We start from the raw sequence: 104560 nt of genomic DNA, 5'->3' as shown, positions 1-104560 counted from the left end.
TAGCTGGCGGCCAACAACCATGGCTATCGACAATGAATGATTCAAAATCATTGATGGCTTATGGCCGATACAGAATAATTTTTGCTACCGATGGTGGAGAACCAGATGGTTTCCCTCCATCAATGTTAAGCATAAACAAATAGGTTTTTTGGTACTTATGTAGTATCTGGACGCCCGATAAAAAAAATCTGGTCCATCGCATCGATCGTATGCGAATCGATGGACCCGATTTGTTTCATCGGATTCAATGTTAAAATGGAGTCCATTTTAACATAGGATTCTATGGGAAAATGGGCCCATTTCATTTCCCCACTATCCAAGTGGGCATGGAGTTGGATATAAACCTGTAGCGAGCCACCGCGCCCGAAGTGTGGCGAGCGGGACGCAGATTTCTTAAACAGTATCCTGCGGGGCTCGCCACGCTTCGGGCACAGGTTTATATCCAACTCCATGCCCACTTGGATAGTGGGGAAATGAAATGGGCCCATTTTCCTATAGAATCCTATGTTAAAATGGACTCCATTTTAACATTGAATCCGATGAAAATATCGGGTCCATCGCATACGATCGATGCGATGCGATGGACCCGATTTTTTTTATTGGGCGTCCAGATACTACATAAGTACCGTTTTTTTTTTTTTCTCCAAGGGGCTGGGACACCCGTGAAGCCCTGCCCTCATGTTTTAATTGGCCTACAGGCCTAATCAGTCAAAGAAAAATGGATGACCATTGATAGGTAAAAACATCCATTCTATTGTGTGCCGCTATCGATGGCCAGCTGCACTATTGCCATCGATGGCAATGATGGCTATTCCTAGTACGGTGTTTGGGAGGTGGCCCGAAGTGGTAAAAATAAAGAGTTTGTAACACAGATGTATTATGGGTGTGTCAGTGTCTGCCGCTCTCTCTGACCCAGCAGCATTGTATATCGGTGGGGTGCACCCGTAGGTGTTAATGCGAGCCAACCCACAGATGCCTTATCCAGCCAATTGGAGGAGAGAGGGGCAGGGTTGCAAATTATGGAACTACAAGGACCAGCACACACTGCCAGCTGAAACAATGGTGTAACTATAATAAGGTCCGAGGTTTTCCTGCTGGACCGGCTCCCTACACACATTGCGAGGTGCGATTTTGTCCCCCATATTAGCAGATGTAATAGCCTGTGTATCGGTTAGTTTGAGGCTATCACATTATGCGAGTCCTGGTGAGTAAACTCGCATCTTGCAGCACAGAGCTTGCTGGCACATGCAGTGCGCCAGTAGAAAGAAAAAAAAAAAAAAGAGGTTTCCCAGGGATGTTGTGGCTGATTCTTCCTATGGTGGTGACCCCTACTAAAGAACACGGCTCCAGGCTGACAGGCCTAGGGGTGAGGGGCACGGATTTATTTTTTTTCTCCAAAATCTGCTGGTTGCTATTCTTGTAAGGTGCAAAGCTCCGGGTGGGATCAGCGGAAGGTATCAGCTTGATGGGATGCAAAACTGCTGGGGAAGTGCTTTATGAGAGTGGGGAGATGGGAACGCATGGAGGAGAGGAGAACCGGTCCTGGGGAGAGGAGCTGCCTGTTGCTGGATCTACCAGTCTGTGTCGGCAGCAGATGCTCAGGGACGCCTGGGCTGTTACACTTACGTGACCAATTATTTCAGCCGGATTATGGGACTCTGATTGAGGGTATGGGTCATAGGGTCGACACGATGAAGGCCGACCACTAAAGGTGGGAAGGTCAACAGTCAAAAGGTCAACATGAGTCATGTTTTTTTTTTATTTCGACGTAAGTTAACATGGAGACTGTATCTGTGTACCGCGCCCGTTCGCCATGCTTCGGGCACACTATTATATTCTACCTCTATGCCCTAGTGCAGTGGTTCCCAACCTTTTTTGTCTCCCATACCCCTTGATTAGGCTTTTCATTTATGAGTACCCCCTCGTGAAATTTTTAGGGGGTGTGGCCTAAAAAGGGGTGTGGCTTAACAGGGGCAATTCATACTGGCAATGACGAGAAAAAAAAAGTGCAACCACTTGACCGCAATACAAGCTCAGCCCATTCTGCGGAGGGCATACAAAATAACAGAACCTTGTCAAATCTCTATTACTGAAGCAACAGACATTCCAACGGATCACGTTAGCCTTCCAATAGTGCCAGATACACATATGCCCCCAAAAGTGCCAGATACACATATGCTCCAATGGTGCCAGGTATGCCCGCACAGTGCCAGAAACGGGAATGCCACCACGGTGGCAGGTATGACCCCATGGTACTGGGTATGTGCCCACAGTGCCAACAATGCCCCTACAGTGCCAGCAACAAGTATACCCCCATAGTGCCAGCAACAAGTATGCCCCACAGTGCCAGCAATGCCCCACAGTGCCAGCAATGCCCCACAGTGCCAGTAACAAGTATGCCCCACAGTGCCAGCAACAAGTATGCCCCACAGTGCCAGCAATGCCCCCACAGTGCCAGCAATGCCCCACAGTGCCAGCAATGCCCCACAGTGCCAGTAACAAGTATGCCCCACAGTGCCAGCAATGCCCCCACAGTGCCAGCAATGCCCCACAGTGCCAGCAATGCCCCACAGTGCCAGTAACAAGTATGCCCCACAGTGCCAGCAATGCCCCACAGTGCCAACAATGCCCCACAGTGCCAGTAACAAGTATGCCCCACAGTGCCAGCAATGCCCCACAGTGCCAGTAACAAGTATGCCCCACAGTGCCAGCAATGCCCCACAGTGCCAGCAACAAGTATGCCCCACAGTGCCAGCAATGCCCCACAGTGCCAGTAACAAGTATGCCCCACAGTGCCAACAATGCCCCACAGTGCCAGTAACAAGTATGCCCCACAGTGCCAGCAATGCCCCACAGTGCCAGCAATGCCCCAGTGCCAGCAACAAGTATGCCCCACAGTGCCAGCAATGCCCCACAGTGCCAGCAATGCCCCACAGTGCCAACAACGCCCCACAGTTCCAGCAATGCCCCACAGTGCCAGCAACAAGTATGCCCCACAGTGCCAGCAATGCCCCACAGTGCCAGCAACAAGTATGCCCCACAGTGCCAGCAATGCCCCACAGTGCCAGCAACAAGTATGCCCCACAGTGCCAGCAATGCCAGTAACAAGTATGCCCCACAGTGCCAGCAATGCCCCGCAGTGCCAGTAACAAGTATGCCCCACAGTGCCAACAATGCCCCACAGTGCCAGCAATGCCTCACAGTGCCAGTAACAAGTATGCCCCACAGTGCCAACTATGCCCCACAGTGCCAGCAATGCCCCCATAGTATTTCCCAGCAGCAGCACACTCACCATTGATGCTGCTGCTGGGGATAGAACAGTCCAGTGTCCCCCTGCCGTGTAGCTGCCGCCGCTGCTTCTCTCAGGGAAGGAGAGTACAGCACACTGCGTATCTCTCCTTCCCTTCAGTGTGACCGGGCTGCCCGTCAATCAAAGTTCGCGGGCCGGCTCCTAATTGGCTGCCGGCCCGCAAGCTCTGCTTGATTGGCGGACGGGCGGCCAGTCACAGGGAAGCACACTGAGGGGTAGGAGAGATGCGCAATGCACTCTCCTCCCCTCCAGCGACCTGTCTGAATGCAGCGGCCGCCATAACAGGCCGGGCCACGGCGTACCCCCCAGCGTGTGGACGCGTACCCCCAGGGGTACGCGTACCACAGGTTGGGAACCGCTGCCCTAGTGGATGGTAGGGAATGAAATACTACCGGCTTTGCAAAAAAAAAAAAACATGAAAAATGCTTGTGTTGACCCTAGCCGTGTCGACCTAATGATCTTTAATGGTCGACCTAATTTATTGTATGTCAACCTTTATGGTGGGGACCTAGTGGCCGTATTCCCTGATCGACCCAAATTTAGGCTCCATGGATTACTTTTGCCATTTTACATCCATTCCTCAAAGGGTCCGCGGCCATAAGGTTGACAGTCAAAATGCCGACACACGAAAAAGGTTCACGTGAGTTTTTCATATTTTTTTAAATTAAATTACTTGTTTATACTTTACCGCCCCAGTGAGCATCGAGGGAGAATATAATAGTGTGTCAATATAAACACCCAAAACACATGAAAAACATGTCCACCTTTAGGTTGTGTCGACCTATTTGACCATGTCAACCTTTTTCATGTACCAACCTTTTGACTTTCGACCTATTGGCCCATGCCTGACCACACCTCATCCAGTCCATGGCTGTGCAGAGGAGACAGCAGCCGTTTCCCGGGAGATCCTGACCGCACCTCATCCAGTCCATGGCTGTGCACAGGCAGAGGAGACAGCAGCCGGTTCCCAGGAGATCCTGACCGCACCACATCCAGTCCATGGCTGTGCACAGGCAGAGGAGACAGCAGCCGTTTCCCGGGAGATCCTGACCGCACCTCATCCAGTCCATGGCTGTGCACAGGCAGAGGAGACAGCAGCCGGTTCCCAGGAGATCCTGACCGCACCACATCCAGTCCATGGCTGTGCACAGGCAGAGGAGACAGCAGCCGTTTCCCGGGAGATCCTGACCGCACCTCATCCAGTCCATGGCTGTGCACATGCAGAGGAGACAGCAGCCGGTTCCCGGGAGATCCTGACCGCACCACATCCAGTCCATGGCTGTGCACATGCAGAGGAGACAGCAGCCGGTTCCCGGGAGATCCTGACCACACCTCATCCAGTCCATGGCTGTGCACATGCAGAGGAGACAGCAGCCGGTTCCCGGGAGATCCTGACCACACCTCATCCAGTCCATGGCTGTGCACATGCAGAGGAGACAGCAGCCGGTTCCCGGGAGATCCTGACCACACCTCATCCAGTCCATGGCTGTGCACAGGCAGAGGAGACAGCAGCCGGTTCCCGGGAGATCCTGACCACACCTCATCCAGTCCATGGCTGTGCACAGGCAGAGGAGACAGCAGACGGTTCCCGGGAGATCCTGACCACACCTCATCCAGTCCATGGCTGTGCACAGGCAGAGGAGACAGCAGCCGGTTCCCGGGAGATCCTGACCGCACCTCATCCAGTCTGTGGCTGTGCACAGGCAGAGGAGAAAGCAGCCGGTTCCCGGGAGATCCTGACCGCACCACATCCAGTCCATGGCTGTGCACATGCAGAGGAGACAGCAGCCGGTTCCCGGGAGATCCTGACCACACCTCATCCAGTCCATGGCTGTGCACAGGCAGAGGAGACAGCAGCCGGTTCCCGGGAGATCCTGACCACACCTCATCCAGTCCATGGCTGTGCACAGGCAGAGGAGACAGCAGCCGGTTCCCGGGAGATCCTGAGCACATCTCTGTGATTACCATCTATATTTAATCCCGCAGAACGGGAGCAGCTCAGAAAAACTGGACGTTTACCATTGTGCTCGCTGCAGTTACACCACTGTGTCCCTTTGGGGTGCTCTGTCTGTATACGTCATGTGCTTCTTACCCGCTCCCGGGGTAAGAGCTACAGTAACTACAGGCGAGCGTGTGCTGCTGATGGCAGCTGGTGCTGAACTACATCCAGATTATAGGAAACATTACACTAGATCAGTGATGGCTAACCTGGACACTCCAGCTGTTGTTGAACTACACATCCCAGCATGCCCTGCATCAGATTTAGCATGTCCAAATAGCAAAACTGTAGCAGGGCATGCTGGGATGTGTAGTTCAACAACATCTGGGGTGTCAGTTAGCCATCACTGTCCACGTCTAAGGGAGTAGACGTGGCGCATGGCAATCAATCAGCACTGAAGTAACATCTATAGTCCATAGTATAAATTATATAAATCAGCTGATTGGTTGCCATAGGCAACTTCTCCCTTATTAATGTTTTATACATGTACCCCTATGTTACTAATGATATGAGGTCAGCACAAGCTTTATAGCCCTGCAGCTATATTGGCTGATGATAAACTATTAGTGCAGGCCTGAGGAACCTGTGGCTCTCCAACTGTTGTGAAACTGCAAGTCCCAGCATACTCTGCCACAGTTTTGCCATTAAGGAATACTAAAGCTGTGCCAGGGCATGCTGGGATGTGTAGTTCAACAACAGCTGACAGGCCAAAGGTTCCCCCATCCCTGTTCTAGACAGACGTAGATCACAGGACACCAATACCGCGGATCCAGATCTGGTGTATACGGTATGGATGGAGGAGCAGGATATCTGCTAGGCCAGGCCTAGCCAACCCGTGGCCCTCCAGCTGTTGTGAAACTACACATTCCAGCATGCTTTACCATGCTAGCATTCTATAATAGCAAACCTGTGGCAATGCATGCTGGGATGTGTAGTTTCCCAACAAGAGCTGGAGAGCCATGGGTTGGCTAGGCCTGGCCTAGTACATTTCCTGGATAGCACGACCTCCGTCCATACTGCATACACCAGATCTGTTGTATTGGTGCTTGGTGATCTACAACAGACATAGAGGAACCTTTGGCCTGTCAGCTGTTGTGGAACTACACATCCCAGCATGCCCTGCTACAGTTATGCTATTTGGCCATGGTTAACCTGTTGCAGGGCATGCTGGCATGTGTAGCTCCACAACAGCTGGGAGGGCCAAAGGTTCCCCATCCCTGTGGAACTACAATCTGGATCAATAGGGATCAGGTAGCAGCATGGTTGGCATTGTGGTTTGCATTGCTGCCTCACACCGCTGAGATCATAAGTTAAATTCCTGACAAGGCACCATCAGGGCAGAGTTTATATTTGTTCCCCGTGTTGGTCTGAGTTTCCTTCCGCTCGCCAAAAACATCCTGGTAGGTCAATTCGATTCTGAATGTCAAAAAATACAACGTATGTGTGTGCATGTGATAGGTAAGATAGATTGTAAGCTCCACTGATGCAGGGACTGATCCTCTGTACCAGTGGCGTAAGTTTATCCATGATGCCCAGAAGCAAGAAAAAAGTTGGTGCCCCCCATAGATAGATAGCTAGAGAGAAAGAATGACGGGGGCGGGCATCAGGAAAGTGAGGAAATGAGATTGGAGAGCGAGATAGTGTCAAGGATAGATATAATGTCAGGGATAGAAAGTGTGGGGAAAGCGAGAGTGTCAGGAATAGAGAGAGTGGTAAGAGAGAGGGGTCAGGTACAAAGAGAAAGGGGATGAGAGCAGAAGTCAAGCAGAGTTAGTGGGGTCAGGCAAAGAGAAATGGTTGAGAGTGGGGTCAGGCAGAAAGAAAGAAGGGGGTAAGGCAGACAGAGAGATAGAGAGGTGTCAGGCAGAGAGAGAGAGAGAGAGGTGTCAGGCAGAGAGAGAGAGAGGGGTGTCAGGCAGAGAGAAAGAGGGAAGTGTCAGCCAGAGAGAGAGAGAGGGGGGGGTCAGGCAGAGAGAGAGAGGGGGGCGGGATCAGACAAAGAGAGAGAGAGAGAGAGGTGTCAGGCAGAGAGAGAGAGGGAGCTGTCAGACAAAGAGAGAGAGGGTGCTGTCAGGCAGAGAGAGAGAGAGAGGGGGGGGGGTCAGGCAGAGAGAGAGAGAGGGGGGTCAGGCAGAGAGAGAGAGGGGGGGGGGGTCAGGCAGAGAGAGAGAGGGGGGTCAGGCAGAGAGAGGGGCATCATGCAGAGAAAGGGGGGACAGGCAGAGAAAGAGAGGGGTGTCAGGCAGAGAGAGAGGGGGGGTCAGTCAGAGAGAGGGGGGGCTGTTAGAGAGAGGGGTGTCAGGCAGAGAGAGAGGGGTGTCAGGCAGAGAGAAGAGAGATAGAGGTGTCAGGCAGAGAGCGAGGGGGGGGGGGTCAGGCAGAGAGCGAGGGGGGGGAGGTCAGGCAGAGAGGGGGGAGGTCAGGCAGAGAGCGAGGGGGGGTGGGGGTCAGGCAGAGAGCGAGGGGGGGGGGGTGGGTGGGGGTCAGGCAGAGAAATAAGAGTGGTGGGTACCAGCCGGGTGCTGCTACAGTCTGGATGCAGGCACCCAGAACCACAGTGTGAGGTAGGCAGCACCAATGCTATGTGACCGGCACAAGGCCCCACAACGCAGGCTGTTTGGGTGTGAGGTGACGGAGGGATGAGGGGCTGACAGGTACCTTCACCTCGGCTTGCTAGTTACGCTGCAGCTCCCCGGGATTTTGCTGATTGCGCTGCTGCGGTCCGGCTGAGCAGGAGCTTGGAGCTTCCCCACGGACGGTGGCGCTTCTGAGTATGCTTCTCCCTGGGGGGGGGGGGGGGGGGGGGGGGCGGCTGCTGGTGATGGGAGGTTGTCCAGGCTGACACCCGGCCGCGGCGCTGACACCACGCGGGGTGCGCTCTGGGGCGGAGCTAAACTTTTCTGCTGGGGGGGGTGGGTTTCATCCCCTTCGTATCACTTCGCGCAGAGGAGTCTCCTGATCGGCTCCTGTTGGCGGGCTGTTACTTGCTGCCACTTGCTCAGACGGCAGCCAACAATCAGGTTACAAAGGGAGGGGGGGCGCGCGTGGCGCTGCATACTGCCGGGCAGCACCTCAATAAATGAGCATATTTGACATAGGGGGGCAATGGAGTCAGTGCCCCCTTTAAGGCTGGCGCCCGGCGGCAAATGACTCCATTGCCTCCGGGAGTTCCGCCACTGCTCTGTACAACGCTGCAGAATGTGTGCGCGCTATACAAATGATATATAAATGGCTAAATACTCATCTGAGGTGAAGGAACCAAATTACTCCTGAACAGAAAGTGAAAGCAAAATGATCTGTTTCAAACATCCTGTATACGGAGCGAGGGAGCTGTGGAGACAGATCGGAGGTAGAAGCAGATCAGGACTAAGCCCCCATTTAATAGTGGCCCTACCGTGGCAGGACAATATTGTTTATTATGTTATATGGTGCAATAACCACACCGCACTTTGTCAAAAACTTTTATTTCTGTAATAACTGCAGAGATGTTGAGGCTGATGGGATTAATACTCCGCGTAGAAGGCAAATGCGATGCACTCAGATACAGCTCATTCCCATGTAAATGAAGTGTCAAAAATAAGAGTCTGCGATTGGCAGAGATCACTTTGGAAGTGGGGGGGGGGACAAGCCATGGCAAAATATAAATCTGAGCAGTTGCCCCGTACAACCAATCAGCTTTTGTCATGACTCTAGAGCCGGCATGTCAAAACTCTGGCCCTCCCAAAGGCTCCTGTACTGCAGCGGCTTTCTCCCAATGTCGGCAATCATTGCGGTGAACGTCCTTGGAGAATGTCCTCTGCCTATAGCAGGCATGGCCAAACGATGGACCTCCAGCTGTTGTGAAACTACAAGTCCCATCATGCCACAGTTTTGCTATTAAGGAATGCCGAAACTATGGCAAGGCATGCTGGGATGTGTAGTTTCACAACAGCAGGAGGGCCTGCAATACTTGCTCAGATAGGATTACACGGCATAAAGGATTATTATTTACCTGGGGCTGATCAAAAGCAGTGCATGCTGGGTATGTCACCCCATCTACCCCCCCCCCCTTTCAATCATTTTCTCCAACCCCAATAAATTATTCCAAACAGAACAGACAAATCTAATTGAAACAAAACATACAGCGTCGGTTGCAACAGAACAGTTTTGGCATCCAGTTATAGCATGGCCTGTGATTATTACAGTGACCGGTATAAAAATAGCTTCCGAGTATTTCCCTTTAAAATAACTAATTAGAAAGTCCAGCGCATATTGGCAAATGTGGTCACGACTGGAGAAAGGTCTCGGTTCCCCTCTCTTACAGCAAACAAAACCCAGACATTTTATTCCTAGAAAATAAGTGAAATATCAGTGGCACTTGTCGCGCTCCGGACCGCGTCCGGCGCGTGGGACGAAGGTTCTTCCCAGTGGAAACAGTTCCAGGTCCGGTAACCCGTGTGGGCTATGCGTTAAGAAGTTCATGCTCCTCCCCCGTTCTCCCCACTGCATCGGGATTGGATAATGGATCCAAGTCGGCAAAGAGGTTGAACCAGGCGCTCTGATCTTTCAGGATTTTTGACGACTCTTTTGGGGGGTGAAAAAAAGAATAATTACAAATGTGTGAAACGCATCGGTTATGTCCTACTGAATACATTTCTGAATACACTGTTGTTGTGGTTCTCAAACTCGGTCCTTGGGACCCCACCCACACAGTTCACCGGACAGGTGCACTCATTACTCATTGACACATTTTAAAAGATCCACGGGTGGAGCTAATTATTTCACTTGATTCTGTAGGAGGAGACCTGCAAAACATGCACTGTGTGAGGTCCTGAGAACCCACTTTGAGAACCTGTGCATTATACTAATAGTAGGATGCTGTAAAAGCATGATCTCTCATAACGCCTGTTTGCTGCAATCAGAGTCCACGTACAGGTGTCCATGCCACCTCCCCGCCAGCCCCCATTGGTCCCCGCCGCAACCCCCCCTAACCCTGCTTGTCTCCCTGAAGTGGGGATGGGCAATGTTTGTGTCCCCCGTCCCCCCCCCCATTCCAGTCATATGGAGTGCCTCTCCGCCCGCGATCACCAGCGGGACACTCTGGCGATCCCCAGCGCTGAACGAGAGGCCCTCCATCTGTATGTACATAGGAAGCAATAGAAAACTCAGATTAAGCCAATGGTTTCCAAACTTGATATCTTGGAGAACATGCAGGGTGCCCTGGGTTTGTGATCTAGGACCACAACAAGTAATTTATGGCCAATGAAAGAGGCAAAACCAGCTGCCAATCATCACACATGTGATCGCACCGTAGTGACTCCTGTCCTTACCTCAGAACCGAACTGAAGTGTCACCTATAAATACAATTGACTTAATTTTTTTTTTCTCCTGAATTTCCCAATGAGTACCTTTTGGCCTAGGGGTGCCATTAAAAACACATTCGGGTACTCTAGGAATTCAAAAAAGTTTGGTACCACTGTATTAAGCAGTAACCGGATAATAAATAATTTAGCCCAGGATCATCTGTAGTATAACAGTGGCTGATGTGGGTGATGCTGCTCCCGGCTGCTGTATTAACTGGACAAGGACCTCAGATCGACACTTTCATTCAAGACCCAAGTGTATCGCTGCTGTCGCACTGTGAGGACTGGTCCCAATGGCTATATTCTTTCACAGCAGCGGCACACGACCATTGGCACTAGTGCCACAGATGGGTACTCTAAGATGTCTTGGGTGGCACCAGTGGTGTCCAGAGGGAGTGGGTACTTTTTTCCAAGGCCCGGGTCTCGCTCCCCCGTTGCAGTGAGCCAGGCAGTTGGGAGAGAGATGACAGGCCGCTGCAGCGCAGCCTCTCTCCCCAGCTCAGCACATGCTGCTCAGTGCTGTGTGCTGGGCTGGGGAGAGAGATAACGTATCAGTGATCAGAGCAGGGGATTTCTCTCTCATCTGAAGCCAGGTAATTTGTCAGACTACACGGGTCATGTATGTCTCTGTCGGTCCATGTATACGGCTATACTGTACACAACTATTCTCACAGCTAGCACAGACCATTACACTACAGCGGTGGTTCCCAACCCTGGTCCTCAAGTACCCCCAACGGTGCACGTTCTCCAGGTCACCCGGCAGGTGCACATATTATCCAGGCACATTTTAAAAGATCCACAGGTGGAGCTAATTATATCACCTGTGATTCTGTGTGGAGACCAGGAAAGGACCAGGGTTGGGAACCAACTACAGGACAGGAGTCTGAGACAAATGTGGGTACTTGTGAGTTATCCGGGCTGCCGATTTTGTCCTTAAGTTTGGTTAACTTAAGGACACCCGACCGACGCGATGCCCACGATTTAGCTCCAAATCGGGGGCATCGCGTCGGTCGTGGCCGTTATAAGGGGCCGCGACGCGATGCCCCCGATTTCCCATAGACAGTAATGTTAAAAGACACGATATCGGGGGCATCGCGTCGGTCGTGGCCGTTATAAGGGGCCGCGACGCGATGCCCACGATTTCCCATAGACAGTAATGTTAAAAGACACGATATCGGGGGCATCGCGTCGGTCGTGGCCGTTATAAGGGGCCGCGACGCGATGCCCACGATTTCCCATAGACAGTAATGTTAAAAGACACGATGGACCCGATTTCCCATAGACAGTAATGTTAAAAGACGCGATGGACCCGATTTCCCATAGACAGCAATGTTAAAATAAAATTACAATGTGAAATTGGGCAATATGTTTTTAAAAAAAATGTTTCATGGCCCCCCACCACCGTTAACGCCACCCCGCTATTGACGCCAACCCGAAGCGTGGCGAGCGCAGCGAGCCCGCGAGGGGCGGCGGTACGCGTCCTCCGACCTTTTCATGCCCTACTATCCACTAGGGCGTGGAGTGAGAATAGAATAGTGTGGCGAGCGCAGCGAGCCCCGCGAGGGGACGCGGACACCTGTGAAGCCTGCAAGGGCACGCGGATACCTGTGAAGGTGTCCGCGTCCGCTCGCCACGCTTCGGGCTCGGTGGCTCGCTGCGCTCGCCACACTATTCTATTCTCACTCCACGCCCTAGTGGATAGTAGGGCATGAAAAGGTCGGAGGACGCGTATCGCCGCCCCTCGCGGGCTCGCTGCGCTCGCCACGCTTCGGGTTGGCGTCAATAGCGGGGTGGCGTTAACGGTGGTGGGGGGCCATGAAACATTTTTTTTAAAAACATATTGGCCAATTTCACATTGTAATTTTATTTTAACATTGCTGTCTATGGGAAATCGGGTCCATCGCGTCTTTTAACATTACTGTCTATGGGAAATCGTGTCGGAAATCGGGTCCATCGCGTCTTTTAACATTACTGTCTATGGGAAATCGTGGGCATCGCGTCGCGGCTCCTTATAACGGCCACGACCGACGCGATGCCCACGATTTCGGGCGCAATGAAAAAATCGGCAGCCCGGATAACTCACAAGTACCCAAATGTGTAATGTAATCACAGGTGAATGGGTGCAGTGTCGCCGCCGGTTCCTACCTTGCTGGGCGGGCTTGTTGATATTTTGATTGAGGTTAGTGGGAGGCGCCGGTAGTGATGAGGAGGATGAGGCCCCGCTGCCGGCCGCCCAGTCTGGAACACAGAATGACACAATGTGAGGACACAGACATATTACACTGGCTGATCTATTGTCTCCGCCTTGTACAGGAGAGATCGGACGTGGCACATGGTGCCCTTCAGTACAGGAAAGGTGTGTGTGCATCTTCATTTCTGTCTATCATTTCCAAACTTAGCAATAACCCTGTTTTATGCCAGACCTCCCAATGATAACCCAATCTACCCGCCTTCCCCCTATGCCAGGTCCCCGATGCATACTCACGTTCTGTATTGTATGCTTAAAGCCAAAGCTTACCATACACCGACTATGTCTTACGTGACCTGGGGGCTGATGTATCAAGCAGTGAAAAGAGTGGAAAACTGGCAACCAATCAGTTTCTATCATTTTATAGAATGTACTTGATAAATGGTATCTGGAAGCTGATTGGATGCTTTGCACAACATCTGCTCGGTACATCTTGCCCATGGTGCATTATCCTGCCGAGAGCAGCCATTGGTGGTGCACAAGTCAGCAACACAAGTCAGGGATAGGCTGCGGCATTTACAATCTGCTCCTATGGTATCACGGGGCCTGTTCTTAGCGACAGAAGTGGTACCTTGCTGACGTGGTCTTCTGCTGCTGTACCCATCGGTGGCACATGCGGCGTTCTCTTCTGTATGCCACTGTTGTAGGACGTGGCTATTTCAGTTATTCTCCTCTGACCGCTCGTTAATAAGGAACTGCTGAGCGATTTATAGATGTTCTTGTATGGTTTTGCACATCACTCTCTAAACTCCGGAGAGGACTGTGTGAAAATCCCTAACAACCTATCTGGCACCAACAAAGTCACTTAGACCACATCTCCCCATTCCAGTGACTGGTCAGAACAACTGAACCTCTTGACCATGTATGCATTTTTTATGCGAGGAGTTGCTGCCCCATGATTGGCTGATTAAATTTATGTTAATGGGCTGGTGCACAGAAACGTGGGTACCGAGCGCATATTTGTGCATGCTGTAAAATGTATTTTTTCATCCTGGATTAACCCATAACATTATTTTTTTGTCCTTTAACCAGAGACTTAAATATATATTTATCAAAGCTTGGAGAGAGATAAAGAACTAATCAAGCAGCACCTAACATATAAAAAAAAGCCTGTAAAGTAACAGTTAGAAGCCGATTGGTTGGTACTATATATCGCCAAACTTCAACCTGTCTCCGTCTTATCACGACACACATCGCATTTATGCAATTATCCAGTCATAATGTCAGAACAGGAAAGGGCATAGACATTTTCTCCCTTTTCCTTCACTAAAGGTGGCCATACACACGCAGATTTATCTTCAGATCTGGCTGGTTGGAACACAAACATGGTTATGGATAAGAGCAAATGACAGTTGACCATTTGCTTGGAAATGCTGGAAAACTGACCAACTGTCACTCATCCATAACCATGTTTTTGTTCCAACCAGCCAGATGTGAAGATAAATCTTACTAGTGTATGGGCACCTTAACACGTGTATAGAATATCTATGTACAATCCCCTCAAAGGCAGGCAGCCATTTTGTAGCTGAATAAACATTCAGCATATTGATTTATTGGAAACGTCAGGACGGAGAAATGTCCTTCGTTCCTCGTGCATAGAGACTGCATTCTCCTTCAATTTGCATCACCTCACAAAATGGCGCCGTGGGCATCTTATGCCCTGATTTTCAAAACAAGTGCCAACCACCGCAACTAACCGAATACTGAAGACTGGAGCAGATTGAAGTCTTGGTCTAATAACTGTGAGGGGAGGAAACCGGATAAGGTATCGGCAGATTTTTGCTCCTGGTTGTCCGTTGATGGGCTTAAGGGCCGGTCATTGATCAGGTGCTCCCCGAACACGTCAGTCCACTCTTTGCCAAGATCTGCGTTGTCCAAGGCGGTCGTGCTTAGGATCTCATTCAGCAGCTGCATTTCATCCTTCTCCAAGGAATCCACATCAGTTGGATCTGCGAATGGATCTGCGAACGGATCCTTCGGGGTGGCTTAAAAAAAGGACAACACAAAGTGTTTATGGCGGTTACAGTAGCCGTATACTCATAAAGGGGAGGCTTTGGGCCACTGCACTCAATTCACAAAAACAGGACAGGATGTAGTGATAATGGTGACAATGAACATGTTGGCATGTTCACAATGTTGACATGTGAAATGCAGATATACTGCACAGATTGTCAGAGAAGGACTAGGCTGCGGGAGGGGAGGTTAGGGTTAGGCTGCAGGAGGGGAGGGTCAGGGCCAGGCTGTGCAGGAGGGGAGGGTCAGGGCCAGGCTGTGCAGGAGGGGAGGGTCAGGGCCAGGCTGTGCAGGAGGGGAGGGTCAGGGCCAGGCTGTGCAGGAGGGGAGGGTCAGGGCCAGGCTGCGCAAGAGGGGAGGGAGGATCATGGCCAGGCTGCGCAGGAGGTGAGGGAGGATCATGGCCAGGCTACGCAGGAGGGGAGGGTCATGGCCAGGCTGCGCAAGAGGGGAGGGAGGATCATGGCCAGGCTGCGCAGGAGGTGAGGGAGGATCATGGCCAGGCTACGCAGGAGGGGAGGGTCATGGCCAGGCTGCGCAGGAGGGGAGGGTCATGGCCAGGCTGCGCAGGAGGGGAGGGTCATGGCCAGGCTGCGCAGGAGGGTCATGGCCAGGCTGCGCAGGAGGGTCAGGGCCAGGCTGCGCAGGAGGGTCAGGGCCAGGCTGCGCAGGAGGGTCAGGGCCAGGCTGCGCAGGAGGGTCAGGGCCAGGCTGCGCAGGAGGGTCAGGGCCAGGCTGCGCAGGAGGTGAGGGAGGATCATGGCCAGGCTACGCAGGAGGGGAGGGTCATGGCCAGGCTGCGCAGGAGGGGAGGGTCATGGCCAGGCTGCGCAGGAGGGGAGGGTCATGGCCAGGCTACGCAGGAGGGTCAGGGCCAGGCTGCGCAGGAGGGTCAGGGCCAGGCTGCGCAGGAGGGTCAGGGCCAGGCTGCGCAGGAGGGGAGGGTCAGGGCCAGGCTGCGCAGGAGGGGAGGGTCAGGGCCAGGCTGTGCAGGAGGGGAGGGTCAGGGCCAGGCTGTGCAGGAGGGGAGGGTCAGGGCCAGGCTGTGCAGGAGGGGAGGGTCAGGTCCAGGCTGCGCAAGAGGGGAGGGAGGATCATGGCCAGGCTGCGCAGGAGGTGAGAGAGGATCATGGCCAGGCTGCGCAGGAGGTGAGGGAGGATCATGGCCAGGCTGCGCAGGAGGGGAGGGTCATGGCCAGGCTGCCCAGGAGGGGAGGGTCATGCCCAGGCTGCGCAGGAGGGTCAGGGCCAGGCTGCGCAGGAGGGGAGGGTCAGGGCCAGGCTGCGCAGGAGGGGAGGGTCAGGGCCAGGCTGCGCAGGAGGGGAGGGTCAGGACCAGGCTGCGCAGGGGGGGGAGGGTCAGGGCCAGGCTGCGCAGGAGGGGAGCGTCAGGGCCAGGCTGTGCAGGAGGGGAGGGTCAGGGTCAGGCTGCGCAGGAGGGGAGGGTCAGGCTGCGCAGGAGGGGAGGGTCAGGCTGCGCAGGAGGGGAGGGTCAGGGCCAGGCTGCGCAGGAGGGGAGGGTCAGGCTGCGCAGGAGGGGAGGGTCAGGCTGCGCAGGAGGGGAGGGTCAGGCTGCGCAGGAGGGGAGGGTCAGGCTGCGCAGGAGGGGAGGGTCAGGGCCAGGCTGCGCAGGAGGGTCAGGCTGCGCAGGAGGGCAGGGTCCTGGCCAGGCTGCGCAGGAGGGGAGGGTCAGGGCCAGACTACCGGACAACCCCCCCCAAATTAGGGACGTTTTGTCAACATTCTAATCACGTCAACTTGATGAACGCATGCATGCTGCTTGTCTACATTACAACCATGTCAACAAAACGTGACTATACATTTCCAACATTGTACAACGACAACATCTCCTCTCCTGGTGTTTACGATTGGTCGGTAAGTTTCTGCCTATAGATACAGAAGCTTGCTACGCATAAGTATTATTGCAGGTTGTCGCTGGCGTGAGATAGCTGCTTACTGCTGAACGGCAGCGTCATTACCCCAGGGAACGCGCCTATTTCTCACGCAGCAACATAACCAGTCCGGCATGAAAACACAGACGGTAAGAGGTTCATAAAGGGGTAAAACTCACCACTCTCCTCGTACAGAAACTTCTCTTCCGGCTTCAGGTCTAACAAGTCGTCCAAGGTACCTAGAAAATAAAGTGCAACATTCTGAGATCGCGCCGAACAAATGGAACCTAAAAATAATACACCATATAAATCATATTTTCTTACCATCAAAGTTGGGCGTGTGGTCATTCTCGGGTTCAGCTTTAAATGAAACATATAAATACAAGAAAGTCATTATTAGAGAGGAGAATAAAGTTTAGGATGCCACACGGTTTACAGGTCAGCAGAGATACAGAAGCCCGTGTCGTCAGATGCTGCCAGCAGAACACCGGAACCGGGCTGGTAAGATGTCCTACTTTCAGGTCATAAACAGCGCACTCTCTCCTTTGCCACGCGTGAACCATGGACTTGCCATCACAAATAACCGCAGCCAAAAGCACATTTTTTAAATGGGATTGGAATTACCTAAAGACGCTGATCCGGCCTCGTTCTGTTGCTGTTCGTCCAGTGAAATCAGCCTGTAAAACAAAAAAGTGGGATTTCTTTCAGTCTTTGCTACTTACTTCAAATTCGATAGAGACTGCAAGTAACTGAGCACCTGGGCAAAACCGTGTTGCAGGTGGGGCCGATGTAACATGTGCAGAGTAACTTAGATTTGGAAGGGGGGTGTCCGAACCTAAATGTAAATTGCAGTGTAAAAATAAAGTGGTTCAGTATGTGTGGGCTACGTGCAAAAGCGGCTAGTATTTACCCTGCATGCAGTAACAATAAAAGTATTTGTTCCCTTTGCATGGCAACATGGATTGTCCTGGTTCTCAGATATTTACTCTTTCTTATGTATTCCCAACTAATGCTTGGTACACATCAGACTATACGTTGTGCCCCCCTGCGGGTGGTACATATGGTCTGATGTGTTCCTGTGATTGCGTTCTCCGGGCAAGTGACTGTTCTGCACATCAGATGTAAGGACCCGGCGGCATGCACCTAGATGCGGCCAATAAACAATATAATACACGGCTGTGCGCTATATCGTTCTGGGTGTACACTGGTCGTCCTGTTGGCCACGATCCTGGTTGTTGTACCCAGCCTTAGAATTAGACCCTAAGGGCAGCATAAAGGTACAATTGTGATTCATTTTTTAGAACCATCACTTTTAGCGATCTGTAGAAATAATTACTGGATCCTAGAAAATGATGGACAGAATAGGTTGCTAAGGGCAACATCGTCTCTTTTCATTTTTAGAAGCTTTAGTAAACCACAATCTACATTTACAATGCTTCATCCGCGAACCAGTAAGTCAATGAGCCCGGGATTGTGGATACGCCTGGCAACGAGCACGGGTTTGTGGATACGCCTGGCAACGAGCACGGGTTTGTGGATACGCCTGGCAACGAGCACGGGTTTGTGGATACGCCTGGCAACGAGCACGGGTTTGTGGATATGCCTGGCAACGAGCACGGGTTTGTGGATACGCCTGGCAGCGAGCACGGGTTTGTGGATACGCCTGGCAGCGAGCACGGGTTTGTGGATACGCCTGGCAACGAGCACGGGTTTGTGGATACGCCTGGCAACGAGCACGGGTTTGTGGATACGCCTGGCAACGAGCACGGGTTTGTGGATACGCCTGGCAACGAGCACGGGTTTGTGGATACGCCTGGCAACGAGCACGGGTTTGTCGATACGCCTGGCAATGAGCACGGGTTTGTAGATACGCCTGACAACGAGCACGGGTTTGTGGATACGCCTGGCAACGAGCACGGGTTTGTGGATACGCCTGGCAACAAGCACGGGTTTGTGGATACGCCTGGCAACGAGCACGGGTTTGTGGATACGCCTGGCAACGAGCACGGGTTTGTGGATACGCCTGGCATTAAGCACGGGTTTGTCGATACGTCTGGCAATGAGCACCGGGAAGCCGCTGATGATATCTTATGGCAAACATGCACCCTGGGAAATGCATCCCATTAGAAGTATTAGCTGATACTCCGGTTTCACTTTTCCACCTCATCTGAGATTGCTAAACTGTTTTGTGGGAGAAAGCCTGAGCCATCGTGCTCAAGCCCTTCGCTCAGCACGGAGAACGGGGCTTAAGTTACCATGTCTCGGCCCAAGGCCTCGATTAAGTGTTCTGGGGCACCAAAACGAAGTTGCGCTTAGAGGTAGGAGGACTCTGGTATACCACAGGAAGAGGCAGCTGGGCCATTATGGGAAGGTACGTTATAAGGCAGGGGGCTTGTACTCTATATAAACTTTGGAGGCCCCATCCAATGGGGATATATGCTCCTGAGATGAATATTAGCCTGGCTTCTCTACAGCTTAAGGCCTACAAGGACTACTAGACACAGAAACAGTTTTTCCCCCAAGCGGCCATCCTAGTCAATTCCTCACTAGCGTAGCCCTCACACATCCCCAACCAAATAGTCAACTAATCAGTCATGCCCCCTCCCTATGTCATGTTGATATGCTGCATATTGTCTTATTGTATGTTCTAATGTAATGTAAGTAATGTAATGTTACGTATTGTCACAGCGAGCGGTCGTTATCGGAAACAAATTCCTGTGTATTATGCATCTTGTATTGATACACCTGGCAAGAAACTGAGCCTGTAATGTACGGTAAGTAGTCTCAGAATCAGTCGCCCGCTTATCGGGCCTCGCTGTATTATTACTTTGTCATTCTGTACTACTTACTGATCCTCATTCTGCTCTTTGGGAAGGTTTTTCTTGGCTTTTGTTCTCTTCTTAGACTGATTGCTGAGCTTGTCCACCGGATCCTGCAAACTCTGCAGAGGAGCGGAGAGTAGTGTTAGTATAGTGCGGATGACAGTAGTTATATAGAATAAGGTTAGTTTAGAAATGGACAGATTGCAGGCAGAGAAGCTGGAGCCCCACACATTAGAAATTATTCATAGAGAGTTCCCCGGTATCAGACCATTTCCTCTACAAGTCTCCATAGAGGATTCTCACAGACTGCCGCCCATTTACTTGGGGACTTTAGAAGATCTGTGCTGGGAATATGCAGCAATGATACCGTCCCAGTATACTAGGGGATGATTTCCAAATGCAACGTGGGGCTTCCGATTGGACTTGCCCACCGCAGGTACACGTGCGCACAGGTCAGTAGGATTCGGAGCACCCAGGGAAAGCTCACACAAGCACAGGGAGAATATGCAAACATCACGCAGAAGCCAGACCCAGACCTGACCCAGGGGCCACTGGGCCGTAACGTTGTAGAACATTTTCTCAATTGATGTAAAAACAGAACTGACCCAAGGTGTCTACTATGGCGACCGGAACAAATGTACTTGTCATAAAGTCACTGTTCTCATTCATTTTATGGGACAGAAAATTTTATCCCCACTGATTTCAATATTATTTAAGATCTGCAGATGGGTAACAATCCCCATTTCGGGCCTGTGATGCGCACGAGCGGCCATTTTTTCGCAGACTGCAACAATCAATGGTGAAGGTTTCTCCTGATGGTCAAGAACCATCGGGAAATTGACGCACAACCCTACAATGTTGTATTAGGTCTATGAGCAGATGGTGTTCCACTACATACATTATATGTGTCCTTGGTGCAACACACTGTTCTCCGCTTCATAATGGTGACCTCTAGTGGGCACATCACACACATCTGCTCCACAGTGCAGAGATCGGTTACGGTGACACAGTGCGTTATCTGGCTCCATCTAAACCACATGTCACCCCCTGACCCCTTCTGGGAACAATGGGGACATTTTCTAACATGGGAGTTCTATTCCACGTGGGATGTTGCTATAGGCAACCAATCAGAATCTACTTCTTATTTATTTAGCATCTGCTAGAAGATTATAGATAGTATCTGATTGGCTGCCCATAGCCAGTGCTATTTTTCAGCAGGAACCAGCAGGAACTCAGTTCCTGAGCTTCTAATTAAATATGACATCATCAGGAACTGGGTTTCTGAACCTGTTCTCGGCCAAAATGTACTTTCATAAGATAAGTTTTATTTTAAAGTCCCCTATGATAACCTTCCTTTCTAAATACAATATACAGTATACATCTGTAGACTAAATCCTATGTTATGCACCAGTATAACGGCCACTAGAGGGCGCAACTGTCTGGATTCAGACAACTAAATTGTTCTCCCCGGGCAAATACTGCAAAAACAGGCATCTCCCACCTGGTGTGTATACCAATCTCCAAATACACATAGTAATGGATGTGATACATCTGCATGCATGGGATTACCACAGCAGCGAGCTGGGCCTACCGGTATTGCTGGGTTTATTCTATTGGAGAAATAGTGCTGTATAAACTCAATTCTTTTTATTATTGTTATTTTCCTCACATTGTGGATGAAGTTATCCGAGGTAATGAGAAGGACTGACCTTTGGCATGTGCACAGCTTCTATTCAGAGAGGCAGAGGGGCTGGGGGCATGGCCAGCAGCTTACATGGTGCTGGCATGTCCCTGTAGCGACAGAAAACAGGGCCCCCTTCTACATAGGCCACGTCTCATTTTCGGCCTCCTCTACCAAATGTTGGGAGGTATGCAATTGCACAACCAGGAGGAGGGCGGGGCTATAGCTGAAAACGGCATCATTTAACCCCTCCCCAAAGACCCGCAGGATTTGTACTCAGTACTGGGGGAGGGGCTTGATGATGTACCACATCATCTCTATATGTGTCTGAGTCTCCGAAACACTGCCATCTGCTGGCAGAGAGTGAAACTACATCTCTTTCTCACACATGCAAAAAAAGAAGGTAGCAGACTAGCTTTCAAAGCTTTTGCTTCTAGCGGGCTTACTAGTATTTTAATCAATCCCTAGTAACATAAGCATGACCAAGAAAATAGTCTGCAAGGTTCTAGGTCTCTAACACCGGCGTGTAGCCAAAAATAAGGAGCGCTCTAATAGGCTTACTGTCCATCAATGATATGCTGCTATCTTGTGTCACAGAGAGAATTCAAGATCCAAGGCCTGATTCAGAGAGGAATCCAAACTTGTATATCACCGATTGCGGTAGGTTTTCCTCAAAAATATTGATTCTGTATAACAAAGAGTAAACCCATCGATGCGTCGTCCCCCAGCAGCCTCTCTCCCCATGGTGTAGTGCAGCGGTGGCCAACCCGCGGCTCTCGAGCCGCATGCGGCTCTTCTCTTTCATTTGTGCGGCTCCCTCCCTTTCATCCTCCCTCCCTTGCCTCCTGCGTCTTGCACTGTGTGCATCACAGTGCGACAGGCCACGGCCGTGATGACCCTCGCATGCGCTTCCACGCTAGACAGTCGTCATAGCGTGACAGTTGTTTAACTGCGTTGCTATGACTACTAACATCACTTCTGGGACGAGGGAACCTTTTTGCTGTCCCCCCGTATGATGATGCAGTGTTTTGATTCCGGCGCCCCACTCTACTTCCGGGACGCCAGCACCGTGTATCCGCTGTGATGGGGGATTAGGTAGCACAGGTTACCTAACCGGATTTACAATTTTTACACATTATGCACAGGTGAGATTTACCATATTTATATGCTCTCTGTACCATTGTTAGGTTGATGCCCTTTGGTAACGGTACTTCATTACCGAAATGGCCTCTCAGGGCTCTACTATGGTTGTATACCATGTTGCTGTCTTTAGCCGTAGATAAGTATTGATCATTGTGCATAATAAATTGTTCATTATTAGTTTTTTTGCTACAAGGGTGTGCTGGCCCTCTTTGTCTGCTGGTGACTGCTTCTTTATTGATTTTTCCTGGCACGGAACCCTGCTATTTACCTTATCTGAGGAGTGTATTCTGTATGTGTATATATATATATATATATACACATATATACATACATACATACCCGGACATCAAGCTTGATGAGATCTTAGTGTCCGCTTCTTATTACTTTATTTACTGCGCTATAAGACCTGTGTGTGCCTCCCAACTTTTGAGTTATATGTATATTTAAAAGTTTAAAATGGGGCGTGGCCTCCTGGGAGCTAGGCCACGCCCATTTTTAATGGTTGTGGCTCTTTGTCTTAACGGAACAAATTTTTTGGCTCTTTGTCTCCGATTGGTTGGCCACCCCTGGTGTAGTGTGTTTGTGTGTAATCTCCCAGGATGCCTTGGTGTCAGGACACAGCACCTGTTCTCTTCTCATTCCCAGAATTCCGAGACATCGCTTTGGCTTCCAGAGCTGGCTCAGAAATCCGCTTATTTAATCAGGACGGGTCGCTGCCGCGATGACAGAAATAGCCGAACAAGGGGAACGAGCTGGAAACTGTCACAATAGCAAACAATATTTCTTCCTGTTGTGCCATTCGCTCGGCGCCCACACACACGCTGGTAATTTGTGATGCTGGAGGCCAGAAATATCTTCTAGGGAAGGGTTCTGTTCAATAACTGCATCAGGTCCTTATACACTACAGTACCGTCACACACACAGCCGGGCATGCATATAGAATCTATATTTATTTATTAACAGTTTCTTATATAGCGCACACATATTCCGCAGCGCCGTACAGAGAATATATGAACATTCACATCCGTCCCTGCCCCAGTGGAGCTTACAATCTATATTCCCTACCACATGTACACGCACACACAGACATTCTAGGGTTAGTTTGTTGGGAGCCATATAACCTACCAGTATACAGTTGTGTTCAAAATTATTCAACCCCCAATGCTGTAAAGAGGTTTAGGGACTATAGTGTACATTTGGAATTGTATTCAGAATGAAATCCTACAAGGACGTTTTAAAGAACAAAATGCAACTAAAATGACATCAATTGTTTATATAACACAGTAGTAAATGTGTATTTTGTGGTTTCTTCATTGCCACAATTATTCAACCCCTTAAAGACTACCACTCTGAAGAAGAGAGGTTAATTCTGGTGTTTTCAATCAGGTATTGAAAACACCTGTGGATGTCACCGAGCACCAATCAAGCATAATAAGCACCAATTAGGCAGCTTTAAAATGACTGTGATACTCAGCTCCTTCTAGACATTTACTGGTGTGGTTACAAACATGGTGAAGTCAAGAGAATGGTCCAGGAAGACAAGAGAAGAGGTGATTTGTCTTCACAGGAAGGGCAATGGCTATAAGAAGATTGCAAAGAAGTTAAACATACCAAGAGACACCATAGGAAGCATCATTCGCAAATTCAAGGCAAAGGGCACTATTGAAATGCTACCTGGTCGTGGAAGAAAGAAGATCCTGACTTCGACTGCTGTGCGCTACCTGAAGCGTAGAGTGGATAAAAGTCCCCGTGTGACTGCTGAGGAACTGAAAAAAGATTTGTCAGATGTGGGTATAGAAGTTTCAGCTCAGACAATAAGGCGCACACTGCGTAATGAAGGTCTCCATGCCAGAACCCCCAGGCGCACCCCCTTGCTGTCTCCCAAGAATAAGAAGAGTCGACTGCAGTATGCCAAAAGTCATGTGGGCAAACCACAAAAGTTGTGGGATAGTGTTCTGTGGACTGATGAAACAAAATTAGAACTGTTTGGGCCCATGGATCAACGCTATGTTTGGAGGAGGAAGAACAAGGCATATGACGAAAAGAACACCTTGCCTACTGTGAAGCATGGCGGAGGGTCAATTATGCTTTGGGGCTGTTTTGCTTCTGCAGGTACAGGGAAGCTTCAGCGTGTACAAGGTACCATGAATTCTCTTCAGTACCAGGAGATATTGGATGAAAATGTGATGCAGTCCGTCACACACCTGAGGCTTGGGAGACGTTGGACCTTTCAACAGGACAATGATCCCAAGCATACCTCCAAGTCCACTAGAGCATGGTTGCAGAGGAAAGGCTGGAACATTTTGGAGTGGCCATCGCAGTCACCAGACTTAAATCCGATTGAGAACCTCTGGTGGGACTTAAAGAAAGCAGTTGCAGTGCGCAAGCCTAAGAATTTGACTGAACTGGAGGCTTTTGCCCATGAAGAATGGGCGAAGATACCCGTAGATCGCTGCAAGACACTTGTGTCAAGCTATGCTTCACGTTTAAAAGCTGTTATAACTGTAAAAGGATGTTGTACTAAGTACTAAGATTGAATGTCACTTGGGGGTTGAATAAAAACTAATAATGATGTGAGCACAGAAAAGACATTTGTGGTTATTTCATTATAAACTTAAGTTTATATTTCTCTGACCTACAAGTGCCTCTTTCATGTAAATGTAAGCAAGATGACTGAATGATCAAAATCAATGTCAAACTGGCCAAAACATTCAATTTCAGTGGGGGTTGAATAATTTTGAAGACAACTGTATATCCCTACCAGACTTGCCACCTCCCTCCAAAACTTTAAACGGGCCCTTAAGAGCTACTTCTTCATCAAATCTAACCAATTCTTGTTATAAAATTATATTAGTGCTCATTTCGACCCCTGCTGTGTCACCCCAGTCTGTCCTCACGAGCACGGCCCTCTCTCCTCATGTGCTTCTCTAAGAATACTGTATATCTTTGTGACTGGTTAAATAGCTTCAGTGTCCGCTACTGCATCTGTTTTTTATTTACCATGTACTTGTCATAACTTGTATTTGTACGGTCAGTCACTGTTCTCTTGCATTTTTGCTCATCTATATATTGTCAGAACCCATGTGGGGCCCTACAAATAAACAATAATAATAATTTTTGGACTGTGAGAGGAAATCGGAGTACCCGGAGGAAACCCACGCAAGCACGGGGAGAATATACAAACTGTGCACAATTAGAGCCATGGTGGGAATGGAACCCATGACCTCAGCGCTGTGAGGAGTAATGTAACCATTACACCATCCGTACTGCCCCGTATATATAACACATGGTGGGGATAGAACCCATGACCTCAGTGCTGTGAGGCAGTAATGTAACCATTACACCATCCGTACTGCCCCGTATATATAACACATTGTGGGAATAGAACCCATGACCTCAGTGCTGTGAGGCAGTAATGCTAACCATTACACCGTCCATGCTGCCCCGTATATATAACACATGGTGGGGATAGAACCCATGACCTCAGTGCTGTGAGGCAGTAATGTAACCATTACACCATCCATACTGCCCCGTATATATAACACATGGTGGGAATAGAGCGCTGTGAGGCAGTAATGCTAACCATTACACCATCCGTACTGCCCCGTATATATAACACATGGTGGGAATAGAACCCATGACCTCAGTGCTGTGAGGCAGTAATGCTATAACCATTACACCGTCCGTACTGCCCCGTATATATAACACATGGTGGGAATAGAGCGCTGTGAGGCAGTAATGCTAACCATTACACCATCCGTACTGCCCCGTATATATAACACATGGTGGGGATAGAACCCATGACCTCAGCGCTGTGAGGCAGTAATGCTAACCATTACACCATCCATACTGCCCCGTATATATAACACATGGTGGGAATAGAGCGCTGTGAGGCAGTAATGCTAACCATTACACCATCCGTACTGCCCCGTATATATAACACATGGTGGGAATAGAACCCATGACCTCAGCGCTGTGAGGCAGTAATGTAACCATTACACCATCCGTGCTGCCCCGTATATATAACACATGGTGGGGATAGAACCCATGACCTCAGTGCTGTGAGGCAGTAATGCTAACCATTACACCATCTGTACTGCCCCGTATATATAACACATGGTGGGGATAGAACCCATGACCTCAGCGCTGTGAGGCAGTAATGCTAACCATTACACCATCCATACTGCCCCGTATATATAACACATGGTGGGAATAGAGCGCTGTGAGGCAGTAATGCTAACCATTACACCATCCGTACTGCCCCGTATATATAACACATGGTGGGAATAGAACCCATGACCTCAGTGCTGTGAGGCAGTAATGCTAACCATTACACCATCCGTACTGCCCTGTATATATAACACATGGTGGGGATAGAACCCATGACCTCAGTGCTGTGAGGCAGTAATGCTAACCATTACACCATCCGTACTGCCAAGTATATATAACACATGGTGGGGATAGAACCCATGACCTTAGCGCTGTGAGGCAGTAATGCTAACCATTACACCATCCGTACTGCCCCGTATATATAACACATGGTGGGGATAGAACCCATGACCTCAGTGCTGTGAGGCAGTAATGCTAACCATTACACCGTCCGTACTGCCCCGTATATATAACACATGGCGGGAATAGAACCCATGACCTCAGCGCTGTGAGGCAGTAATGCTATAACCATTACACCGTCCGTACTGCCCCGTATATATAACACATGGTGGGGATAGAAGCCATGACCTCAGTGCTGTGAGGCAGTAATGCTAACCATTACACCGTCCGTACTGCCCCGTATATATAACCCATGGTGGGAATAGAACCCATGACCTCAGCGCTGTGAGGCAGTAATGCTAACCATTACACCATCCGTACTGCCCCGTATATATAACACATGGTGGGGATAGAACCCATGACCTCAGCGCTGTGAGGCAGTAATGCTATAACCATTACACCATCCGTACTGCCCCGTATATACAACACATGGTGGGGATAGAACCCATGACCTCAGTGCTGTGAGGCAGTAATGCTATAACCATTACACCATCCGAACTGCCCCGTATATATAACACATGGTGGGAATAGAACCCATGACCTCAGCGCTGTGAGGCAGTAATGCTAACCATTACACCGTCCGTACGATTACATATGCAATGAAATTCCTGGGAGTAATGCCGAGACACAGTCGGCCATGCATTTAGATTCATATGTATGCCCGGCTGGGTCTTTGCTGTGCGACCGTCCATTACCCACAGGAATTTCATTTGTACCCCATTTGGGGTAATTTACCCCTGCTCCCTGATTACTGGTTTAAAAGGAAGCATCAGCTAAGTAACTGTAATAGATGGCCTCAATGGACAAAACAATTTACTAGCTGGTAAATGTACAGTAATAGGGTCTGAGATGACGGAGGTACGGGGCTAATTTTAACCCCTTCCCGACATTTGACGTATATATACGTCATGGCCGGGATGTACTTCCCGACACATGACGTATATATACGTCATGACTTTAAACTGTCCCCGCGTCTATAGACGCGGTGACAGTTTAAACATGTCTGCTGTCCCTGCATGCCCAGGGGGGGTGGCGATGCCTCCCCCCCGTCGGCGATCGCTGTGATTGGCTGTTCAATGTGAACAGCCAGTCGCAGCGTTTTCCTGTGTTACCGGCGAATCAGACGCTCGGTAACACAGGTGTCAATCACCGCCGGGTGTGAGGGGGCATGAGGGGGTCACCGGTGATGACCACACCTCACCCCACCTCACCCCACCTGCCCCCAAGGCTGTGATTGGTTCGTCGGACCGACGGACCAATCACAGCCAAGGTGCGTCATTTAAACTAACGGTGAATGCGCTGCAGACGTCATTCCGGTCTGGAATTGCGTGCAGAGCGGTCACCGGCCACTCTGTCATGCTATACATACCTGAACCTTGCCTGATACTTACCTGATCACCGCTGATCACGGCTGGTAGCGTGCTGCCAGCAGCTGGATGCTTCCTGGATCTTGTGACTTCCTGTGTCCTGCTGCTGCAGTGTCATAGAGTCACAGATCGTGAGAGATAGTGACAGAGAGTGATAGAGAGTGCTATATTTTGTGTCTGCTGCACCCCTTTTGTGCTGATCAGTATATCTGTGCTGATCAGCAACTTTTTTTTTTTTATTTTTTTTTTTATATATATACCTGTCAGTTGCACCAAAGGTTGTGCTGCCTGTGCAACTGACTGCTGCCCCCCCTTTTGTGCTGATCAGTTTAAATTAATTAACTGATCAGCAACTTTTTGGGGGTCCAGGTTTTTTTTTTTATATATACCCAGTCAGGTTGCACCCACAGTTGTCTGCCTGCTGCCCCTCACTGCTAATCAGTGTTGCATCACTGATCTGCAGTTTTTTTTTGGGGGGGGGGGTTGCAGTGGGGTTTTGTTTTTACACCCACGTTGCTTTTGTGGGTGTCCTGTGGCCGCTGATCAGTGACGTACATCACTGAACAGCATTTTTGGCACAGGGTTGATATCATTTTTTTTCTGCAGTTTTTTTAAATTGTTTTTTTTTTTTTGGAGAGTGCTGTGGTTTATTACACCCACGTTGCTTTTGTGGGTGTCCTGTGGCCGCTGATCAGTGACGTACATCACTGAACAGCATTTTTGGCACAGGGTTGATATAATTTTTTTCTGCAGTTTTTTTAAATTTTTTTTTTTTTGGAGAGTGCTGTGGTTTATTACACCCACATTGCTTTTGTGGGTGTCCTGTGGCCGCTGATCAGTGACGTACATCACTGAACAGCATTTTTGGCACAGGGTTGATATAATTTTTTTTCTGCAGTTTTTTTTAATTGTTTTTTTTTTGGAGAGTGCTGTGGTATTTTTTTTTTTTAATTGTTTTTACACCCACGTTGCTTTTGTGGGTGTCCTGTTGCCTTTGAGCGCTGTTCAGTGACGGACGTTACTGACCAACATCTGTGCTCAATTTTTGGCGCAGGACCTTTTTTTTTTTTTAAACCCCTTCAATTATTTTTTTTTTTTATTGGGATCAAATTCCTGTATAAAGTATTTTTTTTCTGCACTACATACACACTACACACTACATACCCCCCGTGTTGAAATAAAGTTTGTACCCCCCTACACTATACACGTGTTGAAACATTACACTTACAGAAACACAAAAATAAAAATGGCATCCCAAATGTCATCCCAGTCATCCAGAAGAATGTATTCAGCGGAGGAGGCATATGCCATGCTTGCCTCTGACTCTGACACAGCCAGTGATGCAAGCGGGGAATTTGAAGGATTCGTCTTAAGCTCCTCTTCCTCCTCTAGTGATGAGGGACCCCCTCAAAGACGCCCCCGTAGAGCAGCTGAGACCCCCCCCCCAAATGATTGATCCCGTATGGACCCCACCACCAGACAATTTTGAGCCCCAGGTTCCTGAGTTTTTGGCCATCCCAGGAATCCAATTTGATTCAACAGGTCTCAGAGAAATTGACTTTTTCAAATTATTTTTCTCTGATGATTTTATAAATTTAATGGTGGACCAAAGTAATTTATATGCCCAGCAGTTTATTGCTCAAAACCCCACGTCATCATTTGCTAGGTGGACCCCTGTAGAGGAGTTGGATATAAACCTGTGGCGAGCGTAGCGAGCCACCGAGCCCGAAGCGTGGCGAGCGAAGCGAGCCCCGCGAGGGGTCGGTATTCTGTGTCCCCTCGCGGGGCTCGCTACGCTCGCCACGCTTCGGGCTCGGTGGCTCGCTACGCTCGCCACAGGTTTATATCCAACTCCATGCCCACTTGGATAGTAGGGGTATGAAAAGGACCCCTTTTTCCCATTGAATTCCATGTTAAAATGGACTCAGTCCATTTTAACATTGATTCCTATGGAAAAATCGGGTCATCGCATCGCATCGCATCCGATGGTCGCATGCAATGCGATGCGATGTGCCCGATCCGACCCGATTTAGAAATCGGCAGCCCGGATAACTTACAAGTACCGGGATGTCCTTATACTGACAACAATTCATAGAGACAGTACCACCTCCATCCCTGTACGAGGTACCAGTACCCACACCTCAAAACCTAATTGTATCCTAGATTACAATAGGTACATAGGCGGAGTGGATCTTTCAGATCAGGTACTGAAGCCGTACAGTCCCCTGCGGAAAACAAAAATCTGGTACAAGAAGCTGGCCGTGTATATCATCCAGATGGCACTGTAACGCTTACGTGCTATTCCGTTCTACCAGTCAGAGGGGGACATTTATGCACTTTCAAGAGGAAGTCATAAAGGGCCTAATATTTGGGAACCAGCAGGCAGAGGGCCCCAGTACTTCTAGTACTGGCCCCCGTATTGTACCAGGGCAGCATTTTCCTAACGAAATCCCCTCCACTGCAAGAAAGGGCAGGACACAAAAAAGGTGCAAAGTTTGCTATAAAAAGGGAATAAGAAAGGATACTATTTTCCACTGTGAAACTTGCCCCGACAAACCCGGCCTATGTATAAAGGAGTGTTTTAAAATATACCACACATCTATGGATTATTAGGTTCATCATTTCACCGTGCTTCGGGGGTCTTGCTAATGCCACATAGCACCCACCATTCATTCCACCAGAATCTGAGCTGCAAAATCCAAAAATCACTCCTTCCCTTCTGAGTCCTGCCATGCACCCAACTGGTATTTTTTGGTCGCATATGAGGCATTGCCGTACTCGGGAGAAATTGGGGCACAGATTTTGGGGTGCTTTGTCTCCTTCATTCCTTGTGAAAATGAAAAATTTTGAGCCAGAACTGCATTTTTGTGTAAAAAATGTAATTTTTCATTTTCACAGCCCAGTTGTATCAAAATTGGTGAAACCCCTGGGGGTTTGAAATGTACACTATACCCCTAGATGAATTCCCTGAGGGGTGTAGTTTGCAAAATGGGGTCACTTGTGGGGGGGTTCCACTGTATTGGTGCTTCGGGGGTCTTGCTAATGCGACATAGCACCCACCAACATTCCACCAGAATCTGAGCTGCAAAATCCAAAAATCACTCCTTCCCTTCTGAGTCCTGCCATGCACCCAAATGGTATTTTTTGGTCACATGTGAGGCATTGCCGTACTCAGGAGAAATTGGGGCACAGATTTTGGGGTGCTTTGTCTCCTTCATTCCTTGTGAAAATGAAAAATTTTGAGCCAGAACTGCATTTTTGTGTAAAAAATGTAATTTTTCATTTTCACAGCCCAGTTGTACCACAATTGGTGAAACCCCTGGGGGTTTGAAATGTACACTATACCCCTAGATGAATTCCCTGAGGGGTGTAGTTTGCAAAATGGGGTCACTTGTGGGGGGGTTCCTAACTTTTAGCATCTTATGGTGCCTAGAAACCTACATGGTGCCTAAAAAATAATCTCATAAAAAGGAGGCTCCAAAATCAAGTAGGTGCTCCTTCTATTATGAAGCCTGTGGTTTGGTCAACGTGCACACTAGGGCCACATATAGGATATTTATGAAAACAAAAGAATTGGGGGAATCAATTTTTAGTCACATTTCTCTAGTAAAATCTACTGTGTTCCTTAGAAAAATGTATTAAAATTGCAAATCTGCAAAAAAAATGAAATTTTGAAATTTCACCTACACTTTGTTTTAATTCCTGTGAAACACCTAAAGGGTTAACAAACTTCCAAAATGCTGTTTTGAATAATGTGAGGGGTGCAGTTTTTGAAATGGCATCATTTATGGGGGTGTCTCACATACAAGTCCCTCAAAGTCACATCAGAACTGAACTGGTCCCTAAAAAAAATCAGTGTTTGAAATTTTCTTGAAAATTTGAGAATTTGCTATTCATATTTTAAGCCTCCTAGTGTCCAAAAAAATTAAAAGGATGTTGAAATAATGATGGAAACATAAAGTAGACATATGGTCTATGTTAGTTATTAACTATTGTGAGTGGTATGATTATTTGTCTCACAAGCAGAAAATTTAACATTTTGAAAATTGCTAAATTTTCCATTTTTTTACGACATTTTGGTATTTTTCACAAAAAAACACAGACTGTATCGACCCAAATTTACCACTAACTTGAAGTACAATGTGTCACGAGAAAACAATCTCAAAATCACTGGGATAAGTAAAAGCAAAAAAAAGTTATCCCCACTTAAGTGATACATGTCAGATTTGAAAAAAAGGGCTCTGTCAGGAAGGCAAAAACATGCTGCGCCAGGAAGGGGTTAAAGCAGCAATCATTTACAGGGCAAAACCAGGTTGTTTATACTTTGCAAATGAGTAACAATTAAGGAATAATGCATTCTCATCTGAAGTCCTATATGTCTAGCAGTCCAATAGATGCTTAGTGACATCGCTGAGAAGGCAGCTTCTCATTGGCTCTGTGCACAAAATGGCCGCTTCCCCAGGCTTGCTGCCAATTGTCAACACTTCAAATGTATTCAATTATTAAACAATATATATTTATAAAAAGAGGTATTAAAAGAAAAAATGCACATAAAAAGAATACACAAATGAGGCTAGGAAATCAGATTGTAAAGCTACTTGCAACTCTAAATACACACTGAACATAACAACACTACTGGACAAACATTAATGCAATACTAAACACAGACACAAGGGAGAAGGGCAAATTCTATTGGAAAGCGCAACGGAATTGGCTGCACTATATAAGAAACTGGAAATAAATGAAATACGCAGAGCGTAAATAGAGTTGTGTTTTATGAATGAGAATACAGATCCGCGTCTAAGGTGGTATCCGGTCAGTATGTCGACACAGACGTTATGCCAACATGAAAAATGGCAACCAGCAAATGTTGACAGAACATTTTTTTTATTTTTATGGTTGGGCTAAAATATGCAAAATATCCTGTAGGTCAACATTCAGTTGTCAATATACAGGTATATGAACTTGTAAAATCCTTGCAGTTCCTCCTTCTTGCCTGGGGTGTCGCTGTCTGCTGTGATACTTCAAGAACAGTCTGGTTTGTGTCACAGTGTTGAGATACAACCAGACCGTTGTAGAAACACTACAGCAGACAGTGACACCGCAGGCAGGAAGGAGGAACTACAAGGATTTTTCAAGGAGCATGGTGCTAGAATGAAGACTACTAACCATGTCAACATTTGTGAATGACAACATATTTCTGGTCCACCTGACATCCATGTCGACATTTAAAACACGTTAACAGTTCGACGTTCTAAAAAGCGGACTTTTTATATCACACCAGTCTAAGATAATGCAGGGTCAGTAAAGTTCCACTAAAGTGATCAATGCGATTTCTGCACCCCAGGTCCGATTGGTATCATGGCTGAGTGGCTGTAAGTGTACCCCCTTGTCTGCACACCCTACGCCAATGTCTGCTAGGCTAGTGCTTATGTCGGGGCTGGACAAATGCCAGGAGATAGGTGCCAGCAGTAATTCCTAGGTATATTGGATATCTAACGTTCATTTCTACTGATGAATATAATAATGATTTCTTAAAGGCTGCTGCTGGCTCCTAGATGGCTCTGCATTAGTCATTTCCCATTGAAATCCACTGAAATTCATGACCACCAAAGAAGCCGCTTACCTTTAGTGTAGTGAATTCATACGGCTGGTAACCCTTGAAGCTCTCATGTATTGCAGCCATTGTGTGAGAGGTTTTCTCCCAAAAGTGAAGTAGTGTTGTCTACCGAAGCAAGAAACGACAACTGAGGCACGGAACAAGCAATAGGTCAGGGTAAAGCTGGGTACACACTAGAACAGTGGTTCTCAAACTCTGTCCTTGGGACCCTATACAGTTCACATTTTCCAGGTCACCCGACAGATGCACTCATTACTGACTGACACATTTCAAAAGATCCACGGGTGGAGCTGATTGTTTCACTTGTGATTCTGTGAGGAGACCTGCAAAACACGCACTGTGTGTTGTCCTGCGGACCGAGTTTGAGAACCTGTCTACTAGAAGGGCAAACAATGCAATGTTGTCAACGATTTCCATTGATCTCCCGGATGAATGATGATGAGTGCACACACACTGGGCAATCTATCGTGCATCATTCGGAAATTTGGACGTTACCGATATATTGGATATATATTAGTAGTGTGTATACACTGCGCTAATCATCATTAATAACATCCCCAAACTGGGCAGCATGTAGGGACGAGCAAAAGAAGCGGCAAACAACTCACGGGAGCGCGCAATAGTTTGTACACACAGGATGATGTGGCTCGATTTATCATTCTGATTCGCCGCTGAATGACAAAATGTACAAAGTTTAGTGTGTACCCAGCCTGACAACAACATTGCAAACAATTTTCAAATGAAGATTCTAGTCAACTACTAAAACTCTTGCGATGTCTGAAGGACCTCAAGCTGTGAAGTCTGGAAACAAGTGCGGCGCAGATTGGATCGCGAAACGCGTTATTACCTGATATGTGGTCAAAACGTGAGACAGGAGGTTACATCTACTGGCCCTGAGAAGGTCCACTTTCTCACACACATCTGTTTTCAGCCTGTCAAACGCAGCTTTGGTATGACGCACTTGGGCTTGAACCTATAGGAAATGAAGACAATGTTATGTATATAACTAGATTTCCAATCCCCAATACAGATTTTATTGTTCGCAGTTCTGTTTAAAAGCACTAACATACAGATGACTAAATATAGTATAAATGGCACTATAATGGAAACTACAGAGGAAGAGAGGGATCTAGGTGTCACTATTTCAGGGGACTTAAAGGCAGGTAGGCAATGTAACAAAGCAATGAAGAAGGCAAGTCAATGCCACTGTATAGGTCATTGGTACGACCTCACCTAGAGTATTGTGTTCAGTTCTGGAGGACATATCTCCAGAAGGATATAAATACATTAGAGACTGTACAAAGAAGAGCAACTAAAATGGTGCATGGCCTACATCACAAAACGTACCAGGAAAGACTAAAAGATCTTAATATGTATATTTTAGGGCAAAAGGGGGACATGATAGAAACATTCAAATATATCAAGGGCTTTAACAAGGTACAGGTGGGAGACATTCTTCACAGGAAGAGGAGCAGCAGAACACGAGGACATGCACTGAAACTAGAGGGAGGAAGATTCAGGGGAAATCTGAGGAAGAATTACTTCACAGAAAGAGTAGTGGATAAGTGGAATAGCCTCCCATCAGAGGTGGTAGAGGCAAGTACAATTTAAACATGCTTGGGATAGGCATATTGATATCCTGCAAAGAAATAAGGATCAAATATGGTTTGAGGTAACATGTTTAAAAAAGGGTCAGACTAGATGGGCCAAGTGGTTCTTATCTGCCGTCAAATTCTATGTTGTTATGCACTGGTACTGGCTACAGTACACATACCTGGTAATCCTTACTAATGCTGGTATTTGCTTAAGCAGCAAATGCAATAATACCACAAGTTATTATATTTGTATTATAGAAATGTCTCATTATACACAGATAACGCACTCCAATTTCAGACACCAGAATGTGGATCAGCTGTGCTGGATTTTATGTTCACCCAGGGACCACCCGTAAACACAAAGGTCCTCCACATATTGCTACATCATATGTGTGTGTGTGCTTATGGGCGGGGACTAGGGCATAACATGAACTGTGGGTTCTGCGAACGGAATTTAATAGGGTGTGAGAATCAGAAGGTGAGTTCTACCTTTTTTTTTTTTTTTTTTTTTAAAGTGGCAATCATTTACAAGCACAATCAACCTGGTTTTGTAGTATAAATGATTGCCGCTTTAAAACAGAAAACTATCATAAAAGATCTCTCACACCCTATTACACCCCCCGGTACTTATGTATTATCTGGGCTCCCATGTTAAATGCACCCCATTTTTTCATACCCCTACTATCCAACTACGCATGGAGTTGATTTTATATAGTGTGGCGAGCGCAGCGAGCCACCGTGCCCGAAGCGTGGCGAGTGCAGCGAGGGGACGCGGTCTCATAAGAAAAACGGGAGCCCAGATATTACATAAGTACCCACCCCCCCCCATTCCTTAAGGTGTACTGGGCACGCACACTTGTAACACTACTATAATTTACAAATTGAGATTTTTTATAATATCTCCAGTCTATCATCATGATCCCAACTGTATTGGTAGGGGCCCCCACAAGTTAGGTGCCCTGGGGCCCCCAGCATCCCTTAGTCCAGCCGTGTGGGTCAGCAACAGCAGTGATAGGAGAATGAATACTGTACACCGTACGTTCTGATATACGTTATCACATTAGTGCCTTATACAGTGCTACATGCCCATCACAGCAAGTGATTTCGCCATTGATAACGTGTTGCAATTTAACAAATTGGCATAAACGGCAACCCGTCCAGCGGAAGAACACTAACATGCGTCATTCTGCCCAGAGAATGTAATTACCGAACGTATACAAACGGCGGTTGAAGGCTACAATACCATGGCGGACCACTAGTGCCGGAAGGTGTCTAGTTACACGTCTAAACTTGGTCAACCCCTTTTAGAAAGACAGTGATGCTAGATCGAGGGAAGTGAAGGATCGATGGGAACATGGGTCAACAGTAGCACAAGTTTTTCGTGGTTTTTTTTTTTTTGTGCCGGTCTCCTTGGTTCCTACTTTATTATCCAAGTGGACAAATTTAGATTATAATAGTGCGCCAAGCGTAGTTTAGGCATCTAACTAGACGCCGTTGACCATGGTATTGTGGACCTAAACACGGGTCGATCCTCTAGGCCAGGGGTGGCCAAACCTGTCCTCAAGATCTACCAACGGTGCATGTTTTCCAGGCAACCTGTGGATCTATAGTAGGAATAAAAGCAGCAGGTTTTAAAATGTGACAGTTAGTAATGACTACAGCTGTGCACCAGCTAGGGAGTCTGGGAAATGTGGACCGTTGGTAGATCTCGAGGACTGGTTTGGCCACCCGTGCTCTAGGCCGAAACCATTACGGAGTGCAATACCCCATCACTCCCTGCTGCCCCATAGTAAAACGTTATGCGTGGTCCCCAATAATGGTGACATAACTGCTGACCTCACAAAAAGGACAATACGAAAGGACGATACGGAATTGCTCCGCAGAAGCGTAAATATTTAAATGTTATAATTAGATTTAAAAAAGGAAGAAAAAAAATTCACATTTTTGGTTGTGTGAGGACAACTTGTAGTTCCCAATTCTTACCCCCGTAACCGCGGCAGCTCTTATTATACTTTGTGTAACGCTATTCTGTCCAGCAGGGACGGCAATCATCATCCACCAACAGAAACACAAAGGCCGATTATGTCAGATCCGATCAGGAGAATACTTTGACAATGGCTGGGCTACCACATGTTCCTGCGAGCAGGACAGGTTGCTCCAACGCCGGGGAACCAGAGAATTATCACTGATCATTCGTAACAAATATGGGATTAGAGCAGGGAGTCCTGGCACGGACAATAGCACAAAGCAAAATCCCAAACCACAGGCTTAGAACATTGTCATCATATAACCTTAGTGACGCAGTGAAGGGTAACAAAAAAATAAAAAAAATACAGGGGTCTATTTAGTTAACTCTTTCAAAAAGTTTGGGTTAAAAGGTAACAAAAGTCCCCCTAGAGCAGGGCTGGGCAACACCGGCCCTCCAGATGTTAATGAACTACACATCCCAGGATGCTTTGCATTAGTTTTGCTATGTGGCCATGCTGAAACTGATGCAAGGCATGCTGGGATGTCTAGTTCATCAACATCTGGAGGGCCGGTGTTGCCCAGCCCTGCCCTAAAGTAACAGCTTAGATCAAGGGTACATAAAGAATGGAGAAGTCCTTCCTAACCACTACAATGCACAGCGGATTCATTTCCCAGATCAATCATGTCCTCTGCTAATTATAGCGACAGAAGATATGATTTCTAGTGAGAATAGAATCCAATCCATTTTTAGATTCCGTTGGTGAATTTGCCATCATCCCCTCATGCAGTAAGGAATCCCGCACCTTAATTAGTGTATTACAAAACAAAGGAAAGTATCAAAGATAAGATAATGAAAGGTTAAGGGGGATATTCAATCCAAACTTTTGGCAGGTGAAAAAAACGTCACCCGCAAAGTCACGTGGTTCTTTGCGAATTCATGGTCGTTTTCACCCATGTCATTTCGACCCCCCCCCCCCCCCCTCTGAAAAGGCAAATTTCGGCTGTTTTTTCGGGTGGCGAAAATTTTGGCCGGGATTGCATACCCCCCTAAGAGGTGCAGTAATCACTACCTCTGATACAACTACAGAAAAAGTTACCCCACCCCTCTCCAAATTATGCTCACTCTCTTTTATGTCACATGTTTTATAACTGGCAGTCACCAACCATTACCTTGACCAGTGGGGGTCCAGTATGATAAACAGGCGGTCGAAATACTGATGCCGGAATCCCGGCGCCGGATGCCCCCCCCCCGCCCTCCTGTTGGGCTCGCTGCGCTCACCCGGTGCCTCGTTGCGCTTGGCACGCTATTTTATTCTCCCTCTATGGGTGTCGTGGACACCCATAGAGGGACAAAGTGCCGGCATTGCGGCGGTCTGGATTGCGGCGGTCTGGATTGCGGCGTTGGTATTTCGACCGCCGGCATATTGACCGCATCCCACCAGTGGTTCTCAACCTCGGTCCTTAAGTACCCCCCACCGCTGCACAGGTGCACTCATTATTCAGACATTTTGAAAGATCCACAGGTGGAGCTAATTATTTCACTTGTGATTCTGGGGTAGATGTATCATCATGTGCTTAACAATCCTTAAATCACATGACCTGCTTCACCGGGGACATCGCCAGAATGTATTATTATTCATTATCTGGATATGGGAGTACGTTAAATTACCCCTCTGGAATTAGGGGCCTCGCCGAGCGGATGTGAGCTGTATCTCCAGCCATCTAATGCTCCCCGGCTCTTGCTGGTCTTTGGCGTCTTCAAATTAAAACAGAGCCAGGTAATGTTTGCATGGGATGCTGGGAAATGGATGGCGCTGTATACCCGGCGCATGCAGGGTTTTAATTTGAAGATGCCGAAGACCAGCAAGCTCCACAGAGCATTAGAAGACCGAAGAACCGCACTGCCACATCAAGATGGCGATATGGGATATCCCCTGACATAACGTGGGAGTATAGCGCGTGTACCCCTGAACGACCTTTCCTACATCTATCCCTCTCCGTCTCTGGAAAATGTGCACTGTTGGGGGTACTTGAGGACTAGGACTGGGAACCACTGACCTAGACCATTAATAATTTGAATTGGCGCTGGAGGACCCATCCAAGGCACCCCTGCAACTGCCCCCCCAAGGGTGCCGTGGCACACAGTTTGGGAACCACTGTCTTGGCATAATTCATTTATTGTGTTCATTAGTAACACTCATTATATTGACAATCACATTAGAGCAATTCTAGGGTGCGGAGTCTTAATATGACATTGGGTCTGTTAGATTGGCTCTGATTTTTGGTGATACACAGTGAAGACAAGAGAAAGACACAACAGGCAACGTGAAGCACTCATCTGCCAATTAGGAGGGGGGATAGTCTAGATCACTGGTTCCCCAACTCGGTCCTCAGGACCCAACACAGGTCATGTTTTCCAGGTCACCTGTGGATTATTTGAATGTGGCACTTGGTGATGCACAGTGCTCCTGCCGGCTGCATACACTGGCTGAGGAGCAACTGCTTGTTTGGAAAAGGATATTCCCAGAGGGGGGACGGAATAAAATGTGAGGTTAGATGTTAGATGTAAGCACGGTTGGCAGAGAGTTTATAACACTTGGATATATGTAAAGGGCTACCCACACTGGGAGACGTCTAATTACCTGATATGTGTGTATTAAACTCCTTTAAATGTGAGCACCTATATTCGCCAAAGTAACACATGGTGACCTATCAAATACTCTGCACACCCTTATATGGATGGGAACTACTCTGTTTACCTGTAAGTAGGCATATGTAGATCCAGATTAACCCAGATCTCAAAACGGGATCTCTTTGGCTATCAGCTGTCACATAGCCAATAAGATCCCGTATTGATATCTGAGTAAATCCGGTTCTGCACATGCCTACCTATGAGAGACGAATTGACCTACTACCGTACACAGACTTTTTTTTTTTATAGTCCATATCTAAATCATTGGAGGAAAGTTCAAGATTTTGAAACCCAAAAGTGTGAACGTTATGGATAAAAGAATAATCATATCGTCAATAGTCAGAGGATAAGCATTAGAATTGTTACCATTTTCTAACATTGGAGCGCAGTATTTTGTGAGACTGTGATTATAGTTTGCACGTGCTGCCCCTTTTCTCTGGAACTCTCTACCTCTCCCCATCAGACTCTCCTCTAAACTTCAAACAGCCTCTAAAGACTCACTTCATCACCGATCCTGCCCTCTGGTTTAGAATGGCGCTGCGGATCCCTTGTGGAGCCAAATAAAGGATAGTAACAATAATAATGTTACAGGATTGATAACACCTGTTGAATTTACAGCTACTCCTCTTTTGTACTAGGAGGGGAATTCATTTGCATATATTCAGCATGGTTTAAAGGTTTTGACCTTCAGCTTCTCAAGAACACAAAAACAGCAGCAGATCTCTTACAGTGATCTTAAATATACAAAAAGAAGTTAGTGGATCAACAAAATGATATAGGTCTGCAGCAAATCTTGTGGGATCACTCTCCTGCCGAATGCTGGACCCCAAAAACACTCCACTGAAGGAGTCACGTCTGGTTGGCTGGATTAACCCAATCAGAAGTTAATAAGAAGTGGTACGAACATCAATGATGTAATTCTAGCCAGAGACACGGACTCTGGACCAAAGAAAGAGGTTGAATTGATAAGACTGGAGGTGGTTTTGCAGGTTCCTTACAATGATACCCTCTCATCTCACTCTGCACCGGCAGACACTACCCTGCCTGGGGACCGTGCCATTTAGCGAGGTGTAGTATGACTGACATATTGTGCAGTCTGAGAGCATAGCAGGAGATTCTGCCATCGATTGCATGCGTTGCAATTTCCCCTCTGAAGTTGGAGTCTCCACAAATTGGATTCAGGTTTTCGCTGCGTGTAATGAACACCCCTCCTGTGTGACCTCTAATTCCCTCTCCTACATAATTGAACAGATGAAGAGGAATCTCAAAGGTACGCCGCAGTCTGTGAGGCCTTGACGTAATCTCTTCTGATGAGCAAGCTTCTATATTTATACTGTACTTTGTATTGATGCCGGTACAAGCAGAGAGCATGCAGCTGTTCAGCTGCAGCAGGGGAACACCAGGATCTCAGGCCATTAAGCAGCCACGGTGCTATAATAATGTTCTAGAACAGGGCTGGCCAAACCGGTCCTCAAGGTTTACTAGCAGGTCATGTTTTCAAGAACATCCAGCTGGTGCACCGATGAAATTCATTACTGCCACATTTCACAGACCACCTATCTAATGCACAGGTGTAGTCATTACTAACTGTCACATGTTCCAGACTACCTATCCGGTGCACAGGTGTAGTTATTACTAACTGTCACATTTTCCAGACTACCTAGCTGGTGCACAGCTGCAATCATTACTAACTGTCACATTTTCCAGACTACCTAGCTGGTGCACAGCTGCAATCATTACTGTCACATTTTCCAGACCACCTACTGTAGCTGATTCATAGGTGTAGTCATTAATGTTATATTTTCCAGAGCACCTAGCTGGGGCATAGGTGTAGTCATTACTAACTGTCACATTTTCCAGATCACCTAGCTGGTGCACAGGTGTTGTTATTACTGTCACATTGTTCAGACCACCTAGCTGGTGCACAGGTGTAGTCATTACTAACCGTCACATTTTTCAGACTACCTAGCTGGTGCACAGGTGTTGGTATTACTGTCACATTGTTCAGACTACCTAGCTGGTGCACAGGTGTAGTCATTACTAACCGTCACATTTTTCAGACTACCTAGCTGGTGCACAGGTGTTGGTATTACTGTCACATTGTTCAGACTACCTAGCTGGTGCACAGGTGTAGTCATTACTAACTGTCACATGTTCCAGACTACCTAGCTGGGGCATAGGTGTAGTCATTACTAACTGTCATGTTTTCGAGACAAGCTGGTGCACAGAGTCACCACCAACTATCACATTTTCCAGTCCACCTTGCTGGTGCACAGGTGTATTCATTTCTAACCGGAACATTCTACTGGTCCACAGGAGGCCTGGAAAACAACATGGACTCTGGTAGAAGTCAAGGATCAGTTTGGCCACCCGTGTTCTAGATTGGATAGGTGGCCAGTGGGAATCTCACAGTCTCCCATTTCCTCTGTGAGAAGAAAGAGCCATTAAGAATTACAGCAGTTTCTCAAATTGTGCCATTACGGTCCACATTTTAGGGATATCTATGCTTGAGAGCAGGTGACTTCATTAGTTCCTCTGGACTCAAGCATCCTTAAAACGTGGCCTGTACTGGCGGCATTACAAAGAAAACGCAGCCAGAGAATGTGCATTTTACCAATGGTGGAGCCATGGACACTAGACTGGTAATTCCTCAATAATTTACACCCAAAAATGTGTCTTTATGAAATTTAAAGTGGGGTTCCTCTGTTACCAAAGTTACAGGGGCCGATTCACTTTGCTAAACCTGCTAAGGGCAATTTAACAATCGAAATACCTGCGGATGCGAGTTTATGCTGCTCAATGAAAAAGGAGGAGCTTAACGTCTAAGCAGCCTAGAGTGAGGTATACAGAGAGACAGGCCACACCTACTTTTTCAGGGAAGGTATGAATGTAAAATGGCTGCCCAGCATGTGTCTGTGGTGGAGGGGAGAGAGGAGGATGCACCTGCCACCTCCTCTGCTGTAGACCCCTATGGAAATGGCTGTTATTGCTGTCCTGTTCTAAAGGTGCTTTGGCAATCCAGTGTGTGCAGAGCAAGGGCACAAGGGGTAGGGCAGTCATCTGTGTACTCTTATTTTGGAGGCCCGCGCTTTTAGAGTTCCACGTTGGAAGTCACCAACCCCGTGCTGGGTGTTTGAGAGTCTCTGAGGGTGTCCTGCAGGGCGCCTTTCACAGGCCACTCTCACAAAAATAAAAATTAAATGAAAATAACAGTAACAAGGGGAACCTGGGGAATAAAGATGGAACTATTTTATGTCCAGACTCGCTCTTCTCCAGGTTATACCCAGTGTTCCCTGTGCCCCCTAGTGGAGGAAGAAGACATAACATGCTGTAAATTGTACTTCTGGGTCGGGTGTGGTATGACCCACCGACAGTCGGGATCCCGACAGTCATTATCCCGACTGCCTGGCGTCAGACAGCGTGGCCAGCGCAACAAAGCCCCTTGCGGGCTCGCTGCGCTCGCCACGCTGCGGGCACGGTGGCGAGCTACGCTCGCCACCTATTCTATTCTCCCTCTATGGGGGTCGTGGACCCCCACGAGGGAAAATAGCCGCCGGTAACCCGGTCGTCGGTGTTTTAACAGTCGGGATCCCGACGTCGGGTTAATGACTGTCGGGATCCCGTCCGGAACCCTCTGGGTCATTCCATGAAAATGGTCTTTTCAGGTAACGTTTGTTATCAGTTTTCATGACAGGCTGTGCATCAAAATGAAAGCATATCATGTACCACACAAACAACATTTCCTTCCCCAAAATATTCAAAACACATGATCAAAAAATAGATTTCACGTGAGCTTTTTAGTCAAAATGTAACGTTTGTTACATTTTACCCTTCTGTCTATGGACCAGATGCACTAAGCATCTGACATTTTTCAAACACAGCCTGTGACATGTCAGGCAGGAGCTGATTGGCTGGCTGTTTATCACTCTCCATTTTATCACTTTTGAAGCTTAGTGCATCTAGCCCTCTGTCTTAATGGGGCCCACACACACACACACACACACACACACACACACACACACACACACACACACACACACCGATATACAGGCATTTCCTGAGCGATTTTACTTAATTTAACTGCATCGCTTACAAAATGGCCCTACACGGCTGTGTGTGGGGGCCATAGCGATAGCGGTTATATACTGCAGATCAATAGCCAGCACATGGTCTGTCTGTCTCATACCGACACACTAAGTGGCCCACCACAGATTATATGCAGAAAGAACGTTTAAAGTATTAAAGTGCGAAAGACATGAAAAGGTTGACATGAGTTTTTCAGGATATCTAATTTTTTGGGGACTTTTCCATACTTTACCGATCCCTACTATATTCCACGTGGATAGTAAAGTGTGCCGGGAGCAGCGGTAGCGGAGTGGGACACCAGCTCCGAATCGTGACGCGCTCAAGTGTAGAAATTGACCCCCAAATTTTTGTAAAAACTCATGTTGACTTTCCCATGCGTCACCTTCCCATGTCGACCTAATTACTGTTGCCCCCATGATCTACCCCCAACCTCAGCGATATGTGGTTCCTTGTGATTGGATAACTGTAAATCCTAAATATTTATGATTTCACTGTACACATTAACCTTCAGGCGTGGTACATTATGCCGACATACACAGCCTGAATGTAGAAGGCCCATAATTCCAACATACTGTGCGTCAACATTACCAGAATGTCGACGCTGGGATTTCACACACAAAACCAACAAAATGAAATGATATGCAGGATAATGCGGATGATATTTGCGTGCATATCGTCTAGTGTGTACACGCTATATCATTCACGATGCATGCTCCCGTGGGTCGTTAGCGATGTCCTCCGCCTTCTGTAAATGCAGGCGATATCGTTAGGGAGGCCATGCTGCGGAATGAAGCACCCCCGCCATGTCATTCATCGCACCTGGCGTCGGCAAATACGTATAACCCTTAAACCAGGTGATGACGTTCTAGCAATGTCAACATAACCAATTCATACCTTAACCTTTGAGTGCCAAGTGAATTTGTCAACATAGGTGTGAAAATTGGCCAGCAGACATTTTTATTCATCATATTGACCTGTAATGTTACTTTACTGTACATAGAAAATCTTATCTTTTTTGTACACATTTTTTATTTGAATTTATATAACAAATGTAAGCGACGCTGGGACTTTTAGAGGATATTTTGAACATCTCTTACAGAGACGCTGGCACTCAAAGGGTTAAACGCTGATACTCAAAAATCCGGCAACTCACTGCTGTCAGTCATTTCTAAACTAGCGAAAGCGGTTTACAGAATTCCAACCAACCAGTATCTGGAACATTCTATGACCTGCATACAATGGACTGACAGCAACACTGATAATTAGTTTTACTAGACTTTTTTATTTAAAAGAAAAAAAAAAAAAATCACTGTACTTATAATTAGTAGTTATATAATGCTTATTGGGCTGTTCAAGCAATTTACATTTCGTGTGCAGGAGCTGGACACCTTGTTCTCCTGTGCACGCTAAGTAAGCCAACGTACACGCACACACTACTGAGAGCAGGCAAATTATAATCTAAGTCTACGATGTTCCGCTGCAATAGGAAGGGACCGGGGGTAACTGCTGACCCATTACTGCACAACATTACTCCTGTTACCTTCCCACCCTTAATAAACAGTGCAGCGCTGCCCTGACGCAGTTTTGTGCGCAGGCACTGCACATCACAGATGACTGCATGACACAGTGGCTGAGGGGAGAGTTCCATCACACTGAATGCAGCAGGTGCTGAGCACTGAGGAAGGTTATTTAAAAGTGGTGCTCTGCAAGCTGACCTAACACAAATCTTACTGTAATAAAATCTCCATAGTCCCCGTGGGAACAAGCAGTGACTAATGCTATGGAGGTCAGACACACATGGGACAGCGCAGGTTACAGCACAACGGGGCAGATATATGAGGCCTGATAACGTGGTGATAAAGCGGAAGGTGATCATGCACCAGACGATCAGCTATGTTTAATAAATGACAGTTGGGGGCTGATTGGCTGGTGCATTGCCACCACATTATCACTTTACCAGGTTTAATACATCTGCCCCCATGTGTCATATCTTGCCCTGTAGCTCGGCTTATACCCACATACAGTAACACAAAGCCACCTGCCCCTACGCCCTCTACAGGTATTATACCGCTGCGCTACAACGTGCCCGGTGCACTACATAATTATCAGATAACGGATGCCGACAGCAGCGCCGCACAAAAGGCCTGATTCTGGTTGACTCGCTAAGCAACGTAAATTCGCCATGGTGCGCGGCCCGCTGAGTGTATGGGGGCGAAATCATTTTATGGCCACCAACCATCGAATGGGTTTTCCCCTCTTCACAAATATAAGTCTGTCTATACTGACCTATAATTGCGGTGTCCGGTTCCGAGAACGAAGCGGGGGGCTGGTGTCCTGTGTAGTCAGCTGCCCGCCTGGGTTCGCATGGGGAGGACGTCCTGCGTTTTCCTGGGTGCACCCACAGTTTATGTGAACATGCCCAGGAAACGCTGGGTGTCCCCCCATGCGACATCCCCCTGCACGCCTCCATCCCGCCCCTCCCCCCTGTGTGAGCACCTCTGCGACACGCACATATGCAACTATACGAATGCGCAGAGCCAAAACTTCGGTCCGCAGTGCGAATACGCCGGGGACCGATCAAACCAGAGTAGTGAATGGAATTGTGACCCCCTGCTGGCATCATCCCAGACCCTACAACATGAATGTGTAGCAGTAACGCAACATGACAGCTTATCAGGTGTAACCACTTTGCAGACAGGGAAGCGGCTAAAATGCTGGTGATGAGAATCTGCTCTCAGTATATACACCGAGAGAAATCTCAGCTCTAACAAATCTATAGTGAAAAACAGCAGAATATATATATCTGTCATGGATAGATCGATCAACATGTTGATAAAGGAGGACGGTGCAGTACAGATATGCGAATTCTGTAATCCCCGAACATATGGTCCGACCTGTCCTTATGTCTACCTATCACCTTGGCTTGTCAACTAATCTATCATTTATTTATTAACAGTTTCTTATATAGCGCACACATATTCTGCAGCGCTGTACAGAGTATTTGAACAGTCACATCAGTCCCTGCCCCAGTGGAGTTTACAATCTATAATCCCTACCACATGTACACACACAGACATTCTAGGGTTAATTTGTTGGGAGCCAATTAGCCTACCAGTATATTTTTGGATTGTGGGAGGAAACCGGAGTACCCGGAGAAAACCCACGCAAGTACGAGGAGAAGATACAAACTCCACACAGTTAGGCCATGGTGGGAATGGAACCCATGACCTCAGCGCTGTGAGGCAGTAATGCTAACCATTACACCATCAGTGCTGCCTATATGTTCATGAAGCTCTGGCTCTCTACCAATAGCACAATTTTTTCATCATCATCATCATTTATATGGTGCCACAAGGGTTCTGCAGCGCCTAATGAGCAAATACCAAAAAATAACAAACAACAGTAAAATAAAATTTAGGACAACTGCATGGTAAATAAAGACAGTTCCATCAGGGGAAAAGATACCGACATAATTATCAGGGTGGCAGAGATATTCATTTTCCAAGAAAAGTGCATGAGGAGAGAGGGCCCTGCCCGTGAGAGCTTACATTCTACCGGGGAAGATTAGACAGACAGGGGTGACACAGAAGAGGCAGAAATGAACATAAACAGTAGCTTAGGATAAAAGATGGCTAATACATTACCAACAATGGCCTTTAGAGAGCCCTCCGACTACAAGACTGGCCATAGCCCTAAGGAGAGCTTAACATAACAGCGCCCTCTCTGGTGCCTCCGGATAGTGCCCAAGTGACATCACATGACTCCCAAATGCTCATGCACATTAGTCAACACTGATGAACGGTGAGAATAGAATATATATGCATTATGATCTCCATCGAACTTAAACTTATCCGGATCACTGACGTCCGAGTCATAAGTTATCAGTTATTTTACAATATTACATTTGGTAATAGCCTACACAGGAATTTCATATATAAAATGTCAAATAGTGGAAATTACTTGTAAATGTATTCATGTATCTGTTGGATAGACAATGCCAGAAATATGGCAGCGTGCAGGGAGCACCGGTTTACAGAGGCTTATATAATTCTGCAGCATAAAATACCTTTCTAAATTTTTCCATCTGCTTGTAGAGATCAGGGTCCAGTTCTTGGGAGACATCTTTCATCCACAGCAGAACCCCTCGGTATTCAGTCCTGGCCTGTTCCATTCTGTTCACCGTCAGCCAGGAGTCCGAGATCGCTCGGAAACGAAAGGTCTCCACCTCCTGATGTAGCCGGGATAAAGGAATTCTCAGTGCCAGCCTGACGAGAGAAGGAACACATACCGGCTGTGTTACTAGTGGTCACGCAACAATCGGCAGTATGACACTCACAGTAAATGTCATTAGACCACAGGTTCTCAAACTCGGTCCTCAGGACCCCACACAGTGCATGTTTTGCAGGTCTCCTCACAGAATCACAAGTGAAATAATTAGCTCCACCTGTGGATCTTTTCAAATGTGTCAGTTAGTAATGAATGCACCTGCGCACCTGCCGGGTGACCTGGAAAATGTAAACTGTGTGGGGTCCTGAGGATCGAGTTTGCGAACCCCTGCATTAGGCTGTTTAGGGCAGGGGTAGGCAACAAACGGCGTGCACAATGACAAGCGGCCTGACTGGCCGAGACGCTTGTTATTGCGTTAGAGCAGTCCCGAGAAGCGGCGCTGCTCAGGAGACCACTTTTTTTTAATGTGTGGAGTCGAGCGCATCCTCGGTAGACCCCAATGTCGACATTTGGGGGTCGACCCAATTATTGTCGACTATGATGCACACTCCATAATTTCACCTTATTATACCTAAACCACGGTGTTGTAAGAAAATATTCTTCATAGCACCACAAGCAGGAACCAATGACACAAGGCAGGTACCATGGATTCATGTTTCTTACACATTCTGACCCTACCATCTGCATACTGCAACAGAAATCCAGATTGTAATCATTTGCCCAGTGTTGCTGAGCCTCACTGACAGTGGCCCACTCCCTGCCTCACTAACAGCGGCCCACTCCCTGTCTCACTGACAGCGGCCCACTCCCCGCCTCACTGACAGCGGCCCATCCCCCGCCTCACTGACAGCGGCCCATCCCCCGCCTCACTGACAGCGGCCCATCCCCCGCCTCACTGAGGGGTAGATTTATCAAACAGCGCTATGGGGCATATGCGCTATCCCTGTGAGCTAAAGCAGGGGATAGCGCCTCCCCTCATCTATCAAACCCGCTGTGCGGGTGCTGTAACGGCGGCGCTATGGGGAAGGAGGGATAACGTTATATACGTTATCTAACTGGGTGCCTGCCTAATATAACTTATTTATTAAGATGCTGGATGGCAGCGCGCTCCTCTGTTTTTCGCATGGGCATATCGCCAGAATTATCTGGCGCTGCGGGGCTCACCTGCTTTCTTCTTCGCCGCTTGCTGGTCTCCGGCGTCTGCAAATTCAAACTGCGCATGCGCCGGGTACACAGCATCCCCGGCGAACATTACTCGGTGCATGCGCAGTTTGAATTTGCAGACGCCGGAGATCAGCAAGCGGAAAACTGCGCATGCGCCGGACACACAACGCGAGACCAAGATATCCGGCGCATGTGCAGAAGACGCCGCCGGACCCCAACGCATCAGTCATTATGGGAGGGAGCGTATCCCCGGCAGGAGCGGATAACACACTCCCATAACGTGCAGCCACACAATAATAAATACGGGCGAAAGTCAGGTTCTCTTCACCACGATAAAGAGGTGAAGCGAACCTGCGCCCTTAAGGAACGGTAAGGGAATATTAATAAATCTACCCCTGAGAGTGACCCATCCCCTACCTCACTGACAGCGGATAATCCCCCGCCTCACTGACAGACATACACATTTCTGACAGTTATATGTTCATTCATACAAAATAATTCCAGTCTTAGTGAGTGTGCATTCGTGCTCCGATTCATTTAGCAATTGCGAGACGGCAACTTCCTGGCCATTGATTAGCTTGTGAAACAATTTGCTCAAAAAACCCTCCCCCTGTACCAGCTGACTCCGAATCCCCCAGAAAAATGAATAATTCGGAGGCCTGCCATCTCACAGCCTGTATGCAAAGCACGTCATCTGAAGCATGGCGTTATGATAGAAGTATGGGCTGGATTTGTGCCCACTCACATCATGTGCTAATTTGTTTTCTTTTCCTTTTCTCCGTCTCAGATTCTGAGCCGGTGAAAGCTATGTACTCATTTGCTGTTCACATTTTACCTTGTACGTCCGTTCCCACTGTATGCTATACCAGCATGCTGTACCTACCACTGGCAGCATGCCAGTTGCCGGGAGCAACCTACACAGTGCACCCGACATGGCTGTCTCACCTGGTATGCTCGTGGATAGAATGAAAGACAACACAAATTATATGTTCTGCAACCACCCATTTTGTGTCATCTCCAATAGGTGTGACCTATTCCACCCAGGGTAATCACATGTAGTGTACCCAAGATGGCTGCCTCTCCTGGTACCTTTCATGGATGGAATATATAACCTGTAGACGTTATTCCCCAAAATATCATCCCCAACCCTGCAGTATGCTTCTTGTGCTCGCTAGGTTTAGTTGTTATTGATTATTTCGGTCTGTTTTCAGTTTGATGTAGTTCTGATACAATCTACCAATAACGAACTCTAAATTCATTACCTCCCGCCAAATATATCTCAATAGATTTCACACACATAATGCAGCACAGATCATCCAATAATGTAACATAAAAGCGCAGTATAAAGGGGGGATGAAGACCACGCACCTCTGTTGGGAGGAGAAGCAGAGAGCTTTCCCTGAGGCCTGCATGATCTTCCCAGCCCTGGTTTTATCCTGAGACCCCTGGGAGCGCAGGAACTTCCCCAATTCATTTTCTTCTTGCGATAAAACTAAAAAAAGGAAGACAAGCCACGTGTTACTAAGATCCAATCACAGGGGGAGTTCCCAATATCCTGCTACAGCTCCGCCCTCCTATCATCATATGTTGTATGCTCCCAGGCCGTGTAAGAACCTAGTCACATGGGGTGGCTAGATCTGGGCAATAGGGTGGAGAAGAGAGGCTGCGCCGGTGAGATCTGTGATGGGAGCGGAGGAGGGGGGGAGGAGCCAATAGCAGGTTATATGATAGGTCAATATGGTCTATAGAATTATATGGTGCTCCTGATAATGACAGCTTTCTTCTAACTTCTTTTTTAATTATTTTATTTATAAATAAGAGAATAATAATATTGAAATCAGGAGAAACTTACAACAAATCCGCTTCTGATACTGTTCAATGACCTTCAGCAGCTCCATACACGTCCTCTGGATAGAATGGAAAAGCTGGAAATGGAAAGAGATATAGAGTAAGACACATTCTGCCTGTAATATAAATATATATAGATATAGGTCTAGAGAGAGAGACACACAGACAGACAGACAGAGAGACGCTGGAGTCAAAGCATCTAACACCATTTGCAAAAAAGAGTACATAGCACATTTAAAGGGGATTTGGTATGAAATCCCGCCGGTCAAAATCCCGAATGGGTCATAATACCGACAAGGACAAAATCCCGACAAGGTCAAAATACTGACATATAGAATGTGCAGGTGAAACTGTCAACATGAGTTTGGGTCGACATGGGTTTTTTCACTGTTTTTGACCCAAATGTCGACACAGTTAACATGGACACAGTTGTTTGCGATGCTTCGGGCACGGTGCCTCGCTGCGCTCGGCACACAATTTTATTCTCCCACCACACCCTAGTGGATGGTAGGGCATGAAATGCCGCCTGTCGGCACATGTCGGGTCAAGAAACAGTGAAAAAACCCATGTCGACCTCGCGACCCGTCGACCCAAAGTCATGTTGACAGTTTCATCTGTACATTCTATATGTCGGTATTTTGACCTTGTCGGGATTTTAAATGTCGGGATTTTGTCCTTGTCGGGATTATGACCCATTCGGGATTTTGACCGCATCCCTTTAAAGGCCTGCTGCCTGCAAAGCTGTGGGACCATGAATGAATCTTTCAAAGCTCCCACTGAGCTCAGGTCTTTCAATACAGGCAGCACATACTCAATAGACAACATATCGCTGGGCAGGGGAGTATTGGGGAACCCCGACCTGGTCTTTACATTCATACAATGTGTAGTCTGTGCCAGCTGCGGATCCGAGAAGATATGTAAATAATGCATCAGTCTGCCCACTGGTGAAGATGCAGTCGCTGGCTTCGGGGGCAAGGGGTTGGAAGGAGTCATCTTTGGTAGAACATGTAAGCACAGACTCTACCACTAGGGGCACTGTGGCAGTAGTTTTTGGGGGTGGTTATTCATTTATTGAATAAAACTAGGCGATTCATCGCGCCCTACGGGCGCTCTTCACACCGTCGTAAGGGGCTGCGCCCCCTTAAATTGTGAACGTTTGTCTATGAGAAATATGGTTAGAATTGTATGAAAGATGCCCTGTATTGCAACTTAGGTGTCCGCGAATCGCGGGAGGGGGGGTCGCGGAGGGTGCCGCGAATTGCAGGAGGGGGGGTCGCGGGGGGTGCCGCGAATTGCAGGAGGGGGGGGGGTTGTGGGGGGTGGATGCTGCGAATCGCGGGAGGGGAGGGATTGCAGAGAATCGCGGGAGGGGGGTCGCGGGGTGGGTTGCCGCAAATCGCGGGAGGGGGGTTATGGGGGCGGGGGTTGCGGCGAATCATGGTAAGGGGGGTCGCGGGGGATGTGCCGTGAATCACGGGAGGGGGGGTCACGGGGTGGGGTGCCGAGAATCGCGGGGGTGTGTGTGTGTGCCGTGAATTGCGGGAGTGGGGGTTGCGGGGGGGGGGGGGTGGGGGGGGTGTGACGCGAATCGCCACAAGAAAAAATCAACACAGAAAGGTCAACACATGTAAATGTTGACATAAGTGTGGCACTTCATTGGTGTCCATGTCGACACATGAGAATGAATATGAAAACATTCAAAAAATGAAAAAAAAAAACTTCAAAAACTCATGTCAACCATTTTCATTGTCGACCATAGCCATGTCAGTGTTTTCCATGTGCAATTTAATTCTGGAGCTGCCGCGAATCGCGGGGGGGTGCGTGTGTGTGTGCCGTGAATCGCGGGATTGGGGGTTGTGGGGGGTGACGCAAATCGCCACAAGAAAAATTCAACACAGAAAGGTCAACACATGTAAATGTTGACATAAGTGTGGCACTTCATTGGTGTCCATGTCGACACATGAGAATGAATATGAAAATATTCAAAAAATGAAAAAAAAAACTTCAAAAACTCATGTCAACCATTTTCATTGTCGACCATAGCCATGTCAGTGTTTTCCATGTGCAATTTAATTCTGGAGCTGCCGCGAATCACGGGGGGTGCCGCGAATTGCGGGAGGGGGGGGTCGCGGGGTTGGGTGCCACGAATCGCGGGAGGGCGGGGTTCACAGGGGTTCCGGTGGGGGGTTGCCGCGAATTGCGGGAGGTGGGGGGTCACGGGGGTTCCGCGAATCGCGGGAGGGGGGGTTGCGGGGGGTGTGACGCGAATCGCCACAAGAAAAAAATCAACACAGAAAGGTCAACACATGTAAATGTTGACATAAGTGTGTCACTTCATTGGTGTCCATGTCGACACATGACAATGAATATGAAAAAATTAAAAAAATTTAAAATAAATCTTCAAAAACTCATGTCAACCTTTTTCATTGTCGACCATAGCCATGTCAGTGTTTTGCATGTGCCATTTAATCCTGAGGCTGCTGCGAATTGCGGGGGGGGGTGCCGCGAATCGCGGGAGGGGGGTCGCAGGGGGGTGCCGCCAATCGTGCAAGGGGGGGTCGCGGGGGGGTTCTTTTTGCCGCGAATCGCGGGAGGGAGGTCGCGGGGGGTGTTTTTTCCGCGAATCGGGGGGGGGGGGGGGTGTCACGGGGGAGGGTTTGCCGCGATTCGCGGGAGGGGGGGGTCGCGGGGTGGTGGTTATGCCGCGAATTGCGGGAGGGGTCGTGGGGGGGTTCTTTTTGCAGCGAATCGCGGGAGGGGGGGTCGCGGGGGTGTTTTTGCTGCGAATCGCGGTAGGGGGGGTCGCGGGGGAGCGGGTGTTTTTGCCGCGAATCGCGGGAGGGGCGCGCGGGGGGGGGGAGGTTTTGCCGCAAATCGCGGGAGGGGGACGCTCACCTGGTGGCTGTGGAGTAGCAGTGCTGGGCAACATGGGAAGGCAGTGGGTGTCTGGCACTGTCTGTGGGCTCACTGGGCTGGTTCTCTGTCACATACCTCCCAACATGACCCTCTCCAGGAGGGACACAATGCTCTTGTTTCTAGACTTCACCTTAATGTATGATTGCCATCACCTGTTTTAAACAGGTTAATTTCTCAGAAAGGTGTTCAGCACAGATGAAGGCAATCACACATTAAGAGGAAAGTCCAGGAACAGAGCGTTATAGACACAGACACCCACTTTGAGTGACAGATGTAGCCAAATATATAGGAGATAGTTAATAGCTCCTACTTACAGTATCACACAGCGATATTAAAAGAAATGATTCTATCAGTCTCTGCCCTACCAAATGGACGCAAACACTAGAGGGCATGTCAGCAGTGGTCAATTAACGCCTGCGATGTGTGGAAGGAGGCCGGAGCACACGAGGCACCAGCTGCTGGAATAGGGGAGCAGCTGGCAACTTTACAGGTGTGAAGGTACTGGGTTATTGCGGCACTGGACTATGACATCACAGCCAGGTATCACACAGCTATTATAAGAGGCAGTGTGAGAGGAATGTGAGGCTATCTGACTGGCCTACACCACCTATGCCTTGGTTACTTGGGCACCAGCTTTCATAAATGAAAGGTGCAGGGTGCTAGAGTGAACACTAGGTAGAGGTGTCTTCATTTACACTACTGAAAGGCTGTACACACAATTGTGCCCCGATTGTATATATGTGGATACAGATGTGCATTAGATCACGGCCTTACGTACCGCACAGCTAAATAACCCTCATTACCAACCTCAAGTTTGGCATCGAGATCCGAGTCGGAGGCTACTACATGCTCGTCTTCCTTCTTCCCGGTCACCTTGATAAGGGTCTGCTTGGTCTTCCAGTACTTCTGCTGCATCTTATTCACCACCGACTTATCCTGCCCTTGGGCATACCGGTCATAGAACTCTCTGGAGTAATGGCTGAGGAAACGAAATAACGCAGAGCATTACGTATCCAAACCAGGAGAACGGAGAATCCTGACGCTCGATAAAAGCAAACTCAAACAAAATATTCAATGTTAATGTGATTGGGCACTAAACACTGCCCACATTCACACGCCAATAACGGGAAGAAGCAGGGGCGCGTCAGGTTCCTGTACACAATTATTTGCAGAAATGAATTACCATAGATGTTCAAGAAGAGAGTTTGGAACTTTCCCAAACCCTATCTCAAAATGACGTGGGAGTCTCCTTCTGGACTATCGCTTCAAGCCAAAGGGTCTTCAGTTGGGAGCAGTTGTGGTATTGACTAGCTGTATCTTATTATGTCACCTCATTTAGGGTTGGGTACGAAACGCCAGGAGTCTCCAATCCCAACGGTGAGAATTCATATGAATCCCAGTATTTTAATGCTACCCCTAACCACACCCTCCCCCTAACTGTGCCCTCACACAGCATCACCCTAACCGTGCCCTCCCACACAGCCTCACCCTAACCGTGCCCTCCCACACAGCCTCACCCTAACCGTGCCCTCCCACACAGCCTCACCCTAACCGTGCCCTCCCACACAGCCTCACCCTAACCGTGCCCTTCCAATGCCCTACCCTAACCATGCCCTCCCAATGCCCAACCCAAACCGTGCCCTCCCAATGCCCAACCCGTGCCCTCCCAATGCCCAACCCAAACTGTGCCCTCCGGCACAACCTACCCCTAGCCGCACAGCCTACCCCTAGCGCACCCTCTCACACAGCCTACCACCTAGCCACACCCCCGCAGAGCTTACCCTAACCGCGCCTCCCACACAACCTACCCCTAGCCGCACCCTCCGGCACAGCCTACCCCCTAACCGCGCCATCCCGCACAGCCTACCCCAGCGCACCCTCTCACACAGCCTACCAACTAGCCACACCCCCCCCATAGAGCTTACCCTAACCGCGCCTCCCACACAACCTACCCCTAGCCCCCCCTGCACAGCTTCCCCTAACCACACCCTCCCACACCTCCCCCTAGTACCTAAATCCAGTACTTACCCATCTAGACCACTCGGGATTCCATTGTCGGTATTTTGACTACAGGGATCCTAACAAAACATCCCCTTATTTCCACTATGGAATCTGTCCTGGCACCAACCAGCTACAGGAAGTAAATACGTGATACGTAATGGACCCATTCCTGACTGCTATAATGGCATTAGGTCGACCACTAAAGGTCTACACAAGCATTGGGTCCACAATGTGAAGGTCGACAGTCAAAAGTTTTTTTGGTCCCGAATGTTGACTTAAATCCCCTCGAATGGCAGACTTGTGCCAACATTTCATACCCTACCTACGTCAAAATTGGTGACAAAAAGATGAAAAAACTCATGTTGTCTTTTGACTTTCGACCTTTCCATTGCCGACCTAATGCTTGTGTCAAGCCTGTCGAACGTTGCCATGTCGACCTATTTCATGTGTCGCACGTAGCCATGTCAACCTTCATTGTGTCGATCCTATGACCCATCCCCCATAATAATGCATTAGACACATCGGTATTGTGATGTATACAGACTTACTAGCTATGGCGGTCCATTGTTCACCCCTTCTGCCGAGCCCTGGGGAAGGAAACAAAAAATAACGGTCAGAAAACAGCCTCATCCAGTCAGCAATGGCGCAGAGACAGCGGTGCAGTTGCTATAGAAACGCTACAGTAAGTAGCAATAGTATAAGTGAGCTACTGTACAGTATGAGGTGCAAGCAGTCAACGTGCATATGCAGCAACCACCAGCAGGTGTCGCCTCTACAGCTCGAGCTTCCATGTGGCCTGAGTGTGTGTGTGTATGTATACGTGTGTGTGCGTGGGAGTTATGGGGCCTACACACGTAGTGATCCCTGGGCATTTTATAATTTCACTAGATCGCTAAGAAAATGCCACTACAGTACATCGCTCCGTGTGTAGGGGCATAGCGATGTGCCACGCCACGCGAGAACACTGGCCCTGACCGATTGCTTAGTGTTTGACACTGTAAATCCCAGCACTGGCACAGGTGGTCAGGAGCAGTCACGTGACCAGTGGCAGTTGGATGTTTTAAGAGTGGAAGGTGCCAGTGAGCAGCCCCATCCTGACCCCCTCCTCTGTAGCCAGCAGCGCTGAGCAGTGACACTAGTAAGCCCTATCACTGTGCTAGAGGCTACTGGGAATTGTCTCCTGGAAAATGGTGCTGTGGCCATTTTATTGGTGATTTCTCTACAGCCCATGTTCAAAATGCCATGGAAACGGCCACTACGCCATTTTCCCCAGTGATTTTTTATAACTGCCGCTGCAGAGGAGAGGCAAGTAATGAAAAACATTGGAGCATGGCGTGCCATGTGGACCCCACTGGACCCAGGGGCCCCTGTGCAACATATGTACCAGCTTAAACCTGTCACAGTCCCACACTAAGGGCGAGATGTACTAAGACTGGAAAATTGATAAAATGGAGAGTGATAAACCACCAACCAATCGGCGACTACCTGTCATTTTTGAAACGCAGCCTGTGCCATGGCAGTTCGGATCTGATCGGCTGGTGATATGAGCAAAAGAGAAGGGCCTACATTGATAAGGTTGGACTTTGATCCAACTTATCTCCCACCGTATATAAAAGGTTGAGTATCACTGATGCTCAGGACCTGAAGCCTTTTGGATAACGGATTATTCTGTATTTCGGAATATTTTGGTTGTGGTATATATTGAGGTATCTAGCATTTATGTTGTACAAACACATCAAACATGAAATACACACAAATATGTTTTATTTGTGCATGAAACAAGGTTTGTGTCCTATCACAGGCACTGAATGTGAATGCTAAGCAATGATTTTCTTGCACATATTTAGTGCCAGTTACAGATGTCCCCTGTAGTGTCAGTTACATATCATGTCCCCAGTAGCGCCAGTTACATATCATGTCCCCAGTAGCGCCAGTTACATATCATGTCCCCAGTAGTGCCAGTTACAGATGTCGCCAGTAGCGCCAGTTACATATCATGTCCCCAGTAGCGCCAGTTACATATCATGCCCCCAGTAGCGCCAGTTACATATCATGCCCCCAGTAGCGCCAGTTACATATCATGTCCCCAGTAGCGCCAGTTACATATCATGTCCCCAGTAGCGCCAGTTACATATCATGCCCCCAGTAGCGCCAGTTACATATCATGCCCCCAGTAGCGCCAGTTACATATCATGCCCCCAGTAGCGCCAGTTACATATCATGTCCCCTGTAGCGCCAGTTACAGGTGTCCCCAGTAGTGCCAGTTACATATCATGCCCCCAGTAGTGCCAGTTACAGGTGCCCCCAGTAGCGCCAGTTACAGGTGTCCCCAGTAGTGCCAGTTACATATCATGCCCCCAGTAGTGCCAGTTACACATCATGCCCCCAGTAGTGCCAGTTACACATCATGCCCCCAGTAGCGCCAGTTACAGGTGCCCCCAGTAGCGCCAGTTACAGGTGCCCCCAGTAGCGCCAGTTACAGGTGCCCCCAGTAGCGCCAGTTACAGGTGCCCCCAGTAGCGCCAGTTACAGGTGTCCCCAGTAGCGCCAGTTACAGGTGTCCCCAGTAGCGCCAGTTACAGGTGTCCCCAGTAGCGCCAGTTACAGGTGTCCCCAGTAGCGCCAGTTACAGGTGTCCCCAGTAGCGCCAGTTACAGGTGTCCCCAGTAGCGCCAGTTACAGGTGTCCCCAGTAGCGCCAGTTACATATCATGTCCCCAGTAGCGCCAGTTACAGGTGTCCCCAGTAGCGCCAGTTACAGGTGTCCCCAGTAGCGCCAGTTACAGGTGTCCCCAGTAGCGCCAGTTACAGGTGTCCCCAGTAGCGCCAGTTACATATCATGCCCCCAGTTACAGGTGCCCCCAGTAGCGCCAGTTACAGGTGTCCCCAGTAGCGCCAGTTACAGGTGTCCCCAGTAGCGCCAGTTACATATCATGTCCCCAGTAGCGCCAGTTACAGGTGTCCCCAGTAGCGCCAGTTACAGGTGTCCACAGTAGCGCCAGTTACATATCATGCCCCCAGTTACAGGTGCCCCCAGTAGCGCCAGTTACATATCATGCCCCCAGTAGCGCCAGTTACAGGTGTCCCCAGTAGCGCCAGTTACAGGTGTCCCCAGTAGCGCCAGTTACAGGTGTCCCCAGTAGCGCCAGTTACAGGTGTCCCCAGTAGCGCCAGTTACAGGTGTCCCCAGTAGCGCCAGTTACAGGTGCCCCCAGTAGCGCCAGTTACAGGTGCCCCCAGTAGCGCCAGTTACAGGTGCCCCCAGTAGCGCCAGTTACAGGTGCCCCCAGTAGCGCCAGTTACATATCATGTCCCCAGTAGCGCCAGTTACATATCATGTCCCCAGTAGCGCCAGTTACATATCATGTCCCCAGTAGTGCCAGTTACAGGCGCCCCCAGTAGCGCCATTTACAGGTGCCCCCAGTAGCGCCAGTTACATATCATGCCCCCAGTAGCACCAGTTACAGGTGTCCCCAGTAGCGCCAGTTACAGGTGTCCCCAGTAGCGCCAGTTACAGGTGCCCCCAGTAGCGCCAGTTACAGGTGCCCCCAGTAGCGCCAGTTACAGGTGCCCCCAGTAGCGCCAGTTACAGGTGTCCCCAGTAGCGCCAGTTACAGGTGTCCCCAGTAGCGCCAGTTACAGGTGCCCCCAGTAGCGCCAGTTACAGGTGCCCCCAGTAGCGCCAGTTACATATCATGTCCCCAGTAGCGCCAGTTACATATCATGTCCCCAGTAGCGCCAGTTACATATCATGTCCCCAGTAGTGCCAGTTACATATCATGCCCCCAGTAGTGCCAGTTACAGGCGCCCCCAGTAGCGCCATTTACAGGTGCCCCCAGTAGCGCCAGTTACATATCATGCCCCCAGTAGCACCAGTTACAGGTGTCCCCAGTAGCGCCAGTTACAGGTGTCCCCAGTAGCGCCAGTTACAGGTGCCCCAGTAGCGCCAGTTACAGGTGTCCCCAGTAGCGCCAGTTACATATCATGTCCCCAGTAGCGCCAGTTACATATCATGTCCCCAGTAGTGCCAGTTACATATCATGTCCCCAGTAGTGCCAGTTACATATCATGCCCCCAGTAGTGCCAGTTACAGGCGCCCCCAGTAGCGCCAGTTGCAGGTGCCCCCAGTAGCGCCAGTTACATATCATGCCCCCAGTAGTGCCAGTTACAGGTGCCCCCAGTAGCGCCAGTTACAGGTGCCCCCAGTAGCGCCAGTTACAGGTGTCCCCAGTAGCGCCAGTTACAGGTGTCCCCAGTAGCGCCAGATACAGGTGTCCCCAGTAGCGCCAGTTACAGATGCCCCCAGTAGCGCCAGTTACAGATACCCCCAGTAGTGCCAGTTACAGATACCCCCAGTAGTGCCAGTTACAGATACCCCCAGTAGCGCCAGTTACATATCATACCCCCAGTAGTGCCAGTTACATATCATACCCCCAGTAGTGCCAGTTACATATCATACCCCCAGTAGTGCCAGTTACAGATGCCCCCAGTAGCGCCAGTTACATATCATACCCCCAGTAGTGCCAGTTACATATCATACCCCCAGTAGTGCCAGTTACATATCATACCCCCAGTAGTGCCAGTTACATATCATACCCCCAGTAGTGCCAGTTACAGATGCCCCCAGTAGCGCCAGTTACATATCATACCCCCAGTAGTGCCAGTTACATATCATACCCCCAGTAGTGCCAGTTACATATCATACCCCCAGTAGTGCCAGTTACATACCATACCCCCAGTAGTGCCAGTTACAGATGCCCCCAGTAGTGCTTTTAGCAACAACAACAAAAATTAAATTACATTCTGGAAACTATGGATAAGGTAAACTCAACCTGTATCATCAGATAATCCGCTGACCCATGTCCGGTGCATTTCAGCACATACAGCTTTATAGGTCAGGGGTTATTCAATATGCAGCCCTCCAGCTGCTGTGGAAGTACACATCCCAGCATGCCCTGCCAAAGTTTTAGTATGCCATAATAGCTGACATAGGGATGTTGACATAGACATAAAAAAAAACATGAAAACCTCCTGCCAAACTTCTCCCTTGTGTCAAACTTTTGGTGTTGACCTACTGAAGTCTTAAGGCCCCCATACACTATACGATTTTGGGACGATTTCATCCGATTTCGGCACTTTGGGCCGATAACCGGATGAAATCGCCCCAAAATCGCAGGTGTGTGATGTATGATCCGATCCGATGCGCGGTCCCGTGCGCATCGGACCGGATCAGGGAGGTCGGACGGTCAGCACATAAGATCATCCGACCTCCCTGTATGCTATGCATGCAGACACCGGGGGGCGGGGGAGCACGGCGGGCAGACACACTGACCTGGCTGGGCAGCTGTGATCACAAATAGCAGCGCTGCCGCTGCGGGACGGGACGCATAGTGGCGGCTATTAGATTTTTAAAATCCCTGTCAAATGACCGGCCGTTCTGTGATTGGCTGAGAGCTCTCTCAGCCAATCACAGAACGGCCGGTCATTTGACAGGGATTTTGAAAATCTAATAGCCGCCACTGTGCGTCCCGTCCCGCAGCGGCAGCGCTGCTATTTGTGATCACAGCTGCCCGGCCAGGTCAGCATCACTCGCCGCACCCGGCACCCGCCGGGAACTCATTTGTGAGCCGCCGCCCGCCCCCACTACTGCCGCCGCCCGCCCCCACTGCTCCTCACCGCCCTGCAGCTCCCCATTTGTTTTACATGTGATAAATCGCAAGCGATTTATCACATGTAAAAACTGGCTCATCAAGTGACAAATTGTATGTGAGCCTCCCGGGGAGCTGCCGGGCGGCTCACAGGAGAATTGGGTCCGACTTGTCCTAAGGACAAGTCGGCCTAATGTATGGGGGGCCTTAGTAGACATGGTCTATGAGCTATACCGCACCCTAAATTAGAATCTGTGCTCCAGATGCTGCCACCACCGCCATAGGACGACGCTTGAGTGCCAAGGCCATCGGCACTACATTGTTGCGGTGGCCATCTTTCTGCGCCAACGACACATTCTGCCTGGGTGTGAACCTGTGTGGGAAATGGCTCCCTACCTACACCTCCGCTCCCCGTTACCTCAGGTCGCCACTGCCTATGTGCCACTACCCCAGGGTCTCTGCTGTCCGACCTCTTATCGCCTGTTGCTATGGACAGACTTCCCTGCCCTCTGGATCCTGCACTGGTCCGCCTGGCCTCATACCGCTGGACTCGCCGATATGCTCAGGATCCTTCCCATTGATGCAGATGGTGGCTGCTCCTACCCTTGGGACACAATATATGGTTCTGGTTGATGGACTTACAGTGTCTAGATAGACAGTCAATAGCTCAACACCAAAAGGTCACTGCAATAGGTAAACAGTCAAAAGGTCGACATATGAAAAGGTCGACATACGTTTTTCACAATTTTGTTTCTATTTTTTGGGGACTTCTCATACTTTACCGTCCATGTGGCACTACAAATGATAATGGTAAAGTGTGCGTTAATATTCTGCTTCGCTGCATATAGATCTGTAACTGTGGGGTAGCTGTATGAAGCAGTGATAAGGGAGGAGAAGAGGCCCATGGCAACCAATCAGCACTGAAGTTACATCTATAATTTGCATAATATAAAATTATACAGAGCAGCTGATTGGTTGCCATGGGCCACTCCTCCTCTGGATCACTTCTCCCTCATCACTGCTTCTGTTCATACATCTACCTCTATATTTGATTATGTTGTATCTCTGTGCTGATGCGGCCTTCTGCTGCCTGTTCCTAATGCCATTTCCTCATGTCCCATTCACCTGCCTCTTCTGACAACACTGTGGGCCAGATGCACTAAGCTTCAAAAGTGATAAAATGGAGAGTGATAAACAACCAGCCAATCAGCTCCTACCTGCCGTGTCATAGGTTGTGTTTCAAAAATGTCAGGCATGAGTTGATTGGTTGGTTGTTTATCACTCCATCCATCCATCCATCCATCCAAACCATTTTGTCACTTTTGAAGCTTAGTGCATCTGGCCCTGTATGTTTCACTTTTATCAACTGCTTATCCTCCCCAAAGTAACCTGCAGTGTGTGTAGATCAGGCATGTCCAAACTGTGGCCCTCCAGCTGTTGTGAAACTCCACATCCCAGCATGCCTCGCCATAGTTTTAGCATTCCATAATAGCAAAGCTGTGGCAAGGCATGATGGGACTTGTAGTTTCACAACAGCTGGAGGGCCATAGTTTGGACATGCCTGGTGTAGATCTTTCCATACAGGGTATATCATACTACTACACAGGTGCCCATTTTCTGATATATGCATTGGGTGCTTGCACTGCTCACCTCCCACAGTGTAACCTTCGTAGTGCACCCAACATGGCCGCCTCATCCGGTACACTCATAGATGCGATGAAAAATCTGAGCGTTAGGAGGCTGCAATCACCCCATTTTGTGTCATCTCTTCTAGGAGTAACCTATTCCACCCAGGGTAATCCTACACAGTGTGTCCAAAATGGCTGCCTCACCTGGTACCCTTAACAGGAAATATACAGCCCAATGAGGTTATTTCCCAGAATGCATTATGCTTACTGTGCACGCAAGGATTTCTGTTCTCATTACTGTGTGGCTGTCTACTCCTGTATTACCCAAATCATCTGTGTTCCTTTCGCTGTCTGTAATGCACCTTAAGTCCTGCTGTAGAAAGTCAGTTAGCATCTGAATGCATAAATGCACCAGCTAGGAGATCTGGAAAACATGGCCTCTTGAGGACCAAACTTTGCCACTTCCTGAGTTACTGGACTACGCATCAAGGTTTGTTTAGTGGGCTTCAATGCTGTACATTATTACTTCCTATATAATAAAAGGCTAAGGGACATCTGTCCCTTACACTAAGCTTCAAAAGTGATAAATGGAAAGTGATCAACCAATCAGCTACTGCCTGTCATTTTTCAAACACAGTCTGTGACATAGCAGGTAGGAGCTGATTGGCTGGCTGGGTACTTGTGTATTAGCACGGCGCCCACGATTTCCATCTTATGGCATCTTATACAATTTAAAATTGTATACCATTGTATTTGGCATACAATGAGATGAGATGAGATAAGATTTTAAATTGTATAAGCACACTAATGGTTGCTTTCAATGTTAAATGCACCCCCACGCCACCCCCATTATCAACGCCAACCCGGAGCGTGGCGAGCCCGCGAGGGGCGGCAGTACGCGTCCTCCGACCTTTTCATACCCCCACTATCCATGTCGGCGTGGAGTTGATTTTATATAGTGTGGCGAGCGCAGCGAGCCACCAAATCCGAAGCGTGGCGAGCGCCCGCGTTTTACTTTACATGTATTACGCGTCCGCTCGTCACGCTTCGGGCTCGGTGGCTCGCTGCGCTCGCCACACTATATAAAATCAACTCCACGCCGACATGGATAGTGGGGGTATGAAAAGGTCGGAGGACACGTACCGCCGCTCCTCGCAGGCTCACTGCGCTTGCCACGCTTCGGGTTGGTGTTGATAGTGGGGGTGCATTTAACATTGTAAGCACCCATTAGGGTGCTTATACAATTAAAAATCTTATATGGGGGCCAATTAACATTGAAAGCACCCATTAGTGTGATTATACAATTTAAAATCGTATCTCATCTCATTGTATGCCATATACAATTTTAAATTGTATAAAGGTGCCCACAGACGCATCGATCCCGGCGTGCATTCTGTGCACATTATGTGTGCTTAACTAGCACACATAGCATCGCATCGTATGCCTTGTGCATGCGATGCGATAAAAAGCTAGTACAAAAAGTATGTGCAGCACATACTTTTTGTACTGTGCGATGAGGTGCCGCGGGAGCGCGCACCCCATCGCATCGCACCGCCGGGATCGGTGCGTGTGTGGGCAATATAAGATCGGGTCCTATCGCATCGCATCTCATTGCATACCATATTAAGCCTTATGGTATGCAATGCGATGGGCGCCGTGATAATACACAAGTACCGCTGGCTGTTTATCACTCTCCATTTTATCACTTTTGGAGCGTAGGGCCAGATGTACTAAGCTAGAAAAGTGATAAAATGGAGAGTGATAAACCATCAGCCAATCATATCCTACCTGCCATGTCACAGACTGTGTTTGAAAAATGACAGGTAGGAGCTGATTGGTTGGTGGTTTATCAATCTCCATTTTAATCATTTTTCATGACTTAGTACATCTCGCCCCCAGTGCAAAACCCTATGCGGAGAAGAGTTTTGCTTGTCAATGGCCATTAGCTGGCGTCTAGCGGTGCAATTCAAGTGTTGCTCCATTCGGTGGCGCACAGCTGCTAGTAGGGATAAATATTGCAATAATCTAATTTCAATGCAATGTGCTGTGCTGACCGCCTGCGTAGTGTGAGGCTGTACAGGTGGAAGGCGGCATGGAATTGGGTAGTGCATAAGACCCAAACACAGTTACACTAGGGACAAGCAGGCACTAGGATTAGAATTGCATACCTCCCAACTGTCTTCATAGCAGAATAGGGGCGTGGTCTATGCAAATGAGGGTGCGGCTTATGTTAATTAAACCGCGCCCCCGCTTTCGGCCGCGAATAGACGCTGTGCGCATAGCATCTATTCGGTCAGATTGGGGGGAACTCCCAACTGCCCCCCCCCCCCCCCGCAGCGGGACACCGACGGCCGCGGGAACGTCCCCAAAAATTGGGACGTTCCCGTGTTTAGCGGGAGAGTTGGGAGGTATGGAATTGTTGTTTAGGCCTGAAAAACAAAGTCGCAGTCACAGGTCACATAGTGGTATAAACAATGATGCTGTGCTATTGTAGCTCAACTGGAAAAACAGGTTTGTCTTTCTGAGAAAGATTAATATGTACAGAGTCAGTGTGCACTGAGGCCACCATGCTTTGTGCTTTGCCACTACTTTGGTCTAGAAATCCTGAGCATTTTGTGGCCAGGCTGCTGTTTCTCCCATTCCACTTTTACTAATACCATGTAGCAGACACCATGTTTATTCGTATAAAAGCAAAGTGTTTTCTACCAGTAAAGGAACCGATAATAGCGGCGGTGAAAGGGCTTACCTCCCGGGGTCCAGGAGGACCTGCAGGAAGGTAAGACGGAGGGTGGGGGAGAGGGGGGTCGGCGAGACTACGGTGGCGAAAAGAAGCCCATAGGTGGCGATACCCTGCCCGGCGGTATGGGTGAGGCCAGGTTTTAGTACATATGAAAACGCGGTAAAACGGGGGTTTTACCACATTTTCAGCTTAAGGTAATACATCTCGCCCCAATACCGCTTTCAAATAGCAAAATAACCTCGGCAGATCCCGGGTATGATGTGAAAGGGCCTTTTTGAATTTCCTGGGTCCAGTAATCCAGCATTCTGACTCGGGTTAAAAGAAGGGTTAATCGTGGGTCGGACCAGGGTTGCTCTGCCGTGTGAATGGGTAACCCCATTCTAGCGTCCAGGGTCCTGTTTACACCGTGGAGGGGGTAGCACTTGGAGACAGTCTGCCCCACCCCCATCTGACATCAGCGACTAAGCTTATTTATTACAAGTTATTTATATAGCGCACACATATTCCGCAGTGCTGTACAGAGAATAACAATAGTCCCTGCCCGAGTGGAGCTTACAATCTATACTCCCTACCACAGGTACACGCGTACACAGACATTCTAAGGTTAATTTTTGTTGGGAGCCAATTAAACTACCTGTATATTTTTGGATTGTGGAAGGAAACCCACGCAAGCATGGGGAGAATATACAAACTCCACACAGTTAGGGCCGTGGTGGTAATCGAACCCATGACCTCAGCGCTGTGAGGCAGTAATGCTAACCATTACATCATCCATGCTGCTTATTGCCTTATCACCTTCCAGGACGGACCAGTGTCCAATTCCCTGATGTGAACCAACATTTGCGATGCTCTGTTTGTCTATGACCAGACCAAGCCGGCACCCCAAGGACCATAAGAATTTGGGGGATTTTGTTTTGTGCTGGATTATTTGCCCTGGGACCGTTTCATTTAGTACTTAAATCAGCGCACCGATGACACTGACACGGTAACACTGCTCAGCCTGACTATATACGGCGCAGGGCCGTATTAATGACGGTGTGAGGAAATATCAGTGAAATATCAGCGCAGCGATACATAGAACCTCGGCTGTATTTGTTTCCACAATTTCAGCTGAACTTTCCTTCGATGAAATCCTCAGCATAATCAATGAAACCAAGACAATAGTCGTCATTCTCAGGCAGTAATTAATGATTAACCAAGTTTTGTGGAAACTGCAGAATCTGGGAACCTGTGATTGGAGCAATTAGATGTCATTTGCGCCAGTAGCTCCTGTCACAGTAGGTGGCCATACACACGCAGATTTATCTTCAGATCTGGCTGGTTGGAACAAAAACCTGGTTATGGAGGAGAGCAAATGACAGTTGACCATTTGCTTGGAAATGCTGGAAAACTGACAAACTGTCACTCATCCATAACCATATTTTTGTTCCAACCAGCCAGAACTGAAGATAAATCTTACTAGTTTTTGGGCACCTTAAGGTAAGCAGGTCTGAATCAGACTCTATGTACTGTGTAGTAAGCCTCGGAGAGATAAAGGGCCGGATGCACTAAGCTCCTAACTGCCATGTTACAGGCTGTGGGGACTATTTACTATATTTTGGATGGAGGTAAAGTAGACAAAGTACCAGCCAATCAGCTCCTAGCTGCCATGATACAGGGTGTATTTGAAAAATGGTATACATGTGTGAGCAGGTTGGTACACTCTCTCTGGTCGGTATGTACTTAACACAAATTTGCGCGCTCAAAGTGCTACGTTCCACGCCTCATCACCACACACTCTTGCTACGTTCCACACCCCATCGCCGCACACTCCTGCTTCATTCCACACCCCATTCCCCCGTTCCGGTCGGGTGACACATGTGACGGCATGCGATTTGTTGCGGTGAGTAATCGAAATGTCATGGATCACAAGCAATCTATCACATGTGTATGGGCACCATGAGATTTAAGTGGGGTGTGTTCAAAGTCAATCTAAAATTCGAAAATCGAAATTGGAGGGAAAGAAAAAAGCAGACCGTATTTACCCTGCACAGAAGGAATATAACATGCCGTGCAATATGGTTTTCCCCAGTTGTGTGCTTTTTTTGCTTTCCTAGAACCAGGCCCCATGTACGACAACCATTTAATCAAACATAAACTTTGATGTGGATGGGCTTTAACAGCAGAAGCCAAATATGGTGACAGCCCCAGCAGGCTTATTAGTAAATAAATATCTGTTACATTTGTACAACTTACAAGTCCAGGAATAATGAATTATAAATACAGACCATACCGATGTGTCCACTCACATCTAGCCTCCCTGCCCTTCTAATCATGCCATGCATGGTAGCCCTGAGCGTTTTTAGTGCTACTGTTTTCATTGAAGTCGTCTTATTTGCAAAACAATGTGAATAGGACCCACAAGCAGCTTTTGCTGAGTAAAATCATAAGAGGCATGCCTAGATTCGGTGTGTGACTGAAGCCATATCTGCATCCAAAATGCTACACCACGGTGTCTTCCTAGAACACACTGTAATGTATCATATCGTATGCAGCTACAGCTGCAGTCACTCACAGAATACAGGCATAACATTTTAATCAGCAAGGTCTACTTGTGCGTCTTATTCCTATAGCAATGTGAATAAGATGCATTTTCGGCAAGAAAAAAAAAAAAAAACTCCTGGCAGCTCACTCACACTGGGTTACTTTTGCTGAGCAGAGTATTGAGGCCAGATGTAAGGAGGACACAGTTGTATTTTGATAAACAGTGAGGGTCATTTTGGGCTAATACTTGGAAACGAAGGCCACATTTAAAACCTAAATGTAAGCAAATGCTAAGGAGACCAATAACCCGTTTTTTTGGGCTTATATATGGATGATAGGTCAAGACAGACAGTCAATCGCTTGCCACCACATTATCAACACGCACAAAGTCAACACTGACAAATGGTTGACATGACGACTTGTTTTTCATGATTATTTTTCTGACTTTTTCATACTTTAACATTCATGTGGACTCCGACTGGGAACGGTAAAGTGAGCCGCGCGAAGTGCGCGATGCTCGTGTACGTGCTACACTAATTGTGGGTCTACATTCTCAGGTGTCGACATTGCCACCAAGAAAACTTGAAAAAAGAATTTATTATTTTATATGACCATTTTCATTTTGATCTTTTGCCACCGTCAACATATTGATTGTCTATCAAGACACTGCAGACCAGGCCTCGCCAACCTGTGGATCTCCAGCTGTTGTGAAACTACATGTCCCAGCATTCATTGCAACAGTTTTAACATTCCCTAATAGCAAATCTGTGGCAAGGCATGCTGGGATGTGTAGTTTCCCCACCCCAGACTGATGGGTTATTTGGCTTCTAATATCAATAACCCTAGTGAGTGTGTGTTTGCCTGGTGCAAAATATATATTGAATGCTTCTATGGGATATGGACTGATGGGAAGGATTAAGCATTCTCAGGAAATGGAGGTTGCTACATAAATAATTTATATACTAACATTGCTGCAGCCTTAACCGACCTGAACACAACTAATGTTATCACTACAAGCTTTATGTCCTGAGCGACGTTCAATTAAACAGATTGGCAAAGTTATTGTAGCACCGTTCATCCATCGGCAGCCAAAGACCACGCGATTGGCGCAGAAGACATGGCGAACGGATGAGGTGAGGGACCGATCATCAGATTGATACACAGGAAACGAGGAGTGATCTCCTCAGCTTGAACGACAGACGGTGGATCAGACAGATCCGATCATCAAACCAAAAACCCCTAGACCCCTTTTCGGCTGGTTTCAGGGTCCACATATGGACCAGTAATCATGCAGCTCAGTCATTTTATTCGCTGACCTGGACAATTATCCTTCACTATCCGGCCAGTTTAAGGGACATATGGGGGTCCATGCACTAGGCCATGGAGAGAGATATAGTAGATGGAGACAAAGTACCAGTCAATCAGATCCTAACTGCCCCTGCCGAAAAAATGTAAGGCCGCCCCCACGACGCTGCTGCCATGACACTCCTTGATACCTGCTTGTTGACAGAAGATACCCCCGAACCGCAGCAGGTCTGTGGTACCATCAGGGGTTCTACTCGCGGAGGGTCTGTAGCATCTGCCCGCAATGTCTCTCCCAAAATGGTGACCACCTCCTTTAGCATCCCTAATATCTATCTTCTCTGAGGCGGTGGCCATTTTTGGAAGGACATTTTCAATGGGGCCAAGCACGATGGAGCTGCAGACAAGTATCTGCAAGTACAGGAAGGAGAATAGCATAGACCAGTGGTTCCCAATCTGTGTGCTAGGCTCCCTGGGGTGCCTCAGGACACTTGCAGGGGTGCCTTGGGTTGGTGGACCAGGATCAATTCATATTATTTATGGTCAATATAACAGGCAAAACCAGTGCTTGTGGCTGCCAATCATAATATATGTGGACAAACAGAAGCAAATCCTGTCCCTCACCAGATAACTGTGACATATAAACACAATGCACTTAATTTAATATTTTTTTTCTGAATTTCTCGATAAGAAGCATTTGGCCTAGGGGTGCCTTGAAAATATTATGATGCTCTAGAGCGGAGACCCTAAGCGCCACAAGCTATCCAGCAACTCCAGGCCACTGTGGGGGGCTATTGCTGACAGGTTGTGTTTTATAAATGACAGTTAGGAGACGGTGCTTAATCTCTCTCCAAAGATTAGTACATAGACCCCATGCACTTGACAAACCCGCTCACTACAAAAAAAAAACAAAAAACCATGCGTAATGTTGCCCATGGGCCGCAATGGATACGGACATCTGAAGATGGCTGTTGGCGTAAAGCTTGGTAAATATCTCAATTAAGCCGCTCCCATAGCAAATCTATGGTGACTATTTTTGCAGGGCATATTACACACAATAACTTTCATAAATGTGTCTCTAAAGCCCCATCCATTCACATGGGGTAACGGGAGCCCCATGCTGAGCGATGTACTTAAGTATAAGATCGCTCAGCACACATGCGAAGCAGCAGCGACTTGTGCTGAGCGATCTGTGCTAACCAGTGTTTTCTGCTGAGAAAGCCGGCCACTGGGCTAGGGAACGCCGGCTGGGGGAACAACTTGCTACTGCTTTTGGAACTTTAACATAACTTTTACTTCCTTGAATACACTACAGGGCAGATTTATAACTGAATACATTTGCATTGTATGTGTGGTACTAATGGAGGTTTGTTATTGTCTTCCGCAGTGTAATAAATGTCTTATACGTATTCGCTCAGTTATGGGAAGTCTCGTATTCATTGCTGTAAGATCTAATAAGGTACACTGTCTTAGGTACACAAGGGAGGCCAGGCGTGATAACGCTCCGGGTGCAGGCACACAGAATAAACAGGTGACTAATGCACATACGACGTGGATCTCAGACATGTACAGATGCCATTGTGTACACTGGGGCCGTCCTACAGGCCCTGCCTACGGGACTCTGGGTAATGTGGCCAAAACATGAGCCTGGGAAGATTCTGGTACAGTGACTGATGCCAGTTACCTGAGCAGCTCTATGTATAGATAATACAGGGCTATCATTTAATGTCTGCTACCAACAAAATCTACATTAGGAAACAATCATGTGGTCTGAGGGGAACGGCGTATTGTCAGCTGACACTTGCTGCTGCAAGGGTCGCTTCAGAGTTAATGCTATGTACATTGCCCGAAGACACACAACATATACACACCTGTGCTGGGGAATTCAGTGAAGAATACAAATAAAAGAACCAACCAATCAGCACCTGGCTGTCATGTCACAGACTGTGTTTGAAAATGACAGCTACGATCTAATAGGTTGCTACTCCCGGTAGACGACTATGACCGCTAACTGCCATTTTCTGTGAGGTAATTTATAGAATTGTCTCAAGCCGGGTACGCACAACACGATATACTCCATGAGCGAGATCGTGAAGCCCCATACACACTAAGCGATATTACAATCAATATCGCTCATTTTGGCCCGTTTAAGCGATATCGTTTGTATTGTGTAGTGCGTATGCTCAATATCGTTAATGAAGCGTACTCTCGCTGGGGGTTGTTACTGATGTCCTCCGTTGCCTGTACATGCAGGTCAATTTTGACTTTATCATCGAGGACTGCATGTACGGAGCGGGGACCCGATGATGTTACTGATCGATATTATTCATGACGTATGCAATATATTGTTCAACTGGGAGTTCAGAGGAAATCGTTGATGATATTGTTTGTAAACTATATCATCTAGTGTGTATGGGCTTCAGCGGTTTCCAGTGTACTCCTGGGCGAACGATATTGTCTTTACACACTGAATGACATCATTAGGTGATGTCACAGGATGCTCCGCTGAACAGGTGTTGACGATATAGTCAGCAATGAGCATGTACAGGCGACAGGGAGGCGGTTCTTAGCAATTTAGGGGACGGGCACTGTTAACGATTCAGTGCGTACACACTAGATGATATATCATTAACGATATCGTACCTATCGTTGACTTATCGATTAGGGTGTACGAACCTTTATCCACATAAGCAAGATGACAATAGTATATAATGTGTCACGCGTGTAATTTTCTTTTTGCATGTCCCTCCCTTATCACGTAACACACTGAGCACAGTAATTGCTCTTTTACAATGATAAATAATACTAATGGGACAGAGAGAAGGGGGAACAGATGTTACATTGCTGGAAATCATTGCTGCCCCCCCCCCCCCCCCCATACAGAGGAGACCCCCCCTGATTACCTGTCACAGGGATCAGGAGACTGTGGACACACAGACAGGATGGAACACTGGGAATAGCATGAGACTTCCCAGGTCTGATCCTAATGGAGACGAGGACACACAGTGTGCAACGTCAGATGTGCCTGGAACCTCAACCCCTCCTCTGGGCAGTACCAGCCCCCTCTGTGTGTGTGCACAGGATTCCCTGCTGCCAGTGCACTGGGCAGGGGGGTCCCCACCTTCTGCATAGGTGCCCATAGGCACTGATCGGCACAACAGAGCTTTCTCCTCCAGCCATAAAGCATGTTATCAGGGCAGGCTGATAAGCTACTGCCAGTATGCTGACTCCAGGTCCCAATGCTCCTTTACATACAGTTTAAGTCATACACCCATTATCCCTGGCCATCCATCTGTACTACTGGCATGCCATGCGGTGCCCTGGCACAGATACACAAGCTGTACAAGCCCCCATTGCCCATCCTACCAGAGCAGGTCAGCGCTGCAGGTGCAGGGAGGCCTCTTCTTTCCACCTGTGCAGGATGGTGTCAGGTAACATGGAGCCAGCTGTCCCCAGGATTCATCAGTGACGTCACGGAGTGGGCTGCCCCCTCCCCCGGCAGGCTCAGTGTGATGTGAGAAGTCACGTGATGCAGAGGGGGCAGAGACGTCACGACAACACTGACTGTGCACTATGGCGCTGTTCCTTCTGCTGCTGCTGCTGCTGTCACTGTAACCCATCCACATCACATGCTCACTGTACAGGAACTGTCATTTACCATACACTGCATTGTGCAGCTGCTGTAACCCATCCACATCTTCACATGCACACTGTACAGGAACTATCATTTACCATACACTGCAGTGAGCAGCTGCTGTAACCCATCCAGAACTGTCATTTACCCTGCACTGCAGTGAGCAGCTGCTGAAACCCATCCACATCACATGTACAGGAACTGTCATTTACCCTGCACTGCAATGTAATAGCACTGCAGTGCACATGCACTCATTGGCAGATTGATCTGCCTCTTGAACTCTGATCCCCCAGTCCAGTGGTTCCCAACCCTGGTCCTCAAGTACCGCCAACAGTGCACGTTTTCCAGGTCACCCAGCAGGTGCACTCATTAGTCAGACACATTTTAAAAGATCCACAGGTGGAGCTAATTATGTCACTTGGGATTCTGTGAGGAGACCCGGAAAATGTGCACTGCTGGCTGGGGGAACTTGAGGACCAGGGTTGGGAACTACTGCTCTAGTCCCATAGTTACCTACCCTCCTGCACTCTGCAGGAGACTCCCTGAAATAACAGCAATCTCCCTCTTTCCCTCATTAGTCTAGCAATCTCCCTCATGTCACCTAGCCCACATTACACTGTTACATCATAGTTACCTCCCCTCCTGCAGGAGACTCCCTGACATAGCAGCAATCTCCCTCTCTCCCTCATTAGTCTAACAAACTCCCTCATGTCACCTAGACCACATTACACTGTTACATCATAGTTACCTACCCTCCTGCATTCTGCAGGAGACTCCCTGATATAGCAGCAATCTCCCTCTCTCCCTCATTAGTTTAGCAATCTCCCTCATGTCACCTAGCCCACATTACACTGTTACATCATAGTTGCCTACCCTCCTGCATTCTGCAGGAGACTCCCTGATATAGCAGCAATCTCCCTCTCTCCCTCATTAGTCTAGCAATCTCCCTCATGTCACCTAGCCCACATTACACTGTTACATCATAGTTACCTACCCTCCTGCATTCTGCAGGAGACTCCCTGACATAGCAGCAATCTCCCTCTCTCCCTCATTAGTCTAGCAATCCCCCTCATGTCACCTAGCCCACATTACACTGTTACATTTTTTCGTGAAAAAGGAGTGAGAGACAGATACATTTACATTGAATCATCTGCACCATTTCCCAGCACTTTACCAAGTATCGTATCTCTTACTAACTGCTCTGGGGCTTATCTACATTTGGATATAAGTAATTTTAAAAGATTCCTCTCCGATGTAGCAGTACACACCCACGCTTCTAGGTGCCACGTTCACAATCTCTTTTCACAATCTCTCCATATATGGAACTAGACACGGCCTTTGGGTGGAGCATGACACTACCAACTATAATCTCCCTGAAACTAGTTTTCAAAAGTAGGCAAGTATGCCTAGTCCCCAGTACCATTTGCTAGGTGGGATTCTATCGTTTTTAATTCCATTAAAATCTAAGAAATCTATTTCCGGGAACTGGAGAAATCTGCAGTCAAGCAAGCAGTCCTCCCACCAGAAAATTATGAATAATAAGCCCACTCCACTATACACCCCTCCTCTGCATATTAAACATCTTCTACCACCCTGAAAGTTATGTATCAGGGCCCCTTCATTCAGACCAATGCCCCCTTCTCCCACCCCATCTCCCACCATCTGTGCAGTAAAGGGGTAATTAGTGGAAATTACTGATCCAGGCCCTACATGCTGAGCGGTTGATATAATACCCCCTACCACCCGCGGGACATCAAAGCTTCCCCCACCCCTACCGCTGGAGGATCGGTAGGGGCCCCGATACATTGCTATGCCCAGGGGTCTACACTGCTGTTGACGCCCCTGTATATATATATATATATATATATATATATATATATATATATATATATATATATATATATATATATATTTTTTTTTTTTATTTATTATTATTATTTATATACATTTGGTCTATCTATAATACTTTAACTGACCCGGCATATACTGGGTCATCTAAGGGCAATTTCACTGTCCGGCTCATGCCGGAAAGCGAAAACCCGCACGGCCAGGAAGCCGTGCATCACACAGCACTTTAGAATGGTGGGGATGGCCACAGCCCGGCAGCCGTCCCTTCCAGTGCCGGGATCCGGCTGCAACCGTACGGCCGGGCCGTGGCCGTCCCGTGTGAATGGACACAATAGTGTCCATTCACAACTAATGTGTGCGGCACGGCGCCCTAGCCGTGCGGGATTTCACCGTCCGGCAGGAGCCGGAGTGTGTGAAACCACCCTAAGTGTCCATCTCTGTGCTTTGCTCCGCCCCTCTGGAAACCCCCTTCTGAAAATCCTGCGGGGAGGGGGAGCACTCCCCAAGGGTCCCAGCCCATGTTGACCAGTGAGGGGGTTTAATGCTTTAACCAGGGGAACTTGTATAAAAAGTCCCTCCTGGCTGTGGCATTACCCTGCTGGCCCATATTCATTTTCTCCCCCATATTTTGGTAACCAGGACCGGCCCATGTACCTGGGGTACCAGGACCAGTTCAATGAGCCCGGCATTGGTTATAGTATAATAATTATTTCTTTTTTTACACAGGGCAGCATTGCACGGATCTGAACGGGTACGAGTGGCTGCAACATTGGAAAATATAAATGAGAAGAATACGTCAGCTTTGTAAATTTGTTGTATTCTCCATTCGTATATTTGGGGTCATAGTACTGTACAGCCGTCTTAGTAAATCTGCCCGATTGGTAAGGTTTCAGAAAAGGAAGTGATTCATGATTGTTTGGTGACACCTGGTGGCTGTTCGGAAGATTGTCTTATTACATTTTATAATATAGAGATAAGCCGCCATTTATTATTTATTTATTAACAGCTTCTTATATAGCGCATACATATTCCACAGCGCTGTACAGAGAATATTTGAACACTGACATCAGTCCCTGCCCCAGTGGAGCTTACAATCTATATTCCCTACTACATATACACGCACACACATTCATTCTAGGGCCAATTAATCTACCAGTATATATTATATATAGTGATTTCTTTGTTAACCCCACACTTTTGAGACTATACCTAAGTAATTATTTATTTTTACCTCTAAAGCAGGCATGCCCAAAGTCAGACCCGGGGGCCAATTGCGGCCCGTGCTGTCATTTCAAGCGGCCCGCAGCCTCCAGCTGGAAGCAGGCAGAGCATCAGATGTGGGAAGCACAACACAGGACACTAAAGGTGGGGCCCCGGTGAGCGCACCTTTACCTTGCTGTCTGCTGCAGTGAGGAGGTGCCAGCCGCCACAGTCAGATGTGTTTGGCGTCCTACCCCTGCTGCTGCAATCGTATATCCATACCTCCCAACTTTTGTCCAAAAAGGGGGAGGGCCTCGAGAAAATGGGGCGTGTCCTCGCGAGATGACGCGAACTCCGTCCACGCCCCGTTTTCGCCACTCGTCGGCGCTGAATAGACGCTGTGCGCATGCGCACAGCGTCTATTCTTGGCAGGCTGGGGGGGCTCCCAACTGTCCCCCCCACCGCTGGACAATGGCGGCCCCAGGTGAGACGCGGGAACGTCCCCAAATATTGGGACGTTCCCGCGGTAACCGGGACAGTTGGGAGATATGTATAATATCACCCTACCACACAATCACAGTGACAGCAATGTTTGGGGAGGGGGCAGCAAGGAGGAAGCTTGCTCCCGTAACATGCAGAGCAGAGGAGGGCAGCAGCGGGAGCCCAAGCATCTCCTGTCCTTGCAGTGCCTGCTTTGCCTCTCCGTCCTCTGGCTCACACAAGGGGCTGGTAACATACAGAGAAGGGAGGGGGCAGAGTGGGGGAAATACAGTGAAGGAGGGTCAGGCTGGGGGACATACAGTGAATGGAGGCATTGATGGCCATCAGAGAAGGGGGAGCAGGGGCAGGCTGGGGGACATACAGTGAATGGGGGCAGAGTGATGGGCATTAAGAGAAGGGGGGCAGGCTCGGGGACCAGGGCCGGTGCAAGACACCGGAGCGCCCTAGGCGGGGGGTGCCCCGGCGCTCACACACTCCACGGGTGGCGGGGGATGATGCACCCGCCACCACCCCTGCGTAACATGGGAGGTGGGGATGGGAGATGCAACTCCCACCGCTGCGCTCCACGGGGGTGGGGTTGGTGGCGGGAGATGCCGCGGGGGGGCTTAGAGATGCAGCTCCATATGGGCTCCGGGAGGGTTGCTGCAGGCTTTACCCCTGCTGCTGACAATGACCAGCACGGGGGACGGGCTCCAGGGGTGAGGGGGCGGCTCAGTCACTCACCTGCTCCCAGCTCCTTCTTTCTTCTTGCTCTCTTTGGGAACTTTGCCGCTGCTGCTGTTTTTTCTGCTGCTCAATACCGCCCTCCAGTGGCCGGCGCCCTAGGCAAATGCCTAATGCTGCCTAGTGGTGGCGCCGGCCCTGTCGGGGACAGAGTAAAGGGGTGCAGAGTGGGGAACATACAGTGAATGGGAGACATACAGTGAAGGAGGGGCAGGCTGGGGGACATACAGTGAATGGGGGCAGGCTAGGGGAAATACAGTGAAGGGGCAGGTTGGGGGACATAGAGTGAATGGGGGAAGAGTGAGGGACCATTCTGATGTAATTAATGATTCAAAGAATGTTAGGCTGAATGGTCGGCCCCCACACATTTACACTTTACCAAATCTGGCCCTCGTCGCAAAAAGTTTGGACACCCCTGCTCTAAAGTGACAAAATACATTGCTACCATCAGAGGCTGGCAGTACTTGTACTTCATACTTACCTACTTTCTTGCTGCCCTTTCTGGGAGAAGGCAGCCAGCTCAGGGTGGGGCGGGGCTGCGGGGAGTGAACATGGGTGGGGCAGGGGTGGAGCCACAATAGTGGCTATTTGTTTGGGGGCGTGTACCGAGTGACCGTGCCATTTTAGCCATGCCCCCAACGTGCAATGCCATTTTAATACATTGTACACGGTGGACGGGGCTAAAAATTCGCATCATTTGACCCGCTGATCCCCCCGCCGAGGGGGAGTCGAGGGTGCTGGCGGGGGTGTGTGTGTGTGTGTGTGGGGTGTCGTGGGTGCCGGCGGAGGGATTGCGGGAGGGTCGCCCCTCTTTCCGCGGGGCCGGAAGGGGGACCCGATTTCCGGGACCCTCCCAGCCATTCTGTGAGGGTAGGCAACCTTCTTGAGGGTTGTACTTCTGTGTGCGATTAAGCTGCAAAAAGGTTCTTTACCACATACCTTGTAAGTGCCCAAACCTAGCCCCCCCCCCCCAGCTTAACCCTAAGATCCCAGACTAGGGCCTAAACCTATCATCCCCTCCAGTGTGGGCATCTCGATCCTATTGAACGCTGACATAATGACAGCTGTGATGCTCAGGGCTGGATTAAAGTCTGTAGGGGCCCTGGACAACAAAATTGTGTCCCCCCCCCCCCACCCCCAGTCCGGGACGGAGGTCCTGACCTGGGTAGAACACAGCTAGGACCTGGGTAGAGGGTGGTGTAAATAGGTACTCCGAGTCATCCGTTGTGGGGCATCCGACGTAGGGGACGTACAACCTGCGGACCGCAGCATCCGCAGGTTGAACGGGGATGGGGGGGGGGGGGGGTTGCAGGGGGGCACAGACAGCCTGCACTGCTGTCTGCTATACTCTGCAGACAGTAGCGGCAGCAGCGGAGGAGGTGAATGGATGCCTGTGTGCGGCATCCATTCACCTCCTGGATGACAGCTGGGGGGTGTACGGGGGCTGGGGGCAGCCCAGCAGCTTACCTTGGTGCTGGGCTGCCCCCCAGCACAGCGATCGGTGTTTCCAGCTGGGATCACTGTGGTCCCCGCCGCTTGGATATGATGTCATCTCCAAGTGCCGCCTCCGTCTACACTGTGGGTGGGCACCGCAGTGTAAACGGTGTTAATCCCGGATACTTCTTCAAATGCCGGGTCGGATGCCCACAGCAGTAGTGCCACTTACACATAATGCCCTCAGTAGTAATGCCGCTTACTGCTTGCTCACATAATGCCCACTGTAGTAGTGCCGCTTACACATAATTCCCACAGTAGTACTGTCACTTATTAATTTTATTTATTAACAGTTTCTTATATAACGTAGCAGATTCCATTGTGCTTTACAATTGCCATGTACACATAATGCCCAAAGTAGTAGTGCCACTTACACATAATGACCACAGTAGTAGTGCTACTTACACATAATGCCCACAATAGTAGTGCCACTTACACATAATGACCACAGTAGTAGTGCCACTTACACATAATGCCCACAATAGTAGTGCCACTTACACATAATGACCACAGTAATAGTGCCGCTTAAGCATAATGCCCACAGTAGTAGCTCCGCTTACACATAATGACCACAGTAGTAGTGCCGCTTACACATAATGACCACAGTAGTAGTGCTGCTTACACATAATGACCACAGTAGTAGTGCCGCTTACACATAATGACCACAGTAGTAGTGCTGCGTACACATAATGACCACAGTAGTAGCTCCGCTTATTCCTAATGCTCACAGTGGAAGTGGCGTGTGTGCTTCTATGCCCCCTGTAGTAATGCCGCTTACATACATAATGCCCACACACACACACACACACACACACACACACACAATCTTTTACGTACGCACTCCCTTTATATTCTACATACCTAGCAACTGTCTGGGGAGATTTCTTACCGGCTATCTCTGCAGCACTGGTCCCTGTAGCTCCACCTAGGGGTGCTGACAGGTATTCCAGGCCCAGGTACTGTAATGTGAGTGGGTGTGGCCAGTGCAGGGAGGTGTGACCACGCCCCCTCTTTATGAAACATACAACAGGTCATTGTGTGACGTACGGGGGGAGGGGGAGGGCGGCAGCAGGCAGGTGCGATCGGGTGCCACATACAGGAGGAAGAGAGAGAGCAGCTGCCTGAAAACCGGGTTGTTACTACATTTCTGGTTTACGTCCTCTGTGAGGTGATTACTGAGAGGGGTGCATGACACAGGAGCTGATCTCGGACCCGGATGCCGCGTGTCTAGGTCAGCCCAGACTTAGCTTTGTGAATAGAGTAAAAATCTTTCCATGGTCAGCGACCATCAAATGATTTTGGCGCGGTACGCTACCCTGCTAATGGATGTTTATGCAAAACATAAATTCGCAAAGTAGCGGAATGTGCGGACCGGGGGGGGGCATTCGCGTGTGCACCGTTTAGTTGGCTCGCTCAGCAGCGAAGTTATGCTGCTTAGCAAGTCAACCAGAATCACCCCCCCCCCCCCTCCCAATGTGCATACTTGGGGGCTGCAGAGAAGAGCAGCCATTGGTGAAATCCAGCACTCCCCCAACTTCATAATATAACTGGTGGCTGCAGAGAGGCGCAGGCGCTGGTTCCATCACTACTAAAATATAAGCATACTGTAGAGGCACATCTTCCCCCCACTTTTAGGGCCTGACTCAGACCTGATTGCCCAGCTGCAATTTTTGCAGATGGACAAAACCATGCTGTGCTGCAGGTGGGGCAGATGTAACAGGTGCAGATTTGGGTATAGTTTGTTCAAATCTAAATTGCAGTGTAAGAATAAAGCAGCCAGTATTTACCCTGCACAGAACAAAATAACTCACCCAAATCTAACTCTCTCTGCACTTGTTACATCTGCCCCAGCTGCAGTACAGCATGGTTTTGTCCACCTGAGAAGGAATTTGCCTCTAAGAGTAAACTAGGATAAGGCCCATAGACCTTTGATGGCTTTGCAACCAAAAGTGTCAAGGAAACATTGGTGGATGCACAGTACTCAACCATCGATGGTCAAATTAGATATAGTCTATAACCAATATACAAGGCGGCTGAACAAACATGTCAAGACAGCCTATCCCTCGGGGTATAACAGAAACAAAGGGTTACATTTACTAAGGTGTGAGTTTTTAGAAGTCAGAGATATTGCCGATAGCAACAAACCAACCAGATTATTCTTAACATTTATCTAGCACCCTCTAGAGCAGGCGTCTCCAACCTGCGGCCTTCCAGCTGTTGTGAAACTAAATGTCCCATCATGCCTTGCCACAGTTTTGCTATTAGGGAATGCTAAAACTATGGCAAGGCATGCTGGGATGTGTAGTTTCACAACAGCTGGAGGGCCACAGTTTGGACATGCCTGCTCTAGAGGATAAAAACGAGAATATGATTGTTTGCTTAAAGTATCTCACTTCTATAAACTCAAACCACTAAATTTACCCCAATATGTGTAAAACATGCCTTATATAAGGACAAATGTCTTATTGTGACCAGTTGTCTCTATCTCCCACTGCTGCCTGGAGGTTGCCGGGGGTGTGACGTCATCACAGAGCGTCAATATGCCAGCGTGTTGGGATACAGCATGCATGCTGGGATGGGAGTCATGGAAACGACATACTCACCAGGAGTAGTACCCATTGTAATGCCCATTGGGTTCTTTATGCAGTAAAGAAGTATTATTTTGAACACACCATAGGGAAATTTACTAAAACATGAATGGCTACGAATGGCCGTATTCATAGATATTCATACCTGTATACGGCCATAAATTCGTATTTCAGAATTTTCAAAGGTCAGTATTAGGGTGGCCAATCCCGGGATCGGCGGGATCCCGGGATTTGGCCCCCAAAACGCCGGGATTTCAATCCCGGGATTGGAGTTTCCAATCCCGGGATTTTCGGGATTAGACTGCGCATGTCTAATGCCGGGCAGCGTCTGAGCACTCGCTCAGCCGCTGCCCGGATACTCCCATACCCGGCAGAGCAACCCTGCGCAGCGTGACCTCTCAGCGTGACGAGAGGTCACGCTGCGCAGGCAGGCAGGCAGATATGAAGCCGCCCGTCCACCTAGCCAGCCCACCCAGCAAGCAAGCAACTCCGCATTATGAAGTCGCCCACCCACCTAGCCAGCCAGCCAGCCGACCCAGCAACCCGGCTCCCGAAGTAGGAAGCTGCCCACCCGGTATCCCGGCTCCCACCCTGCCGCCGGCCGGATGAAGCTGCCCACCCGGCATCCCGGCTCCCAACCATCAACCCGGCCGCCGGCCGCCCCTGCAAATGTAAGTAAATGCGGGGCGGCCAGGGCGTTTTTTTATTAGGAAAGCCAATCCCGGGATCCCGGGAATCCCGGGATTGAGCATTTTTCAATCCCGAATCCCGGGATTGAAAAAATGCCCCGGGATTGGCTTCCCTAGTCAGTATATATTCATATTTTTTACACAGGCATATTCATATTCTGCAATATGAATGTATACGCCATCGAAAGAATACAAATACGAATCACCATTCATACAAATGGTGATTCCAAATTTGCGAATTTTCCAGGTGTATTTGGCTGAAGCCTGCATGGATCCGTCAGATCTAGAGGGCAAAACGGGCCACTAAAAAGAGCTGGGATCACGTGATCAATCCATGAAAAGATCCGGATCTTTTAGACGGAGCAACGGCTCACTTTGGAAAAAATACCTTTATTTATGGTTTCGGTGTACTGTGTATCTGTTCCTTTTATTTACATTTCACCTGATTCTAGTAATGTAAAGCGAATTTCATACATTAATCTCACAGGTGGTAACGGTTATTTTCACTTATTTTTCTATTTAACCTGACACTTTTTTTTTTTAAGATACTACCGAATTATTTTTGCACAGAAAAGGGCATTTCATGGTGTGAATACTGTTTAAGTTGCTGGGAATTCTTGAGAGGGTCATTTGATAATAATGAAGCGTAATTTGTTTTACAATCATTTATTGCCATAAACGGTAAAATCAACATTTTTTTTCAGCACCAGGCTCAGGGCCGGTCCTGGTTTCCAAAATACAGGGGACAAAATGAATAGGGGTACCCCGTATTTTGACAATCAGCACAGGGCCCAAACAGCCAGCAAGCATGCCACAGCCGGGGGGAAACTTTTTATACAAGTTCCCCCGACCAAAGCATTATACCCTCTGACTGGTCAATCCGGGAAGGGACCCTGGGGGAGTGGGGACCCCCCATAAAAGGGATCCTCCCTCCAGGATAACCCCTGCCCGGGCGGCTGCAGCCCTGGGCTGTCCCCGGTGCCACAGGGTGGTGGGCACCGGGCTAATTTGTGGTGTAAAAATAGATTGATCTATTGTATTTTTTTGTGGAACCATAAGTCCCAGCTAGCCTGCCCCACATGCAGGGACTTGGAGAACCACAAGTCCCAGCATGCATGGCATTAAAGGGCCCGTCTGGTACTTGTAGTTCTACAACAAAACAAATATTGAAAAAACACACAGACACATTAGAGTAATACAACTTTAATTCACACTACATTCATTCATTCATACATACCTATGGATTCCAATGTAGGTCCATCCTCTTCTCCAGTAGAATCCCATTTTTTTCTTTCTGTCTGGGCGGCGGCTCTCTGCTCGAGGAGATCAGTGATATGGTCTGTTTCATGCCCAGTATACAGTACATCAGATAAGGAGGGAAATTTACAAAAGGTCGATTTAATTGATTTTAAATCAATTTACTGTAAATCGATATTCTGTTGTAGGGACTAAAACGAGCATTTACAAAATATATATATTGAAATCATTTAACCTTTTGAGTGCCAACAGCTCTGCGAGAGATGCGCAAAATGTCTGCTATAAATGCCAGCGTAGATTACATTTGTTACATACCCTCCAACTGTACCGATTTATCTGGTACAGAACCGTTTCTTTTAACGGTCTGTACCGGCTAAAAATGAATGTACCGATTGTACCGATTTTCAGCCGGAGGCAATGCAGTCGCCACTTCTCCGTTGTCTCCGGCTCCATGTGTTTGGGGTCAAAGTAAGGAGGAGCGGATTTTAACAGTGCGCGCTGTTACCCCGCTCCGTGGCTCTTACTGTAGGTGTCGGTGCTCTAGTTTTTGGCAATGACACATTTCGAAAGGGGAAGTGAACACGCCCACTTCATGTGGCCACACCCACTTTACCAGTGACTACTCCCCTTCCCCGAATGTGTACCAATTTATGCCCTACAAATGTTGGAGGGTATGTTGTTATATAAATTCAAATAAAAAATGTTGTGTAAAAAAAAAGATTATATTTCCTATTATAACATTACAGGTCATTATGATGAACCCAGGGGCGTAACTAGATACATGTGGGCCCCATAGCAAAAGTTTGTAAGGGCCCTTATTTATCACCTAATGCTGAAAAATTCTATACAGCACATGATACTTTGACAGGCAAAGTGGGCCCCTTCTTAGAAGGACCACATATACAGTGCAGGTTCGTGCTTGAGGTGAGAGTGTCCGGGTTCATCCTCACCTTATTGCAGTTCACTTTTGAAAACTGTTTTTCCATCATATGTGGTACCTGTATTTTAATACTTTATTATATTGAATAAAAATAATTATTTTTTTTAAAAATCTGTAACGAGGAGGAGTCATTTAAAGAAACCTTTATAAGAGGAGAAACGACGAGTTGGTGTAAGCAATTGTGGGAGCACCCCTTTAATGATCTGTGTATGCAAGCAGGAGAAAGATACCTTTATGAGCATATGAACATCAGCGTGAATGTACAGTAAGCTTCGTGCAAGCCATCTCTGAAGTCTTCACACCTATAAAACCCTATAAAAAGAACAACTCAACACTACCCGTAGGGGGAGGAAGCACACCCCTGTATTTGACTATTATTCTTGTTTGGACGTACTGTATTACACTATTCTCTTTTCCTCTCCCATTGTTTTCATATATGTGCTGGAGAACAAGGAGAGAGGAGAAAAAGGGGAGAATCCTACCAAGAGGACTTTATTCGGTACCCCAGTAATTCCAGGTGATAACAGCGCCATTAGGAAGCCATCAATCCTGTTGTTTATCATTTATGAAATTGTCTGCAGAACATAACATCTAATGTATATCAGGCTTTAGAAAGAGTGAGGGGGAGATTCTCTAAAACAGAAATGCAGTAAAAATCCCGTTATCGCACTGACCCCCCCCCCCCCCACAGCGCTGTGCTGCCCGGACCTGTGACCTCCTCCTCCCTGCACTGAAAATAATCTTCCGGGTGCAGAGAGGAGGAGAGCCCACCCCCCCTGCAGCAGCAGCAAAATAAGCCGGGTAAGGGAGGGAGGGGGGAGCCGCCTGGACCCGCCGCGCATCGCCGGCTCACCGCAAAAGACAGCTCTTAACGCAAGAGCTGTCTTTTGTCATAATTATAGCATATGTTAGAGCATATGCGGTAATTATGTTAGTGGTAGCTGACGATGTGCGGCGGTAAGGGGGCGCGGATGTTAGAGCATCCCCCCAAAGGCTGAAGATGCAGTGGGATATCAAATTTGACCCAAGGTCAGGGAGGGATATATTTTTTAAAGAATATCAGGGGGACCACACAGAGTAAAATTTGTTCTGCCAAGAGTTCATGACAAGCCGGAATGTCCGGTTTCCTCCAGTTAGCGGCTCAGAGGCAGATCTAACTAGAGATGTGCGGGCTCGGATTTCAGAGATCCGAGCCCCCACGGACGTCATCATTCCGAGCCCGATTCCGAGCAGCGCTCGGAGATTCCCGTCTGACTCGGGTCCGTCCGCGTCATCTCCCGGCGTCGGATTTCGCGAGGCTTTATAAGCGGCTGCCGCGCCCGCCATCTTCACTCCAGTCAAGTAGTGGGTTGGGAGAGGGTGTGTTGGTGCTGCTGCTGGGGCTTAAACTTGAGGTTGACCTTGAACGCAATATTTAGCAATCGCTGGTGCTGTCTCTCAGTGTTGCTGTGTAGTCTAACTGTGTACTTGTAGTACTACTACTGTCTCCTCTGTGCGGTCTACCTCTGGTGAGCTGTGCTGTAATTAATTATTTTATTCGCTGGGGCTGTCTCCCTCAGTGCTGCTGTGTACTCTGTTCTCCTCTGCTTAGGAGAACAGTCTAACTGTGTACCTGTAGTACTACTGTCTCCTCTGTGCTGGGGCCTACCTCTGGTGCTGTGCAGGCTGTAATATTATTATATTATATATTAATAATTAAATAATTATATTATATAGTCCACTGGTGCTGCCTGCACTGAATCTGCCAGTATTATTTAGTTACTCAGTCCACTGTTGCCACTGGCAGTGCTACTGCCTACCTAGTGTACCTACCTAGTACATACTAGGCTGCTACAGGTATATCTAATTTAATTAAAAAATAATACTTGTGCTGTGTGGGACTGTAAAAAATAATTTCATGCTGCTGGTGCACTGACGTGTGCCACTGCCAAGCAGTACCTAATAATTAATTATTATAAATTCTGCTGGTGCACAATAGTAGTATTGCTGACGTATCTATCTACCTGTCTTGTGCCTAGTAGTACTGTCTTATCTACCTGTCTGGTGCCTAGTACTGCCATATCTCCTGTCTGGTCTGGGGCTCACTGCCTAATACTGGCGTACCTGTGTGGTCTGGGGCTCACTGCCTAATAAATACTGCCGCATATCTACCTGTGTGGTCTGTGGCTCACTGCCTAATACAGCCGTATCTACCGTCAGGTCTGGGGCTCACTGCCTAATAAATAAAATACTGCCGTATATCTACCTGTGTGGTCTGGAGCTCACTGCCTAATAAATAAAATACTGCCGTATATCTACCTTTGTGGTCTGGGGCTCACTGCCTAATACTGCCGTACCTGTGTGGTCTGGAGCTCACTGCCTAATAAATACTGCCGTATATCTACCTTTGTGGTCTGGGGCTCACTGCCTAATAAAGAAAATACTGCCGTATATCTACCTTTGTGGTCTGGGGCTCTCTGCCTAATACTGCCGTACCTGTGTGGTCTGTGGCTCACTTCCTAATACTGCCGTATCTACCGTCTGGTCTAGGGCTCACTGCCTAATAAATAAAATACTGCCGTATATCTACCTGTGTGGTCTGGGGCTCACTGCCTAATAAATAAAATACTGCCGTATATCTACCTGTGTGGTCTGGGGTTTACTGCCTAATACTGCCGTATCTACCGTCTGGTCTAGGGCTCACTGGATAATAAATAAAATACTGCCGTATATCTATCTACCTGTGTGGTCTGGGGCTCACTGCCTAATACTGCTGTATCTACTGTCTGGTCTGGGGCTCACTGCCTAATAAATACTGCCGTATGTCTACCTTTGTTGTCTGGGGCTCACTGCCTAATACTGCTGTACCTGTCTGGTCTGGGGCTCACTGTCTAATAAATACTGCCGTATATCTACCTTTGTGGTCTGGGGCTCACTGCCTAATAAATAAAATACTGCCGTATATCTACCTTTGTGGTCTGGGGCTCTCTGCCTAATACTGCCGTACCTGTGTGGTCTGTGGCTCACTGCCTAATAAATACTGCCGTATATCTACCTTTGTAGTCTGGGGCTCACTGCGTAATAAATACTGCCCTATATCTACCTTTGTGGTCTGGGGCTCTCTGCCTAATACTGCCGTACCTGTGTGGTCTGTGGCTCACTGCCTAATACTGCCGTATCTACCGTCTGGTCTGGGGCTCACTGCCTAATAAATAAAATACTGCCGTATATCTACCTGTGTGGTCTGGGGCTCACTGCCTAATAAATAAAATACTGCCGTATATCTACCTGTGTGGTCTGGGGTTCACTGCCTAATACTGCCGTATCTACCGTCTGGTCTGGGGCTCACTGCCTAATAAATAAAATACTGCCGTATATCTACCTGTGTGGTCTGGGGCTCACTGCCTAATACTGCTGTATCTACTGTCTGGTCTGGGGCTCACTGCCTAATAAATACTGCCGTATATCTACCTTTGTTGTCTGGGGCTCACTGCCTAATACTGCTGTACCTGTCTGGTCTGGGGCTCACTGCCTAATAAATACTGCCGTATATCTACCTTTGTGGTCTGGGGCTCACTGCCTAATAAATAAAATACTGCCGTATATCTACCTTTGTGGTCTGGGGCTCTCTGCCTAATACTGCCGTACCTGTGTGGTCTGTGGCTCACTGCCTAATACTGCCGTATCTACCGTCTGGTCTGGGGCTCACTGCCTAATAAATACTGCCGTATATCTACCTTTGTAGTCTGGGGCTCACTGCCTAATAAATAAAATACTGCCATATATCTACCTGTGTGGTCTGGGGCTCACTGCCTAATACTGCCGTATCTACCGTCTGGTCTGGGGCTCACTGCCTAATAAATAAAATACTGCCGTATATCTACCTATGTGGTCTGGGGCTCACTGCCTAATACTGCTGTATCTACTGTCTGGTCTGGGGCTCACTGCCTAATAAATACTGCCGTATATCTACCTTTGTGGTCTGGGGCTCACTGCCTAATACTGCCGTACCTGTCTGGTCTGGGGCTCTCTGCCTAATACTGCCGTACCTGTGTGGTCTGTGGCTCACTGCCTAATACTGCCGTATCTACCGTCTGGTCTGGGGCTCACTGCCTAATAAATAAAATACTGCCGTAAATCTATCTACCTGTGTGGTCTTGGGCTCACTGCCTAATACTGCTGTATCTACAGTCTGGTCTGGGGCTCACTGCCTAATAAATACTGCCTTATATCTACCTTTGTGGTCTGGGGCTCACTGCCTAATACTGCCATACCTGTCTGGTCTGGGGCTCTCTGCCTAATACTGCCGTACCTGTGTGGTCTGTGGCTCACTGCCTAATACTGCCGTATCTACCGTCTGGTCTGGGGCTCACTGCCTAATAAATAAAATACTGCCGTATATCTATCTACCTGTGTGGTCTGGGGCTCACTGCCTAATACTGCTGTATCTACTGTCTGGTCTGGGGCTCACTGCCTAATAAATACTGCCGTATATCTACCTTTGTGGTCTGGGGCTCACTGCCTAATACTGCCGTACCTGTGTGGTCTGGGGCTCACTGCCTAATACTGCTGTATCTGTATAACTGCCTGCTGGTGCAAACTCACTGACATATATTAATTGCACTCCAGTGGCGCTGTTCTGTGACATAACTCCACAATAATAATGGAGATCCAAAATATGGAGGTTAACAAACAAAGGAAAGATGAAGATCCACTTCCTCATAGTTCTGAAGCTGCTGCCACTAGTCATGACATAGACGATGAAATGCCAACAACGTCGTCTGCCACGGCCGATGTCCAGTGTGAAAGCAGAGGGCATGTACAATCGAAACCAAACTTCCGTAAAAGGAATAAAAATATGAAATGTAAATTGTTAGAAGAGAAACTTAAACTTGGCAATATGCCATTTACGACACGGAGTGGCAAGGAACGGCTAAGGCCATGGCCTAACTTCATGACTAGTGGTGCAGCTTCAGATAATGAGGAAAGTCCTCCTCCTCCTCTCTCCCTGCCCAATAGGAAATTAAAGAGAGTTAGGCTGACACCGACTCAAAAAAGTCTGAAAAAATTTCAGAAAGAAAAACAGAAAAAAATTCAGAAAATAAATCTGGAAAAAACTTATCCTTCTAAAGCCATATCCCAAATCCCCACGGAGAGTCCTAGGGTGGCGGTGGTTGTAATGCCGGACCTTCCCATCACTGTATGGGAAGAGGTGGCTCCTTCCACCATTTGCAGTACGCCCTCTGCATATGCTGGAAGGATCACCCACAGTCTAGTTCCAGATTTTATCAGTGAAGGTGATGTTGTACACCAGGAGGAGGATATTGATGAAGCTGACACGGAGGAGGAAGTTGTCGAGGAGGATGGAGACTTGGTTTGCTTAAATGACGCACCAGGGGGGAATGAGGCACCTGTGGGGGAAAAAGTTGTTGTCCATGGGACGAAAAAGCCCATCGTCATGCCTGGACAAAGGACCAATAAATCCCCCTCTGCGGTCTGCCATTTGTAGCTTATGTAAAACTCCAATAAGCAGGGGTAAGGATCTTGCCCACCTAGGGACAACCTCCCTTCAACGTCATCTAAAGACGCGTCATGGTTCAGTGTTTAGTCCAGAAAGTGCGGCTAGCAGTCCAGCGACACCTAAATCACTTGGTCCTCCTTTTGGAGCCAAGTGCCTGAAAAGCACACCACCAACTCCCTCCTCGACAAATTCCTCCTCGATCCGGATAGGGGGGAGTCCTGCAGTCCATCTCACCTGCATGAATGACTCCATAGATTCCTCCGGAGGATCCTGCAGCGCTACGCCTACTACTACTGCCGCTGCTGCTGCTGCTGCTCCTGGAAGTCAGTCATTATCCCAGAGGGGAAGTCAGTCATCATCCCAGAGGGGAAGTCGTAAGACCACTACGTCTTTCACTAAGCAATTGACCGTCCAACAGTCGTTTTCCATAAGGATGAAATACGACAGCAGTCATCCTATGGCAAAGCGGATAACTGCGGCCTTGACAGCTATGTTGGTGTTAGACGTGCGTCCGGTGTCCGCCATCAATGGAGTGGGATTTAAATGGTTGATGCAGGTATTGTGTCCCCGGTACCAAATCCCGTCTAGATTCCACTTCACTAGGCAGGCGATACCCGCGATGTACAGGGAGGTCAGAAAAAGTATCCTCAGTGCCCTGAAAACTGCGGCTGTACCCACTGTACACTTAACTACAGACATGTGGACAAGTGGATCAGGGCAAACTAAGGACTATATGACTGTGACAGCCCACTGGGTAGATGCATCGCCGGTACTTGTTTCCTAGCACGGCCACAATCTTGGGCATCGTGTACCTTAAAGTTAAGGTACACGATGCCCACGATGGACCCGATTTCCTTTGAAATCAGGTCCATTTTGCCGGCAATGGCGAAATCGCGGCCATCGCGTCGGTCGCGACCATTAACATTGCCCCCGACGCGACCGACGCGATGCCCGCGATTTTTTCATAGGCTTCAATGTTAAAATTATTTTTAACATTGAAATCGGGAGCATCGTGTACAAACTGGCTGTACAAACTGGCTCTATTTTACCTGAGTTGTCCCCCCTCCAGTGTGTACTCCGAAAGATTATTCAGTGCAGCGGGAAACCTGGTCAGTGAGCGGCGAAGGAGGTTGCTTCCGAAAAATGTTGAGAAAATGATGTTTATTAAAATGAATTATCACTTATTCAATGAAGACCAGGAATTGCCTCCAGAGATTATAACGGGACCTGTGATTGTGGAGTCCAGCGGGGACGAATTGATAATCTCTGAGAATGAGGAAGTACACACTGAAGGGGGCGAGGAATCAGAGGAGGAGAAGGAGGATGATGATGAGTGACGATGACATCTATTATACCACACACCGTAATGCCCATTGCACTTAAAGCCACATGCTGTGATGCCAATTACACATAAGGTCACACATTACATACTATATAACAAACCGTAATGCCTATTAAACGTCACACAGTCATTACATAGTATAATGCCCATTATACATTATGCCACACACCATAATGCCTATTACACGCTGCGCCCCACACTGTGATGCCAATTACACATTGCGCCTTACACCATGATGCCCATTACACATTATGCCTCACACCGTGATGCCCATTAGATGTTGCGCCTCACACCGTGATGCCCATTACACACTATTTGACACACTGTAATGCCCATTACATATTATATAGCACAGGACAGACAGGGGGGGGCAAAGATGGACAGATAGAAAGAAGGACGAGGGGAGGGGGAGCACAGGTGGATGGATCAAGGGGAGCATAGACAGATGGGGACAAAGTACCATGTTGGGGGACAGACTGACAGATGGATGGAGGGGCAGCATAGACAGAGGGAAGAGTTGGGGGGGCAAAGACAAACAGATGCTGGGATGCTCACCATTACTTTCTCTCCTTCATAAGACAATGGCAGCGGCTCCTCCTCCCTGTGCGAAGCAAAGGCATCAGCAGTGTGTCCTCTCCCTCTTCTCCCCCCTTCATGGTGAGGCTATGGGCAGAAGTGTGAGCAGAATGCTTATCCCCCACCAGCTACTGCTCAGGTGAAGTGATTTAGGGTATTGGGGCGAGTCTGTCACCACTCTGCCAGGTGGACAAGCACATTCCTGCAGCTGGATCCCAGCAGGTGCCCCCTTTGATTGACAGCTGGCTGTGACATCAGAGGTGCGGCTAGTCCCCACCCCACACACCGCACGGCTCCAAGCTGCGTCTAGTCTTCCCCCCCTCCCCCCCCCTCCATACGCACGCCTATGCCGGGGCTGGGACGCCTGGCTAGGAGACGTGCACTGCTATTTAAAATTCACATCTCCCGCTGGACCGCGCTAGCCAATAGGCGCTCGCGGTCCAGCAGCCACCAGTTGATTGGCTGCTGGACCGCAAGCGCCTATTGGCTAGTGGTCTAGCAGGAGAGGTGAATTTTAAATAGCACCGCGTCACGGACTTCCACAGTGGGGACTCGCCGGGAGCCAGCGAGGGAGGGAGATGGCGGCAGCGCGGCAGGGAAACGGGCGAGTTGGCGGTGCCGGCGCAGCTCCGGAGCAATGATACCTTCCTGCGCCCGGAGCTGGTGCTCCACTGGCACCGCCCTCGCTACGCCTCTGTGTGGGGGCCCAAACAAACCAATCATTTTAGCCACAGTTTTGTAGGCCCTGTTGCTGAAATGTTTGGTTTGTTAAAGTGTGCATGTCCTATTTTCGCAACATAAGGGTGGGTGGGAGGGCCCAAGGACAATTCCATCTTGCATCACCATTCATTATTCCTACTGCTGAGAGTCATTCATATGTGGGACTTGTCTTTTCAATGCATACAACTGTTTGCATTCCACTTGATTGCTGCACCTTCATGGGTGAGAATGTGATCTCCCTGACCTGGGGGAGTCAGGGCTGGGGCAGGAAGGCTGCAATTACACTTCTTTTTGGCCGGCTAAACTTTTTTGTGGGCGGCTGCAATTACACTTCTTTTTGGGCGGCTAAACTGTTTTGTGGGCGGCTGCAATGAAACTTCTTTTTGGGCGGCTAAACTGTTTTGTGGGCGGCTGCAATTACACTTCTTTTTGGGCGGCTGCAATTACACTTCTTTTTGGGCGGCTAAACTTTTTTGTGGGCGGCTGCAATTAAACTTCTTTGGGGGCGGCTGCAATTACACTTCTTTGGGGGCGGCTGCAATTACACTTCTTTGGGGGCGGCTAAACTTTTTTGTGGGCGGCTGCAATTAAACTTCTTTGGGGGCACAGGGGCACAGGGGGTATCCTGTAGTGGGCTGCCACACATTTTTTTTTAAATATGGCTATCCACAGGTTGTTCAGTCTGCCATTTGAGATTGGGATCTTTCAGCACAGAGACAAACTGCACATTAGGGTCAGGATCAGGCAGGTTGTTAAACGGGTTTTCGACCATGAATCAATCACATCATACAATTAATTAATAATCAATCAGAATCAAGCCAGATAGGGGTCTTGTTAAATATTAAACTGACCAAAACAGATACACACACAACTAGTACTGCCTCATCTACCTGTCTGGTCTGGTGCCCACTGCTGAGAGGCAATTAAACTTTTTTGTGGGCAGCTGCAATTACACTTCTTTGTGGGCGGCTGCAATTACACTTCTTTGTGGGCGGCTGCAATTACACTTCTTTTTGGGCGGCTGCAATTACACTTCTTTTTGGGCGGCTGCAATTAAACTTCTTTGTGGGTGGCTGCAATTAAACTTCTTTGTGGGCGGCTGCAATTACACTTCTTTTTGGGCGGCTGCAATTACACTTCTTTTTGGGCGGCTGCAATTAAACTTCTTTGTGGGTGGCTGCAATTAAACTTCTTTGTGGGCGGCTGCAATTACACTTCTTTTTGGGCGGCTGCAATTACACTTCTTTGGGGGCGGCTGCAATTACACTTCTTTTTGGGCGGCTAAACTTTTTGGTGGGCGGCTGCAATTAAACTTCTTTGTGGGCGGCTGCAATTAAACTTCTTTGTGGGCGGCTGCAATTAAACTTCTTTGTGGGCGGCTGCAATTAAACTTCTTTGTGGGCGGCTGCAATTAAACTTCTTTGTGGGCAGCTGCAATTACACTTCGTTTTGGGCGGCTGCAATTACACTTCTTTGGGGGCGGCTGCAATTACACTTCTTTTTGGGCGGCTAAACTTTTTGGTGGGCGGCTGCAATTAAACTTCTTTGTGGGCGGCTGCAATTAAACTTCTTTGTGGGCGGCTGCAATTAAACTTCTTTGTGGGCGGCTGCAATTAAACTTCTTTGTGGGCGGCTGCAATTACACTTCTTTTTGGGCAGCTGCAATTAAACTTCTTTGGGGGCGGCTGCAATTACACTTCTTTTTGGGCGGCTAAACTTTTTTTTACCTGTCTGGTCTGGTGCCCACTGCTGAGAGTCATTTGTATGAGGGACTTGTCTTTGAAATGCATATAACTCTTTGCATTCCACTGATTGCTGCACCAATCGCCCACTGCTCCTCGGCTGCACTGTGTAAACAGTGCACAATCAAGACAGATAGGGGTCTTGGTGCTTGTTTTGAGGTTGTAGCAGGGGAGTGCAGCTACGAGTCATAACACCTTGAGAGAAGATCAGTACTTCTCTACCGGCAAAGGACATCCTCCTCGACAGAGCGCGCAGCTTCACAAGGGACGCATGTGAAGCAGTGAGCAAAGGGAACACCCGCCTAGCGAGCCAGATCACCTGAATCCACCCTAGCGATCAATAAAGTTACAGAAGTCGCAGCCAGATAGAACTATTCCAGCTGCCACCTAGTCATTGATTAGCCCCCTCCACTCCACCCATTAGGCAATGATTGACGAGACGAATGGTAATAATAAATAATAATTACTAATCACCAAATTAAAAATCAGATGAAATTAATTAATTATAAATAATCATAATCACAATCAAGACAGATAGGGGTCTTATGAAATATTAAACTGACCAAAACAGATACACACTCTGCACCATCGAGCAGGTGATCACTGACATGGCAGGTGCAACGGTCTTTAGCACCCTGAATGCCAAGTGTGGGTTTTGGCAGATCCCTCTGGACAGAGCCTCTTCCTTGCTTACTGCCTTCATGACCCCTATTGGGTGCTACGTCTTCCTAAGCATGCCCTATGGCATCACCACGGGCAGCGAAGTTTTCCAGCGCTGCATGGAGCAACAGTTCGCTGGCTCTCCCTGTGACATCATCGCTGTCAGCATTCCTTATCTGCACAGCCGGGTCCATCAGTTACTGCCACTGCTGCAACCAATGCTAGTGATGGTTACGCATGCCCTATGGCATCACCACGGGCAGCGAAGTTTTCCAGCGCTGCATGGAGCAACAGTTCGCTGGCTCTCCCTTTGACATCATCGCTGTCAGCATCCTCCTTATCTGCACAGCCGGGTCCATCAGTTACTGCCACTGCTGCAACCAATGCTAGTGATGGTTACGCATGCCCTATGGCATCACCACGGGCAGCAAAGTTTTCCAGCGCTGCATGGAGCAACAGTTAGCTGGCTCTCCCTGTGACATAATCTCTGTCAGCATCCTTATCTGCACAGCCGGGTCCATCAGTTACTGCCACTACTGCAACCAATGCTAGTGATGGTTACGCATGCCCTATGGCATCACCACGGGCAGCAGATTACATTAATTAATCATAATCACACAATCAAGCCAGATAGGGGTCTTGTTGGATGTTAAAGTGATCAAAACAGTTACACACTTGCAGACAAACTCTGTGCTGCACAAAAAGCCCACCGCTCTTTGGCTGCACATGGGAAACCGTGCATGATCAAGCCAGATAGGGATCTTTTTTGGGCCTATTTTTTTAAACTGCCATCCTATCTGCCGCTGCAGTGCCACTCTTACATGAGCCACGTGTTTGTGCTGCACACTTGTGTGGCTTAGCATAGTTATCCAGCTACCTCGGTGCAAACTTTTGCCCTAAAAACAATATTGTGAGGTGGGAGGTGTTCAGAATACACTGGAAATGAGTGTAAATGAATGTTATTGAGATCAATATAGCGTAGGAGCAAAAAATAAAATAAAAAACTAATTCTGCGATTTTAGCAGTTTTTATGCTTTTTTAACAAAAAAATCAGAACCCAAAACCCCAAAAAATCCAAACACAAAACATGTAGGAGGTGTTTTGCCAAAACCCATTAGAACCCAAAACCTCAAGGTAATCAGAACCCAAAACCCGAAAAGTGGCCGGTGCACATCTCTAGATTTAACATCATGGGGCCCTAGGCAAGATACCGGTTTGGGGCCCTCCTCCCTCCAATTATCCATAGCACTGTATTTTTGCTGCTGATTACAGGTGGCGTCTATAGAGTACCTTGGCGCGTGCACAGTTACAGATAAATGCTCACATGCGTGAACATTGGCGTTTTGTACCAATCTGAGTCACGCTAGGTCTTTCAGAAGTGTCATATTTAAAGTAAACTGCCCACATACAGTGGATGAGACCATCCGTGTGTCGCTGCCTTGCGAGTCCACCAGACGCCGCTCCCCCCCCCCTTGCATGTGCAATCCCTCCGCGAATGGCCTATTATTTCTGAATAATATCTACCACGCCTCTTGTGTTATCGTGTGCCTGCCTGTACCGCTTCAGGGGAAGGGGACTGGACATCATAAGGTCCCACCCCCAATGCATAAACAAGTAGGATTCATAGGTCTTTCGAAAGGAGGTGGAGTTAAATGATGCAATTTTATGTTTAGTCCTGCCCCCTTTCCGCAGCTCCTGCTGGTGAATGTCATATTCAATTCATTTTACACCAAGTTCCTACTTCTATTTCCTAAGTTATATGCAGAATTATTATTAGTGCTGTATGTGAATGATATTGGGGACTATTACTGCTCCCTTGTATTCATTTTCTAGGTGTTGACAGTGGCGTAAGTTCGGTGCCCCCCAAATAGCTCAATCAGTAAGGTGTCTGTCTCCAGTAAGACAGGTCTTGGGTACGAATACAGAATGTGACTCTTGCAAAAATTATGTTAGGAGAGGGAGTCAGCCACAGAAGCGATATCGACAGCTTTCAATTACCTGATTCAAACTGGCAGGGGATGAGAGGTGCCCCCTTGGGAGCAGGAGCCCGGCAGCAAAATGACTCTATTGCCTTCCAGATTTACACCTCTGGGCTGTTTAGAACACTCAAAGGGTTTATTGACTTGAACATGCTGCATATACAGAACTCCACATTGTGGAAGCATCTCTGTAATAACAGAACAGAGAGATTGGCATTTTATTATATGCGTATTACTTCATCTAACAGCAGTTTCCATTGAACGCACTCTATAAGGCATACCGCTCTGTCTAGTCACTGATCCAGACCTCGCGTTCCGGAATATTGAGAAGACTGAGTGCGTTGATGAACTCTATTTCACAGGAACACTTTTGTGTTTTCTCCTGATACTGTGTACTAAGCTCTCACATTTCAGATCATTCATTTTTATTGTGACACCCACTGAATGAGCTTATCTAAATAACGCCTGTTGCAGATGAGATACCAGCGAACAGAGACTTGGCACAATGAGACTTTTATCTTACAAGATGAATGCCGGACTTGATTGTCAATGACTGGTTTTATGTCTGATGTCCACAGCCGCAGCTGCTTTTGTTGGGAAGGAGTAGAGATATTTATAGAATTGAGAGGCTGTTATCTGTGTGCAGGGCAGAGCAGAGATAAGAGCAATCCAATTCAAGTACAATTTCAATAAAGGTGTTAGGATAAACAAAGAGATGCTTGCGGAAAGCAGCCCATATTTCACAATTACGCCAAAGAAAATAAGCAATCCCATATTTACAATTTCATACATTTATTCCAGAAATCTGGTAGGGAGAGAAAAACAGACGCAGTGGAGCATCGCCGTCGCCAGTCGCGATCCCAGAGGAGGAGATCGGGAGGAGATGTTTTCCTACTCCTCCCCTGTAAAGGGAAAGGGGAAATGTTGGGCAGTTGTATTTCAAATGCATGACCAACCAAACATCACTAATCGATCACACCCACACCCATTCAATATGCAATTATCGGCCCAATTCATAGATAATCTGCGGATCCAGATGAAATGGACAGATTCAGGAAGTTACAAAGGAGCCACGTGTCGACCATTTCACTGTCAACCAATAGTGGTCGACATGGTACATGATATATGTGAGTAGAAGTATTTTATATTGAATACGGTAAGATAAAGGCAACCAATGAAGGGACTGGCAGAGCGGATCAGCAGACGAGGAGCACCTTGCTAGGAAGATCAGCCTAGCAGAAGCATTTAAATGGATTGCAGTGGCGAGAGTCTGTTCTTGGGAAGACCAGTTAGGAGATTATTGAAATAATCAATGCGGGATAAAATAATCATGTGGAAGATAGGGTCGTATTTTGGATATGTTTTTTTGATGCATGTAACATGATTTAGAGACATATTGACTGTGGGGAGCAAAGGACAGTTCAGAGTCGAGGATGACCCATAGGCAACGAGCTTGTGGGGTAGGGTTGATTGTCGAGATGACTTCAATCTCCTTTCCTCTGGTTTATGTAACATTATTTACTGACCCCTGCCATGGGTAATATCTCAATGGAAAGATAGTTATGTGCTGGGATTGTGACTTCCCACAGCACATCACAATACAATTCTCGCTGTGACAAGTTTAGTAAACGCAGCTGTAAGTTATTGTTCTGTACTTTCAGTTCTCCATGTTCTGCAGATGATAAGAGCAGATAGGGAGAATTGCATGAGGCATACAAAATAAGAGGGACTCAGGAACTGCAATGTGTAACTGGCCAATATATGAAAAATAAGGAAAATTTCAGGGAAAAAGTGTTCTAAGCAACGGTGGTACCCACAATTAGGGTTAAAGGGATGTCGTTATTAGGGTGGCATTTACAATGTTGACATTCAGAATGTCAAATCTACGGTGTTGACAGTTAGGATGGGGGGCAGCGATGCAGTGCTGGATGGGAGGGTGACACAGTGCTGGCTGTGCGCGGTTCCGACAACAGAGGTCTGGATGTTTTTCGGGGCGGTTCCTGGTGTCAGGTGAGGCAGCCATCTTGGGTGGTCTACATGGGATTAGACACACCCAGATGAGATGACACAACATTGGTTTTTGCAGCGTCCAGGGATTAAAGTGGTCATGCAGAGGTGGGGGAACTCATTTCTCTATGCCACCTAATTACCCCCCCCTCCCCCATTAGGCAGAGATAGGGCCAGTGGTAGGGTTTTTGGGATGGGATACGGTCATTAGGTCTACAACAACTAGGTCGACAAGCATTGGGTCGACATGCAGCAAGGTCAACATGGGTTAAGGTCAACATGGGTCTAGGTTGACATGACATTAGGTCGACACAATCATTAGGTCCAGTGGCGTAAATCAAAATGTTGCCTAGCCCAAGTGGGATACAGGCACCCCCTCAGGTAGGCCCTCTCTTAGCAGCCAGGCAGCCCCTCAGTGAGGTCATCTTGGCTGTCCGGCAGCCCCTCAGGGAGGCCCTCTCAGTCTCAGTAGCAAGGCAGCCCGGCATCTCCTCCTCTCGACCCGCTCGTTTCCACAAGCCATTGGCCGGTGTACAGTACTCCTACACATTTAAAATAGCGGGCGGATGCTGATGAAGCGGGAAGACAGATGCAGCTGAAGGGCTGGACTGACGTGGTGTTGCGCTGCGTGACCTCTGATGTCACGCAGCGAGGAGCGGAGCCGCACACAGAGTAGATGGGCAGCTTCTGAAGCTGAGAGCTGCGCTGCCGTCAGCCATAAAAACCCGGGATCCTAGCGGGCGGCTCTCAGCAGGCGCTGGGAGACTGTCTGCGGCACACAGTGTGCCCTGTGCCCGCCCCCTCTCTGTTTCTGCCACCTGATGAGCACCGGCGGTGCCCCGCTGGAGATTGCTCCCCTAAGCAGCCGCAGTGGCTGCCGTACGGTAGCTGCGCCACTGATTAGGTCGACATGGGCTAGTTCGATAGTCAAAAGGTCGACATGGGGTTTTTCACTGTTTTTTGAGCCGACATGTGCCAACAGGCGGTATTTCATGCCCTACCATCCACTAGGGCATGGTGGGAGAATAAAATAGTGTGCCCAAAGAATAGCGAGCGGAGCAAGAGATGCGACGGGATGCGGTGCACTTCAAACTGTGTCCATGTTGACTGTGTCGACATTCGGGTAATCCTACATTAGTCCAGGAACAGAGCATTTTCTCCCTGAAGGAGAGGGTCAGGTAGGCCACCCTGAGGTATAATGAAGAAAAGTAAAGATCCTGTTCCAGGCTGGGATCTGATGCTGGCCACCTTTTTTTTCTTTCCAGACCCATTTTAAAACTGGTTTTGTGCCCTTACTACTTTTTGGCCACCAGGTGTCACTGTTGCTGCATGGTTACTACCACATTGCTTCCAGCCTTTGCCTGTTCAGTTATGGTATAGGGCAGGGTGCTCAAACTCAGTTCATGTTTCTTCCAGGTCACCCGACAGGTGCGTTCATTACTCACAGACAAATTTGAAAAGATCCACAGGTGGAGCTAATTATTTATTTCTCTTGCGATTCTGCGAGGAGACCTGCAAAACATGCAGGACCGAGTTTGAGAACCTGTGGTATAGGGGTCTACAATGTCTAGTTCGACAGTTACTAGGTCAGTGGTAGCCAACTCCAGTCCTCGAGAGCTACCAACAGTTCCCGTTCTCTGAATCACCTAGCTGGGGCACAGGTGCACTCATTACTCACTGACACATTATAAATGATCCACAGGGGGAGCTAATTACTTCACTTGTGATTCTGTGAGGAGACCTGGAAAACATGCACTGTTGGTAGCTCTTGAGGACTGGAGTTGGCTACCCCAGCACTAGGTCAACCACTACTGGTCGACAGTGACCACGTTGACACCTAAAAATGGTCAACATACCATATATCGCCATTGGCAGAAGGTCGACACAAGTTTAAGGTCTACATAGACATGGTCAACACTCAAAAGTCGACATGTGTTTTTCATGTTTTTTGGTGTCTATGCCAACATCCCCTCGGATGGCTCGCTACTATTGTATTTTCACTCGAATAGTAAAGTATGAACCAAGTCAGTCTAAGGTACAGTATGTCGACCATTCTTCAGTGCAGACCTAATCCCTGTTGACCGATAGTAACCAACCTAGTGATTGCCGACCTAGATATTGCCGACCCAGGGACCGGTTACCGCCTGATCATGCAGAGCTGGTCTCCTTGTCCCCAAAACCTTCTCCTCACACAATATGTGAGTTGAGGCTTCCTCCTCCTCACCGCATTCTCATATAGAAGCTCCAGACTCTGAACCTGCTGCTGCTGCTGAGGCCGTTTATTCTGGCGCTGAGGCTGCGTTACCGCTTTCAAACGCCTGGAGAGTGTCAATCACCCTGTGGGCAGCCTGCGATGGCTAGCCATCGCAGCCTGTGGTGGGCTCATTGTGTGACCGGCATACACCTGTTTGTGGTGGCCCCATGGTGTGACCGACATACACCTACAGTATCTGTGGTGGGCCCATGGTGTGACCGACATACACCTACAGTATCTGTGGTGGGCTCATTGTGTGACCGGCATACATCTGTCTGTGATGATCCCATGGTGTGACCGGCATACACCTGTCTGTGGTGGGCACATGGTGTGACCGGCATACACCTGTCTGTGATGATCCCATGGTGTGACCGGCATACACATGTCTGTGTTGGGCCCATGGTGTGACCGGCATACACCTGTCTGTGATGATCCCATGGTGTGACCGGCATACACCTGTCTGTGGTGGGCACATGGTGTGACCGGCATACACCTGTCTGTGATGATCCCATGGTGTGACCGGCATACACCTGTCTGTGGTGGGCCCATGGTGTGACCGCATACACCTGTCTGTGGTGGGCCCATGGTGTGACCGGCATACACCTGTCTGTGGTGGGCTCATGGTGTGACCGGCATACACTTGTCTGTGGTGGGCCCATGGTGTGACCGACATACACCTGTCTGTGGTGGGCCCATGGTGTGACCGGCATACACCTGTCTGTGGTGGGCCCATGGTGTGACCGGCATACACCTGTCTGTGGTGGGCCCATGGTGTGACCGACATACACCTGTCTGTGGTGGGCCCATGGTGTGACCGGCATATACCTGCCTGTGATGATCCCATGGATTGACCGGCATACACCTGTCTGTGATGATCCCATGGTGTGACCGGCATACATCTGTCTGTGGTGGACACATGGTGTGCTCAGTATACACCTGTCTGTGGTGGGCCCATGGTGTGCCCGGCATATACATGTCTGTGGTGGGCCCATGGTGTGACCGGCATACACCTGTCTGTGGTGGGCACTTGGTGTGCCCAGTATACACCTGTCTGTGGTGGGCCCATGGTGTGACCAGCATACACCTGTCTGTGGTGGGCCCATGGTGTGAACGGCATACTCATGTCTGTGGTGGCCCCATGGTGTGACCGGCATACACCTGTCTGTGATGATCCCATGGTGTGATCGACATACACCTGTCTGTGGTGGGCCCATGGTGTGATCGGCATACACCTGTCTGTGGTGGGCCCATGGTGTAACCGGCATACTCCTGTCTGTGGTGGTCCCATGGTGTGATCGGCATACACCTGTCTGTGGTGGGCCCATGGTGTAATCGGCATACTCCTGTCTGTGGTGGTCCCATGGTGTGACCGGCATACACCTGTCTGTGGTGGGCCCATGGTGTGACCGGCATACACCTGTCTGTGGTGGCCCATGGTGTGACCAGCATACACCTGTCTGTGGTGGGCCCATGGTGTGACCGGCATACACTTCTCTGTGGTGGACCCATGGTGTGACCGGCATACACCTGTCTGTGGTGGGCCCATGGTGTGACCAGCATACACCTGTATGTGGTAGGCTCAAGGATTTGAGCACAGTTTTTTTTCTTAAACCCTATGTCCTCTACCCCCTTTATGTTATGCAACTCTGCCATGTCTTGCATCCCTGACCCACTTTGAAGTGGCCGGACCCTTATTTGGGCCAGGGTCAGGATTGGGGGATCTAAGTGACCTGGGCCAGATTCTCTAAGCTTCAAAAGTGATAAAATGGAGAGTGATAAACAGCCAGCCAATCAGCTCCCACTTTGTGTAGTGGCCGGACCCTTATTTGGGCCAGGGTCTGGATTGGGGGGGTCTAAGTTAGTGGTTCTCAACCTCGGTCCTCAGGACCCCCAAACAGTGCACGTTTTCCAGTTCACCCGGAATGTGCACAGGTGCACTCATGATTCCCTGACACATTTTGAAAGATCACAGGTGGAGCTAATTATTTCACTTGTGATTCTGTGAGGAGATCTGGAGAACGTTCACTGTTCTGAGTACCGAGGCTGAGAACCACTGGTCTGAATAATCTGAACCCAATCAATGTCCTCTATGTTATCCACCTTTGCCATATCTTGCGTCCCTGACCCATTTTTTATAGTGAGTGGACCCCTTTTTGGGGGTTAAAATTAATTGGTCCTGGTCCACCTACCCGAGGCACCCCTACAAGGGTCCCAAGGTACCATGGCACACTGTTTAGCAACCACCGCTCTAGATCAAAATAAAACATAAACACATGCTCAGTAATTGTTTGTCAATGTAAAAATGATCCAGTAACACCCCTTTCACATCGCACTTTTAAAACGGTATATTGCCGTTTTTTTTCCATTTTAAAACGTTTAAGGCTGCAATGTGAAAGTGCCAGAGTTGATTTACCGGTTAAAGTTAACCGGTATTTCAACACGGTTAAAAAGCAGAGTCCTACACGTTTTAAAGCCGTTTTTTGGGCAGTTTGAACATCTGTATTTCAATGGCTTGAAACGTGTCCCTTGGGGGTTAAGCGGGTTGAATGTTTGAATGTTATTAAATGATTTTTAAAACGGTTTT

The 104560-nt window shown here is 48.4% G+C and overlaps 1 protein-coding gene across 2 annotated transcripts; it reads right to left on the bottom strand.

The window, feature by feature from the left end:
• Positions 1-8757: 8757 nt before the first annotated feature.
• ICA1 (islet cell autoantigen 1) lies at positions 8758-73842 on the bottom strand. Of its 2 annotated transcripts, none has more exons than XM_083144826.1 (15): positions 73689-73842; positions 57031-57069; positions 55289-55460; positions 51570-51642; positions 51086-51209; positions 48393-48591; positions 34833-34958; positions 33992-34090; positions 19654-19745; positions 17429-17481; positions 17129-17164; positions 16984-17043; positions 14597-14884; positions 12797-12889; positions 8758-9872 (listed from the first exon to the last, which is right to left on the bottom strand). In XM_083144826.1, exons 2-15 carry the CDS (start codon positions 57045-57047, stop codon positions 9751-9753), a joined length of 1554 nt encoding a protein of 517 aa, XP_083000952.1. In that variant the 5' UTR covers positions 57048-57069; positions 73689-73842; the 3' UTR covers positions 8758-9750. The 2 variants fall into 2 exon arrangements, with proteins under 2 accessions (XP_083000952.1, XP_083000953.1); XM_083144827.1 differs by lacking the exon at positions 73689-73842 and adding an exon at positions 73226-73330.
• Positions 73843-104560: the final 30718 nt, after the last annotated feature.

Source organism: Crinia signifera, chromosome 5 (genome assembly GCF_055691185.1).
Source record: "Crinia signifera chromosome 5, ASM5569118v1, whole genome shotgun sequence".
Lineage (NCBI taxonomy): Eukaryota > Metazoa > Chordata > Amphibia > Anura > Myobatrachidae > Crinia > Crinia signifera.
Note: the sequence above shows the minus strand (reverse complement) of the source record. Positions and strands in the feature narration are given on the sequence as shown.

Excerpts from the sequence above, each read along its gene's own strand:
- ICA1 (XM_083144826.1), bottom strand. Across the intron at positions 51,210-51,569 it reads GTATCAGAAGCGGATTTGTT|TTTTATCGCAAGAAGAAAAT; the intron begins GTAAGTTTCTCC and ends TCCTTTTTTTAG. Across the intron at positions 12,890-14,596 it reads GCTCCAGTCTTCAGTATTCG|ACTGGGCGGCCGGCAGCGGG; the intron begins GTTAGTTGCGGT and ends TCTGTGTTCCAG.